The sequence below is a fragment of the Beta vulgaris genome, chromosome 7, assembly GCF_026745355.1.
Source record: "Beta vulgaris subsp. vulgaris cultivar EL10 chromosome 7, EL10.2, whole genome shotgun sequence".
Lineage (NCBI taxonomy): Eukaryota > Viridiplantae > Streptophyta > Magnoliopsida > Caryophyllales > Amaranthaceae > Beta > Beta vulgaris.
Genome location: NC_079208.1, coordinates 57839032 through 57983210, shown reverse-complemented (window position 1 = coordinate 57983210; position 144179 = coordinate 57839032). Strand labels below are relative to the sequence as shown.

Genomic DNA, 144179 nt, shown 5'->3' with positions numbered 1-144179 from the left:
ACTTGATTAGTGCTTATGAGATGCTTAAGCAAATAAGGCAGCATTCATCTCCCCATGGAGATTTCTTACAAAGAGTTGCACATTATCTTGCGAATGGACTTGAAGCGCGATTAGAAGGAAATGGGTTAGAGTTAACTCATGTCAACAAAGAAATTTCACCCTCTGAGGTCCTTAAAGCTAACAGAATCTATGTAGCATCAGTGCCTTTCCAAATTATGTCTTTTTACACCATGAACAAGACAATTGCAGGACTAGTTGAAGAAGCACCTAGTATTCACATTATAGATTTTGGAATTTACTATGGTCTTCAATGGCCTTGCATTATACAAAATCTCTCCAAGAGGCCTAATGGACCCCCAAGGATCCGAATCACAGGGATCGATTTGCCTCAAGAAGGTTTCCGGCCTTCAGAAAAGATTGAAGAGACAGGGAGATGTTTGGCTAAGTATTGTGAGAAGTACAATGTTCCCTTTGAATATTGTCCTATAGCTAAGAAATGGGAGGATGTTCAACTTGAGGAGCTCAAAATTGAGAGGAATGAGCCTCTTGTAGTAAATTGTTTGTACAGGGCACACCAACTCTTTGATGAAAGTGTAGAGGAAAATAGCCCAAGGGATAAATTTCTAAAGTTGGTTAAGAAGATTAGTCCTGATATATTTTTGCACGCGGTTGTGAATAGCACATCGAGTGTTCCTTTCTTTCTAAATCGATTCAAGGAAGCTATGTTTCATTACTCGGCCTTGTTTGATATATTCGAGTCTACAATGAGTAGGGAAGATAGCGAAAGGTTGTTACTCGAGAGCAAATTATATGGGCCTCAAGCCTTGAATGTAATAGCATGTGAAGGTATAGAGAGGGTTGAGAGGCCTGAAAGCTATAAACAATGGCAAATTCGGACTCAAAGGGCAGGGTTTAAGCAAGTTGGATTAGACCGCGAGCTTTTGAGGAGGGCAAGGGCTATGGTTAGAAGGAGTTTTAGACCAGAATTTAGTTATGATGAAGATGGTTTTTGGGTGGTTCAAGGTTGGAAAGGGAGGATCTTGTATGCCATTTCTTGTTGGAAACCTGTATAACAAACTATCATTTTGTTTTTTCACTAGCTTTGCTTCTTGTAATAGATTCATGTTACTATGTTAGATTGTTAGTAATCAAACAGGGCAATACTAAGTGCTATAATTCTTTTGTTAGAGTCGTCTTTTTTGTATGTATAGATGAATTCTAATGATATATGAAGCTTTTGTTTGGCAGTATATTAGAACTAATGCTTTCTATTTTCCCATATAAGTAGGAAAGCACTTGTAGTTTCTCTAAAGTTTTGTTTCCGTCTAAGAAATTAAGGATTGTTAAGGGTGGAGAGACTTGATGTAGACCCCAATAAGGTAAATCTGAGATCTGATATTCGTAATTTCCGCAATTACCCCTCCAACGCTCAAGTCGATCAGATGTGATTGAGGTAGAGAGAGAATGCAACAATTGTAGTGAGAGATGCTCTAGCTTTTGATAGGTTATAATTGAATACATGTTCATTTATGAGACTAGTGCTATTTATATTGTTGGGAATTCCCATATAGGTAACTTTGATAAGATAAGACTTTATTGGGATATGTGGTTTTATTGCCTTTTCAGATGATCATCTTCTCAAGCTCTTTTGTGGATCTCTAATCATCTGAATTTAGGTCAACTATGGGGTGGGACCCACACCTGTCGTCTGTCTAGTAATTAGGATGAGTTTCTTATGATATTGGACTGATCATTTATTAAACCCAAACACTATTGACTGAGAAGTAAGAACCAGAAAAAGTATTTCATCTTTGATTCGATTGAAAATAACAAATTATTTGATTGGGTTTGACTTATTACTTATGAGTTATGTGAATATAGACACTTGTAGTAGTTAGAGTATTACTTATTTGAATTTAGTTTTTACTTAATTATATACTATTAGATTTTTATTGCCATAATGACACCAGGTACAATATTCTATCAACTAGGAATAAAACATTATTCTTAAAGGGTTCAATTTTCCCATAAAATTATCTATGCAATCTTATATGATCCATGTGACACAACAAAGCACACATTAACTAACTAATAAAATAAAATTTTATCTTTTAGAATTCATTCGATTCCTCAAATCCTCATACTTCTTGGATTCATTTTTCTTTTTAGTGTTTAGTGAGCTACAAGGACGGAGATGAGATCCAATCCTAGAATTTTCTAGAATCGGGAGAAAAACTCTAACTAACTGATCTATCCCTTATTCTATTTTTATTTTTTTTTGGAGTTGTGAGAAAGATGCGCCTGCATTGTCACTTGTGATAATCTCTACATGGAAAATGTCAAAGGACCAACTCAACCAAAAGGTTAAACTTATGGTTGAGGTCACATGAATAGATATATACTCTATCACGCCCCCTCACGCAAGAGCCTTTTGGGCTTGAAGTGTGGATGCAGCACAGGTCTCCCTCATACCTGGCGCTAAATATTTCACTGAGGAAGGAGGGGTGGAGGAGATTTGAACCCGTGACCTTTTTGTCAAAGGACCAACTCAATCAAAAGCTTAAGTTGATGGTTGAAGTCCCAGGAATAAATCTATACTCTATTAGAAAAACTTTTCTCGAATTAATGCAGTCACTATTATACCCAAATTGGATTTGTCCTTACATGAAATGGACCTGGAAAAACATCCTATTGTCAGTCAAACTAAGGCTGGAAAAGGCAAATTATGATTAGAAAGAACACTTTGCATATTTTGAGTTTGACTAATGTAAAGCAATTGTGCAATTGTGCAATTGTGCAATTGTGCAATTGTGCAATTGTGCAATTGTGCAATTGTGCAATTGTGCAATTGTGCAATTGTGCCACTGCTTATCTGGGAAGTTGGCTAACATTCAACGCCGCAACAACATTGTAGTAATCGACCGTAATATATATGACTCCCTTTTACTCTCGCAATAATCCTAACAATAGATTACTCAGGTCTTTTTTTTCTTCTTACTTGGAATTTCGATATTATTTACAATTAAAGAAAATATTTGAAATTCTTTTCAATTATATTAAAAATATAGTCATATGAGGTCTTGTTTAATTCGTTTTAAGTTAAATAGTACTTTATTAATTTTCAGTCGTTATAATTTTTACTAATATGTAATGGAAGATATTAAAAATCAAAAAAGTGCATTGACAAACGTAAACCGTCAAAGTAGGAATAACAATTAAACAGAGTGAGTATTTCATAATAATCCCAAATAAATCATCATTGTTTTTCCATGGTAAGGGACTCAACTCAATAAGTCAGAGACGGGAAATCTAAGAACCGGTGAGAACTGATCCTACATATTAATAGAGGTAGGAAGGGAAGAATCGTTCCACTTCAAATTCATGTACAAGAAATATTCTCTTTCTCCCTAATTAATTATATATGTTGTTCCAAAATCAAAGTTTATTAACTTTCCTTGTGTTTTTCACTAATATACAAGAAAATGTATCATGTTGGACCTTGTTAGATTTGTATCAATTTCTATTTTTAAGATATCAAAATTTATTAATTTTATTAGTGGTTAAAGTTATGCTTTGAAAAAGTGAAAAAGCAAATGTAGCAACTAATTTTGGACGAAAAGGTGTACATTAACAATACAAGAAATATTCTCTTTCTCCCTAATTAATTGTTATATATGTTTTTTCCAAAATGAATGTTCATTAACTTTGCTTGTGTTTTTCACTAACATGTAAGAAAATATATCATGTTGGACCTTGTTAGATTTATGTATCAATCTCTATTTTTAAGATATCAAAAATTATTAATTTTATTAGTGGTGGTTAAGATATGCTTTGAAAAAGTGAAAAATCAAATGTAGCAACTAATTTTAGACGAAAAGGAGTATATTAACAATACAAGAAATATTCTCTTTCTCCCTAATTAATTGTTATATATGTTTTTCCAAAATGAAAATTCATTAACTTTGCTTGTGTTTTTCACTAACATATAAGAAAAGATATTATGTTGGACCTTGTTAGATTTGTATCAGTCTCTATTTTTAAGATATCAAAATTTATTAAGTTGATTAGTGGTTAAAGTTATGCTTTGGAAAACGTGAAAAAGAAAATGTTATCAACTAATTTTAGACGAAAAGGAGTATATTAACAATACAAGCAATATCTATCCCCCCTCGTTATTGCATGGATTTTTATCTTGCGGATTGTAAAACTCTTTAATTTTATAGCTTAATGCTGGATGCCTTGTTCAACTATAAAAAAAAAAAAACAATACAAGCAATATAAAAATATGAAGACAATATGATGTAATAAAAGAGTACATCATATGAGGCAGATGAAAATGAAGTTTTTTTTATGGAAAAAGTGATTTAATAATTTTGCCTTTCGCTCTCTTTTTTTTGTGTGTGAAAAAATCTTTGAGAAGTGACAAGTTTGTTGAATCTATTTTTCCTTGATTATTTTAGAATAATTCCAACTTTGGGAAATAATTTCTCAAAATATTATGAATTTCTATTTTTCTTGCATATAATAGACCAAAACAGATTGGTGATGGCAAGAAAAAATAAAAGTCTGAAATATGTTGAGAAGTTACCCTCAAAAATTGGGTTTATTAAAAAAAAAATCAACAAGTGAGATTAAATCCCGGTAAACTGGCCAAAGGTTGGATTATCATATTCAATTATTCAATTTTTTTGTTTGAATTGAAGTAAATTAAGCAATACCTAAGGATGGCTTGCCAATGACCTAGTACTTTAGATCGTTTGCTATAGTAATAATATACTTCCTCCGTGTTTTTATTCTTGCTACATAGAGAAAGTGGGGGATTTTTAAGAAAGGTAGAGAGAGAAAGTAGGGGACCACCACTTTTTGAATAAAAAAATTTGTTAAGGAAAAAGTATGAGTATTTTAAAAGAGAAGGTGGGGACCACCAACTTTTTAATAGTATTTTAAGATTTTTATGGTGAAAAGGAATCCATTTATGGTATGTAGCATCTATTATGACATTTCCATTTAAGGAAAATGTAGCATCTATAAAAAAACAGAGGAAGTATGAAGTATGGTATCAGGGGTGCAAGTAAGCCAAGTTTCATTCTTATGTTTTTCTAATAATAAGGAAAAAGACCATGTCTATACCTCTATGTGTACGATATTCTTGGTCTAGTATTTCTGAGCACCTAAGAGTAAGTTGCATTCATACGCACACATATGGTGTTACTATAGCCATGTTATACATGTATAATACAGGTCAATCCATTTCAACTATAAGTTGGAAGTTATCCACAATTATTCACAAAGCAAACTAAAATAAGAATTCCATTGGGTCAAATTTAATCATTTTGATTTGGCTCTTAGCCTCTTAACTTTCAAAATTTAAGCTAGCAAGTTCTTGCATAAAATTAAAACCTAAGAAAATCAAACATACCACATCTTTTGACAAACTTTATCTTTATCTTTTTGAAGTCATTTTTGTCATAGAAACTCATCTATAAAAGTGACCACATACATTCAACAAAACATTCTCTAATTTTATCATACAACTCGTTGCAGTACATGACGAATCAATGCATCACATATGCACTGGAGTTCGTATTGTGTCGGACTCGTCCGACACAATATTCTCGTCGGACTCGTCCGACACAATATTCTCGTCGGACGACTTCAGTTAGAAACACTTGTGCTTCAGTTAGACTTACTTGAGTTTCAGTTGGTCTTTATTTTTTTCAGGTAGTCTTCATTTTTGTTTGAGGTAGTCTTTATTTTTTTTCAGGTAGTCTTCATTTTTTTTCAGTTGGTTCTTCTGCTTCAGTTAGACTTACTTGGGTTTCAGTTGGTCTTTATTTTTTTCAGGTAGTCTTCATTTTTTTTCAGTTGGTTCTTCTGCTTCAGTTAGACTTACTTGGATTTCAGTTGGTCTTTATTTTTTTTCAGGTAGTCTTCATTTTGTTTCAGTTGGTCCATTATTTGTTTCAGTTGGTATACATATTACGAAACAAAGTCCAACTGAAATAAAACAAAGTCCAACTGAAATAAACCAAAGTCTAACTGAAAGAAAACAAAGTCCAACTGAAACAAAACAAAGTCCAACTGAAACAAAACAAAGTTCAACTGAAAACAAAACAAAACACTAACCTGTGCTTTCTCTCACTTTCTCATTCTTCTTCATTATTAAACAACACAATACAAAATTCTTCTTGACAACAAATGAAAACATCTGCTACTTGTTTCTGAAACGTTTCAAGTTCCAATTCTTGATTTGTTGGGTCATGTGAACCCTCCATTGTATATTTGTATTCATTCCAAACTTCCACTATCGAAACCATCTATCAATTTGGAGATTCTATATCTGATACAGGCAATTTTATACGAGAACATCCAAACTCCAACTTTACAAATTTACCATATGGGGAATCTTTCTTTCACCAACCAACTGGTCGTTGTTCTAATGGACTTCTCATTATTGATTATATCAGTAAGTTTGCCTTTTAATCAACTTGTTTTTGTCAACGGACTTGATGAACCTTGGCAATCTGTAACGGACATTTCTCAGAAAAGTATTGGTGAAGATATGGGTGCGTAAATGGTGTTTGTGGGATGCGACGGAGTTAGTGGTGGTTGAGTGAGAAAGAAGGGCGGCGAAGTCTGCATTCTCTTACTAAGGCCATTTGAGTATTGGGCTCAGCCCGTCTGACAGTAAGTATTGGTCAGACGGTCTGACCCAATACTTTCACTATGCACTGTCTGTTAAATAATGATGCAATATTATGAGAGTAACTCCATTAAGATATCTAAAGTTTTACCGGTACTCTCGTTAATGCATTGTCGCTATTTATAGATAGTTAATTATTCACATTACATCATCAATTAGTAGTATGAGACATTGTATGTTATGGATTTGTTTTTTTTTTACTTATTTTTAGTTTAATTCAGCATAATTTAGTTTAATAGTTTTATTTTACAATTTGTATTTAGTTCAGTTTAGTTCAGCGCAGTTCAGTTAAGCTTAGTTCAATCCAAAAGAACAGGGCTTACATCTGTATTTTCGTTGTTGCACCATTTATATTTTCACATTTATCGAGACGTTTATTTTGATGTTAATATTTCTTATTGGGTGTAAGTAAAAATTATAAAAATTTGATATTTGGAATCCTCGCATTGAAAAGAATCTAATAAGACTCCACTTGATTATGTTTTTTCTTATATAATAGTGTAAGATAGCTTAACAAATTCAGTTGATGAATAGTAAAAAAAAACAAATAGTGCGACTGAAAAAGTATGGAGATAGTATAAGATTTTGTATTTATTAGATAGAGGTGGGCATGGGTCGGGTCGGTCCGGCACGGCACGAGCCCGCTCGAGGCCCGACCCGATCCGTTGTCCACTACGTGGGCTGCGGGCCTGTCACGGCCAATAACTTTTATTTCAGGCCCGTACTGGGACGAGCCCGCCTAGATGGCCAGTGGCCCGAACACTCCTTTTCTTTTCTTTTTTATAGCCTAAAACTGTCAAAAATCCCAAAAAAACAACGTAAAACACGAGCCAGGCGGCGGATCCGTGAACAAAATTTGAAAATTTTAGGTCCAGCCCGGCCTGCCACTCATGGGCTCGGACCGACCTGCTATTTCCCCAAGCCCGTGGGCCAAGCTCGTGAACAAGTCCAGTCCATGCCCAAGTCTATTATTAGATATTCATTTACGCAAAAAAATTGATTCAGAAGTCAGAACCATTAGTTAAAAGAATATGGGGTCGGCGGCTAAGCTGCCATTTTTGTTTGGTCAAAATTACAAATTGCAACAATTATTGAGTCTAACTGAAATATACTTACTCGAATTTTAAATTTTTTGATATGACATTCAATTATCTGATATTTTGACGTTTCTTGAGGCCAATCAGAATGCATTTAGCACTTTTGACCACTATCAAGAAATCAACAAGACTATTCATAACACCTAGGCCCTAGCCATGGCCCATATTCAATAATAAAGTTGGCCGCCAAACACTACCTAAAAATCTCAATGCTAAACTTTTTTGGGCTCATAGCACCATACACTATATATTCTTTAATTTATTACTACTGGTTAAAACCTGATATAACATAATTTCATTCAAAAAAAGCCTGTTATAAGACAACAGATTAGTGCAAAGAAGTAGCAAGCTAACAAAGTGATATATTATTTATTAGAGAAAAGTATATAATAGGACAAAATAATCTTTCATCTCATTTATTCAATTATTTGCACGATCATGTATGTCATTGATTCTTATTAATTCATATCGATTAAGATCTTTATTGTTAAGTTGGATTTTAAAAATTATAATGTTGACTAATAATGTAGAGTGGTACATAGGGCATGTTCTCTTCGCCATAAAACAGCTGAACTGAGCTGAACTGAACTGAATTGAATTGAATGTAATAAATATATATATAATATTTAAATAATAATATGAATATTAAATAATAATTATAATGATAAGTAATAATAATGAATAATAATAGTATTTTGGATACTTTTAAATGATAGTTATGAATAAATAATATTAATAATCATAAATGATTAATAATAATAATAATAATTAATGATAATAATGATAATTAATAATTATTATTTTATATTATTTGTATTAATATATTAATACTTGATGATGATTATATAATAACAATAATATATAAGAAGTAAATTAATATTACTATTTTAATAATTAGATTTAATAATATAATAATATTTAGTAATAAAATTAATGATTGGATCGGACCGTGCAAAATTGCATCATAAATTATTTTGACGCGATTTGATTGGTTTATGGGCTAAAAAACGTGGGTTTATTTGTGCTTTTGACCTAAATCATGTTCCTTCTAGTAATAATAATATTAATGAATAAAGCTATAATAAACAAAATAATATATAGAAATAATAATAATAATAATAATAATAATAATAATAATAATAATAATAATAATAATAATAATAATAATAATAATAATGATGATAGTAATAATAATAATAATTATAATTATAATTAATAATAATGATATAAAATAAATAACAATAAGATTAATTAGTAAAATAAATTAGACCAATATAATAATAATGTTTCACTAAATGATTATAAAAGAATGGAGCTGAACTGAAGTGAACTGAGCTGAACTGAACTGAAAATAAGTTGGGGAGAACAGGCCCATACATTATTGCAGAAAATAGGGACAGAAGATTTAGCTAAAATAATGGTTTGTTGCCCTAGTTCACGGTTGAGCCAATAATACAAAAAGTTAATGGTCGGAAAAAATTACAAGAATTACAATAAGAAAAATAACAAATGTGGCCATTTAAATTATTTTTTTTGTGTGATTTTACAATTATTTTGTGTAACTTTTGTGTTTTTTTTTTAGCAATTTTGTGCCTAAATTAATTTCGTTAAGCTTATTCAATAAGTAGATTATTAATATTTTAACTTATTTCTTCTTACACAGTGATATAAATAATAATAATAAACTGCATTTCAAAGTAATTTTTTTGGTAACCAAATATAAAAACAAGAATTACAAATGAATAGTGACCCTAATTTTTATTCTCTGAATATGCTAACTAACTTGGGATATAGGGATTACAATCCTTAGTGATTTTTGGAGGCGATTTCATCTGTCTTTTCTTACCAATGAATAAACCTCATAATATTTTTTTTTTTTCTTTTAAGGACTTCTTTTTAGTTTTATTCCTATTGTTTTGTTTGTTTTTTAGGTTCAATAAAGCTTTCTCCTTCGTGAGAAAATTTTCTCCCTCGAGAGATGGTGTTTTTATTCTCTCTTTGTTTCAAGTTTTTCTTGTTCTTTTAATATCCAAGATCACTGATTTAATGATGGATTATAATAAAATTGTTTGTTGCTATTTATTATGCAAGATCACAACAATTATCAATTTTTAAAATACATTCAGACGAATCAGATATATATTTTTTGATCCATATGAGCCACTAAGGCAGTACGAAGTACAAAGAAGTGGAAGGGAGATTCGAACGTATAACTTATTTTTCATAACACCTCATTGTTAACTAATAGGTCAAGACATCCTTGATACGAATCCGATAAAAATGATACTAATGAAATATGAATACATCAAACTGTAGACTATCACTCTGTAATGATAGTATTTTTCAGCGACATATTCATTTTTGTAGATTTTCATTTAGAACCTAGGAGGTCATTTCATGGGTTGCTTTCAACAAAAATGAACATCATGTCCATATACATATGAACCTGTTACGGACCCATCTACTTTTGAAGCCTCATTAGAAAAAGGTCTTAAGAGTCAGAATTATTCGGCCCACTTCCAAATTACTTATATGTAGTACATATAAATGTAAAAACATCTATTTAACTTGACCTAGTGATAAGGATTGTACCTTTTAATTTTCAAGAGCTTAATACCTATTAGGGCGCATTGGAAGAGGGATTATCTTTACCTTTTTCTGATAGAGTATAGATCTAATCTTGACCAACTCAACCAAAAGTTTGAGCTGTCAAAGGACCAACTGAACCAAAAGCTAAGCTGATGGTTGAGGCCCCATGAATAGATCTATACTCTATCACACCCCTTCACACAAGAGCCTTTTGGACTTGAAGTGTGATGACTCAACCAAAAACTAAGCTGATGGTTGAGACCCCATGAATAGATCTATACTCTATCACACCCCCTCACGCAAGAGCCCTTTGGGCTTGAAGTGTGGATGTAGCATATGCCTCCCTCATACCTAGCGCTAAATATTCCACTGAAAAAAAGGGGTGGATGAGATTCGAACCCGTGACCTTTTTGTCACGCTGGCTTTTTACATCATGTCAAAAGACCAACTCAACCAAAAATTTAAGCTGATGATTGAGGTCTCAGAAATAGACTACTCTATCATTTTTCCCCACTCTCAAAATATCAAGCCGTCTATATTTCATACTAGAGAGACTATAAAAACAAATCTCGTTCCACCAAATAATTACTTTTTAAAAATTTGGTTGTGTGTATATGATTTAAGCTCGATCTCATTTAAGTTTTGAGTTTCAATCAATTATCTAATTTACTCAAATATTATCTAAGAAATACTTTATCCGTTTCTAAATAAGTGCAACATTTCTTGTTTTCACGTTTGCCAATGCATTATTTTAACCATTAATATCTTCAATTATCAATAAGTAAAAATTATAAAAAGTTGATATTAAAAAAACTCACATTCAGACGAATCTAACAAGATCCCACATGACTATGTTTTTCTTAAAATGTAAATCACCAAAGCTAATTAAAGTTTAAACTGTGAATAGTAAACACTATGCAAATGTTGCACTTATTTAGAAACGGAGGAAGTATATATGATATACTTACTAACTAGAATCATAAATGAGGAAGCTAATTGGAAGCCTCCTCGGTCTATTAATGCATTAATTTCCGATGCAAGTATTGAGTTGACAAAGTTTTGTGGTTTTTCTATTGTCATTGTTTCAGAGAGGCGAATCGGACTGCAGATTTTATGGCTCGTGAAGGTCAAACTATTCACAACCTCATTTACAAGTTTCCTCCTTACTCCTTTGACTTTTCCCTTACCATCCGCAAGAATTTATAGGTTGACCCCCACATCAGGATACTGTCCTAGTTTTCTTTTCTGTATCCAGAAAAAATAAAAAAATAAATATGAAGAAGCTAATAATAATTTGACTCGTAGAGCTCTAGCGTATATCCTGATCTGGCTATTTTTCTGTTTATGTAAACAATGATCATATCAACTTATACATAAATGGTAAAAGAGAAGAAATTTGAAGTAGCTAGCAAAGGAAAAAAAAAACCTTCAGATTTTTCTATGATTGAATAGTATTTAGGATTTGGAAGCTTGAATAGTATTTAGGATTAGGAAGCTTGAATGTTAGACATAGGTTGTACTCATATGCATTAAGTTTTATCACCACTTTAAGAGTATGTTCTCCCCAGCTTATTTTTAGTTCAGTTCAATTCAGCTCTGGACAATACTTTTACTCTCACATATCACTATTCATCTCATCTCAGTTGTTTTATGCCGAAGAGAACATATCCTAATTGATCCATTATAAGAAACTCTTCATAAACAACCAATAACACAAAATTTCTTATTAACATGTAAGTTTCTCATTGGTCTAAATTCGTCATTACTAGAAAACTACTCATTCAACAACTATCATACTAAGTATATAATAAAGTAATTAGCATATCCTAATATTATATTACTCTTACCATTTACCAAGGTTCATGAACCACCCTTGGTTGCAAATTCTACCAAATCCAAGACCTTGCCTTCACGAGCACATAAAATTTGCAACTTGGGGAGCAAGAAAGCAAGCAAGCAAAGGCATGTCACTTTCACCATTTTTGTCTTTATTTACTTAGTCACTCAACTTTCCACTAATACTATCTTCACCACATTGACCATGATAAATTATTGTATTCATTCCCATATTTATTTAGAATTTTATATTTTTCAACCTCTTTCCATGAAGTTTCATAGCCCTGATTTTGATTATTATATAGGGTATTTCTCAAGCTATAACTACAATCTTAGGATCATTCTTTTAGTCTCTCTTACTACATTAAATTGTTCAAGTTACCCAAGAAACAATCTTTTACTTACCCATTAGAGTTTGATTCTTTCTTAGAAATTTGCTGATTTTTCCCTTGATTTCTTGTTGTTTGATTGATTATTAGTAAATTTTTTGTGGGTATTGGGTTTTTCATCATACCCACTTCCTATAATAAAGGGTGTTTCTTGTTCCACCATGAATTCAGTTCTTGTTGATTCTGATTTCATGAACAATATCTTCAAATTGAACCCAGAAATGTTTCTAAATTTTCCAAAGAACCCAACTTTTGAAGATATTTTTCAAACCCCTGATTTTGTTGATCCTCAAACACTTCAATTTGATCAAAATGAGAGTAAGATCAGTTTAGAAACACCTGATTTGATTCATTTAGATACTCTTTCACTTGACCAAAATGAGAGTAAAATCACTTCAAAAGTACCTGATTTTCCTGATAATTGTCTCAAATTCATCAGTGATATTCTCTTGGAAGAAAATTTGGACAAAAATCCTGCTTCTGCACAAGAATACAGGGCTCTCCAAGCCACTGAGAAATCACTGTATGATGTTCTTGGGGAATCATACCCATACACATACACTCCGTCTGATTTCTTACCTTCATTTCTGAATCAAAACCCTGATACCCCAGATGGTTCTTCTTCTTCTGATAAGAGTTTTAGCTCTTTTGAGTCAAACTTGGGTCTCAAACAATCTGAATTAGTAGATTCCATTGTTAATGTGGATGATTATGTTCATTCCTTCTTGGACTTAAATCACCAATACTCGGGTTCGAGCTCTGAGGATGCCGAGGATGGGGTTGTAAATGAGGCTATTACTCCGAATAAGCTCCTAATGACTACTCCCAATACAGGGGAGAAGCCAGTGAAGGGGTTGAGGAGGAAGAAAAGTCGTCGAAGGGATGATGCTACTCATGATCAAGGAGGGAGGAGTAACAAAGTTCAGGCAGCTAGTAGTGAGGATTATGTTGAAATGGAGCAATATGATGATGTATTGCTTTGTAAAGAATTCAACCATAATACCTCTACTAGTTTTGATGCATGTTCAGCTGGTGAGAGGCGTGGGAATTTGTCGAAAATAGGAGGTGATCGGAGTCGAAAAACTCGTGGGAAGAAGCAAAACATTAAGGTAGAAGAAGTTGATTTAAGGACACTTTTAATTCAATGTGCACAAGCAGTTTCAAGCTTTGATCTTAGGACTGCAAATGAAGTGCTTAAGCAAATAAGGCAGAATTCTTCACCTTATGGTGATAGCATTCAGAGGCTTGCACATCATGTTGCTAATGGTCTAGAAGCGCGGTTAGCTGGCACTGGTTCGACTGTTTCTTCTGATATATGTGACATTAGGATCTCATCATCCGAGTTCTTGAAAGCTTACAAGGTTTATGTTACAGCCATTCCTTTTAAAAGAATGTCATACTATGTTGCCAACAATGCAATACTTAAGTTGGTTGAGAAAGCAACCAAAATCCACATAATTGATTTTGGTATATTCTTAGGTTTACAATGGCCTTGCTTCATACAAGCCCTCTCGAAACGATCAAATGGCCCTCCTCAACTTCGTATGACAGGAATAGACTTTCCTCAGCAGGGTTTTCGGCCTGCAGAAAGGGTTAGCGCAACAGGGCGTAGGTTATCAGGTTATTGTGAGAGATTTGGTGTCCCATTTCAATATCAAGGCATAGCTGATAAATGGGAAAACATCAAACCTGAAGACCTGAAAATCGAGTGTGATGAACTCGTAATTGTGAATTGTATGTTAAGGTCTGGAACACTACTTGATGAAACAGTTGATGCAAATAGTCCAAGGGATGGTTTCTTGAAGTTGGTTAGAAATTTAAACCCTCATCTTTTCATACATGGAATTGTGAATGGTACATTCACTGCTCCATTCTTCATCAATCGTTTCAAAGAAGCACTCTTTCACTACTCTTCAGTGTTTGAGTTGTGTGATGCAACTTTACCTCGCGAAGCACACGAAAGATTACTGGTTGAGAGCGAGATATATGGGAAAGAACTCATGAATGTTGTAGCATGCGAGGGCGCGGAGCGAGTGCAAAGGCCTGAAACATACAAGCAATGGCAGGTGCGTGCAGCAAGGGCAGGATTGAGGCAATTTCCGTTGGATAGGTCGCTTGTGAGTAAAGCCAAGGACATGGTAAAAGCAAATTACCATGAAGATTTTCTTGTAGATGAAGATAGGCTTTGGATGCTTCAAGGTTGGAAAGGAAGAATATTTTGTGCTCTTTCCTTTTGGCAACCTTCTTTATAGTTTTCTAGTGATCATGCTTGTAGTTGTTTGCAGTGTCAATTTGTAATGTCTTGATCAGAATGTAATGTAACATAATTTTTCAGCCTTTTATTTAGTTCTTGGTCTTTGCATTCAAGATGATTGTGAGTGAAGAAGACTGCAAGTAATTTCTAAAATGTGATTCAGAGCAAGTTGTTCATGTAATTTGATGTGGATTTTGGTTACTTTTTCCTAGGGATGGCAATGAGTTCAGGTTGAGTCGGGTTCAGATCGATCTAAGATATCTATTTCGGGTTAATTACCCCTTAATTCGACTTGATTTTAAATTTAGGTCAAAAACCATAACCCAAAATCGACCTGTCGGGTTTTTGATGGACCCGAGACCAACTCAATATGACCTGATTTATATTTTATAATTGCAATAGTTATAAAATTGAAGTATTGGAAATACTAACTTCAAATACCAATCAAATCAAAGAATCAAACTTCAAAGCCATAAATTAGCCACCGACTTCGAATTAAAAAATGGTCTTAATTAATCCTATACAAGTTTATAATTAGGAAATAGGCGACTTAAGTTATAAAAGTGGAATAGTTTTAGGTTGACTCAACTCAAACCTAACCCAAATTGTCAATCAGGTTGTTCGAGTTATTTTCAGGATCAAAAAGTCAATCTGAACATAACTCGTTAAGGTTTTAGGTCAAGTAGCGCAGACCTATTTCTAATTTTAGGTCGAACTTGTCAATCGAAATTGGAAATTTCGAATTAGATTTAGATCGGATTATCAAGTTGGTCAACTTTTGCCAACCCGAATTTCCCCCTAAAAGCAAGTTGTTCATGACTTCATGTAATTAATGATGTGCAACAACATCATTGATTTTAGTACTATATTACTATATTTCCCAGCTTACATTTCCTTCTAATTCTTCAAATCTCTCAAAGTGTGGCATAATCTACTTTTAAAACTTCTAAAATATTGTGTTTTCTCATGTCCCCCCCCCCCCAACATTTTCTCATATTTAAAATTTACCTTCGAGTTTCTGCTTTCATGTCCCGTTTCCTCTTCCGTGCATCCGAGGATGTAATTAGGTTTCATAAAGGCCATATTACTCATTTACCCTTGTGGCTCTCTGTACGCCCAAAAAAAAGTGCAACCTCCCATGATTAAAACATGCAATATAGCATGATTCTATGTGCAAGTGACAAGGCATGCTAAACAGACCAGCTATTTAAGTATCCTTTGCTCTTAACGCATATCATGCAAACTATTGGCTATAAGACAGGGTTTTGAGATGCCAAGAGCAAAACAACTCACGCCTGTTGCTCTAGTTTCCAATTGTAAAAAAGTTGTCAAGCAACAACGGTAATTCTATGCAAAACGATTTTATACTGATCTGATTATGACTTACAGGGAGTTGCAGCGGCATTACTTCTAGGTTACCAGACTTACCTTCGTCCGAAGATAATCAGTTGGCGGATATGTTAGCTCAAGATTGTAGGAGTGTGTTTGATATTATTGATGTTATTAGGCATTTTCCTTTTCCTCCTAATTATTGTCAAAAGTTATTCTCTATAGATGTAATAGCTTTTTGCCACATATAACCATTTAAATATCTATGCTACCTTTGTTCACAAAAAAAAAAGGTGGAGTCGTGTAGAATTGTGTAGAAGTTAGGTCGCATGGCTTTAAAACCAGACTATTGGATCATGGGTGTTTTTTTTTTTGAAAAGGGGTTATTTTAATTCTTGTTTTAACATTGATGTTTAGGACATTTTCGATTTTGTGTAATTCCAACATTCTTACTTCTTTGTTCCACTTTGACTTTTACTTTGCCTATGCATAAATTTAACAACTAATATATCTAATTATAAACTAATTAATAAAATTACATGAGAAATATTTTAAAAATTAAGTTAAAGTAGTACATAAACAATTCAAGAATTAGAGTGGAACAATTATTTAAAAATATACAATGTATAAAATAAAAAAACGACACTTATCAAGATAATCCGTCCATCAAATTTATTTTAAAAACACATAAATTAGTCTACAACATTCGAGTCATAGTAAACTTGGATTCATAACATTAGAATTTAGATTATGTTTCAAATTAAAAGGCCAGAAAAACCTTAAATTGATCATACGAGACTGCATGATAGACTGCATGCACGGCAAGTCCGAAACAAATAATACACATACATGCTCCTCTTAAATACTAATCATGGAGCTCATGTATTAATTCTGAAAAATGACGACCTTATATATTTTAGGGCTGCGCAAATGTGAACAGATATTGTAACATGAATCAAAAAGATGTAAAACAGAATTAGATTTCTATGATTGTCTCCTGATTTGGCATGCCAACGACCCAAAGACCAAACACAGGTACAGACAACAGCGACAGATTTTATAGGATTAGTAAAGTGAAATTTGAGTTGCCATCTTTGGCTGGTCAAAGGTTATCCTTTTTTTCCTCTATTTTTAAAATATTATTTTTCAGTCAAACTTTATCTTGACTACTGCATGGAAATATTCAACATCACATAGTACAAAATCATCAATTTATTTTTTTCATTTTTATTTGGTGGTAGGGTCAATTTTATTTTTTATTTTTTTTTTGTAAGGAGAACAAACTTAGACTAACATCTGTTGTTTGGTTGGAAGCTATTTCCCTTGGAAATACAAATTCCTAGGAAATACATTATGGGTGTTGTGTTTGGTTGGAGGGAAATGGGAGAAGCATAGGAAATACAAATTCCAAGGGAAATAGAATTTCCCATGAAACATGGGAAATCACTCACCAAGCCCCCCTTGGTGAGTAATTTCCTAGGAAATACAATTTCCTATGGTGGCAACCAAACAGTTTTGTCTAATTCCTAGGAAATTAACAAGGGAAAGAATTTCCCATGAAATGTAAATTCCCATGGGAAATTACTTCCCATGTGAACCAAACGACGCTTAGTTTGGAAGTCAGCTTAAAACATCTATTTGGATGATAAAGGAGAAATCCATACAATAAGGAGGAAATCTGACGTAGTCGGAAACTATGGAGATTAGCAAGCACTAATCTCGAATTAAGAACAAGCAGATTCACAAGCGATGAATCTGTAAAAACTCCGGAATCCACCAGAACGAGTATAAACTCTATGATATTATTAAAAGTCCAAAAACTGCCTCCAAACATTGACCTAATAATGTTTAAATACGTTAAGCAAAACCCTAAAACAAAATTAAGGAAATAATTAAATTCGAAAATAATTAAAAGCTAATTTCGGGCCTTAAACGGACTCGGATGGCCTAAACGCCTATACGTCACGGTGTAGCAGTGTGTTTGACTCGTTGGGCCGTTCCGCTTCCGAAAAGGTATTACAATAGTCAATCGGACTCCGTCGGCCCATTTTCCGCGAAACAGTTGAGGCCTTTTTCCGCAAATCCTTTTCGAACTTTTCCGCTAGTCTGCCTACGTCAAAATCAATATAATAGGGAAAGGTAGTCATGCGCCTTCCTAGCCATGAAATCAGCAGCCTTGTTAGCTTCGCGAAAACAGTGACGAAACTCGCACACCTGGAACCGAAGAGCATCTACACCTGCATCTTTAATAATGTTAGAAATCTCCCACGGGATACGCGAAAAATTGGTGGTAGGGTCAATACTCAAGATCAAACACCTCATCACCAAAATGTGCATGAAGAAGAGTCACAATATCAGATTTTCGATTTGTTCTCAATTTGTTTATAGAGCATCTCTAGTGGTAAACAACAAACTTATGTAGCTTCATTTCTTAGTATCATTGATTATAACATACCCCCTCCGATATTTATTAATTAACCTTTTTTTTTGCACAAAGTTTTAGAAAAAACAATGTTATAGGACATAGAAGGACAGAAAAACTATTATTTTATGTTAAAGTTAAATGTATGTGTGTAACTGAAAAATAATAATCTCATTTAAAAAATAAAAACAAAAGAAATGGGTAAACTAATAAGGAACATATCAAAAAAAATACGAATAAACTAATAAAAATCGGAAATAATGATTACTTTAATTTTTCTTTGATGAGAGAGGCTAACTACTTTGATGAGCGACAAAAAAGTTGTTTGTTTGGTGATGAGCTAGTATCTTGGATTCTTTCGAGTGATATTGGAGAATGGAGTCTCTTTAAGTTCTAAGTTGTTTTTAGAACATATGCTATATTCAAAAACTAACTACCTAATGACGCATTCTAAGTAACAAAAATATTACTCCTTCCGTTCCAAAATGTAGTTCTCATTTCCATTTTCGCTGTCCCAAAGTATAGTTTCCATTTCCATATTTAGTTCCACATTTTCCCGTAATTTGTCTAGAAAAATCGTGTCCCATCAATTATTTGTTTCTTGAATTTTGTTTTTTCCTTTGTTTATTCAACCAAAATGTTACAATTAATGCTCTTTCACCAATTATTCTCCATTCTCTTTCCTAAAATCATCTTTTCCCATACAACATTTATTTAAATAAACAAAAAATCTTTACTATCCCTCTTAGATTCTACTTACATAAATTACCGTGAAATAAAGGACATGAGAACTATATTTTGGAACGGATAGAGTATAAGGTTTTGATCAAGATCACTAATGGTACCCGTCACATTAAATATAATCTCAAACTATCAAAGTATAAATCAATAAAATAGACTACTCCAAATTTCAAAGAGATTGATACTTTACGGTGTCATTCATTTATTGCAACTTGCAAATGTATTTGCAGCAGCCACATTTAGTTAAAATTATTAGTTAATCTTGAACGTTGACAGGTTCATTGTTGTCCAAGTAACACTTGGTTTGATCACTTAATCTTCAGGGTCTATTTGTATGGTGAATTGGGTTCATTTGAATTTTGACCAAGCTTTTTGTAATGTTCTAGTATGATGTTGATTTTAAAAGTAGAATCTTTAGTTTAGTTGAATATAAATAGTACCATACAATATTATTTTTTAGTTGCAACATTTGTTTTTTCATATTTGTCGAGACGATTTTTTGTACGTTAATATCTTTTATTGGGTATTATAAAAATTTGATATTTGAAATTCTCGCGTTGAGGCGAATCTAATAATACCCTATTTGATTATGTTTTTCTTTTATATAATAATCCGAGATAGTTTAACAAAGTTGATTGATAAAAACTATTCAAAAAAAAAAAAGTTAATTGATAAATAATGTCACAAAACCAAATGATACAACTAAAAAAATACGGGGTATTATATAAACACCGGTACACTGTACTTGCAAGTTGTTGCATTCATTTGACACCAGGTAAACTCTATTCTCAACTTGGAGAGCAAGAAATAAAAATGACCAGGTCATGATGTTTCAAAGAACATGGCCAAAAGCGTAAATTGGACAAATTACACTTTACAGGATTGGATTTTCCAAAGTTAAGATCTAGTTGGCCGAATTACTTTTGTTTTCCTAGACGACTTCAATCTTAATTATATATGGATACAATTTTTTTTATGGTAAGGAGAAAGATCGTTCATATCTCAACTTTTACGGTTTATTGGTTTGACATTTGCAGGTTAGGTGTTTGATAGAAGAGAGAATTCCTACCTCCAAGCATCACAATTGGTAAAATTTTAACCCCTCTAGGATTTAAAGTAAGAGTCTTACCAAGTGAAGAAGTACTACTTGATATGCTCGGATATTATTATCCAATTCAAGGCGATCTAACCCAATTATTTTATATAAAACTTCTGTTCATTTTTTTTATTAGTGTATAGGATCTCACAAGTTCACTAAATTCTTATACACAGCCGGCCACATCAGAAATGTCGCGTGTCGCCGGCCCATATATAAGCCCAAGTGGAAATTGCTTTTCTTCTTTCGCGCGATTCTCCTATGAGTTACATACCAAATTCTTCTCTCTCAAGGTTGAAACCGACGAGTTGGGATCTCCTTTATTCCCCAACTTGTCAAAGTTTCTCCTTATTTTATTTTAAACAAAGATACTCAACTGCTCCGGAAAACAAAAGGAAAAATATAAACATTGCACAATTGAAAGTTAAGATTCCATGAAAAAAGTTAGTGCTCTAAGTAAAGTTAAGAACATAATAATAGTTGCCAATAATTCAACCACTTTAATCAAATATTTAAATCCTTAACTGAGCTTCCTGGGCTTCTTCCTTCTAATGAATGAGCATGTCCAGATACAGCTGAATTTGTAATGGAGCCCAACCTACTCGATCAGTCGAAAGTTGAACCCACTAAAAAGTACCGGGAACTAGGTACTGAGAGTAATTAATTAATTGAAAAAGCTAAATGCAGCCCTAAGGGCTGCATATAAGAAGCTAAAAATGGAAAAAACAAACATTAACTGATCATTTATTACATAGATTAATGCAAACTTTTGTCATAAATTTACAACTAAATTCCATTTTAAGCAATGTATTTATGTCTTATATTATGAAGGATTTGATGATATCTATCTATAATCTATACTTCTGTACTAATATATTAAAAGACGTGTCTGATAATGTCATATGACCTCTCTCTTACTTTAATATAATTATCCAATGGGTACATGTGTCATATCAACTAGTAACAAACGTAAATCATGCTTTAAATGTACACATTATTATATTTGTAGCTTTTAAATGTTGAGCTTTCTTTATTATATATTAATGCGAATAGAAAAAAAGCATATTAATGAGTTCGGAAAAAAAATACGACCCGATGCAACGTTCGAGTCGAAATACTAGTTACATTCTATTTCCTAGAATATTATTCTAAAATTACTTTTTCGGAAGTAGTGATACGATGTATCCTGGAATCTTTGTTTTTAGGAATTGGGATTGGCTCAATCGGTGAGCTTTCTTGTTTTTCCTCACGAGCTTTCCCATCTTTGCTATCGAAATCTAGGGTTCACTTCTTAAACCAAGCATTTGATTCGAATTTAAGGGAGGGATATTAGGGAGTGTCTAGCTTGTAATACATCTATAAATGGAGGCCCTGTAAGAGGGAAAACCATAGGATTTCTCCTTACTTTTTAACAAACATGTTGTTCTCCCAACACCATAAGTTTGACTAGTAACCAAAACTCCCCAAACTATTGTTGAGTGCAACGAGTGTCTTAAGTGACGTTGGAGCTAATTTTTCTCTATAAACCCTAAGCATAAACTAATAAATTATGATAATAATGTACAAGCTGATGAAAATAAGTTTTAAAGTTCTTTTTATAAGCTAATTAAGTATAATATAAACAGACATAAATTAGGTCACGCGTGAAAATTCAACAACACATGAAGTCGCAGGGTACATCAACATCTTGCATGGTCGTGCACAGTCTAGCTAAATCGCTTAGCTAGTCAATTGAAAATATGTGTGAGCTCGTGCACAAACACAATTCTCAAAAGAGCCCAAATTCATCTTCACACGTCAAGGGCCACCTATCTAAACCATCTCGAACCATCTTTTCCTTCCTTAGCCACAATAGGCCACAAGGACATGAAAATCACACAAGAGGCATAAATATCTCACAATGACACAATGGTTAAAGATTAAACTACACATTACGAGATAAACCTGAAATGCAATGAAAACTACATGAAAATGAGACTCAGAATGCAAATTAAATGCAGACTAAAACCAGCTTATCAAAACTTACTGGCTCTGGTTGAAACTTATCAAACCTAACTGAAATTTATTAGACTTGATTGAAGTTATAAATTATAATTTGAAAACTCTTATCGAAATTTATTGAAATTTATTAAACTTGATTGAACTTATTAGATCTAATCTTTTAAAAATATAAGACCTTAAACCTATTTGTATTCTTTGAAGAGAAAGCACCATCATGTTTAGGTCTAATTAGTTCATTTTAGGGAAAAAAAGTTCAAGTTTAATTCAAATAAGTTTAGTTCATGAATGTTCGGTGGTGTTATTTTAAGTCTAGATACTTTCCTTACTTCTAGTTACAGGATAATAAGTTCAATTCAAGAAAAAAAGTTATAATAAGATCCTATTAACTTTACCATAATACAATAATATCCATGTATATTAAGTTCAATTTAATAAATATCAGTTTCAATTCGTTCAAATTAGTTTTCATTAGTAAAATAAGAAATTTCAAAGAAGAAATAACAACGAGGAATAAATGGAAATCAGTTTTTATCAGTATGAATAAGTTTAGTTTAGTTTAGTAAAAAGCAGTTTGAATTACTTTTTTTTTTTTACATGTTACATTTTGACATTTTACACTATTCACATATTTTACTTTGACCATTGTTTGTGATTTATACGTGAAATCGTGAATAAAATATAGTCATGTGGGATCTTGTTAGATTCTGTTATATAAGGTAACTCCTCAATCTAATCTTGGAGCATTCCCATTGATCAATATATATATAGTGTTTACAAAATAATAATCCTAAGTTCCTAACCATGTTAGGAAATTTAAACTATATAGCTTATACAAATAGATCCTAAATTAATGAGAAAATATTATCCTAAATATATTCTCTATCACACTACCCCCGCAGTCAGAACGGGAGAAAGTAGGACGCTCAAACTGGATTTGAATCATGCATAGGACCATGTAGGATAATATGATAACCCACGATCAAATGGAGAGCAACAATAACCTAATATTGACGAAGGAAGCAACAACCACAATCTACGCGGAGGAGAGCGCTGTTGGCCAAAGGAGAAGGGCGCGCGCGTTGCGAATTCGGGCTAAATTACAAAGTCAAATATATGGCTATCATCGAGGATGCATTATTGTTGTAGAAGAAACAAAAAATAAAAACTGCCACTTACATGTTCCTAACAGGAAACAACTAAAACACTAAATGCCTCGGATAGGAGAATGGGGAAAAAAAATGATATATGAAATTTTGAGATAACAGATCAAACCAAGCACAACCAGGAGGAGCTGCCTTGCACAAACTTCGATTGACAAGCCTTGCGCTGACAAAGCTGCAAATGGCGTAGAAGATGGCATAAAGGGCGCTTATGAAATAAAACTTGTGTTACGACGTAGGAACAACACGTTCGGATATGTATTTTTCTATTATGTACTTTTTATAATTTTTACAAATACAAAATTAGAGATATATATACTCAAATGTTTGCATTGGCATACGTGAAAAATAAAAGTGTAACATGTAAAAAAAAAAAGAAGAAAGTAGTAAAAATAGGTCTAATTCAATAAAAATAAGTCGAGCACAATCAGAATCAGGTTAGAGCCTAAGTTCCTATAAGCTCAATCTAGTTAAAAACTAGCAATCAATGCACACGATACATGTCTTATTTTTCGAAAATAATTCTAATTTTTTTAATCTTAACTTTCATTTCAACTCATTTCAGTTTAGCTCAGTTTCTCGCAGTACAAAAAGAACTAGACCTTATTATCATAATCGAATAGTCGACCGTCGACACCTTGTGTCTAGAATGTGGTTAATACTGAATACGGCCATAAGGAACCGTTTTCTCAGCAGGACTCCATTTGAATTTTGAGGTAGTCGAGGAGTTGACCAAGAATTCACAAAATTTTGCTGGGGCTCCCTTATCTTTGTGTCAGAGTGTCTGACTAATCGTCTTCCTTGAAACTTCTTCCATCCTTAGCAGTTAAAACATAGTAGTATCCAATTTCTATATATTTACAGATTTTATATGAGTGATTGTATTTGTTGGTCTTTTGCAGTGAATCTTGCCATCATTTTCTACAATTTTCTCTCTTCCAGGTATCACTTCTAGCAACTTCTCTCTGTTGTTTTTACTCACCCAGAAAGCCAAAAGCTTTAATTTATATGTTATCTTATAATTCTATCCTTTGATACTTTTCTTCATATATGTTTCTAATTGATTTTTGCTACACTTGGTTGTTAATTTTTGTTCTATAACTTTCAATTTCTCTGAATTATAGTACAAAAACCAATTTTCTTTCATACCCATAAAGTGTTTGATCTTTTGTCTGAGAGAAATTAGCTAAAACCCTTGTTTTTTCTCCTGTTTTTGTGATGTATCCTGTGCTTGTTGATCCTGAATTAGAAAACATGAGCCATGAACTTAAATACAATCCTGAGTTGCTCTCAAACTTTTTCACACATCAAGACTTTGGAAATGGGATTAGTTTAGGTGAGATATTTGATAATAATAATTTGGTTGATCAAAAACCTCAATCTGTTGATTTTAATGAGAGTTGCATAAGTTCAGATTCCTTAGATGCACCTGATTTTTCTGATGCTTGCCTCAAATTCTTGAGTGATATTCTGGAAGAGAATTTGGATGAGATTCCTGCTAGTGTACAAGATGTTAGGGCTCTCGAAGCGACTGAGAAATCTTTGTATGATGCTTTAGGAGAGAATTATTCACCTTCTGGTGACCTTACTTCATCTTTAGATCAAAGTACTGAAAACCCGGAATTTAGTTTTACAAGGAGTTGGGATAGTAGTTATGGGATTAAAGGTTATGTCGATGGTGAAACCGCTATTGATTCCCACTCGGGGTTGAATCAAACACCAGCTGAGCCCATCTTAAGCTTGAGTGATCTTTCTCATCCTTTGTTGAAACAAGATTCCCAATCTTCAAGGTCAAGCAATAGTGATGATTGCACAGATGGGTTAGCGACCTCTCCTGCTAGCACGCTTACATCAGTACCCTTGGAAAGAGAAGATAAAGTGGTGAGTCGGTCGAGGAGAAAGAATCGTCACAGAGATGATGGTGCTTATGGAGGAGGAAGAAGTAATAAACAGCAAGCTTCTTCTAATGAAGATTATGTTGAGATGGAACAGTACGATGATATACTTCTATGCAGGGAAGATTTAAATGATCTTTCCTTACGTGATAAAGAATCCTCCACTAACGGAATCAGCAAGAAGTTGCAGGGAAAAGGCTCCAAGGGTAAAATAAGTCGTGGTAAGAAGCAGAATGATGTAGTAGAACAGGTGGATCTGAGGACCCTTCTCAATCACTGTGCTCAAGCAGTTTCAAGCTTTGATCTTAGAGTTGCAAATGAGAGGCTTAAGCAAATAAGGCAGCATTCTTCACCTTATGGTGATAGCATCCAGAGGCTTGCTCATTATTTTGCTAATGGTCTTGAGGCACGCTTAGCTGGCACTGGTTCAACAATATCTGGTAATATTGTTGATGCACGTATTTCATCATCAGACTTCTTGAAAGCTTACAGGACATATGTTTCTGCAATTCCTTTCAAAAGGATGTCATTTTTTATGGTGAACAATGAAATCTTGAAGTTGGCTGAGAAAGCAACAAAAATCCACATTATCGATTTTGGTGTGTTGTTGGGTTTGCAATGGCCCTGCCTCATACAGAATCTTGCAAAGAGACCTGGTGGCCCGGTTAAACTTCGCATTACTGGAGTAGACTACCCCCAGCAAGGATTTCGACCAGCAGAAAGGGTTGAGGCAACAGGGCGTCGTTTGGCAGGTTATTGTGAGAGATTCAACGTGCCTTTTCAGTATCAGGCCATTGCACAGAAGTGGGACAGCATACGGCCAGAGGATGTAAAAATCGAGGGTGATGAGCTGGTAATTGTCAACTGTATGTTCCGCTCTGGAATTTTACTCGATGAAACAGTTGAGGCGGATAGTCAAAAGGATGCTTTCTTAAGGTTAATCAAACAGCTAAATCCCTGCCTTTTCATTCATGGGGTTACGAATGGGACATTCAATGCTCCATTTTTCATCACTCGTTTCAGAGAGGCAATATTCCACTACTCTGCTGTGTTTGATATCTTTGAGGAAACTATTCCACGTGAAGATCATGGAAGGATGCTTCTTGAGAGTGAGGTATATGGAAAAGAAACTTTAAATGTCATAGCATGTGAGGGCACTGAGAGGATTCAAAGACCTGAAACATACAAGCAGTGGCAAGTGAGAACGACGCGAGCTGGATTCAAGCAGCTCTCGTTAAACAGGGAGCTTTTTGGTAGAGCAAAAGCCATGGCGAAAGGTAATTACCACAAGGATTTTGTGGTAGATGAAGATAGAAATTGGATGCTGCAAGGTTGGAAAGGAAGAACCCTCTGTGCTCTTTCCATTTGGCAACCTTGCTACAACTAAGTACCTCTGTTGCATTAGTTTATGTAAATTTTAGCCTTACTTCCCCCCCTCCCCCTTCCAATTTTTGTAATATGGTGTTTTTGAATTTTATGGTTAAGATTTTGTTTGATTATATAATGAAAACAGCTAGAACTTTTTTCTTTATGTCTTGGTTTTGTGCCGTTTCTTCCCACCTTTTTCTAGCTTGATCCAGGGGAGCTAACTTTTTTATTGAAGGAGAAACTTCAGTAATTGAAGGTCAACGATATTTACAATAAGTATTAAAGAAAAAAAAATTGTAATCAGACAAGAATTACATCAAATTCATCAACCAAGAAACTACAATTTATCCAAATCGAGCAATACAATATCTCCTTTGTATTTGTTGAATCACACAGCTATTCATGCGCCAGTCTATCATTCTGACATAGTTTAGGCAAGAAAATGCTTGATTTAACCATGTTGCATGTAACCGAATTTCCAATATCTCGATGTTGATGGTCTTGAAATTCAATCAATAGCAAAAATCTATGATACCATTTTTTAAACTTCCACCAAATTTCATGGAAGAAAAGAAAGAATCCAAAAGTTGGGTAAAAAACTCTCACAGAGGGAGGGGGGGGGGGGGGGGAGGGGGGAGGGAGGAGAGAGAGGGGGGGGGAGGGAGAGAGAGAGAGAAGATTAGTAACAAAAACAATAAAAATTAGAAGAAAATAAAGGATTTTTTCACCAAGTACCCCTGTGGTTTTTCAAAATTCATGGGGTACCCATCCTTTCTTTTAATGCACCAGGTACCCTTACTTTGAGAGTAGAATGTACAAAATACCCTTAATGACTAACGGTGTCAAGTTTTCATTAGTCATTAGGGTTAATTAACCCCTCTAACCCTAATTAACAAACTAAACCCTAACCTCTAACCCTACCCTACCCCCATAACTTTAAACCCTAATCATGCCGCCACCACAATTTGACCACCCAACCACCACTACCACCTCCCCTCCCTCCCTCACCCCCTGCAGCAGCCCTCCCCCGTCGATTTCCCCAACCCACCCCCCCACCACCCCCGGTAGTAGCCCCCCTCCCCTAGCAACAACCCCCTCCCCTGTCAATTTTCTCAAAGTCCCACCACCTCACCTCCTCTCATACTCCCATCGCAACAGACCGCCACCACTGTGCCGCTCATCAACATCACGACACCAAACCATCCACTACCTCACCTCCTCTCACCCTCCCCAATCGATTTTCGAAAATAATTTTCGAAATCCATGAAATCAGTTTTCGAAATCCACGAAGGAGGAGAGAGAGATTAAGAACAGCAACAAATAGAAAGGGAATTCGACGAGGGAGGGGGTGGGGAGGGGGGAATTCGACGGGGGTGGGGGTGGGAGGGGGGAATTCGACGAGGGTGGGGGTGGAGGAATTCGACGGGGGTGGAGGTGGAGGAGTGGGAGGCTACGTGGGTGAGGGAGGGGTGGGGGTAGGTAGTGGTTGGGTGGTGAAGGTTGGGGTTAGGTGTTAGGATTAGGGCTTAAGAGTTAGGGTTAAAGAGTTAATTAGGATTATAAGATTAATTAGGGTTAATGACAAAAGGAAACTTAACACCGTTAGTCATTAAGGGCATTTCGTGAGTTTTATTGAAATAGTAAGGGTACCTGGTGCACTAAAAAAAAAGGAGCGGTACCCTGAAAAACCACAGGGGTACCTGGTGAAAAAACCGAAAAAAAAAGATGAATAGGAAGATGACCACCATCAACGATGATGGCAACCCCATACTAGAAGAATACGATTAGGGTTGTTTGAGGAGGAAGTGTGAGAGAGCGGAGAGGAGGAGGCTGAGACTGAACTAACTTGCAATCACTTAAATTTATATTATCAAATGCATGAATCTAATCTGGCTAACAGACCCTTTAAAGACTTAAGGGCTAACTAACAAATTAAGCGTAATTAACATGTAGTGTAATTTTTTTGAACTTTTAGGGTATGCTAACTTCTTTTTGTTTGCTTTTAATGATGTACTATCTTCACTTTTGAAAATATAGTTTTCTTTGCTATATTGGTAGCGGGATATTTAATAATTACACAAAGTGGGTGTGAACATCGATTATAGGATAATAATTAGGATTGAAAGTTATTCGATGAAAATCAAAATTCAATCTAATGCAAATTGATTTAGTAATTTTGATCAGGCTTGAACTTCGCTGGCGTCGAATTAAAATTGATTTTTTCTGAAAATTTTGGATGTGTGAATCGGTTTAGATTGAGGGTGATTGGATACAAAAAAACTAAAATGACCGAACAACAAATACCCATATTTTGTACATTTATGTATTTGGAACTGTGCTTAAGTGTTTTCGATAAAATTTATGGCTTTTTATGAATTATTAGTTGTTAGTACTAAAGTTTATGAGATTATATGAATTAATTCTATTATCGAACATTTTATTATATTAACTTTCTATTATCATACAATTATCATGCATTAACACGAACACAAACTAGTCCTTCCTCAATTCCTCCACATCCTTATAAGCCTTAACCATTATTAAATTACTGATTCACAATAAATGGTATAGCATTGTCCTTCATTCTCTATCTATCTTTTTAAAGGAAAAACCTTTCTTGAATGAATTCAACTTAGTGAGATTTAATCACTCGTCTTCCGAGTTCCAACTAAAAGTCGGAGAAGTAGCCAACTACTCTAACATCGAATGTCACGAGTAAATAACATTTGACACAGAAGAGAGCCTAGAACGTTGACCCAGAATTCATAAATTCCGTGTGGGTCACCTTACTTTTTGTCCAAGTTCAAGTGTGTTCCTTGAAGAGTTGAAGGTTTCTTATAAATGAGTGATTGTTGTTCCTTTATTATAGATCTTGCTTCCATTTTATACAATTTTCTCTCTTCGAATTCCAGGTATCACTTCTAGCAACTCACTCTGTTATTTTCATTGGATTAAAAGATTTATAGTCACCCAGAAAGTCAAAACCTTTGTTTTATTTGTTGTATTGTTAGTTTATCCTTCTGGTAGATGTTTGTGATTGACTTTTGTTCCACTTAGCTGGTAGATTTTGCTGTGTACCTTGAAATTTTCTAGATTTACAATACAAAACAAATTTTCTTCCATACCCACAAGCTGTTTGATCTATTGTCTGAGAGAAATTAGTCAAAACCCTGTTTTTCTTTTAGTTTTAGTTTTTGTGATGTATCCTGTGCTTGTTGATCCTGAATTAGAAAGCCTAAGCTATGAATTCAAATACAATCCTGAGTTGCTTTCAAACTTTTTCACACATCAAGACTTTGGAAATGGGATTAGTTTAGGTGAGATCTTTGAAAATAATACTTTGGTTGATCAAAAACCTCAATCTGTTGAGTTCAATGAGAGTTGCATAAGTTCAGATTCCTTAGATGCACCTGATTTTTCTGATGCTTGTCTTAAATTTTTGAGTGATATTCTTCTGGAAGAGAATTTGGATGAGATTCCTGCTTCTGTACAAGATGTCAGGGCTCTCGAAGCGACTGAGAAATCTTTGTATGATGCTCTAGGAGAGGAATACTCACCTTCTGATGACCTTACATCATTTTTAGATCAAAGTATTGAAAACCCGGATGTTAGTTTTGAGAGGAGTTGGGATAGTAGTTACCGATTTGAGGGTTATTCCAATGGTGACACTGCTATTGAGTCGAACTTGGGAATGAATCAAACACCATCTGAGCCTATTATAAGCTTGAGTGATCTTTCTCATCCTCTGTTGAAACAAAATTCCCAATCTTCGGGGTCAAGCAATAGTGATGATTGTGCAGACGGGGTAGCGACCTCCCCTGCTAGCACGCTTACATCAGTACCCTTGGAAAGAGAAGATAAAGTGGTGAGTCGGTCGAGGAGAAAGAAGAACCATAAGAGAGATGATGGTGCTTATGGAGGAGGAAGAAGTAATAAGCAGCAAGCTTCTACTAATGAAGATTATGTTGAGATGGAACAGTACGATGATATACTTCTATGCAGGGAAGATTTAAATGATCTCTCCTTATGTGATAAAGAATCCTCCGCTAACGGAATTAGCAAGAAGTTGCAGGGAAAAGGGTCCAAGGGTAAAACAACTCGTGGTAAGAAGCAGAATAATGTAGTGGAAGAGGTGGATCTGAGGACCCTTCTCAATCACTGTGCTCAAGCAGTTTCAAGCTTTGATCTTAGAGTTGCAAATGAGAGGCTTAAGCAAATAAGGCAGCATTCTTCACCTTATGGTGATAGCATCCAGAGGCTTGCTCATTATTTTGCTAATGGTCTTGAGGCACGCTTAGCTGGCACTGGTTCAACAATATCTGGTAATATTGTTGATGCACGTATTTCATCATCAGACTTCTTGAAAGCTTACAGGACATATGTTTCTGCAATTCCTTGCAAAAGGATGTCATTTTTTATGGCGAACAATAAAATCTTGAAGTTGGCTGAGAAAGCAACAAAAATCCACATTATCGATTTTGGTGTGTTGTTGGGTTTGCAATGGCCCTGCCTCATACAGAATCTTGCAAAGAGACCTGGCGGCCCGGTTAAACTTCGGATTACTGGAATAGACTACCCCCAGCAAGGATTTCGACCAGCAGAAAGGGTTGAGGCAACAGGGCGTCGTTTGGCAGGTTATTGTGACAGATTTAACGTGCCTTTTCAGTATCAGGCCATTGCACAGAAGTGGGACAGCATACGGCCAGAGGATGTAAAAATCGAGGGCGATGAGCTGGTAATTGTCAACTGTATGTTCCGCTCTGGAACTTTACTTGATGAAACAGTTGAAGCAGACAGTCAAAAGGATGGTTTCTTAAGGTTAATCAAGCAGCTAAATCCCAGTCTTTTCATTCACGGAATTATGAATGGGACGTTCAATGCTCCATTTTTCGTCACTCGTTTCAAAGAGGCAATATTCCACTACTCTGCTATGTTTGATGTTTTTGAAGAAACTATTCCGCGTGAAGATCATGGAAGGCTGCTGATTGAAAGTGAATTATGTGGAAAAGAAAGTTTAAATGTCATAGCATGTGAGGGCAATGAAAGGATTCAAAGACCTGAAACATACAAGCAGTGGCAGGTGAGAACAAGACGAGCCGGATTCAAGCAGCTCTCATTAGACAGGGAGCTTTTGGGTAGAACAAAAGCCATGGTGAAAGCTAATTACCACAAGGATTTTGTGGTAGATGAAGATAGAAATTGGATGCTGCAAGGTTGGAAAGGAAGAACCCTTTGTGCTCTTTCCATTTGGCAACCTTGCTAACAACAAAGTGGAGGTACTTTGTTGCATATGTTTATGTAAACTTTAGCCTTATTATTTCCCCCCTTCCACTTCCAATTTTTGTAATATAGTGTAAAATTCTTGAATCTTTTGGTTAAGATTTCGTTTGATTATAATGAAGACAGCTGAGAACTTCTTTCTTTATGTCGTTTCTTCTTACCTTTCTCTTGCTTGATCCAGGGACTGGGCTGTCTTGCAAATTGCAATTGCTTAAATTTATGTGATCAGATGCTTGAATCAGATTTTGGGTAGCAGGTCCTCTGAATAAAATTTAGTCATAATTTAACAAGTAGGGTCTGTTCTCCTCAGCTTATTTTCAATCCAGTCCAGTTCAATTTAGTTTACTTTAGTTCAATTCAGTTCATTTCAATTCATTTGAGTTCAATTCAGTTCAGTTCTGGACAATACTTTTACTCTCACATATCACTATTCATTTCAGTTCAGTTCAATTCAATCCCGTAGTATAAAAATTATACTTTTACTCGCACATATCACTATTCATTTCACTTCAGTTCAGTTCAGTTCAGGCCCGTAATATAAAAAATATTGTATTTCTAGGGTATGCTATTCTTTCTTTTGCTTTTTAAGCTTGACAATCACTTAAACATGACATTTGTCAATGTACAACTCGTGTTATCTCAGGATAGACCCCAACCCAATTAACGATACCCTCCTCCCCACACAACAACCCCACACATTTGTTTGATTGTACTAGGATTCGAAACCTGGTCCCTCCTGTGGAAGGTAGAAAGCTAGCCAACATACTAATAGCTTCAACTAGTGTTATTTCAAGATCATATTATTGTGATTTGTAAGATACATGTGAGGGAATGAGATATAATTGTCTTTTAATTGCTTAATGAATAACAAAGAATGTTACTACTTTTCTGAGTTCTAATTTAGACATAATGTTGTATTATGTGTAACTCAGTGTAAGGTAAAGGCATGGATATTTGAACATAACAAGGTAGTCAAATACTTCATTATACTTCTCTGATTATCAACGTATCCTTTGTCCACACAAAGTAGCTACATAGTAGTATATAAAAAAGAGTATGCAGTACATTTACTTCATATTTACAATTTATTGCCTAAGTAATGATGTATGGTGATCCTGTCAAAAAGTGATGTATGGTGATAAATATAAAAAAGTTCTTTCCTACGTAGTGGTTGGACCAAGGGGAGCTGTGGTGGGCCATGGCCCCCTAAGATTTTAGATATCTACTATATTTTGCAAAAATATACAACATAATTACTTTAGTTTTTATGATTTCATGTCTATGGGTCAAACCTAATTACTTGCAATTTTTTAATTTTGTTTTCAAAGTTTACATTAAAATCCATATGATATATAGATTCTCCCCTCCTCTCAAATGGTGGATTCGCCACTGCTCATAAGTCATTGGTTTGTCCATACACAATAGTTATAGAGTTGAATTAGAGTATACATAGTAGGAGTATCCGAGTGTGTAAGTATTTTTTTTCGTTAATTTTTTTTATATATATGTACATATGATATATGTATACCAAAAGGAACTACTTTGGCAAGATGATTGGCGACTATATTCCCACCTCTCTTGACATGAGACCAAACAATAAAATTGAAATAACAATTAAAAGACAAGATATCTTCTAAGACACTATCCGAATCAGAAAAATAAACTACTGCTTTTGAAAGACGGTTCACCATAACTTGACTATCCAACACCAAGATAATGTTATCATAGCCATGTCACTTGGCAAGCTTGATAGCTAGAAGAAGAGCTTTACTTTTCGCTACCTTTAAGGGCCACCGAGCACGAGCACGACGAGTTGCAGCAAAAAAGAATATCACCCTTCTCATCCCTTGCCACCACTCCCAATCCAACCCACCCTTATGTCACCAAAGATGCATCCGAGTTGATCTTGATCACACCCGAAGTTGATGCTTGCCAACTGTTAGCACTCGATACACTCCTCGGCACATGATTCTTATATACTTGCTGCGAGTAGGTATTATGTTCGAAAGCCAAGCGCTCGACTCGCACAAGAATCACCTTCTTAGGGGTGGTCTTGCCATCGAACACTTTGATGTTCTGCTCCATCCAAATACTCCACTCAAGTATCGCTGCCTTTTTCCTCAATTTGCCACAACCCTTCCATCCTACCACCAACTCTCACCGATATTATCCACTAGTTGCTTGCAGCCACTATCGCACTACAACTCCAGCACTCTCGTGCAATGCACAAGAGTGTGTGCGCTCGTCTCGTCTTTCGCAACACACCAAGGACACGCTGCATCATCCAACATGTGACGATGTTTAAGAAGACTATTAGAGCAAAGTCTCCACAAGACATGTTTAACTTTTGGAGAGACTTCCATACCCCATATCTCCATCTACACTACATGAAAAGCTTTAAAATCACCTCCCCTGCCAAGCATGTAAGTTGTTTTTGTAGAATATATGTCATTCTTTGAGAAGCCCCAAGTTAGATAGTCATTAGGGGCTCTCAAACTTAGAGAAATAGAAAAAATACGTTGTTGGTCTCGTTCATGGAAATGCAAATAAATTAAAGTTCCGCTCCATTCCAGTCATCAATGAGATCACAAACTTTATTGACACCTGCAATATGTGGACTTGTAATGAACCTCCCTTCTTCACCAACCATGCACGGATCACTCCAAATATTAACTTGCTTCCCAATCCCTATGCGCCACAAAATACCTTATTTAACTAAGACTTTATGAAGACTAATAAACTAGTTTTACTTTTCTGTTATATGTGTAATAAGTTGTTACCTACTGTAACAAACTTTGTAACTACTTTGTAACTGTCCTTAGCTACTATAAGTAGCCTGTTATCTTTTTTTCTTTCTCTTTGTAGAAACGATTTCTATCGTTACAGTAATAACAAACTTCCTCTCTCTCTTTTCTCTCTAAAATACTCTTTCATGTTGTTATACCTATGCTAATTCACATGGTATCAGAGCGGAAATTGATCATTTTCTGCGTATAATTCTTGAATCTTTGAAGATTCTTTCTATTCCGCTGAAATTCTATTGAAATCTGTATTCTTCTTGCTTCATTAAAAATGGTGGAAATTGAGGTTAATGCTGAAAATGGAGGCGATTCATCATCTTCTAATCAGAATAATACGAATTCTGGAAATGTAAATGTAAGTCTTGCTTATAATGATTTTATTAATTACAAGTTCAGATCAAACTGCAAGTAAATTGGTTTCGATTAATCTCAATGGTAGCAATTTTATTAGCTGGAAACGTAATGTGAGAAGAGCTTTGATTGCGAAGAATAAAATAGGTTTTATTGAAGGAACTCTTGTTAAACCTGATGAATCACATAAGGATTATAATCGCTGGATGAGATGTGATTATCTTGTGATTTGCTGGTTAATGAATATAATGAATGAAGAAATTGGAGAGAACTTTACTTTTGTTGATAGTTCTGCACAATTATGGCATGAAATTGGTGAATGCTATGGTCAATCTAATGGACCTCAGATTTATCAATTGAAACGCGAGTTAGACAACCTTAAGCAAGAAAATCAGTCCATTATGATGTATTATGGAAAATTGAAGCGTTTTTGGGATGAATTACAAAACCTCAGAAGCTTACCAACCTGTACTTGTGGTGTTTTGCTGAAGTGTAGTTGCAATTTCTTGAAGAGGTTATCTGAATTTGATTCTGAAGAGAAGCTAATGCAGTTTCTATTAGGTCTTAATAGTGGATTTGATAATGCAATTAGCAATATTCTTGCTATGGATCCTCTTCCATCTATTAGTAGAGCATTTTATTTGGCTCAACAGATGGAAAAACAGAAGGAAGTGAGTAGTATGAATGCTAGTCCAGGAAGTCATGAGGTTAGTGCATTTGCTGTTCAGCAGAAACAACACTCTTATGCTAAGAATTCTTACAAGAAGGATTGGAGAAAGGAGAAACTGGAGAGAATGTGTGATTATTGTAAGAAGCAAGGACACACTAGAGATGTTTGTTTCAAACTTAAAGGTTTTCCAGAATGGTTTACAAAGAAATATGGGGTCACTACCAAGCTTGCTGCACAAGTGTCTGTTCCAGATCATCTTGATTATGCAGGAGATGATCCTCTTGAATATAGTGCTGCTGGACCTTCTGCTACTTCTTATCACAATACTGAAGTTCATGACTCTGCCATGATACAATCTATAATGACTGAAGTTATGAAAGCAATGAAAGGCAAGCAAGTTGTTGGAGAATCTTCCAACAATTCTGTTTCATATGCCAATTGTGCAGGTATATCTTTGCTTACTTCTGTTACTGGTATTTGGATTGTGGATTCTGGTGCCACAGATCATATGGCTTTTGATGATAAATTATTTATACATAAAAGAAAGTTATCCAAGTCTGTTAAAATTGGATTGCCTGATGGAACTTGTTCTTATGTGTCTGAAATTGGAGATGTTGATGTGTTTCCTAACCTTGTTCTCAAAGATGTTTTATATGTGCTCAGTTTTAAGCATAATTTGCTTTCAGTTGGGAAATTGATAGATGATGCTGCTATTGAAGTAATTTTCAGATCACATGAGTGCATATTTCTTATTCCTAATACTACACATCATCTTGGTACAGCACCTAAAATAGGTGGTTTGTACTTGCTCAATTCTTCACAAAAATCTGTTTCTACTAATATACACAAATTTTTTCCTATAGTTACTAATGTTGTTGTTGCTGATTCTAATTCTCACTCTCCAGCTTCTGTTTCTCAATCTTCTACTCTATCAAAATCTTCCAAATCTTCTAATCTTTCTATTGATCTGTTACATGCTAGACTTGGCCACATTTCATTATCCAAAATGAAACACTTAGGAATATGTGATTGTAATCACTTAAACAACTATTTTTGTGAAATCTGTGTGTATGCAAAACATCACAAACTTCCATTCCCTAGAAGCCTTAATAGGGCTGCCAATTGCTTTGATCTTATTCACATTGATCTTTGGGGTCCCTATAAACACAAATCAATTTCAGGAGCCTCTTACTTCCTTACTATCCTTGATGATCATAGTAGGTGTACTTGGACCTACCTTCTTCATAATAAAATGCAAGTTTACAGGACTGTTTCCACTTTCATTCTTCAAATAGAAAATCAGTTTCATACTACCATCAAAGTTATTAGGACAGATAATGGCACTGAAATATTCAAGATCAATGTTTATCATTGTTCATGAATAAAGGTATTCTTAATCAGAATAGCATTGTTGGTAGACCACAACAAAATGGTCGTGTTGAACGCAAACATAGACATCTACTTGAAGTAGCTAGAGCTCTCAAGTTTCATGCCAAGTTACCTTCAAAATTCTGGGGTGACTGTCTGTTAACAGCAACATACTTGATTAATATCCTTCCTTCTTCTGTTACTAATTGGAAAACTCCTTCTGAAATATTATTTGGCAAACCTCCTGACTATTCAATGCTGAGAATTTTTGGATGCCTATGTTTTGCATACAACATGGATAGAAATAAAGACAAATTTAGTCCTAGAGCTAAGAAATGCATTTTTATAGGCTATCCTTTTGGTCAAAAGGGATTCAAAGTCTATGACTTAGAGTCACATAAATGCTTTGTTAGCAGAGATGTCATATTTCAAGAAAATTATTTTTCCCTTTCATCACTCTCCTAATTCTATTTCTTCTTTTGTTACTAATAATCCTTCTATTGTTTCATTTGAAAATTCAAATGACTCACCTATTTCTAACAATTCTAATATGGATCTTTCTCATATTCTTACAACTCCTACAACACATTCTTCTTCTGATTCTCATCATTCAGCTTCTCCTAATCCATCTCCTTTACTATCTACTGCACAACCTTCTACTTCTATTAATCCACCTCTTAATTCTCCTGCATCTACTACAGCTTCTATGTCTCTATCAAATAATATACATCATACTGTCAATATTCCTGTTACTGGACATTCTAGTAGAGTTTCTAAACCTCTAGTTAAGTTGCAAGACTTCATTTGTCCTACCCTTCCTGTTTCTTCCAATTCTCATTCCTTTTCTGTTCAATCTAATGTCACTCATATTCCTGAACCTACTACATATCAGCAAGCTATTCAATTCCCTGAATGGAAACAAGCTATGCAACAAGAACTTAATGCACTTGAAACTAATGAGACTTGGTTACTTACTTCCTTACCACAAGGAAAGAAAGCTATTGGCTCCAAATGGGTATTTAAAATCAAGCACAAAGCAGATGGGAGTGTAGAACGTTTTAAAGCAAGGCTTGTTGCTACTGGTTACCAACAAGTAGAGGGTGAGGATTTCACTCATACATTTTCACCTGTTGCCAAGCTTGCAACAGTTAGAGTCATTGTTTCTCTTGCAACTGCAAAACAGTGGCCTTTATGTCAACTTGACATAAATAACGCTTTTCTTCATGGCTACTTAGAAGAGGAAGTTTACATGAGGCCCCCTCTTGGTTATGATAAAGCAAAAGCTGGTGAAGTGTGTCTCCTTAAGAGATCTTTGTATGGATTAAAGCAAGCTTCTCGTCAATGGAATAAGGAACTTAGCAAGTTTCTGTTTAATATTGGTTTCATACAATCTAAACAAGACTATTCCTTGTTTACTCGTGAGTTACATGGTGAATTCATTGTCATCTTAGTGTATGTAGATGACATGGTGCTTACTGGAACATCTCAATCTCAGATAGATGTTGTCAAACAACAGTTGCATGAAGCTTTTACAATCAAAGATCTGGGAGATCTTAAATACTTTTTGGGTATTGAAGTAATCAGAAATGAATCAGGGACTTTGTTAAGTCAAAGAAAGTATATTCTAGACATCATCAAGGATCTAAATCTTGGCAACTCCAAGCCTGTTTCCTCTCCTCTTCCCAAGGGCTTAGGTCTCTCTACTGAATTTGGGGACATTTTAGAAGAACCTGAACATTATAGGAAGCTGGTGGGTAAGCTGTTGTACCTTAATATTACTCGGCCAGACCTTTCCTATGCCACACAACACTTAAGTCAGTTTTTAAGTTGTCCAAGAAAACCTCATTTGCAAGCAGTTATGTATGTGGTTAGGTACTTAAAGACTACACTGAATTTGGGTTTGTTTTATTCAGCATATTCTGATTTGATTCTCAAAGCTTACAGTGATGCTGATTGGAGTACTTGTACTTTCAGTAGTAGATCTTTAAGTGCATATTGCATTTTCTTGGGTTCACACTTAGTCTCTTGGAAGACTAAAAAGCAGAAAACAGTTAGTAAATCTTCTGCTGAGGCAGAATACAGAAGTATGTCTAGCACAGCTTCTGAAGTAGTTTGGTTGGAAGGATTACTTCAAGATTTGCAGATTCATGTTCCTACTCCTATTTATTTATACTGTGATAACACTGCTGCTCAACATATTGCGCAGAATCCAGTCTTCCACGAAAGAACTAAACACTTGAAAAGAGATTGTCATTATGTGAGAGAGCAGGTTGGAGCTGGTTTTCTCAAAACTTCTCACATCTCTAGTCAATTGCAGCTGGCAGATTTACTCACTAAGCCTCTTCCAGGTCCTCAGCATCAGCTACTTGCTTCCAAGCTTGGACTTGTGGACTCCTCACATGTCCAGCTTGAAGGGGGGATATGAAGACTAATAAACTAGTTTTACTTTTCTGTTATATGTGTAATAAGTTGTTACCTACTGTAACAAACTTTGTAACTACTTTGTAACTGTCCTTAGCTACTATAAGTAGCCTGTTATCTTTTTTCTTTCTCTTTGTAGAAACGATTTCTATCATTACAGACTTACAGTAATAACAAACTTCCTCTCTCTCTCTTTTCTCTCTAAAATACTCTTTCATGTTGTTATACCTATGCTAATTCACAGACTTTGCACTCCAAATACTACTCCAAGAATAACTCCCAGCACGAGAATGATCGATTCAAGTAATATTTGGCTTTGCTCTTTTTATCATTGGTAACATGTCTCACCTACTTTCTTATTCTTTTTCCACCCATATCATTGATATTTTTAATATTTAAATCAACTTTTTAGTTCTCTATCTACATTGTCGTTTCTCTATTTATAATCTCTTCCTTCGCATGAATAAACTAAAAAAATACGGAAGGAGTATCCGAGTATGAAATATGGATCCAAAATCTGACAACGAATTCATATACTTTTTTTTATTTGAGGTGGACGAATCCATCCTACTTTACAACTTTAAACCAAATCATGATTTGCAATACCAAAACTAACGTTGTTTATTTGATACAGAAGAACAAATCCTTAAAAAGTTGACCGAAATCTATAAATGTCGTCAGTGTCACTTTTCTTTTTATACAAACACAAGTTTGTTCCTTGAACGTTCCTATGGAGTATATTTAATTTCTTTATAGAAGTATTATATAAATGAGTGATATGTTGGTCCTTTAGCTGTAGATCTTGGCTTTATTTTCTACAATTCTCTCTCTTCCAGGTATTTCTTCTAGCAACTCTGTTTTTTTTCACTGGATTAAACATTTTTAGTCACCCAGAAAGTCAAAATCTTTAATTTATATGTTGTGTTAGTTTATCCTTTTGTTAGATGTTTGAGATTGACTTTTGTTCCACTTGGCTGCTAGATTATTCTTCTGTACCTTATATTTCTTCAGATTTGTAGTGAAAAAACCAATTTTCTTTCATACCCACAATTTGTTTGATCTTTTGTCTGAGAGAAATTAGCCAAAAACCCTGTTTTTTTTTTTGTTTTGTTTTAATAATGTATCCTGTTCTTGTTGATCCTGAATTAGAGAGCCTGAGCTATGAACTTAAATACAATCCTGAGTTGCTTTCAAACTTTTTCACTCATCAAGACTTTGGAAATGGGATTAGTTTAGGTGACATCTTTGAAAATAATACTTTGGTTGATCAAAAACCTCAATCTGTTGAGTTTAATGAGAGTTGTGTAAGTTCAGATTCCTTAGATGCACCTGATTTTTCTGATGCTTGTCTTAAATTTTTGAGTGATATTCTTCTGGAAGAGAATTTGGATGAGATTCCTGCTTCTGTACAAGATGTCAGGGCTCTCGAAGCGACTGAAAAATCTTTGTATGATGCTTTAGGAGAGGAATATTCACCTTGTGATGACCTTACATCATTTTTAGATCAAAGTATTGAAAACCCAGATGTTAGTTTTGAGAGGAGTTGGGATAGTAGTTATGGGGTTGAGGGTTATTCCAATGGTGACACCACTATTGAGTCGAACGTGGGGATGAATCAAACACCGCCTGAGCCTATTATAAGCTTGAGTGATCTTTCTCATCCTCTGGTGAAACAAAATTCCCAATCTTCGGGGTCAAGCAATAGTGATGATTGTGCAGACGGGATAGCGACCTCCCCTGCCAGCACAGTTTCGTCAGCAGCCTTGAAAAAAGAAGATAAGGTGGAGAGTCGATCAAGGAGAAAGAAGAACCGTCAGAGAGATGATGGTGCTCATGGAGGAGGAAGAAGTAATAAGCAGCAAGCTTCTTCTAATGAAGATTATGTTGAGATGGAACAGTACGATGATGTACTTCTATGCGGGGAAAACTTAAATGATCTTTCCTTACATGATAAAGAGAGCAAGAAGTTGCAGGAAAAAGGCTCCAAGGGTAAAATAACGCGTGGCAAGAAGCAGAATAATGTAGTGGAAGAGGTGGATCTGGGGACCCTTCTCAATCACTGTGCTCAAGCAGTTTCAAGCTTTGATCTTAGAGTTGCAAATGAGAGGCTTAAGCAAATAAGGCAGCATTCATCACCATATGGTGATAGCATCCAGAGGCTTGCCCATTATTTTGCTAATGGTCTTGAGGCACGCTTAGCTAGCACTGGCTCAACAATATCTGGTAATATTGTTGATGCACGTATGTCATCATCGGACTTATTCAAAGCGTACAGGACATATGTGTCAGCTATTCCGTACCAACGACTGAATTTTTTCATGGCTAACACCGCAATCTTGAAGTTGGCTGAGAAAGCAACAAAAATCCACATTATTGATTTTGGTGTGTACTTGGGTTTGCAATGGCCTTGTCTCATACAGAATCTTGCAAAGAGACCTGGTGGCCCGGCTATACTTCGCATTACTGGAATAGACTACCCTCAGCAAGGATTTCGACCAGCAGAAAGGGTTGAGGCAACAGGACGACGTTTGGCAGGTTATTGTGAGAGATTTAGCGTGCCTTTCCAGTATCAGGCCATTGCAGAGAAGTTGGACAGGATACGACCAGATGATATAAAAATTGAGGATGATGAACTGGTAATCATCAACTGTATGTGCCGATCTGGAACATTACCTGATGAAACAGTTGAGGCAGACAGTCAAAAGGATGCTTTCTTAAAGCTAATCAAACAGCTAAATCCTCGCCTGTTCATTCATGGGGTTGTCAATGGCACGTTCAACGCTCCATTCTTTATCACTCGTTTCAGAGAGGCAATCTTCCACTACTCTGCTATTTTCGATATTTTTGAAGAAACTCTTCCGCGTGAAGATCATGCACGGTTGCTGATTGAGAGTGAGGTGTTTGGAAAAGAAGCTTTAAATGTCATAGCTTGTGAGGGCACTGAAAGGATTCAAAGGCCTGAAACATACAAGCAGTGGCAGGTGAGAACAACAAGAGCCGGACTAAGGCAGCTCCCATTCGAGAGGGAGTTTTTCGATAGAGCAAAGGCCATGGTGAAAGCTAATTACCACAAGGATTTTGTGGTGGATGAGGATAGAAATTGGTTGCTGCAAGGTTGGAAAGGAAGAACATTTTATGCTCTTTCCATTTGGCAACCTTGCTAACAACTAAGTACCTCTGCTGCATAAGTTCATGTTTAGCCTTACTTCCCCCCATCCCCTCTTCAATTTTTGTAATATGGTGTTCTTTAATTTTGTGGTTAAGACTATTTTTATTGTTTGCGTTTTTCGGGATTTGAACCTGGATCCATTGCCTGAGAACTACAATTGTCAAAGAAACAAACAAAGATGTTAATTAGATTTGTTGGTTAAAGAGCTTCTATGGAGTATAACATTATGTTTCTTGGTCAATTATACAACAAAAGAAATTACCTCATTTACTTGTTAAATTCACAGGTATACTTAAACCCAGTGCTAAACTTCATAGAGTTTTCATAAAATGACAAAAAGAAAAGCTACTCCAACAAATGGTTACAATATGAAAATAAATTACTAACTTGCTTTTATCACTGATCAATACAATTATTTTAAATGAAACCTTAGGTAATATGTGTTAATATTATTTCAGTGTTTTATTGGTTTACATGGCAAGTAACAAGATGATTGATGCAGTGTTAAGGTGGAAGAAAGGAAGTAATAAGATGATTGACAGAGTAACATCCGCTAGTCATTAATGGCAATTCGATATAGTCATGACATACTTAGGGGGTTGGATAGTGAACTTTGAAATCATTAAGCATATGGCTAATAAAAGATAATTACGCAAGGTAAAACGAATATATTATACATATATTTTTAATAAACATTCTTTTGGATATTTGTCAAAATAGACCTTTTATATATTATTTCTTGCGAGAAACATGACAACTATAGACTTTTTTTTTGCGAAATACAACCTTACTCTATTTTAAGGCATTTACCCATGGATTTCCAACATCGATTCGGTATTTTTTTATTTTTTTTCTCTTTGGCTTCCGATAAAATTTTGTGCCAGTTCTTAATAGTTTGATGAAGTAAAAATAAATCCCCACTTTTATTATAATCAGAATCATCAAGTACAGGTGCAAATTGTATAATACACAACTTCTTGAGCTCTCTAGGAATCCATAGGACTTGTAAAACTTATTACTTAGTAGTATAACATAGGGATATGATATGAGTACTAAAAATGAAACCAAAAGCACATTAAAAAGGAGAAACTCCCTCCTAGAAAACAAGGCTCTTAAGTCCTAACAAGGTACACCCAAACCCAAATCTTTTCTCATCTACTCCACAGCTAGAGGAACTGATTCTGCCTGCAGAAAAGCAAAGAGAAAACATCAGTTAAGCTCTGTTTGGATCTTGGTGAACGTAAGTTAAGCGTTAACACATACAGAAACTGAACACAGTTGTAGAAATTGTAGAGACAAAAAGCGCGCAAAAAGTGAAGGTTGCAAATACTGAAAATACGCGCAAAATAAGTAAAAGATGCAGTTATGGTTTGCTATACTACTGGTGAAGGCAAGGCAGAACGTATATGGGCTTAAGAAAATGAAGTAATTTTCCTTTCATTTTTGTTCAATCATGATAATAGTAATAATAATAATAGTACTCATCAATCCAAACACAATGATACAAGGGGTATCCATTTCCACTCTAGTTTCTTGTAGAAATTAAATTTCCGATTCTGAATACAGTGATCAGATAAAGAGACAGGAATTGGGAAAAAAAAGGATATGAAGTGAATCATATTCTGTTGAAAGGAAGATGTGGTTTTACAAACAGAATTAGAAAAGGTGCAGATCATAAGTAAAGCATAACCAACTCACCAACTTGTTATATCCAAGGGCCAACAACATCTCAATGTATCTATTAGCCTCTCGTTTATCAGGCTCAGAAGCATACTTCCAAAACCCATAAACCCCAGCTAATGTGAGCAGCTTCTTTGAGTATATCTTCCATGTATATCTGCACAATTTCAAGCAAAGCAAGTGAATATAGGCATAGAACATTAGAGACAGTGAAAAAGAAAACACACAGCTTTAATTTCTGAATGAAATTCTGAGCTTACTTCTCTTGAATTCGTTCAAGGCCACCATTTGAGATACGCTCCCAATGAGTAGGATCAAGCTTGCACTTCTCAAAGAAATCAACTATTATGTCTGCTGCTTTATCACCTTTGTAAGGATCAATATGGAACCCAGACTTTCCATGAACTATAATCTCGGCAGGACCACCATTACAAGTTGCAAAAGTTGGCAAACCAGAGGTCATTGCTTCAATGACAGTCAATCCAAAGCCCTCATATAATGCAGGCTGAACAAAGGCTCCCTTTGTATCTGCTATGTACCTGTAAAGTTCCCCATTCTGCATTCTGTTCATGTGAACCGATATCCACCTAAATATCCCATTCAAGTTGTATTTTTTAATGAGTTCATACATCTTCTTCAGCTCATCCCTCTCCTCAATGTCCTGAGACTCCTTGCTCCGGTCTCCAGCCACTACCACTAGGTTCACTAACTCTCGGAGCCTCTTGTTCTTGCCATACCATTCCACGAGTCCTGTGATATTCTTCACCCGGTCTAACCTTGCCATTGAAAATATGATCGGTTTGTTCCGGTCTTTGAGCACACACCTTGATTAATAATGATTGTTTGAGAATCTTAGCATGTATTATAAGCTAATGCAGTGCAAATAAGAAAGCGTGAGGGAAGTTTTGACTTTACATGTGTTCTTGGTTCTCAATAGAGCCATAAAGCAGTTCTTCAAGTCCGGGGTGTAGTTGAGGAAGTCTCCTCTCCTTTTCAGAGTAGGGGAAGTATATGGACACATCAGCTCCTGGTGGAACGATGTTGAATTTGGGATCAAGGACATTGATTCCATTCACAACTCGGAATAATCCAGGAAGAGTGAATGCCATGTGAGACTCGTACTGTCCAACTGTGTTCTTACTGTGAAATAGTACATACTGGCATTATATTTTATGGCATGATCAACAAAATTTGGTAAAAGATAAAAAGATGCTTAGAAATGTCAGTAAACAGGGATATTTACTTTCCGGCAATCTCTTGGAAAGAACTGGTGATGATGAAATTAGTGTAGTTCATGGCAATAAGATCAGCTGTGAACTGACAGGAAAAGTGGTACTTGTCCTCAAATTTCTTCCAATACACATCTGAATTTGGATATTTCGTCTTCTCTAGTGCGTGAGCAATCGTACACTTCAAGTATAGCAAAGATAAATGAGGAAACAGTTTCCAATAAAAAGACTAAAAACAAAGGATCATAAATGGACAATGAACACACCATTGTGACACCTAATTTTTGTGCCAAGAGTAAGGCAACAATGTTGCCATCACTGTAGTTTCCGATTATTAAATCAGGCGTCGTTTGCAGCTCCTCAGAAATTTCCTTTGCCACATCCTAAGTACAAAATAGATAGAGGTTTTCCATTTTATAATGGTTTGAATATAAACAAGCAAAGAGATGTTGGTGAGAATCAAGTGGAATAGAGTTGATTTACCAACTCATCTCCCAATCCCAGGGGTGCAGGATCGATTCTCGTAAAGGGCAAGGGGGGAGTGTTTGTTGTAGTTCAGCTAGCACTCTCCCTGCGATAGGGATTGGCCATCTCTAATTTATGTAACTTGTTTAAAGAAATAAAATAAAATAACAGGTTAGTTTGTGATATTACCTCAGTGAAAGTCTTTAGGTAAGGCCACACTTCAAATCTTGATATCCATCTGCTTACCATTCCTTTCTCGGTTCTGAAGGGAACACGAATGATGTGAGCGTTCTGGGTCCCATTAACCTTCTCAAGGCGCTCCCCACAGGTGGTCCCCACAACATTTGGCAGCAGACGAGTGACCTGTTAAAGCAATTTAGTAGGCAGATAGCAGAATGAGTAGTCAGTAGATGTTAGACCAAGGAAACACTGGAAGTAAAGCAAAAACCTACAATGAGGATTCGAGGGATTATATCGAGCCCTTGCTGCTGAATACGTTGAAGCATTTCAGCTTCTAATGCACGAACTTGGTCCAAGATATACACCACCTATACACACATGAAAATCATATGAACATCCATAATGAATTGAAAAGATAATGACAGTTCTTTCTTTGATTCAAGTAGTTATGGTAACCTGGCCACCAGTGTCAGGATACCCCAAGACGTTCTCCTGGGCAAAGTAACCATGAGGAGATAAAATCACGAGATTAAAAACCAAAGGGATTCTGTTAAGAAACTTCTCTAGGGTGCATGGATCAGGAGCATTTGTGAGGTCTAGAAGCAGATTGATCATACCCAAAACACGCTCAGCAGTGTCACCCCAACCTCTCTCAAAGCCAAACTCCTGAAGTTTCTGCTCGAAGTCAGAGTATGAAGTAGTAGGAAGAAGAGTAACTAGATACTGTTGTGCCTCTAGCAAAGCAGACTTCAGACCATTCAGATTCTGAATTTTGTCATTCAACATTAGAGACTGCACCCAAAACATAAAGTTTAACATCAAACATCAAAATTTTGTTAGTTATTAGTAACTGACAAGTAAATGACGGGTTTCATTGTTACCTTTTCTTTGTAATGGTGAGCTCGGAGAAAATCAAGAAGAAAAACCATGTTTTTTCTGTCTTGGAACATCTTAGAAGAAAGGTTGCGGTTGAGGAACTCAATGCCATTACCAATTGACTTGGGAAGAGATGGGAGGTTTAATGATCCAGTAGATGGCTCAAAGTCCAACTCAAGTACAAACTTTTCGTTCAATCTGCATTACATAAAACCACAATTACAATATATATATACACATTATGGTATGGGGAAAGTTATTATTAAGGCTTTAAAGTTAAATTCTCTTTTTATTAACTTCTCCTCAACCACCATCTCTTTTAGGATCAGAAACTCTGTTGTAGTCAGTTCCTTAAAGACGAGATCCTTGACGTTGAAAGAGATGTAATTCCAGACACCAAGATTCTGACGAATAACAAGAGCAATTGATGGAGGGGAAACAATTGCTTCCTGCAGAAATCATTTAGAGATCAGAAAACATCAAAACATAGGAATCATATGACTTTCAGAATGTGAACAAGGACTTAGTACGCCTTGAGTACCTGAGCGGACCTAATAACTTCAGCAAAAAACCCATCAGCAAGTTTTAATCCTTCGAATTCAGCAAGCAGTTGCTGACGCTGGAGGATTGCTTTCCCATGGGTCTCAACTCTGCATCATAGTTCATAAATAAATAAGAAAAAGACTATATAACATACTACAAGCATAAATAAAATTGACTCGGAATATAGTGGGGGAAAAGAACCTTGAGAAGAATGTGAGGATCTCATTGTGGTGAGTGGATAATGTTTCATCCAAATGCTCCTTAAGATTAGCAGCCATTAGTTTAACTAATAATGAAGTTATAGAGAACAAATTGAAATTAAATGTGGCTAGTTAATGTGTATGTAGAGATTACAGATTGCAGAATATATAGCTAATGAGTCCTTTCTCCCAAGAAAACTATAAGGTGCAATTTAGGTAAGTTTCTTACCATCATGCTATGTCTGTGATGTTATAATAGTACTTTATCTTTTCTGCAAGAAAACTATACGTGCAGATTTTCCAGTAAAAAAAGTTAAAAAGCTAACATCTAGTCAGATAATTATATGGAAGTTTCCATATTTGTGTTGATTCCTTTGAATATTTTGTCCATGGAGGATTTATTGCTATACAGAAAAGACATAGAACATCCTACAAATCTTAATGAACTTCCTTTATTTCTGTCTTTTGATCTTTTATGACCAGTTATATATGAGAATTTTGCCTTCCCCTCCCTTTTTTCCTCTTCTTAGGGTACGTGGGGATGTTGCAAACACATTAATAAGCTAGTTCCTTGTCCATAGAAAAGTTGACATGTTTTGTCAAGAATCATATCATAGATGATGAACTGATTACAGCTAGCAAACTAACCCGTAATTAATTATCGAATCCGAATTTCCAAGTATCTGACCCAAACCCAAACAACATTACATCCTTTCAAGAAAAAGAAAGAAAAAACCAAGATTACATGACCGAAGTTGACCTGAACCAGGCTGAAAATGTTGATGTGAGTAATCTTTGATTAATTTTCATACTTTAATAAGCTAATTAACACCCAAATCTCAATAGACTCGGATAAACACGAACCAATTTTAAATCGAACATAATGAATCATCACCTAATTAGCATATTGTTGTATCTTTTGATTAAAAGGCAGCCTCTGACTCATAGTAATAGCTTGACAGAGTTTTAGAAGCTAATAAAAGAAACATCAGCATGTAACTTTTGACTAACTAATTCAGTGCACTTCTGATTCACAGCAAGTATGTACCTTGAGAATCTATACAATTGAAGATCATAGCATTTTCACGTAACTTACTTGACAGATACTTTCTAAAAATGAGTTGGATTCTCTAACTGAAACATGTTCATCTTGTTATAATAAAAAATAAATAAAAACGTCAAAAGATCCATGGTGCATCAGTTTACTGCAGTGTTACCTAACTCATGGTACAAATTTGGGTACGGTTATGCAATTCGCTACCTAATTTTGTTGAGTTAGCCCAAAGGTATACACTAACACCACTACCATATACCATTTCACTTTTCTTGATTGCACTTCGTAGGGTTTAGCGAATTAGGTAACACTGGTGTACTGCATAAAATGTTTCAGCAGATGAAAGACGAATCATTACCTCGCAGAAGAATGCAAAAAAGCATATACCCGGAAAATCCTTTCTGCTTGCTTGAGTGAGATCAGTTGAGATTCTTTGGAAATACCACCATGTGGACTAAGTCCAAGTGCCATATGAAAAACTGATTAAAACGGGAGAACCTGGAACAAAACTTGAACTAGGCACAAAAATCACCAGGAACCAATCAAAATTACCAATGATTGTATAAACTATAAACCAATAAAAAAGATAGTAACATTGAACTGGTAAATCAGTCATTGAACTTCATAAAAGTGAACTCAAATTAGAGACTTTGAAATTACAAACTTCCACCCAAAAAAAAAACTCCTTGAGATTCATAGAAAAATTTCAGCTACTATGTCCATTTCTAATGAAGGGGAAATATTCAGTTTCTTTTTTGGCTTCGGATACAATGGAACTACTTTGATCTATTTAAGCCGGTTTCCAACAGGTTATGGCACTGAAAATCCTTCCTTTCCAACCTTGGACCATCCAATGCTTGTCTTCCTCTAGCATAAAATCCTTATGGTAATTCGCCCTCACCATTGCCCTTGCTCTATTTATGATCCCCTGATCTAGCGGTACCTGCATGAATCCAGCCCTCTGATGGCGGACATTCCACTGCTTGTAAGTCTCAGGCCTCTCAATTCTCTCACTCCCCTCACATGCTACTATGTTCATGGCATCTTTACCATACAAATAATTCTCAATCAGTTGCCTCTCACGATCCTCATTAAGCATGGTAGCTTCGAACACATCAAACAAAGAAGAGTAGTGGTATAGAGCCTCTCTGAACCGAGTAATGAAGAAGGGGGCATTGAATGTGCCATTGATAACACCATGGATGAAAAGATCAGGATTCAGGCTCCTTACCAACCTCAAGAAGCTATCCCGCGGACTATTAACATCAACAGTCTCATCGGGGAGTCTTTTTGATTGGTAAAAGCAAGAGACAACAACTAGCTCATCCCTTTCAATGTTTACATCCTTAGGACTCACAGTATGCCAGTGTTGTGCAATGGCCTGAAACTCGAAAGGCACCCCAAACCTCTCACAGTAACCTGCTAACCTTCGCCCTGTCTCTTCAATTGTTTGTGCAGGTCTGAAACCGCTCCTGGGATTATCTATCCCCGTTATCTTAAGTCTCGGAGGACCAAGAGGTCTACTTGCTAGAGTTTGAATAAGACAGGGCCATTGGAAACCAAAAAAGATACCAAAATCAACAATGTGGATTTTTGGTGCCTTTTCAGCCAGCTTTGCTATGGTTTGATTTGCTAAGAAATACGTTGTCCTCTGAAAAGGAACAGCTGAAACATATAGTCTATAACCTTTCAAGATATCAGAGGGTGAAAATCGCTTCCAATCAGAAGCTTTGTATAAATCTGATCCAGTGCCAGTCATACGTGCTTCAAGGCCATTTGCAAAGTGATGCGCTACCCTCTGTACACTATCTCCAAATGGCGTAGCGTGCTGCCTAATTTGCTTGAGTAGCTCATTTGCAGTTGCAAAATCACAGATTCCTACTGCTTCTGCACACTGAATGAGGAGAGTCCTAAGATCCACCACTTCTCTATTCGTCTTTTTCTTACCACGCGATGATCTACGCTTGCTCTTAGACCCTTTTGGATTCTCATCCTTTTGTAAATCTTCCCTAGCTTCATTGACTGTAATTTTGCTGATACCAGGTGAAATATCGTCGTTTCCTGTCTTGCTAATCAGTACATCATCAAATTTCTCCATTACTGCATACTCTTCATTACTAGAAGCTACTTGCTTAGCACTCCTTTCCTCCAGATAACTACTACTTTCTCTTTGATGATTCTTCCTTCCCTTAGACACATTACCATTATCCACTTCTTCCCTCTTTTCGTCTTGCCCTTCTATATCCTTAGAGTTCTTCTCCTTGTACGCTCGACTCATCCCAGAATTGACTACATAACTTAGCTCATTGTCAAATAGTGTACTGACAGGAGAGTCTGCAAGTCCATCCCTCAAACAATTGAAACTACTGCTTGAACCAGAACACTCTGAAGTTGACTCCAACACATAATGATAAGTATCATCTGCCTGTTGAAAACCCTCTGACTGACTATGATGGATCAGCCTATTGGACTCAACACTGGCAGCATAGCAACTATTGTTGAGATCACCTGAGGCCTCTATGGTTCCACCAAACGACGACAGCGTTTGATCAACAGAAGGTGGGTAAGTCTCCCCAAGAGCATCATAGAATGATTTCTCAGTGGCTTGCAGGGCATGATAGTCCTGCAAATTAGCAAGCCTACCATCCAAATCTTCTTCCATGAGAATATCATTCATAAACTTTAGGCAAGCATCAGGAAAATCAGGTATTCCTGGACTATCTTCATGGGTCTGATGATAAAAATCATTATTTATGTCATTTAAGGATATGGATTCTTCATGAAATCCATAGTTTTGAAAAGACCCATTTCCATTAACACAATCTTGAGAACCTAAAATCCTTGGATGATATCCTTTTTCAGGGATAAAATACATTTTCACAAAATATCAAGTGATTTCAAAAGTCAAATTAGAGACTTAAAACAGGAATCAAAGAACATGTATGGAAATCACAGAGTTTCAAACAGACAAAACATCAAACAGTTAGTGGGCAATGAAATAATAATCCCAAGATCAAAACTTTAGATTAAAATCCACATAATTTGATGTTCAAACATAAATTTTCATCCAAAATACATCAAAATCAAACCGACAAAAGTACACCCAGAAAAAGCAAAAGGTACGAATCTCAACAGGAAGTTGAAGAAAGGTCAAAAGTTAGAATTTTGAGAGAGTGTTGACATTTTAAACAAAGATTCAGGTATCTAATAATGAGTTATAAAAGCTAATGTGGAAATAATATAAGATTTGAATGAAAACTGTGGAACTTTGAAATCATAGTATGCGATAATTATAGTATAATCCACGAAACTTCTTAGAACATGCTAACACACACAAAAAAGAACAATGACTGAGTCAAGTTGACTATACTAAGTATTTCTATCAGATCTCCAAGTACTGCAACTGATCTGTTCGTAAATTTTATTGTCTTTAACCGTTTTTTCTGGGTTTGCATAATATTTATAGCTTTAAATCTTATTGCAAATTTGTGTATTGGATTTTAGTTCCAACTTCTACCCACCACATTTTAGAGGGGTGATAAAATGTTACTCCCTTCGTCTCAAAATATAGTTCTCATTTCCCTTTTATTACGGTAATTTTTGCAAGTACTCCCTCCGTCCCATAATATAGTGCCTACTTCATTTTTGGTGGGTCAAACTTTAAAATCTTTGACCGAATATTATCATTTGTATATATAAAAAAACATAATCACGTGGGATCTTGTTAGATTCGCCTTAGGGCCTGTTCGACAAAAGTAGTTGTTGGTTGTTGGAGTAGTTGTCAGCGGTTTGGGTAGCTGTTAGTTGTCGGTTATTAGATGTTAGCTCTTAGCGGTGGAAGTAGTTATTTACAATATAAGTGTTCGGTAAAAGTAGTTGTTATGCTTATATATGATAAAAATAACCTATTTTTTAATTATAATTATATGATTAATTGCTATATGGTTCATACTAGGATGACAGTGTCCTCATCAGTCCACTTAAATACTTCTTTCGTCCCTTCTTTGTTACTGGATGAGGCCATCTACGTATCTAACATAACCATGAAGAATATAAAATCTTAATGAGAATATAATGCACCAAGACATCTACGTATCTAGCAGTAGCAGCCATATTAGTATACTAATCAACATTGAAAAATAAAAGCACAACGAAAACAAGAGAGTTAGTTGATAAAAAAAATTATCTTTGATAAAAATGAGAAAGTAGGATTTTTTATCCTTAAAAAGTGGGATTTTTTTTCTATTAATCCCAAATTTTTTCCTGAATATATGATATTCTATTAATTTCAAATTTTTATCCTTAAAAAGTGGGATTTTTTTCCTTTGAAAAAAAAAAGAATAGAACACTACTTACAGAAACTGAACGCTATAAAATATAACGTTGGGGAGAAGCTATCTAAAAGCTATTTTTGAAACTCCAACGGCTACTCCGACCTCTACTATGCCAAACACTTAATTAGTGTTTTGACTTAGTCAAAACACTAAAAGCTAGTGCAAAAACTGTTGCCGAAAAGGCCCTTAATGTGTAGTTTCATAATATCAACTTTATATATCTTTTATTAATACGGAATTGAAAATATTAACGGCCCGTTTGGTTAGTGGTTATAAATAGTGGTAATGGTAATGAAATTTAGTGTTAATTTGTAAAGATTTTCACATGTCCATAACCATAGGAATGAAACTTTATCACAAAACATGAATTTTCCTTTATAAATTTTCATTACCACCTAACCACCTTCCCAAGTGGTAATGGATAGTAATGAGATTTTAGGAAGAAAATCGATATCTTGTAATAGTCTTACCATTGGTAATGACATTGGATTTCTAGTACAAATTTACACTATAATGCATTACTATTCCCACCATTTATAACCTCTTACCAAACGGGCCGTAAAGGTCAAAGTTATGTCTTGGCGATCGTGTAAAAGAGAAACAAGCACTATATTATGAGACGGAGGGAATATAATTTAAGAGATGATTTTAGGAAAGAGAATGGAGAATAATTGGTGAAAGAGCATTAATTGTAATATTTTGGTTGAATAAATAAAGGAAAAAAAACAAAATTCAAGAAGCAAATAAATGATGGGACACGATTTTTCTAGACAAATTACAGAAAAATGTGGAACTACATATGAAAATGGAAATTATATTTTGGGACAACCAAAATGGAAATGAGTATTATATTTTGGGACGAATGAAGTAATAGTTAGTGTATATATAAATAGGAGTTTTAAATAACCAATTGTACTTTTCAGATAAAATTTGAACAATACTCAATTGACGATAAGTAGAAGAAACAAACTTTGACTATAATATAGAAAAGTAGACATAGAAAAATTAGAAATGTACTAATATGATAAGTAGAGGAAAGAAATAACTCCTTTTTTTATATAAATGTTGTACCTAATTTAAAACTTTTTATGATGATTCATGTTAATCGATCCAATTCATTTTGAGATTTTGACTTTGTTGTTGTTGTAATTGTTGCAACTAATCTAAAACACGTAATATAGAAAATTATTTTATTTGTAAAAAGAAATTGAGCATTATTTTGTTAGGATATATATGATGGTGAAAAGCACGCCTTCATTTCTTCGAAAAATATTCATAATTATTGTAGGTTGTAAATTTGTAACAGCATAAACCAATAAAGGTGGTGAATGAGTATGAAGTATCATGTATCTTAAGAGATGATGTTGTTTGAAGAGAATGTAGATTTGAGTGAGTTCAATATGTAAATTTCCAAGATTTGTCTAGTAAATTTGCTAATTTAGAAGATCAATCAAATCTTATATTAGAGACGATACAGCAATAAAGCTCCATTTGAAAACTACGCAAAAACATCTAAAATTATGCGGAAGCAAATCAAAAGCAAAGTCGTAAATATAATGATATTAATACTTATATACAATGAGTAAATCTTCTCCACTTTTTACTGCTTTCGTAGTTCATATATCTTAAAAAAAAAATGAGTATCTTCTCCATTCTTAACATTTCACTTCTATTACTACTTAGGGCTAGAGCTGATCATTTTCGCCAGGCCCGGCCCATTTTTGGGCAGAATTTTTCGATCCGCGGTCGGGCCCAGCCCGAATTTTTTTGGCTTTGGGCAAGCCAAAACCGACTTTTTAGTCTATTTTTTGCGGCGACCCGTTTTTGACCCCGAAAGCCCGCTAATTTAGGTCCAAAATAGCGGGCTTTGGGCACAAAAATTCGGCCCAACAAATGGGAATTTTTTTTTTGTCGCGGCCCGTCCCGACCCATGATCACCTCTACTTGGGGCATGTTTTCCATCCCCAGCTTATTTTCAGTTCAGTTTTGGACAATACTTTTATTCTCACAAATTACTATTCATCTGAACTCATTTCGATTCTGTTCAATTCGGTTTGATTCAGTTTAGTTCAACTGTTTTATGTCGAAGAAAACAAGTCCTTACTAGATTGAGTAGATTGAAGATGGACTATTTGACTAGGCATCCACGAAATTAACGTATCATAGATGCACGAGAAGCAAAATGTTCAGGAATAATATGTTGGACACAATTAGAACAAAATCTCATAAATCTGTATAAATAAAGTCGCATAAGATTTCATAAGATCTTCATTAATTGGCAACAATCAACATGTGCTCATTTGTCATTATCTTCTAGTCACCCATTAATCAATCTATATTCCTCGCAAATAACTACTCAAAGACAGAACATAGTAAATGCATGGTTTATTTACCTAAACTTGTTGAAATAAATACTGCTTTTTTACTTATCTAATTGATTTCAATTGATCAAAACCTATTCTTAGTATTTTACTGTAAGCTAATTTTTGCTAATTCTTTATTTTAATTCTCTAGTATAATTTATTATTTGTACTAGCTAATCGAACTTATTATTTTACTAAATTATCGTGAGTCGCAACATAGTATTTTTTTTATTATTATTATTTCACAAAAATTAAAATTCTCAGAGGCTTTAGTCTTCTAATAACAGTACCATAAATATTTTTGAAGTACAACTTCAACAATTTAAAGACTTATTATTTCTAGTATTTCAAAATTTGAGCTGAACCATTTAACAAAACAAAAAGAACTTTACATATGGAGTAGAGACTAGTTAGACAATGACAAAAATTATTTAATTTACACTTCAAAGAAAATATATTTAAAAAATATATTAAGAGTTTGAAAAGAGACAATTGCTTTGTACATATATAATTATAAACCTGATCTTTTAGTGCCATTACTTGGGGAAAATGACAAAACTCTTAATTTTATTGTTGATAAAATAATAATTAAGAGACATGTTCCACATGAGATTAGACCAAATCCAATGTACAAAACGAAAAATGGGCAACTAGTGCATGAAATAGTATAATACCTACTGGTACCAAGCAATACTTGATCTAGTGGTTTGATTTGTATCTCATAACCTTAAAGTTGTGGAATCAAAATCCTACTAGAAAACTAGAGGCACTTTGGGGTGGGGATTTCCCCTTATCATTCCCCCTACTTCCAAAGGGTCTTGCCTGCAAACCCGAACCGAGTTAACCTGTGCAAGGTTCCGATTAGGTTAGGGCGCCTTCTCCCTTATACCTTTAAAAAAAAGTACATGCCTACTAGTAAATATTTGTACATTTTGTTTTAAAGGTAAGGAGAATTCCTTTATAAAAAAGGGGAGAAATTGCGGATCTTTCTTACAAAGGTGAGAATCGAAATCCTATCAGACTATCATAAGGGTGGAAGGAGGGTCTTATAACTAATAGGCCAACCTTGATTCTCAGTAAATACTTGTACATGACCAACACCTATGATGCATTGTACATACATTCGAGTGCACCATATACTATTAGATAATGAAAAGGAAAACGTTATGATTAGTACGGAAGAAGATAATTAATTTCCCTTAGGAAGTTATCAAGACTTTTAACACATCAAGTGGCCTCCACGTTACTAATTAAGTACTTTCGTAAACTGATAATGGACTGATTAAACAACTACTCCTAATTACTTTTGGCCATAATCCATCCAATAATGTGGCGTTGAACACTCACTTGATTATGATTAACGAAGAAACGTCAACAGTGACGCATTAATTGGTTTGGGTTGACCCAACTGCCTCGTAAACGAGTCCACTGCTTTGGCTTAACTCCCAAGCTTCCCTTGCAAACATGGGCATCTAAGGTATCTAATCTTTCAACCTTTTCTTCAAAGAATATAGTTGGTGACTACAAAATTCTATAGGTTTCAATATGATAATCTTCTTTAGTAAATGATATTCTTTTGTCCGAGATGACAAGTATGACATACTTCATACTTCCTTTATTCTGAATTACTCGCAACACTTTGACCAAAAATGTGAGAGCTTTTTAGTCAAATTATTGCTAATAATATATATGGAATGGAGGAAGTATTAATTGTTCTTATAGTCATTAAAACCCTGTTAACATTTCATTATTTATTTGGTTTTTGTACTATTAACCCAATGCGCTTGTATAATGTTGAAACATATTATAAGGATGTAGTAGAGCCTGTAATATAAGCAACAATATAAGCTATGTTTAGTTCACCTAATTTTCTGATCTGAACTTATTTTTTCTGATCTGATCTTATCTTAACTGATCTAATTTACAAGATCTTATCTTTTAGATTTTTCTCAATATATAAGAAAAAATATAATCATGGGGAATCTTCTGTGATTCGTCTCAATAAGTACTTTATTAATATTTAATTAGTATAATTTTTACTAATATGTAATGAAAGATAATTAATAGTAATAATGATTTTTAATTATAAGCATGATCTAAACTGATCTGATCTAAACTTATTTTTTCTGATCTGATATGATTAGATCTGAAATAAGCAAAAATAAGGTGAGCTAAACATAGCCATAGTCTCTAAAGCTTTCAACAATCATCCTCTATCAATTACAATTATTGACCTTTCTTAGGCTCAAATGTTCGTCTCCTAAGTTTGGGCCCATATAACGCGCTAATAAGGCATAGGTTGAGGACGGCTATGATGTCTTGACCTTTAGCCCAACCATGCCTCTTAGCCATGAGAGTGGGCTTTGTGAAGGCACCTTAAGGACCAAAAATTCCATGGAACAAGGGGCAAGTGCCCATACAAAGACACCCTGCAGCTTTGACCCAAATGAGCCCAACAATGCTCTCAAATGGGTAGAAATTGCACCACAGTTGAAGGTAAAAACAGAGGTTTTAGTTGGGCAGCTCTTTGCACTCTTTAGTGCTAATGTTTCTGTAGTCCAAGATATAGATTTCTCAAAACAAAATTGAATACAAGGTAAGTTGCTGGATAACAATCTTTTCTAAAGTCGGAAAAGGCAATGTGACAGCATCCTACATGCAATCCATCAACACAGCTGACTAACCTCCCCTTTTCTTGCTTCGGGATTTTGGTGGCACTAACACGTTGTAGTCCAGTTTATCACGCTTCGATTGCTTGCGAGAACTGTTGTCGCTTGGGGAAGGCTGCTTATTACCTTGACCATCTTTCTGTAACTTCTTGGGATTGCCTTTCGGAGAGAATACCTCAGACTGTTTTCTTTTAAGTTCTGCATCAGCATTATTGTTGCCCACATTCATATCAATATGCTCTGATGCCCCATTTTCCCTGTCAATGCAAGCATATCAATTCATTACTTGAAAACATTCACTCAAATTTTCCATTGAACACCATATTTAATACTAATTGAAGTATTTTCCTATGCATAAAACCTACCTGCCAATATTTCTTCCAGTCTGAAAAACAGAAGATGTTGACGCTTCTGCTTCATGACCATTAACAGCCTCATCGTCATTCAGTTTCTACCAAGACAAGCTTTGAAATGAGAGAAAACAGACAAAAGACGTATTGGAGGTTGATGCTTTAGAATAAAGTTCAGTTCACTTGACCATAATACTCACATCAATAGAAGGATTGAAATTCTGAAATGACATCCGACCTCTTACAGTCCCAGGATGAGGATCTCCTTCCATGATAACCACACTGCACAAAAGAACCCGAGTGATATCACTATTTCGGTTTCAACAAAATCGAAGGGCACATCTAGATAAATGTTTTTACTCAAATTCCAATGTTCAATACATCAAGGTGAATCAGCACAAAGATAAAGATGATAGCCAAAATGTGTTCAATAAGCTCTCACGGAAATTTAACCAAACATCTAGAAGTCTCAGCAGCGATGCCAACTCTCCCCCAGGCAACACACTTGATGTTCAGTTGCACATGCACAATAATGCACAATAATGCACAAAGAGCAAGAGGGGGGGAGAGAGATAAAAGAAAAACTTGGGTTGGGTTGCGGGGCAGGACTTACAGAAAGATAAGGAAAGCTGACCACACCTTTAAGACCAAACTTTCCAAAGGAGCTTTCAGTAAAGAAAGACCAAAAAATATTCTCACAAAATATCCATAAGAGCTGTTAATTCAAGAGATACAAAGATGAGCAAACTCTATAGAACAACACTTCTTTTTCACATTGCATCCGCGGACACTTAGGTACTCAAGTTTACGCCTATGATTAGAAGGATAAAGAAACTGAAAATTCACAGTACTGGCCAAGTGGCCCCAAGTCTGCCTTAGAAGACATGTAATGCCTTTGTCCCACAATAACGTTTCAGTTAGGCTTTGTCAGACATATTAAGAGAACTTGTAGGGGGGGGGGGAATTGAGAGTGGATAGAGAGAAAATTAGTTAGAAGAGGAAATTTTGAAATTGTGAGAGAAAAAAGACTAATGTGATGGGGAGAAAGAAAAGCAAGAGAAAGTGCAACGCCGTTTTAGCATGCAAGGGAGTGACACTGGGGGCACTTGCCCTCGCCTGGCTGATTATAAATCTAATAAGTCATCATTCATCACATTAATGGCTCGTGGCTTAGTCCAATGTAATGCATTTTTAACTTAAAGATCACAGGTTCAAGATTTCTAGAGCTCAAATAATACTGTTTATAGCATATAATAATCAAAGCATCCCCAATTTCACCTTCAATTAATATTTTCAGTTGGCACGATTTTTCTAAAAGAATGAAGAGCACTGACTTTGATAGATCCACCATCGCATAAGTGGGATCCACATCATATGGTGGAAGGTCAGATTTTTCCCAATGTAGGTAAGTGGAGATAAATTTTAGACATCTCAAAATAGATTACTGGAAGACAAATATAGGACAGAAAGGTAAAATTGTCAGGCACAAGCGCCAAACATCACGCGCAGTGCATGCATCAAACGAATGGGAAAAGGCAAAGAAAGAACTACAACCAAAGAGGGGATATTGAAACAATAAACCCCAAATGTCTAGAAAAATCAAAATTTAGAATAGAATGGTGAATGCTAATTGCTAGAACTCAGGAGAACCTGCTACCTGATAGCCTAATTCTCCGTGCAACTTTATGGGATCTTATTCTATTGGACCAATCCTGAAAATAGTTGTATTCTGTGGAAAACGGACTTCTAAGTAATTAATGCTTGCACAAGTCCTGTAGACTTATCAAAACCAAACTAGACTTCATACTACTTTTACAATGTCATAAATTAGTTATTAGAAGCTTGTGAAGGAAAATATAGAGTTAGTTGGAGGACAGGAGAAGAAAGATAATGAAAAATGCTTATGAATATGTCTTTCGCATTTGGTATTGATTGCGGATTGTTCCCAAAATAGATAAATAAAACGAAGCTATCCAAGATTGTAGGACAATGGCATGATATGACAAGTTGATTAAATAAAGTCATGCTAGGCTTCTTTAGGTCTTTTACTATTCAAGTCATCTTGCCTTCAATCGTGTTGTCGTGTCTCTTCAGTGAATTGCATAGCTCAGATAGAATCTCATGAAGAAATTTGTGAGGATAGCTAAGCTGTCAGTTAGTTTTGGAAGTGAGTCAAGCAACTCAAAAGCTTGATAGTCAATCTATAATATGTGTATTTTCCAGTACATCAATCAACTATTTCATCTTAATATTTAAGTTCTCAATCTCAATTATCTAGTTCATAGCACAATTATACAAGGAACAGAAGATAAAAGGAACGGAAGGGGGTCTAAATCTCCTCTCAGTTCTTGACAGTTGACAATATCAAAGGATTTGGTTATTGAAAGGGAAAGGAAGATAAATACCTCCACTCCCATATCTAAACAAGAGGAAGATGGTTCCTCACTCTCCCTTCCCTGCCCTCCCTAACCTTCTAAGTTACCTAAGACAAATTCTTCCAACGTAAGGGTCTACTGAACTTAATCCTTTCGATCATAAGAATCATTTGACAGCAGTAGATGCACAACCTTTAAGACTAATTAATAGTAGAAGTATATTAACATAGTAAACCTCAACCTCATTAACTTAATTCCTATGGATGCATAATTAACATAATCCTCCAACATTAAACTATCGAGAGGCACTTCCCTCGCAGATCACTAACTTCATTCCTCAATATACAAACTCAGCCAGTAAACCTGATATAATATAGAATGGCCTCTTGCAAACTAGAGGCCGAATAAGTACAGACATAACTACTTCTTCCAGCACTTACACTCTCATCCAAGATAAATGCAAGGCAAACCATAACAAGTTCACAACGCCTCACCTCCAAACCATAACCAGTTCACAACGCCTCACCTCCAAACCATAACCAGTCCACAACGCCTCACCTCCAAACCATTACAAGTTTACAACGCCTCACCTCCAAACCACGCCAAGAAACGCACAAACAACGGTATCTTACTATAAGCTGATCCTTCAGGATTGCAACAAGATGCAAACTTAGATAGTGCACTGACAATAACATAGTACAGCAATCAAAAACTCCCAAAACTAAACATTAGTCACATTTTATAAGCTAAAAACTAAATTCCAAATCCAGGGCTGGTAGCAAAATTCAAAAGCTATACCATTTTTTATTAACATTACTAGGGGAAAAATAATTCCCATCTGGCTTGGTTTCTTCTTCTTCCTTCTTAGGTTTCTCCTCTTTCTGAGCTGCCCTTTGCATAAACTTTTACACAGCAATTTCCCAAGAAAACCACACAAGGAAAACAAAAACAAAAAAAATTTATGAGCTCAAACTTATCACACCACCAATTAAAGACCAAATCTTTCAACAAATCTAAACTAAATACACTAAAACAAGATTAACCCACATAAAATTCAACAATACCCACTTCAAATCTCAACAATAAAAAGCTAAATTGCAAACATAAACACACAATTAACAACAGGATTAAGTTGAAATTACCTTCAAGTTCTTCAAAGTATTTGATAACTCCCTTTTCGCCATACTTTCTCTCTCTAATTTCTCTCTATACAATACAGTTACAATTAAAGATGCAATCTTTCTCACAAATTTGCTCACTTTTTTCTGGGTTTACTTCGAAATACCAAGGGTTTCTCTAAAGCCCAAGAAAATTACACACAAAAGTATGTTTATATACGAAAACACCCTTCTGTATCCTCTGTTATGCGGTCTATGATAAGAAAACTAAATCCACCTTCTTATTGGTTCATGTGGGTCCCAAGGTATAATATTATAAGATCAACGCTAATTAAAAGCGATAGAAAATTGATTTACAATTTGCTAAAGTTATGAAAAACATACAATAAATTTCTCAGAAAGTATAAAATCCTAATTCCTAAACACCCTTATTTTTCTCTCTCCTCTTCATATAAAAGGGATCTCTACTTAAAATCCTTCTCCTCACCGTTCTCTTCAGATAATAAAGCAATTTAGTCCATATTACTTGAAACCAGTAAGAATTTAGATTAAAGAAATATGTGGGTATTTCATTATTTTTCTCATCATTATCTTGAACACAGGAATTTGTATATCCCTTTTATTTGATGTAGATTTTGTTAATTATTTGTAAGATGATTTGATGGTTGGAAATTTGGGATATGTTTTGAATTTTGATGGTAGTTTTAGCCTTTTAGGTGCATCTGATGTGGCTAGTCAAATGCTGTTCAATGGAATTTTTGGTAGCTTTTTTTTATTGTTTGTGTCATCTTCTTGATTAAAGTTTGTGTTTTTGACAGGTTTTAGCTGGTGTTAATTTTGTGAAATCCCAGAAATCATGGTATGTGAATTATATATGTTGTTGAATGTTGTTGATTGATTTTTTTGGTTGTTTGAGTTATGGGTTGGTTGTTTTACATTGGTAATTTAAGGGGTTTTGTTGAACTATTGGAGTATATGTTTGAGCATTATTGTTGATGAATTGAATTACATGCAGTCAATCAAGAGTTTTTGTTGTTATTATTGGATATGATTTGTGTAATCTTTGAAATTACTTGTTAGGAGCTATGTTACTCCTGACACCTTCATTTACCTTAACACCGGGGTGTCGTGTCTGACACGATACTTCACTTGGATACTTCATCTAAAACTAAAAACTTGTCTTTTCTCTACTAAATAGCCGAGTCGGACACTTGGACACCCGTATCCAAGTAGATACTTAATCCGTTTCTAAGCAATATAGGTTAGGAGCAATTAGATTAGTTGGTAATTGATCAAGTTAATAAAGGACAAATATGCAAGCTTCTATGAGCCTTTATTGCTCAAATTGTAGTTGAATGCACGAGGATTCACCATTGATGGGTTTGTTTCTGTTGTTACAGTCTTTCGATGAAGATTATGGTCAGCGTGGTTCGTCGTTTACACAAAATTATCGCTGCTATCCTGCATCATTTATTGAAAAGGTTTATCAACTTTCTGTTTTGATTTTCTAGACCTAAGCAGAATTGCATTCACTGACTAAATTCTTGTTGAAGAAACTTCCAACATACAACTGACTGATTAGGTTTGTTAATTTGTGATGTTTCTTAAATCTCTTATCGTATGTATGCCCTAAGTGTTTGTGATTTTCAGTTGGTAAGCCTGCTTAAATTAGGCATTAACAACTATGTTATTTAAACTCTTTCATTTTACCTTAAGTACCTTGTATTGAATCTCGACCATTCTGGCATGGATATGAACACTTCAACACTTCTTTAAGGCTAAAATTGTGGTAAATTTTCCGATATTATCCGAGTTGGGCACTTGGACACCATATTCCATGTCCGACACTAGTACCCGAGTCCAAGTAACATAGCTTAACAAGACACAAGATAAATAGCCAGAATCCACTTCTTCTTTCACCTTAATTTTCTTGTTTCTATTATTCATTTGAATTAAATCATTTGTTTGTTTGTTGCATAAGGCGATTTCTTGACAGTGATTCAAGTTCCTTTTCTGTTTGTGCAGCCACATCTGGAAAAGGGTGACAAGAGTATGTGTCTATATGACAGATTTTTCATTTTATGACTAGCATTTTTTTTTTAATTTATCTTTACGAGTTAAATTATCTGTGATATAGTTACTTGTCTTGTCTACATATGGGTTTTTATTTACTGCCTTTTCTTCTGCAGTTATAATGCCTCCATCAGCTCTTGATCGACTTGGTAAGAATTTTATTCCAAGTGCTTACCATTAGATTCATGTTTTCCTCGTCTGCTTGAATAACTCGCATTGTTCTCTAGCATCTCTGCACATTGAGTACCCAATGTTGTTTGAACTGAGCAATCCATCTGCTTGCCGCGTCACCCATTGTGGGGTGCTGGAATTTGTCGCTGATGAAGGCCTAATATATCTTCCATACTGGGTAATGCTTCTTTATCTAGTACAACTTGAGCATGAAAGAGAAACCAGGGGTGATAAGCTTATCTAGAACAATGTAACACTAATGTGTTGTCTGCATAATTTTTTTTTACTTCTGTTAACTAAAGCTATGACCTTAGACGCCTTCTTGTCATTTTACAGATGATGGAGAATATGCTTCTCCAGGAGGGAGACATTGTGCAAGTTAAGAACGCCAGCCTATCAAAGGGCTCATTTGTAAAACTCCAACCTCACACCAAGGATTTTTTAGATATAACCAACCCGAAAGCTGTGTAAGCTGCTAGCCTGAGCTTGATAGTTAATTGGAAGACAAGATTTGGGTCAATCTTCTCAACATTTGTCTTCTTGCAGCTTGGAGACAACTTTGAGGAGCTTCTCTTGTTTAACCACAGGAGACACTATAATGGTTGCTTATAACAACAAAAGATTTTACATTGATGTAGTGGAAACCAAACCCTCATCGGCTGTAAGTATTATTGAGACTGACTGTGAAGTTGATTTTGCGCCACCCCTTGATTATAAAGAACCTGAGAAGCCATCCCGTCCAACTCCAACAAAGAAGTCAAGGCCAGAAGGTTCAAAGAATTGTGCGCTCTAATTGTTCTTTTCAGTAGTTCGTTCTGGTTCAATAAGTAACTCCAATTCTTCTTTCCGTAGCTGAAGAAGAGCCTGCGAAGAAAGTTGCCAAATTTAACCCATTTACGGGACCAGGGAGACGCTTGGATGGCAAGTCTTCAACAGCTGCTGATGCAACAGCAGTAAATCCAGTTTCAAGTGAAATTGAAGCACCACCAAGCTCCACTTCAACTGGGTGCAAAGAAAATGAAACACCTAGCTCAACAAATGGCACGCGGAGCTGTGGAAAGCTTGTTTTTGGGTCAAGTTCAGACCAAGCTCCAAATGGGACACCGAAAGTATGTCCATTCTTATTTCCATTTCATGCATCGATCTATTCAGGCTATTTGTATGCTTTTGGTTGATCCAAATATCTTGTGATCCAGGGCAATCAAACAGTAAAAAGCGAGACCCCACCTGTGAAAGCAGAAGAATCAAAGTTCCAAGCATTCACTGGGAAGAAATATACACTGAAAAGCTGAGCTTAGAAAGAGGATACATTTATACTTGTGTCGGCTTCGACCTCTTTTGATGCCATTTAGCTAGAAAAAAATTGATCTTAACCAGTAACTTGCAATGATAGGCTAATGATCTTGTTGGCTGGATGATACTTTTCAAATTGGTTAATGGTTAGAAGGATTGGCATACAAGCAATCTGTGACTTTAGTTTCCATTCACTCTATTATTTTGTCAGCTTTAGCACCAAAACTATGACTCAATTAAATGAGTCCATTTTATTTGTATGTTTTGTATCTTGTTCCAAAGCTAGAGGATTGAATCTTTTGTAATGGTAAGAATGGTATGATATATTCCTGACCAGATTAGATTTAGAAATGTTGCCTAAGACTTTGGGATCGAGTTAGTGATTGTTGTTACCATCTTCAAGTTTTCCTCTCAGAAGTGGCGAAAGCCAGCCTAAGACCAGCCAATGGAACTTAAGCGCCACGGAAAGTGGAAGAACAGGATCTTAACTTAATGTTTTCGACTTTGTCCCACGTCTTATGCAACATCATAACAAATAAGACATCCATTTCAAGAATGCTTCATAGTTCCTGTTCGTCATTCCATACGAGTCATCAAACGCCACTCACATAATTCAACTTTTGAAATCATAGATTCAAAGTCGCGAATACATTTTTACATTTCCAAGTTTCCAGTACATCTAATAGTAATACATTGCGCGAAAAAGGCTATCAGAGCAAATGCAAGAACTACTTTACATCCATATAGTTGTTTTTTAGGGGTGTTCAGCCGAGTAGGCACATTTAACAGGACATCAAGTTAGTAAAATCAGAAACAGAAAAGATTTAACTAGTTCATTTTGCATTCACAAAGTTAAGTTAGGCCTCCACTGCAATCTTTTGAGGGTAACTGACATTCTCCAATCTTTCATCAGCTTCCAACAACTCTGGAAATGCTTCTTTAATATTGTGAATGCTTTCCAAAGCATAATCTGCTCCAGTTGATCTTTCAGATTTTCCTACCTGTGATTTAAAACCAAGAACAAATATTAACCAACTCTAAACAATATATTAGCAACATCACATTCGCCATATTTAGATGAAAATCGAACTCACCAAAACAGTATGAAGACCCAGTTTTTTACCAGCACTGATATTACGAACACTGTCATCAAAGAACAGCTGCCATTCCAGCAATTATGTCATTATGTTAATAGAACCAAATTATAGCTTGATAGAGACAAGCACAAAAGCGATCTAAAAAATGAACTCACTGTTCGTTGAGGATCAATTCCAGCTAGTTTAAAAGTTTGTTCGAATGATGTTTCAAAGGGTTTACAAACAACAGGTGTTGGTGGAAGGGTTACACCAGAACTAGGTTGATATTCCATGATGTTGAAAATTTCAGGGCTAGAAATCGAGCTCTGCAAGTCTGAGTTTTCAACAGCAGGAGCATTCTCTTCATCAACATTCGCGCTCTTGTCAGAGGAATTTAGCGTCTCAAAACAGATAATCCTTTCAAAACAATCCTCTAAACCCAACCTATGCAGAACCTCAGCAGCATGACGCTCATCAGAATTAGTGAAAATCTGCAAACACCACCCACAAATATGATGTGAACAAATCTGAACAAAAATCCTCTCTCTTCAAGTTTTGAGAACAAGATCACAAATACCATTTTGCGAATTGGGAGACTGAGTAATAGATTCCTCAAAACAAGATCAGGTTTTAGCAAATCATATGGTAACTTGCCATGAACCAAACTGCAAACCACAAATATATGCAATCAAAGTGAATTTCGGTCCCAGAAAACAATATAGCAGAAATCACTCAATCAGTTTAATATCGTGTTCTATTCAACTTATTTCAACCTATTTCAGAAAAGTAGAAACGCCCAGATAAACTCCGATAAGTTATAAACTAATTACTGATAAGTCAAAATTAGTTGAACAAAAACCTACCCTAAATCAATGCAATCTATTACTAACAGCCATACTTAAACAGTACCTGTGATAGTGATCATAGTCGAAATTATACCCAATAGCCTGGTGACAAGAAAATCACAAATGATCAAGATCAAAAATGGTGAAATACTAACAAAAAAGTTGTCCCAAAAATGAAATGAAAAGAAAAAATGACTTAAGACATACCCTAAGACCAGCCATTGTAGTTCCATAATACTTGTACAGAACATAACACATATCAGGAACTTTACTTTCATCTATATCAAGTTGTTCAATCATGTACCCTAGAAAATTATCAACAAGACATTTATTATCAATTTTATGATGAAGATATACGTTGATCATAAGTCAACTATATCTTTGGATATCTTGGCAGCTCATATAGAGTGCATATAGAGTACTAGAATATTCTCAGTAATGCTTAGCAATATATTCTGTATAATATCTTTGATATCAATCCTATGTAATCACTTGTAATCTTTGTTTCTATACTTTGTAGAATATTCTTCTCTCATAGTTAGCTGTAGGCTTGTATAAATATGCTACGGCATTTGTATGGAATGAATGAAGCTTTACCAATCTCTTCATGGTATCTCAGCCACGATTTAACCAAGCCTAATTTTTTTTTTTCCCACCCCACTATGGCGCCTGACTCCCATTCACTCACCAACATTACCGAGCCCTCCAAACCCCTTATTGTCATGAACGCTCAATCCGTTCAGAAACTCACCTCCTCCAACTATATTATTTGGAAGGCTCAACTTGAGGCCCTTCTCATTGGTTATGATCTCCACCAATTTATTGATGGTTCCTCCACTACCCCTCCTGCCAAAATTGTCAATGATGATGGCCAATCTACTCTTAACCCCGCCCATGTTACTTGGATCCGTCAAGATAAGCTACTTTTTGGTGCTATTGTAGGCACGCTCTCCCCTTCTCTTGGCCCTCTCATTTCCCGCGCTCGTACCTCTAAGGAGGCGTGGGACATCCTCGCTCACACATATGCCAAACCTTCCCGTGGTCATATTAAACAACTAAAATCTCAACTTAAAAATATCACCAAAGGCTCTTCTTCCATTGAAGACTATATGCACAAAGCCCGTCGCATAGTTGATGAACTAGCCCTCCTTGGTGCCCCTCTTGACCCTGAAGACCTCACTGACCATATTCTTGATGGTCTTAGTGAAGACTATAAACCCCTCACTGAAGCCGTTCAAGCCCGTGAAACCCCCATATCATTTGACGAATTAAATGAGAAACTCATTCGCAAGGAAATGGAACTTGCAAAAAATGGCCCCACATCCCTGCCCTTCCCTGCCGTGGCTCACTCCACCACCACTCGCCCCACCTACCAACGTTCTCACTCCACTCACTCCTCCTCCAAGACTTCCTCCACGTCTACTCCAAACCAAAACCCTCGGAATCCTTTCAAGGGGCGCTGTCAATGGTGCAATATCCAAGGCCATACTCTCACCTTTTGTCCCACCTTCAAGGACTTACATCCCTCTATTCGCCCACCCCCTCGCCCCACCCGCACTACTGACCATCCACCTCAAGTTCACACGGCCATAGCCCCCTCCTCTACTGCCACCTCCCCCTCATGGCTCCTTGATAGCGGTGCCTCCCACCATGTTACGTCCGATCTCGCCAACCTTTCACTTCACTACCCCTATGATGGTACTGACGAAATTGTCATTGGTGATGGTTCGGGTCTAGCTATCTCCCACACTGGTTTAGCTCATCTCTCTACTCCTCATCATTCATTTACTCTCAATAACGTTTTATATGTTCCCTCTATGCACAAAAATATCATTTCCATATCTCAACTTTGCTTAGATAATAATGTTATTGTTGAGTTCTCACCCACTTCTTTTTGTGTCAAGGATCCAATGACGGGGGCAACCCTCCTCACAGGCTTAACTAAGGATGGAGTTTACCAATGGCCAACCACCACTTCTCCAATGATTCTCTCCACCACCACCAAGACTATTGACTGGCACCACCGCCTTGGTCATCCCTCTACATCTACTCTCAATAAAATGTTATCTTCTTTAGCTCTTCCTAAATTTTTAGATTCTCCATGTAACTCTTGTCATATCAATAAAAGTCACAAACTTCCCTTTACTACTTCTTCTCTCACCACTACTGTACCCTTAGAGGTCATTTTTAGTGATGTATGGTCATCTCCCATTTATTCTATTGATGGCTACAAATACTACGTAATTTTTGTTGATCATTTTACAAAATTTACATGGTTATTTCCACTTAAAAAAAAATCCGACACGGAATCTATCTTTCTCAAATTTAAAGCCTATGTTGAAAAGCAATTTAGTCGCCCCATTCTCACCCTATATTCCGATAATGGTGGTGAATTTGAGAAACTCGATCCCTACTTAGCTACAAATGGCATTCGTCATCTCACCTCGCCTCCCCACACTCCCGAACACAATGGGTATGCGGAACGGCGTCATCGTCACATCACCGAAACAAGCCTAGCCTTACTATCCCATGCTTCCATACCTCTTATCTACTGGCCATATGCCTTCCAAACAGCAACTTATTTGATAAACCGTATGCCTACTGCTACTCTACAAAATCATTCACCATACTTTAAACTTTTTGGTGAAACTCCTAAATATGCTCACCTACGTAGCTTTGGTAGTCTTTGCTTCCCATGGCTACGTCCTTACACTACACACAAACTACAACCTCGCTCCGCCGAGTGTGTTTTTGTTGGCTACTCACCTACCCAACACTCATACCTTTGCCTAAACATCACCACCAATCGCCTCTACTCATCACGGCACGTCCGCTTTATCGAGACCACCTTCCCTTTTGCTCATAACCCCCCTCGTTCACCACCACTTCCTCCCCACCATAGATGAGTGGTGCACATTCTCCTGTCCCATAATAACACCAGCCACGCCTCACCCCCCTCCCCACACTCCCCCGCCATCTCCTACTCCTCCCTCACCTCCTGCTAATCACTCACCCGCCATCTCTTCCCCCCCTCTCTCCTCTCCCCAGCTCCCTCTCATGTTCCACTACCAACCCCCCTTCACCGCCCCACTTCCCCACCTCACCACTCCACTCCACCACACCCCTCCACACCCCTACCAAACCCGAGCCTCCAACCGTATCTACAAACCCATCCAAAAACTTAACCTGCATGCTCAACTTTCCCACGTTGAACCCAATACTACCAAACAAGCCTTGAATGATCCAACATGGAAAGCTGCCATGCAGACCCAATATGATGCTCTCCAAAAAATGGTACGTGGGAACTTGTTTCTCCTTCACCTTCACAAAATATAGTTGGGTGTAAATGGGTTTTTAGGACCAAATATAACTCTGATGGTTCTCTACAAAAACACAAAGCTCGGCTCGTCGCCAAGGGCTTTCACCAAAGACCCGGTCTTGACTATACCGAAACTTTTTCCCCGGTGATTAAACCTGCCACCGTGCGCCTTATTTTAAGTGTTGCTACTACTAACCGTTGGCCTTTGCGTCAACTTGATATAAATGATGCATTTTTGCAGGGCACCCTCCAAGATGATGTTTTCATGGCACAACCTCCTGGTTTTGTCGACCCCCACAAACCTCATCATGTTTGTCGGCTGCGAAAAGCCATCTATGGGCTCAAACAAGCACCCCGTGCTTGGTACACCGAGCTTCGAAATTATCTCATAGGTGTTGGTTTCACAAACTCTCTCTCCGATACCTCCTTATTTTTCCTCAAAGGCCATAAACCTCTCTATGTACTAGTTTATGTCGACGATATAATCGTCACTGGTGCTTGCCCATCTACTGTGTCTACCTTCATTCATAATCTTGGAGCTCGTTTCTCTCTCAAGACTTAGGCTCCCTCTCCTACTTTCTTGGAGTAGAAGTACAGCCCACCCCTAGTGGTATATTTCTAAGCCAACGCAAATATACTACTGACCTTCTCACTCGAGCCAACATGCTTGATGCTAAACCCGTCACTACTCCCATGGAAACCAACTCCACTCTCACTCTTCAGTCTGGTACCTCCCTTGATAATCCTACTGAGTACCGCACCTTAGTAGGAAGTTTACAATATCTTGGCTTAACCCGACCCGACGTTGCCTTTACTGTGAACAAACTATCTCAGTTCATGCATCGTCCCACCTCCACTCATTGGCTCGCTCTTAAACGCCTCCTTCGATACCTCAAAGGCACCTTGTCTCATGGTCTCAACTTCTATCACAACTCTCCTCCCACCTTGCATGCCTTTTCCGCCGATGATTGGCAGTGATAAGGATGACTTCATTAGTATGGTGCTTACATTTATACCTTGGTCGCAATCCCATCTCTTGGAGCTCCAAGAAACAACGTTCCGTAGCTCGATCCTCCACTGAAGCAGAGTACAGGTCTGTTGCACAAACCGCGGCGGAACTCACATGGCTAAGCAATGTACTCACGGAATTGGGTCTCTCGCCTACCTCGACGCCAACCATCTACTGTGATAATATTGGAGCCACCAACCTAGCTGCTAATCCCGTGTTTCACTCACGTATGAAGCACCTTGGTATTGATTTTTATTTCATTCGAGAAAAGGTACAAGAAGGATCACTTCGTGTCACTAGAGTTGTTAATGATGATCAGCTAGCTGATGCTCTTACGAAGCCCCTTGCGCGTCGTCGTCTCGCCATGCTGTTGTCCAAGATTGGACTTACCCGAGGCCGTCCATCTTGCGGGGCATGATGAAGATATACGTTGATCATAAGTCAACTATATCTTTGGATATCTTGGCAGCTCATATAGAGTGCATATAGAGTACTAGAATATTCTAGTAATGCTTAGCAATTATTCTGTATAATATCTTTGATATCAATCCTATGTAATCACTTGTAATCTTTGTTTCTATACTTTGTAGAATATTCTTCTCTCATAGTTAGCTGTAGGCTTGTATAAATATGCTACGGCATTTGTATGGAATGAATGAAGCTTTACCAATCTCTTCATTTTATCAAGTTAAATATCAAAAAGGAGAAATAACAAAATGAAACAATTAGAGAAAGTTATACTTCCTCGTTCTAAAATAAATGAAACGCTTCTCTTTTATATAAGAAAAATCAAGAATGTACCCTGAATGTTTTTGGAGCAATGAGCAGCAATTCCAGAACTTACAGGATAAAGGGTATCATCAAGATCTGAAAAACAAACAAATTTTTAATTTAAATGATCATTATTGATTAGAAAAAAATGGCTATTAAATATTACACAAATACAAAAATTGAATGTAGAAAATGTTACCAAATAAAAGGCAGTCATATTTGGAATTTGAAGCATGTTGGTTTCTGTGATCCAATTCGTAATCCATTATCACTAATTAAATCTGCAAATATACCAAGTTTTTCTCAAAATCAAACAAACTTCAACATAAACATATACAAATTCCTCAGAAAAAAAAAAAGTTGCCTTCTTTTCTTTAAAAAAGAAAAACATATCAATATTCAGAAAATACTAATAAGAACAAAGAACTAAACTTTCTCAAATCAAAAAATACATTAACCAAAACCAACATCATAATCCCATAAAACTAAAAACAAAAATCCAATTTTTAGAAAAAAGAACACCAAAAAATTGGTGAAACCCTTATACTAGAATCCCATATAATGATAGAATTTAAGCGAAGAATATTAAATTATCATGGCATTTTACCAAAAGTAAAAATGGGGAAAATTATAATCTATAGAATTTTCAACAATGAAGAAAAATTTGTATGGAAAGAAAAAAAAACAAGAATGATAAGAGTACATACCAGATCTGAAAAGTCGGAAAGAAGGAAAAAGAAGATGAAGAGAGAGAAAATGAAGAAGTTAGAGTTATAAAGAGAAGGAAGGGAGGAATTCAATGAGTCTAATAATGGTGGTTTATATAGAAAAACTGAAGAATGGGGTTTAGCCGTTAACTGAAAGAAAAGGATGGAAGTTTCATGGATATAAATGATTTCTTTTCCCTCCCTTTTTCTTATTTTCTTAGTATTGTTTTGGACTTTTATCATATCACTTCCACTCTTCAATCTCACACATTTTGGCCACCTACAAGAGGTGGGTAGTTAATCAAAATTGAATTATGATTATATAATCTCGAAATTCATTAAATTAAGTTTATTTATTATAGATCACGATATACATTGTGCACGATAGTCGATAGGAGTGTGTAAAGTGTAGAATTGGATCAAAATTTTGCGGATTGGACCGGACCGAGAATTCTATTCTGGTCCTCGGTTTGTCGAAAATCACGATTTCGGGTTTTTGGTTTGAAACCGGAAAATTTCAACCCGTACAGGTGGAATGAAATTTCTGTGTTTACGATTAAAAAAACTCAAAGTTAGAAAGTTTGAAGGCTAAAAACTTACTATTTATTAACTTTTATTGTTGTTCTGATTAATAAATTTTAGTGTATATATTTTATAAATATGTATAAATTTTTTTAAAAAAGATTTTTTTTCAAAAAAAAATAAATCAAATTCCAGTCTAACAGGTCCAAATCCGGACCGAACTGGAAAAATTTCGATCTGACAAAAACTACGATCCTGGTCCAAAAAAATATATTCCAGTTTACCGGCCCAGTCGGGTCTGGACACCTCATATACCTTTCGACTAAATTTTGCTCATTTGAAACTTTTTTTTAAGTGCATTTTGCTCATTGTGATTATTTTAAATGATCATGAGTAAAAAAAATAGTCTTAGTTATACCATACTCATAGTATACTGGGTTATATGATAAACTTGTAAATGGAATCCAAACCAAATTATTTCGAAGTGTTTATATTACTTCTAAGAACACCTAGAATTAGGTACTTCTTATATTTGTTGTATGTTTTATATTTGAGCATCTTTATGTTTTGCTTAATTAAGCAAAATACGTAGAAAAAGAAAAATCAAGGAAAATTCAAGTAGAGATAACACATCATAAAATTGCATCATATAAACATTACCAACCTTAGTTATGCTAATATGTGACTCGGCTAATGCTAATTAATGACCTAGTAGACTTGCCACGTCAACCAATAATATGCCTTATGATTGACAAACACAAAACAAATAATAACAAATGGAGTCTTTACATGTGTCCTGATCAAAGAATGAGTACCTTACACGTGTGAGGTGTAGGTGGGCATTTCAGATTTTGGAACGTGAAGAGATATTTTAAACATAAATATTTTAATTAGAAAAAAATACTTCCTCCGTTTTATTTTATTTTAAATGAAACGTTGTTTTTGCGCATAACCTAATGGCTTCTTTAATCTTTAGCATTTTTAGTTATAATCTATCTCTATTATATAAGGCAACACATGGGGGACACAAAAATTAGAAAAATGAAAAAAAGAAAATAAAGGATAACTAACTGTTTCATTTGAATGAAAAAAGGAGGGAAAAGTAGGACTTTAAACTGAACATCAGTTTTTTGAGAAAATAAAATGTAAAGACAATTTCTCTACTCAATTAATTTTGTTTTCTACTTCATTCGTTATCGCACGCATTATTTGCGTAGTATAGGTTTTGATCCCGAGACCTCAAGAACATATACTAAAGTCTTAACCACTAGAAAATATTATTTTATTAATATTCCGTCGTTATGAATTGAATCTCCCTCTCTCTCTTTTTCTCTCTAAAACCCTAGCCTCCCCTACTCCTTCTTCATCAGTTAGGGGCTGCCATGGATACTTTCATCCATGGTAAGCCCCCTTTTTCCTTTTATTTTCAGTTTTTAGTTTATTTTCTTGTTTTGTTGAATAAATTAGTATCACTTTATAAGATTTCTTCAAACCGTGTTATGGGGTTTTTAGTCTCTGTTGTGGGGATATCCTTCTCCCATATGGGAGTTGTGAGTGTGGTTGTTTTGTTTTTAGGTATGAGAAATTGTTCTTATTGGTGAAGTTCAAAACTCAACATGAAGGTATTGGAATTTCGGATGCGATTAACATGGCTCGATCAAGAATGTTCTTCCCAAACTATGTCAGAATGATAGACTTCCTCATCAATAGTTGTTTGATTCAGCAAATACAAGGGGGCTGCGCTGTATTGCTCGATCTGGTTCATTATAGTTTCTTCGAAGACGAATTTAATTTAACCTTGTTTAATTGTATCTTGTTTTTCTTTAATATCTATTGTAGATGTCGTTTGGCCTTCAATTAATGAAATTTCTCTTTCAAAAAAAAAAAAAAGTCTTAACCACTAGACCAAATAACATTTAGTGGTATCATCTTAATCTATAATATTAATAAATAATTTTTTTTTTACCCGAAGCGTAGCCCAGGCATAATAACTAGTTTGATATTATGAATTGAGAAAAATCTAACAAGATCACACCTGATTATGATTTTCTTTACATAATGGATAAATTGGAGTCAAAATTGATCAATAAATAGCGTCATTTCAATTTTCATCCAATATTTCATTTAAGACATAATAGAGTAAGTACAATAATTACTACTCCCTCCGTCCCATAATATAAGTCCTGATTCCGTTTTTACGCGGGAATTAAGGTTAAATGGAATCTTGTTTTATTTGAATAAAAAATTATTTTTATTGAGAAACACTTGCATTGTTTTTTTCTATTTAACAAAAAATAAAAACTATCATTTAATGTTGCATGGTTTAATGTGTAGAGGAGTTCAATGGGATAAAAGATTTCATTTTGTCATTAATAATGGTGCATTGGAAGTGAAGTTATGATGACATTTTGGGAATTAAACTATTTTCATGAGGATATTTTGGGAATAATTATTGATTGAAAATAAAAATAAGACTTATATTTTGGGACACCTTATAAGGAAACAAGACTTATATTATGAGACGGAGGGAGTACTATTTTATGAACTCACGTTTACATAAGTACTCCCTCTGTTTTTTTTATCATTCCTACTTTGACTTTGCACGTTTGCCAATGCACGTTTTAAAACTTAAATATCTTTCATTATATATTAGTAAAAATTATAACGATTGAATATTAATAAAGTACTAATTGAGACAAATCAAACAAGACATCACATGACTATGTTTTTTCTTATAAATTGAGAACATTTAAGAAGATTCTCTCTATTCATGAATAGTGTCAAAATTCTAAGTGAGAAAGATAAAAAAAAAAACAGAGAGAGTACTTTTTACTTAAATTAATGAAAGTATGGTAGTTGAGAAGCCATGTAATCCGTAAAAGTTGATTATGATGAATTGAAAATCAAAGTTTGGGAATTCACGTGGGGGGTTTGGACGGTGATGCCTTAAACAAACACCATAAATACGATATACCGACAACACATTGATAATTAGTAGTCTTCGATCTATTGTCTTTTGATATTTGACATGGTTAGAACTAGTTTTTGGGGTGTGTTATACTCTAGAGTTATCGTTTGTAATACAAACATGTGTAACAAATTTAGATAATATTGAAGACCACCAGGGCCGGCGTTTGGCATGAGCGAAGTGATCGACCGCGCAGGGTCTCAGTTTGACAGGGGCCCCAAAAGCTCTGTACTTATAATGTTTGTAACAATAATAAATCAAATAAAAGTGTATGGACCAGTGGTGTGTTTTGGGCCTTAGTTACATGAGGTGAAGGGATCGAATCCTTGTAACTACAATTTAAATTTTGCACTCTAGTACTCTTTCGGTGAGTCTTTCCATGCGGATTTTAAGGCCTCTTTTCAAGAGTCCGCACAGGACCCCTAAAATCCTAGCCCCGGCCCTGAAGACCACAGACCTACTTTCATCGAATCATATTAACAAATTTAAACTGAACTTCGAATTTCAATCATATTGATTCACTCGTCTTATCACATTTCAATCTTTAGTTTTATTATAGGTAGGTCTTTCATGCACCTTAACAAGGAAAAAACACATAATTATTCTTTTGTCCGAGAAATTACTGTCAACTATTAATGACATACCAACTAAAGATTAGCCTAGTGATAATGTTTGGCTCATGAGTCATGACCGCAAGATTAAAAGATCAGATGCTCCCAAATCTTGAAAACGATAGATTCTCCTACCAATCTTCCTCATCCCCAAAACCAAAGAATTTAACCTACAAAATTGACTTATTATATTTATGAGAAGTAGTAGTTCAGTAAGTACCATAAATAAAATAATACTATCAGTGACATGATTTTTAAAACCCACTTCAACCATAGTGTTCAACCCTAACCAAATACCTCTATCCTTTTCTACATTCTACTCATGTATGAACAACCCCACAAACAAAAGCATATGTATATTCACTCCCTCAAAAATGACATAAGAAAACTAGAACCCCATAAACAAAAGCATATATTCACTCCCTCGAAAACGAGGTTAATTATCACGTTAATTGTATACGAAAATTAGTAATGTGACAATAAATTCCAATCAGAAAGTACCATCATAGTTACATAAAAAAAATGCTAGCACAAATATGAAAGTCTTACATGCGTCTAAAAGGTGCATCAATAGCTACTTGAACAATTCATTAATCAAGTATTAAAAGCATCTATTTATTCATCTTCATCAGGAAATCATGAACAGAAGAAGATGTAAATAGCAAAGAGAACGATGCCAATACCCAGCAGCAGCAAACATCGAATTCATCTCATTAAAGAAATAAGAAGATATCAACGTGTACAATGCGTAAAATTTCATTATACACCCTTTTCATCAGAGAAATATTTGGCCCATGTACAACACAAACTAAAGTCGCCGCCCTATTACTTACTATGTAGGAACCACATCTGGTATAAGAGGCGGCGATCCTTCATCCTCCGAGGTCTGTTTCTCGGAGGCCTGGCTACTCTTATCAGGTTCTTCCTGGAAACCTTGCTTGAACCTATCATAGTTTGTGAGCTCTGCCGGTTTGTAAGGTCGTTCACCTAAAACTCGTACCAAGTCCTCTTGATGGAGGACCTCTTTTTCAAGCAATAGTTCTGCAATTGTAGCTACTTGCTCCTTTTTTTCCTCGATCAGTTCAACAGTCCGCTTGTATGCCTTAGTAACCCACTCTCTCACCTCTTCATCGATGATTGCACCCGTTTTGTTGCTGTAGGGCTTGGTCATCTCAAAACCATCCTCTCTTTGGGGGAAAGAGAGGAGGCCTACTTTGTCACTGAAACCATAAACTGCAACTTGGGCATATGTCATTTTGGTTACCTTTTCCAGGTCATTCTGAGCTCCCGTCGAGATTCTACCTATCAAAACCTAAACAGCCAAAATTTTAGAAGAGAAAAAAAAAAGTCAAAAGCCTGATAATCTTTCTATTTAAGGAAGTCAAGTAAAAAAAAGTTGTCACCTTCTATCAAAATTACAGTGAATTACTATTTAATTCCTGATATGCTACTAGTATATTACAGGATAAGGAGAGGATAAGAATACCTCTAAACGGAGAGTCATATTTGTATTATACAGGAAGAGGGAAAGAGATGGAAGTACCTGTTCAGCTGCTCGGCCACCCAGGGTCATACAAGTCATATCAAAAAGCTGTTCTTTGGTCATAAGAAGATTTTCATTTGGTACATACTGTGCGAATCCTAGAGCAGCTGTGCCACGGGGAACTATTGTGACTTTCAATAGAGGTTCCGCATGTTCCAAAAACCAACCAGCAACAGCATGACCAGATTCATGGTAAGCAACAGTTCGTCTTTCCAACTTGCTTATAACCTGCATGAACAAAAGGAAAGTTAAGAATTCCCTACCTCATTTGAAGTAAGTAACGCTGTGCTTCATCAAAATTTTACCTTGTTTTTCTTCTCCAGGCCACCAATAACTCTATCTATGGCTGATTCAAAATGGTCCATAGTAATAACAATCCCCTCATTTCTGGCAGCAATTAATGCAGCTTCGTTACAGACATTTGCTATGTCAGCTCCAGCAAATCCAGGAGTAAGTGCTGCAAGCCTCTCTGAGTAGTACGATGGTTCATGATCAAGCTTGAGCTTTTTCAAATATATCTGAAAAATTTGTTCACGACCTTTAATATCAGGCTTGTCAATGGTAATCTGGCGATCAAATCGACCAGGTCTCAACAAAGCTTTATCCAATATATCTGGCCTGTTTGTGCCAGCAAGGACCACTACTCCAGCAGTAGTTCCAAAACCATCCATCTCGACAAGCAGTTGATTAAGAGTACTTTCCCGCTCATCATTTGAACCAGAAAAACCTCCACGTCCTCTTGCCCGGCCAATGGCATCAATCTCATCGATAAAAACAATACTAGGTGCACATTGTCTTGCTTCCTGGAATAAATTTCTTACCCTGGATGGTCCTACACCAACAAACATTTCCATAAAATCTGAACCAGATATGGATAGAAAGGGTACACCAGATTCGCCTGCAGTTGCCTTAGCAAGGAGAGTCTTTCCTGTCCCTGGTGGACCAACTAAAAGAGCACCCTTAGGAATTTTTGCACCCAAGTCTTCATACTTCTTGGGATTCTTAAGGAAGTGCACAAACTCCATGATTTCTTGCTTTGCCTCATCACATCCGGCAACATCTTTAAAGTAGACCTGAAATATGGTTCCTAACATATAAGCATGAGATAAAATGCCCTCAAACAGAAGGGATAAGTGATCATACAAATATATATCTGGTATAGCTGTAGCAATTATATAAAGTTATAAATCATACAAATTTCTGGAATAACTATATCTGACCTTATTCTTGGCATTCTTATCCACTTTCGTAATTGTGGCTTTTCCGATGTTGAAAATTCCACGAGCTCCTCCTCGCCCACCACCGCCACCAACACCTAGCCCACCTTGCATCTTCCTACCCATGAAGAAAAGTGATCCAAGAAGCAAAAGTGTAGGTGCAAACCTCAACAGCTCTTGATACCATACCATTTCATTCATATATGTCACAGGAACATGATCATGGGAGTCGATACCCAAAGCTTCCTGTGCTTCCTCCAACTTTTCTTCAAAGGACTCAATACTTCCAATGTTGAAATAATACTTGTACTGGCCTGAGTGGCCGCCGCCTCTTGGAGGTGCACCACTTGCAGGCCCTTGTACTTCATCGTTGTTTGTATGATCCCGTGGTGAGCTTCTCACATAAACTTTAGCAACTGATTTATTAGACACGACTATATGATCAACTAGACCAGGTTCCAAAAGCTTATTTTTGAATTCTTGGAAACTTATCTGCAACAAAACAAACCAGACCAGCAATCATGAGAAAGTAAATTAAAATTATGAGATTGGAAAGAGGGATGAAAAAGAATCAGGTGCACGATCATTAAATAGCAGAGCTCATCACCCATCAAGCATAATACAACGAAAGACACAAGGCATAACGATAATTAAGAACGCAAAGCACAAAATAAACAATATGATACATGAAACAAGCAGCCAGGATAGTCCAAACTACTCTCATGCAAAATGTTTTAGACAAGACAGCAGGTGCGTCTAGAGTTGATGCTAAAGGAACACCAGCATGAAAGGAAAGACTTAAATCTGAAAACACTCTGTAATCTGTAAAAGCATCAATATGGGACATCATTATTCAGTGCTCACACCAAATAAATCAGGGATGGGAAGAAGAAATTTTAGAAGAGAGAACACTGGCGCACTCTGGATTGGAATAGAAAATATCTGCTTCTCAACAACAGTTATGACTATATCTATATCTTTCAATTCCCCAACTTCTTCGTAAGTTATGACTATATCTATATCTTTTAATTCCCCAACTTGTTTGTAAGCAAAAGCCTGCTATGGAGCCACCTTACCATACATGGGATACTACTATTATGTAATTAAGGGTACAGTAAGTAAATCAAGCTAAATGTCATCGTTTACTATCAATATAGACATAAAGAAAAACTCATTTGCATCAGGGCGAAAAGGGTTGCGATACTGCATATTTTGACAAAGACACATTCCACCATTACTAGTCATATTTTGTTAACAGCATGATAATTTGAACTGTAAACATTCAATAACTTTATTTAGCATGTTATCCTAATTCCTACCAATTGGCCTCCTGTCATCAGGGTAGAGGACAAACACAAAGTTTAATTTTCGCTTAGACCCTCGTTATGCACATGGGGGGGCCAAAGTAATTCATTGGAGATTTGAAATTAGCTGTTAACACACAGAAACCAGCTGTGCCTTAAATTTAAATGAGTCATTTCATAGAAATAAACTCCAACTCTTGCATTGAAGTTGAATCATAAAATCATTTTACTATCCAGCAAAAGCAAATTAAAACTCTAATTTAACATAATCATACGTAAACAATTGTAAAAGTTGTTTGGAAATTCACCTGCTGTTGTTCACGAGGACTAAATGAGAATGTTGAGAGGAAAAGCCCGATCATTAGAAGAGGAGTGAGCAAACTCTGAAACTGCTTCATGAATGTTTCTTGAAAATTTCCTTGATCCTCGGTATTGGAGTTTGATTCCTCTGAAATTTTAAATATTAGAGAAGTTAGAGAAGCACAGGATTGGCATGTCTTATGTTTCCTATCAACGGGGAACTCGGTCATTTAACAAAATTAAACATCATGTTATATTTAGATTTCAAAAACTTAGTCAGCTTTTACTAAAGCATGTATCTCATTCGATTACATCTCCTATTCCTCCTCAAAAACACTATGTTCAGATTGCTCATCCATACCATAAGCCATTGAAATTCAATTTAGCTCAGTGCCTTGAATATCACGTAAGGTATACTGTAAACACAAAGAAGTCTGCAAAAATGTGATCAGCTTCTTTCAGCAAAAAAAGTCAATAATGCAATAGATAAAAGGAATCTGATTCACCTAGCTCAAGTTCCCTTAAGCGTCAGTATCCCAATCCTTAGCTTCTATTCAGCTCAAAAAAACAAATTTCGCATTATATGGAGGTCATAGACAATCCATCAAGAAGATTCTGGTTATAATATACTGAACCTGTTAAGACTATTAAGTATCAATTTATTGAGGTTCTACCTAGAATTCCAGAGAGTTCAGCAAAATAGGACGAGGCTAACATATCTTGAAGGGAGAACTTCCTAAATTCACAATGACACTATGAACTCATTATATCCAGGGTACTGGGTAAAATAAAGTCCAGATTCCAGAAATAACTACAGAGTAGAGAGTAGAGACAGATAAACGAGATCATCTCAGAGCAAAGTAGTCAATGCTATGTTTTCCTTAGTGTCCAACACCTTTCCTCTCATAACTTATTCAGGTAATTATGCTAATCACTCCAAGTAATATGATTGTGAAGCCATCCAACCCACGAAAGATACAATCTTATACTGCCAAGAAGCTGCTAGCTCTTCTATTTCACTCACATTGCTAAGATTGATGAGAAGCTATCACTTCTAGATCATAATGTCAATCTTCACAACCAATCATTCTCAAAAGCTAAAGCATACGATTCTAACGCAACCCTAAACATTTACTTATTAAAAACTTCAATTTCTCAGGACATAGCTATATGTTAAATTGTGAAGATTGTGTCGTACACTACAAGGCTATAACTCTGCCAATAATTTTCATCAGGAACCGATCAACAAGCGTAAAAGATTAATACTTCGCAGAGGTGTCGAAACAAGGTCCTTAGCTACCTTCTACATTGCAATGTCTTTATTGTTCATTTTGCATCATATCTAAGGGATTCCTTAGTTCGGGCCGAAGAAACAATGTCACCCGATCGTTCTGAAAATGTGACTTTAACACCTATACTCAATCCCCCAAAACAAGCATCATCAGACCCATGAAGCAACTTAACAAAATAGAATTCATTTACCTTTAGACTCGGATTTCTGCTCATCCGTTTTCGGAATTTCCTTCTTCTCCTTTGGATAAAAGTTCTCATAGTCTATAAAAATTCAATCAAAAGTTGAAAATTAAACCTTATTGGGCACAATTCAACAAACTTCCACAACTAAAAATTAAAAACTTCCCAAAAATAATCAAACGAAGAACTCACTCTTTTTCTTAGGTGCTTCACTGGAGAAAAACCTACAAAATCCAGGATTTGCAAGAGCATATTTTACATCAGATAAATAATCTTTATTCTGAGCTCCAATTGAACCCAAATAACTCCTCAGAAACCCTAAATTAGAATCAAATTGATTTGCAGAGGAATTAACATATGAAGCTCTTAATAAACTTTCATCAAGTAACACCGGCCTTCCTTTGTAACATCCATTGATGAGATTCTGCAATCAAACCCAAAAAACAAAAAAAAAAAAAACAAATTAATCCCGAAAAAAATGAATTCAAACATTTTCACAATATCAAATCATAGAATATGCAAACAAAATAAAAAAAATACCCTTGCTCGAGAAGAACGAGATAAAGAACTACCCAGTTTAGAAAAGATCATATTTTTAGGGTTAATTAGATATTTCGGAAAATACCCAGATGATGAAATGGATAGATCTAATAAAATTAGGGATGAATGTGGAGTGAAAGTTTGTTTTAATGGAAGAAAAAAAAGTTGGGATTTTAATGGGTGAAGGAAATTAAAACAGAAAGGCCTAAAAATTTCATGAATTCATGGCCATGTAGAACTCTTTTTTTTTTTTGTTAAAGAAGAGTAGGGTTTCATACATTCGGCAGTGTTTATGCAATTAAAGAAGGAGGTTTTGGGATTTTTTTTTTCTTTGGTTGTTTTTTTTTTTTTTTTGGGTTCTCATGGGTCTATTTCCTCCAATCCGTGGAAAATGCAATCTCAGGATAAGAATATTTTTTGAAAAATAATAATTTGGCCCTTTCCTAATTTATGGTAATTTCGATAAGTTGGTTGATGAGTAGTGTTCGAAATGAAATAATACAACTAAAAAAATATGGAGGAAGTAGGGAATTTTTATCATACATTGATGTTATTTTTTGCTCATTACTTATTTATAATCTCAAAATAAGCATAATCACATAATAGGTTGAGCTCCAAATGAACAATAAAAAGTAGCCTTAGAAGTTAGATGTATGATTAATGCACTCGAGGAAGTAAGACATATCCAACTTAAAAGTCCGTTTATGATGTGTCTGAGTGTACCATGTTGATGGTACTCTCGGAGTCAATTTTTAATAAATTCTTCAAATGAGCAAAATTTTTATGCAAATCTAATTACTTATTTTATCAAAAAGTAGATAATAAATCATTAATTGTTAAAAATGCAATTAATAACTTATTAGCTACTACCTCTGTAGCCTAAAGATCTTCCTTGTTACTGTTACTACAGATACCAATGAGAATCAAGTTGTTTGGGGTGTGGGTTGTGGGGTGGGAAAAGTAGGAGAGGGAAAGGGGTTAAGATAAATAAACAAATAAAAAGGGGTTAAAGTATGAGAGAGAAAGAGAGTAAAATTGAATTAATAATGTAATTGTGGACCATGTGATAAGGACATGAGAGGGTGGAAAGGGGAAAAAAATTCCAAAGGAATAAAGTAAAAGAGGAAAGATCTTTTGGAAACACATTTAAACGGAAAGAGGGAAGATTCTTAGGAAACGGAGGGAATACTTTTTTATAGATTTGACTTCTTCGATTTTTAAAATTGTATCAATTCGTTTTTTGCACTATTTATCAACTAACTTTGTTAAGTTATCTTTCATCATTATATAAGAGAAAAAAAAAACATAGTCAAAATGATCATGTTAGATTCGTCTCAATATATGTAAATATTCGAAATATCAAATTCTTATAATTTTTATCTATACACAATTAGAAATATTGACATTTAAAAAAGAGTCTCGACAAAGTTTAAAAAAAAAAAGTGAAATTGAAAAAATAGAGGAAGTATAAAAATGTTTGCTAGATGGTTAATACCAATCACTTTATTTTCACTTTAGTTCTAATACATACTCGGTTTAGAAGTATGTTAAACAAAATCTATTGATAGCATTAAGGAACTTAATGTTTTTGCAAATTTTCCTAAATTGAGTTATTGTGCCAGTTTTCTGCTTAATGTTTTATTTGAAGTAAAAAAAATTCCCTAAACTTGTATAAATTGTGCAATTAACATCGAACCAAATCATTGCGGGAATTATGACGTGACATCGCCTATTAATATAGATTAATTCCAAAGACAAAATAATTTGTCTTCTTAATACAATTATGATACGTTTTTTTATACTATATGCTGAAAGCCCTAAATCTTGCTTAATGAAACTATATTTTTTGGATGATTTCTTCGATGCAATTAAACGCTTCCATTGGTACTACATACTACTAGTAAATCTTTATCGTCAAGTGCTGCTAATTCTACCTCTTATACTATACATCTACTAGCCTTCATATACACGCGATGCGTGCGTTAATTTCAAAATTTGTTATCCTATTAGATACTTCATTCATACTTTATTTATGATTAAACTTAAATGTGAAAAATTCAACAGTTAGATGAATTTAGATATATTAATTTGCTAATGTACAAAAATAAAAAGGTTGTGAGTGATTGTTAACATTAATTTTTTGTGAATGAATATTGAACAGAAAGAACAAAAATAATGAGTTGGTTTATCTGGATTAAAGAGTATTAAAGGTAGTGGATTTCAGACTTTTCATGTGCACGTTATGTATGTCATCTTTCTTATAAGGTATAAATATATTGTCCATTTAATTTTTGATTGAAGTATTTGATGCATATACCATTTTAAACTTGTTTTAAATGGCAAGTTGGAATGAGATTTTTAAATGATTTGTTTTTGTAATTTTTTTCATTCCATTAATTAGATCATTAAGGGTATTTTAGTCACTTCAAATGAGGACACCACACCTCCTCCCTTGGCTTATATAATAGAGATTTACATAAATTAATAGTATATATATAAATATTATTCACAAAATTCCATTCGTTTATGGAAGTTATTTTATTATTCAGTTTCACAAAATTATTCAATCCTTTTGTTTTATTCCTTGTGTGTAAATGTACTTCATTTAATGTCTTATTTTCACTTATTGAATTCACTTAATTCACACTATAACACATCCATGTTATCCTTTCCTTAAAAAAACCATTTTCATAGTTTCTATCATTCCTATATTTAGCACCTAAAGACACAATAAAAGAGAAGAGCAATAGTATATGAATTGATCATTATAATGAAACTAAAATGAAATAAAAAAGTAATGGAATTACACATTATCTATAAAAATATATTAAAAGGCGTGCAAAAATAAGAAAATGTGCCACGCGGTGCTCTCCTTAGAGAATTTTAGCTCATGTAATCCATGTACAATAAAAAAAATAAAAAATTGCATACTATAGGGTTTGATCTCAAGACCTCAACTACATATACTAAAGTTTTAACCACAAGGCTAAATTGTATTTAGTGTTATTATCATAAAATATTATACTCCATCCGTTTCCTAAAGATCTTCCCTCTTTCCGTTTAAGGGTGTTTCCAAAAGATCTTCCCTCTTTTGCTTTATTCCTTATTTGGCAAAACAAATTTCCCTATTTACCCTCTCATGTCACTATCATATGGTCCACCATTACATTATTAATTCAATTTTACTCCATTCTCTCTCCTACTTTAACCCCTTTATATTTGTTTATATATCTTAACCCCTTTATCTCTCCTACTTTACTCACACCATGCCCACACAACTTGATTTTCCTTGGTATCTGTAGCAACAGTAAGTGAGAAGATCTTTAAGAAACGGAGGGAGTATTAATAAATGAGATTTTTCCTTACCTGGGGCACAGCCCGGACCTAATAACTAGGTAAAAGTATTATAAATTGGTTACATTTACATTAAGTACTATAATAGAAGGTCTTTTGATATTGTTATTTCTTAAGGGACAAAGCGTTGGTAATTTGTTTTTTTATATTACCAAATTGGCTAATCTCCCAAATAATAAAGAGTCGTATCTCATTTTATGAAATTAAAGGATTATTTGTTGTTATTGAAGTTCATCATATGAACTATCATAACAGAAAAGTAGAATACATTTTCTACTAACCTTCAGTTCATTTCTTTATGAAGAAAATGACATTAGCATAAGAGAGAGATATAGAGAGAGAATAGAAATGAGATTTTATTGACTGTGTAATTGAATGAATGAATCTCATTGTACAATCTATATTTATACTAGATGTAGCTATCTTTATTACAAAGAAAGAAAGCTAACTGAATTGCTAACAGAAAGTTATTACATCCAACAACTTGTAACTAACTAAATGCTGAGCTGGAATCTGCATCTTTACTTGGGCTTATCATTTGCTTCACTTGGGCTTGAACCTTTATTTGAGCTTGGGCTGGTAAGCTGAGATGATGTACTGTGTATATCAACACCCCCCCTCAAGCTAGGAGATGGAGGGAAGGACATGCCTAGCTTGGAAAGAAGGTAGTTGTGTTGAGGAGAAGGAAGGGCTTTGGTAAAGACATCTGCTAGTTGTTCAGCAGTAGGCTTGTAGGTGAGATCAATGAGACCTTCTAAGACCTTTTCCCTGGTAAAGTGGCAATCAAGTTCTATGTGCTTTGTCCTTTCATGAAAGACAGGATTTCTGCCAATGTGGATAGCACTTTGATTGTCACAATTAAGAGTGACAGGTTGGAGATTAGAAACTTGAAGATCATGAAGCAATCTGACCAGCCATGTAATCTCTGAGGCAGTAGCAGCCATAGCTCTATACTCAGCTTCACTAGATGATTTGGAAACAGTACCTTGCTTTTTAGACTTCCAAGATATAGGAGAGTTGCCAAGTAAAAGCACATACCCAGTGACAGATCTTCTTGTGTTGGGACAAGACCCCCAATCTGAATCAGAGTAAGCTTGGAGAGTAAGAGAGTCTGTAGCTTGTAATAAAATGCCCTGGCCAGGTGTGTGAGCAATGTATCTCAATACATGGATGAGAGCCTGTAGGTGATGCTTTCTAGGTTGAGTCATGAACTGACTTAAGGTCTGAACAGCAAAAAAAGATCAGGCCTGGTGTGTGTGAGGAAGTTGAGCTTCCCAACTATGCATCTGTATTGAGTAGGATCTGTGAACTCTCCTTCATCAGCTAGCAATTTGAGATTGATAGGAAGAGGGGTTTTAGCAATTTTAGACACATCCAAACAGCAATCTTGAAGAAGTTCTTTAGTAAACTTCTTTTGAGTTAAAATGATGCCTTCATTGATGTGGGTGACTTCTATGCCCAGAAAATAATTTAATTTCCCCAAATCTTTGATACTAACACCTTGTGAAGATGTGTTTTAAGAGTATCAATGGTGGAGAAATCTGAACCAGTAAGAATGATGTCATCTACATAGATGGCAGCAATAGTAAGAGGGGGAGAAGAAGAAATAAATAGAGAATAGTCATTTTTAGACTGAAGATATCCTTGGGCAAGAAGTTCAGCTTGAAGCCTGGCAAACCATTGCCTTGAAGCTTGCTTCAAACCATAGAGAGACCTTTTAAGTTTGCAGACATGATGAGAAGGATTGGGATAGCCCTCAGGAGCCTTCATGTAAACTTCCTCATCTAATGTACCATGTAGGAAGGCATTATTAATATCCAATTGATGGATATGCCATTTCCTAGATGCTGCAACAGCCAACAGACATCTGACAGTAGCCATTTTGACTACAGGAGAGAAGGGTTTCAGCATAGTCAATTCCATACTTTTGTGTAAAACCCTTTAACCAGACGAGCTTTATATCTCTCCAAGGAAACCATCAGCCTTCAACTTGACTTTAAAAACCCATTTGCAGCCTATGGTTTTCTTCCCTTTAGGTAAAGGCATTAACTCCCATGTACCAGTTTGCTCTAAGGCAGATAATTCCTTTTGCATAGCAGTAACCCAACCTGGGTCTTGTACAGCTTCCATATAACTTGTAGGTTCAGTCAATGAGCAAGCTTGACTAATGAAGGCTTTGTTAGACTGAGGTAAGTGATCATAGATAACAAGATTACACCAGTGAGATGTAATTGTGTGAGCAGTACAAACATATGAGTCCAGGTATTTAGGAGTGTGTTTAGGTCTGGTGGAAAGTCTAGGAAGGGGTGGAGGTAAAGAAACTGGAGAAGAAACAGTAGGACAGAAGATACAGGAGTAGGATGGTTAACAGGAGAAACAGAAGAAACAGAAGGTGAGGAAGGATGAGTAGAAGTAGTAGGTGTCAAAGTAGGGAAAAGAAAACAATCAGGGACATCAAAAGATGAATCCATGTCATATGTGGTGTGAGCAGGAAGGAAAATAGGATGAGAAGTGGATTGGAGAGGTTGAGATGAAGAATGATGATGAGGTAAATGTTTTTCATGAAATATCACATCCCTAGAAATGATGAATTTATGATTTTCAAGGTCATAGACTTTGTAGGCTTTTTGTTCTGGTGGGTAGCCAAGAAAGATACATGGTGTAGCTCTAGGATCAAACTTGGTCCTATGTGTTTAAGTGTAGAAACATAGCAGAGGCACCCAAAGACCTTTAAGTGTTCAAGGGAAGGTTTGCAACCATAGAGCAATTCATAGGAGAATGGAAATGCACACTACTGAGGGGCATTCTGTTTATTAAATGAGTAGCACATAGAAGACATTCACCCCAAAACCTTGCTGGCACTCTAGACTGAAACAGAAGAGCCCTTGCAGTTTCCAGAAGATGTCTGTGCTTTCTCTCCACAACGCCATTTTGTTGTGGAGAATCAGCACAACTTCTTTGATGTAGGATCCCCTTGGTATGATAAAGTTGTAAAATATTGCCTTCACACAACTCTTTTGCATTATCAGTTCTAATACAAAGAACTTGAGCTTTAAATTGAGTTTCAATAAGAGTGAGTAGCATATGCAGAATAGGTATAGAATCAGTTTTGTGTTTCATTAAGAAAACCCATGTGTGTCTGGTAAAATCATCAACAACAGTTAAGAACATATTACAACCATCATGTGTCTTAGCCTTATAAGGCCCCCAAACATCAACATGTAAGAGATCAAAAGCTTTAGCAGTGCTAGAAGAAGAGACTTTAGGAAATGAAACTCTAGTCTGTCTAGCCTTTGGACATACCTGACAAACTGTATCAGCTGCCACATTATTTGCAAAAGAGCTATTGATGAGATGTAGTTTATTGAATGGCATGTGTCCTAGCCTCAAATGCCATAATTTTGCATCTTCAAGGAGAGCTGTACAAGCTGTTCTAGCAGAAGAAGTTGATGAGGGCAATTCAGAAACCTTTTCTTCTACTGCATACAAGCCAGATTGAAGTTCACCAAGAACTTGGGAATGATTCAGTGAGGGGCCCTGAATCACACACTTGTTATGAGAAAAGATGATTTCACATGATAAATCTTTGCACAACTTATGTGTAGAGAGAAGATTAAACTTGAATTCTGGGACATGAAGAACATTTTCAAGTTTAATCCCATTGTCAAGAATAACTGTACCAATATGCCTCACTGTTGCAGTTTTCCCATCAGCTATTGTAATAGTATTAGGATAGGCAGTAAATAGTGAATAAGAGGCAAAGAGTTCCAGATTAGAACATATATGATCACTAGCTCCACTGTCAACTATCCATTTAGAGTGAGCACTACTGATTAAACATGTACCTGCAACATAGGCACTGGCCATGGCATTATCTGGCTTCTGTGGCTCAGAGACTTGCTTGCTAAGAAGTTGAACAAGATGATTATACTGGCTTATAGAGATAGGAGCAGAATCTTGATCTTCTTTAGCAATTTCATCATAATCAGTGTCACCATGAGCAACTGCAACTACCTTCTTCCCTTTACCTTTGTAACCTTTTCCGGATCCATAGCCAGGAGGAAAACCATGTAATTTATAACATTTTTCCTTTGTATGGCCAGGCATGTGACAATAATCACAAGAGAAACTTCCAGTGGAAGAAAAACTCCTTTTGTTGTTAACAGGAAATCTAGTGTACCCCTTGGATACTTGACTTCTCTCCTTTTGATCAGTTGCTGCAAATGCCATATGTCCCAAAGGATCTGCAGACAATTCACTCGCTTGCCTTTGTTTTTCTTCTTGACTTAACAATCTATAGGCTAATTGGATATTAGGTAAGGGCTGCATCATAAGTAGGTTGCTTCTGACATTACTATACTTGCTATCAAGCTTCATCAAGAGCTGGACTAATCTTTCTTCCTGTTGTTGTTTGAGAATTTTCTTTGTGATACCACAAGAACAACCAGTACATGTGCAAACTGGAATAGGATTCATTGCACTCATTTCATCCCAAATACTCTTGATCTGAGTAAAGAAATCAGCTATAGAATCAGATGGATCATGTGAAAGATCATGAAGAGACTGTTGCAGAGAGAACAGTTGTGGACCAGAACTTTGAGAGAATCTTTCCTCTAGGTCTAGCCAGATCTCTCTTGCTGTTGTACAGTATATGACACTTCTTGCAATTGTATTATCAAGAGATCTCAAAAGGTATGAGATGATAATATTATTGCATCTCTCCCAAGCAGTGAAAAATTTGTCAGTTATAGGTGGTTTATCAAGAGTACCATCTACAAACGACATTTTATTTTTTGCAGAAAGAGCAATGATCATACTTCTCTTCCATTCACCATATCCTACTCCAGTAAATCGTTCAGAAACAAGAGGAAGAGTAGGATTTTCAGAAGGATGAATGAAGTAAACACTAGTTGGATCTTGTGTAGGAGGTAGAGTGGAAGCATTTGAGTTTTCAGAATTTGTAGACATTTTAAGATAGAGAAAAAAATGAAGAAAGAAAGATGAAGGATGAAAGAAATTGAATCAAAGAAGGAATAGAGAATCTAATCTTAGATTCTTTCAATTTGACAATGTAATCAACAGATTACTTTGGATATTAATGATCTTGAGTCAATACCACTCAAACATCAAACAATCAAGAAAATTCAAGTCAATACCACTTGAATTAATCAACAAATCAAGTCAATACCACTTGATGATCAATCAATCAAAAATATTCAAGTCAATACCACTTGAATCAACAATCAATTTTCAAGTCAATACCACTTGAAGAAGAAATCCAGGATCAAATTCAATCAAAACACAGAAGAAATTAGGCGAAAAGATGTACCTAATTTTGATGTCGATTCATTAGAATCTTGAAAAATTAAGAAGAAAAAAAAATCTGAGACTTCACCTGAGAATAGATTTCTGGAAAGAAATTGATCCAGCTTAATAGTGCGAAGATCTCAGTTGATTTGCGGAATTTATTGCTCTGATACCATATTGAAGTTCATCATATGAACTATCATAACAGAAAAGTAGAATACATTTTCTACTAACCTTCAGTTCATTTCTTTATGAAGAAAATGACATTAGCATAAGAGAGAGATATAGAGAGAGAATAGAAATGAGATTTTATTGACTGTGTAATTGAATGAATGAATCTCATTGTACAATCTATATTTATACTAGATGTAGCTATCTTTATTACAAAGAAAGAAAGCTAACTGAATTGCTAACAGAAAGTTATTACATCCAACAACTTGTAACTAACTAAATGCTGAGCTGGAATCTGCATCTTTACTTGGGCTTATCATTTGCTTCACTTGGGCTTGAACCTTTATTTGAGCTTGGGCTGGTAAGCTGAGATGATGTACTGTGTATATCAACAGTTGTAAAGAAAACCATAAGAACTAGTAATAAGTACATCATGTGTGAAGTCATATATTTTCAGAATCTTAGATTCGCCAAGGCTATTTGACCTTAATTCAATTTTTCTTTCTTGTTGCTCAAGTCAGGTGAGCTGGCTAATTGACCTTGCTACTTATCTATTCTTAATTATTATTACCTGCAAGTGAAGTTGGACATTTCAACATCCAGATTTAAAAGAGTCAAGATATATGTGAATGCACCACCTAAATATGCCTTTTGATCTATTTCCTGTTATAAGAGGGCATGCAAAGTTGTATTTTACTACTCATTCCGCCGTTTCAAAATATAGTTCTCATTTTCATTTAGGGTGTTTCAAATATAGTTTTTATTTTCATATTTAGTTCCACATTTTTTCATAATTTATCTAGAAAAATCGTGTCCCATCATTAATTTGCTTTTTGAATTTTGTTTTTTCCTTTGTTTATTCAACCAAAATATTACAATTAATGCTCGTTCATCAATTGTTCTCCACTCTCCCTCCTAAAACCACCTTTTACCATACAACATTTGTTTAAATCAAGGCAAAAGCTAACGGACGTCCCGGGGGCGCTAGATAAGAAATATATTGTTCTACTTAATTACTCATATTTATATAAAATAATATAATACTGTATAATTCCAATGCAATGCATTTAAATGTTTTGCATTGGAATTAAATGTTTTTTCCTTTCCTTTTGAAAAATATTTAATGCTTTGCATTGGAATTATATATTATTCTATTATTTTGTATAAATATGAGTAATTAAGTAGAACAATATATTTCTTATCTAGCGCCCCGGGGCGTCTGTTAGCGGGATCCTTTAAATAAACAAATTTTTTTACTATCCCTCTTAAATTATATTTGCATAGATTACCATGAGAAAAGAGAAGTGGGAACTATATTTTAGAATGAATGGAGTATTTTTTTGTAGCAGTAAAAGAATATTAAGGCTTGTAAATGATAATATGATATGCAAGGCATTTATATGAGATAGACTGATAGAGCTACAACTGATTATTAGAAGGTTCAACTGACATGAATAACCAACCTTAGACTCATATCAAAATAATGATACTTTTGTTTTTATTAATCAACACAGGTTGATTATACACTTGCTAACACAAAAAAAAAATCCCAATAAAATCTCTGATTAGGGAAAGTAAACATTATTATTGAAAGTTAATATTTCAAAGTTTATGTAGGCAGATTTAACATGATATTACATGAATTATATTTTATCTTTACGTATAAATCACAAATGATGGTCGAAGTAAAATATGCAAATAGTGTCAAAGTAAAAGGTGTATAAATTAAAAAAAACAAAGTGAGAACCAAGTTTAAATTAATAATGTGAAGAAAATCCTAACTTTTAAAGGATTCTCTTAAAATAATCTAAACTACTGGTTTTTTTTATAACTTTCTCAAATTAAATTTGGGTGTATATATATGATATACACAATAAAATATATAAAAAGATAAATTATTTTAAACGTGTTTATCCAAAAATTGGCTTTGGTCCCAACTCCCAAACTATCTAAGTTGCCATTAAAACTTAGGAAAATTTAACACCAACAATCCCAACTGTAAAATGTTCCGACTTTTAATTATGTCATTACAATTCCAATTTAGGAGGTTATCTTCTTAGTATGATTGTTGACTTTAATAACCCTTAATTTAATAATCCTAAATTAGTTAATTAAACCACATACATTCATCCAATAACCCTTAATTTAAATTAACTAAAGCTAATGAAAGAGTTTAACGTGTTATAATTAACCAATTTAGTAAGTTAATTAAGGTGAAAGACTCTTCTATAGAGGTAAACCCCAAAGTTGGAACTGTTGTGAGATAATAAAAAGTTGAGACATTTTACGTAAATTGCCCATAGTTGAAACTGATATCGCCAATTTTTCACAAAAATATGAGCGAAAGTTGTGATTATGAATGTCTATGGCTTAACCATTACCTTACCTCCAGAATGAATAGAGTGAGTTTGGCCAAGGAAGGAACCTTCTAACCTTTGGGTGGTTCGATCCCCTACTAGAGACACTTTGGGATAGGTTTTCCCCTTACCATCCCCCACCTCTCAAAGTATTTGCCTGTCTGCACATCTAGGTCGAATTAACTTGCGAGAAATTTCTATCTGACAGGACCCTTTATTTTATCATGACCCATGGGGTCTTTAGTGGGAGCCCTAAAAAACCAAAATTACATTACCCCAAAATGAATTGAATACATCATTTTTAAGCTCAAAAACTAGGGCTACTCGGGAGCATAAACTCGGGCTGTTTTTTTTAGTTCACTTGGATCCATCTGCCAATAATATTTGTCTTCTAAGTTCTAACTTCTTTACCTGCTAAAAAAAAGTAAGAACACATTTTCATGTCTATCGTTTTCTCGTTTTTCTTTCCCTCTTCAGGGTGATTTGCCACTGAAATTCTGCGTGCTATTACTCTCTTTCTCTCTCCTACAATGGGCACTCCATCAGCGGCATTATACTCTACTAAATACCCTCTGAATTTCCATTTCAGTGCCAAAATTTCAGCTAGGCATTTCAACAAACAGCTGGTGTGCAAGCAACAAACTTCCGTTTCTTTTCCCAGTAGCACGGTAAAGTTGTCAAATTTCTCATCTTTGGCATTAAATTCAGCTAATATTAGGCGTACCCATTTGCTTCAACCTATCAAATGTGCGTCTTCTGAAAACCCCACTTCAAAAATACATCCCCAAGTGCTGTTTGAGAATCTCAGGAACTTGTCATTTGATTCAGTTAAAGAAGTTTTATCTGGGTTAACTCCTATTGATGTTTGTAAGTGGGTGACAATTGCTGTTGTCCCTATTACAGTGACGAAATGGGTAGTTAATGTGGTGTTCAATCCCTTTTTTTGGATGTATTTCAGTTGGACATGGTTGTTTTGGCCATGGTTTGTTGCAATTGGGCTTGGGATTTATGGGTTTTATTGTTTTCGAAAGCATTTGCGTGGCGAAGCTAGTGAAATTGAGCAACTTGCCATTGTTACTTCTGCATTCACTTGGTTAACACTTGTTCCACCAGCATATTTCAATGGATTTTTAGAAGGATGGCCCTTTGTGTTCTTCTTTGTTTATCACTATTTCTTCTTCTTTAATGTGAGCATTCGAAAGCGACTTTATGGTGATTATTATTCAAAGCCACATGATCCTAAGTGGGATGTGAGTGTTCCAAGCTGGTACCAGGGTTTGTTTGGTGTAGGAGTTATGATTGGGCATTGGCTTGCTGCATTTGAGGGGCCAGAATTGCAACTTATTCCGGGGGGATGGAGCAATGTTGGGATTTGGGGTTTGATAATGGCCACGCTGTTTATGCATTATAATGCTTCATTATACCTAGCAAAGTACTCAGAGAAGGTTGTAGAGCCGACCTCAGTTGTACAATTTGGGCCATTTAGATGGGTTCGACATCCCATTTATGCATCCACGATGCTTCTGTTTGTCTCATATTTTGTGTCACTCCGGGCTCCTCTGAGTTGCTTATACATTATTGGTGTCTGCGTAATGTATTATAATCAGAAAGCAAAGTTGGAGGAAGAGTTGATGTTAGACACATTCAGAGAGAGGTATCTGGAGTACATGAGCAAAGTTAAGTACAAATTTATCCCTTTTGTTTACTAGATACAACTTGTGACTCAGTTCTTGCGTAAGGTGTTTGTGAAACTTGATAGCTGGGAACATGAAAATCTATAGTATCCTTAATCATGCTCTGATTTGATGATTAATTGTTTTTGATGATTTTGTGTTACTATCTAATCAGTCTGCGTTTTCTATTCATCACACTTAGCTAGACTCGCAACACTCTCGTGTTATGTTTTATCTGATTGAGTAACCAGGATGATCAATTCTTTTTTGCAATGTTCAATCTGCTTCTACTTCATCAGTCTTAGAAACTTTCAAGGCATAAAGAGAGATACATTGTTGAAAGTATTATATGTTTTCTCATGGCTCAAAACATAAGTGTCAAAATATAAATTAAAGATTTTATTATTACTTATGCGATGTGCTTGTCGTTTTTTCTTCAATGACGGTGACCTAATTACTCTTCCAAATCCCCCCCCCCAATAGGTATCAGTCAGATCTGTCTGAAAATTTAATTTGGACTATTGGACATGCGGAGTTTTTATGTCCAAGGTCAATCTGCAAACATTGTTCAGTTCTGATGCAATAAAATACACTTTCTTGTATCCATCTTCTGTTGTTTGAGACGGATTATACTCCCGTATATACCACACCTTACATCATTGAGCTACGGTACTAGTCTTAGCTTTTATCCAACCCTCCAATGTATCCTTGCTTCTCCCTATTTACTGCCTCTTTCATTTTCATATCTCCTCCTTATCTCGGATCACTTGGTAAATTTGCACCTTAGATCAGGGTGTTGTGACTGTCTTGATTGTTGATCCTACATTCCATGTGGTTCTGTCACCATATTTTTTGCTCTATGCTCTTTGTCAAATCATTGCTGTTTTTAGGTTCTTAACTTCTTACATTACCACGCCAGTCATTTCATCTTTGTTTTCCCCCACTTATATAGACTTTAGTTGGAAGTTCAACCCTGCAGGATACTTTAACATTTAGGTCAACTTGTAGAATTTAATGATGCCTGTTTCCTGGACTTGCTGACCTGTTTCTGATGGCAAGTACTTAGTTGAGCACTTGAGCTACTTAACATTCAGGTCAACATGTAGAATTTAAGGACTAGATGCAACAGCATTATGCATGAGGTTTGCAACAGTAGATCTTAATTGAGCTTGTTTAATAAGAAAACTTTTTTTTTGTGTGCATAAAACAAAGCATTTGAATGTTCTTTTTTTCTAAGCAGTCTTATACACACACTGATGCATACACGTCCCCCCTACATGCATATGGTGGAGGTTTGGTGCGCAAAAATCAATATGGAAAATAGAATCCTTTCATGATATAGCTTATGGACACCCATATTTTTGGATTTTGAGGGCATGTTCAAAATAAGGAAAGATGGTTGATGCATTATTCATGTTTGCATGAGACTGTACGTTGTATGCGTGAAACTATTGTTTCTTTTTTTTTTTGTCTACCTTACTTGGTGTCAATTAGATGAATTGAAGGTTCTCTGTTACGTGTCCTTTTTTAGTTGAGTCCTTGGTTGTACAAAATAATGGGCAATAGCACAAACAAAACACTACCCTCAATATTCATTCAAGAACTTCATGGGCTCAAAATGGAAGAAAAACATTGGGGATTCTGACTCAAACACTTCTCAAAATCCTTAAAACCACACAAAACTTTCTATTGTCTACCAATCAGCATTTCTCTTCTAATACTATCATTTAAGTTTCATTAGTATTTTTACTAAGTTTCTTACATGAAGTCTAATATCAGTTTAGTACAGAACTAACGTGGACTTCATTTCAAAACACTCAAGATCCAAAAGCCAATCAGCAGCAACATCCAAATAAAGTCTTTAACTAGTTTCAGGTTGCAGTTTAATGTCAAGTAATATGAGTTCTTAGCATCACAAAATTATGACCTTTTGCCACAAATTAGTTGGCAGAGTATTTGTCTAATTCCCACTTCCCAGCTCATTTTTTTTGTTAAGTTGACACTACATTGTAGACTTTAATAGATTGGGTTTCTTATTGTCATTTAGATTTCAAATGACTACAGCTTGTATGCAGAATCGAAGATGCAGTGTACTGTGTAACATCTTAAGCACTAACTATTAAGTCAATGACATGATTTTCTTAATAACTTGTTGCATCCATGTGATTGAAATTTGGTAGAAATTCATTAGTCTCTTGGTTCCATATTAAAAGTTCATTTTTACCATTTTGGAAAATGGATTTACAAAAAGTTGTTTTCACACTTCCTTTTAAAGTTAAGTTCATCCGGGTATTCCTTTTTCCTTTTTCCTTTTTATATGCCCTCTACCCATTATATATTTATTTTGCTTCTCTAAACTTTCTGTTAATTATTTTTTATCCTCTAATTCTTTCAACTTGCTATTTTACGTTAACTAATTCTAAATCCTAAAATCCGTGCTCAGTCCAAATGTTAAATTTATTACAAGACGAACAGAGTTTTTAGTTTCATTGTATTGTGGTGTGGACATGTCAGACTTAAATGCAAAAAGATCACTAGGGATAGAGAAACTCAGCCTGTTATCTTGATTTGTGTTCATTTCAATGATATTTTGAAAAATCTATCATTGTAACTTGTAATAGATGTGAATTATATCTAGTACAAGTACTCTTGCAACTTTTGCGCCCCGTGAAATTATCATGTCAATGACAGCCTTTATATTGTTAGGTTGTTGTCTATGTTTCAAATTAAGTGATCAAGGCTTTTGCCACATGAATCCAAAATAAACCAAGCCTGCTTGCCACTAGTAGTGGGCTTAATTGCCTTTGGACTCTCTTATGTGTAAGTCATATCCTCCACTCACCCTCAGGCCCCTCAATTACTATTGGAAGAGTCTAGACTCTAGAGTCCATGTGAGAAAGAGAGAATAAAAAATTCAAAGGATTACTTTATCTCCGATGTTATGATATTCTATCATTTCATTAAATTATTGGTTGCAAACTTGCAATGATCCCTGAAAAGTTATAATACCTGTCTTAAATCTGGCATGAGGTAACCTGAATTCACAAATCACAACTGCGCTAACTTTGGCGTAACATGGTATATTTTCCTCTGATGTAATCTGTGCTATGTAACTGTCTTCCACCAAATACTTTATGCCTTCTTCTCAAGATATGCTATTCTCAAGATATGTATATCTTCATTTTGCCTCCTATTACTTTGAGATTTTGGCATCAACATTACCTTCGCCCGATTCTGACTAATGGTTGGATGGTGTGTTGACATTGGCCATATATATTTTTGGCTACAGATTTGCTTGGTAAAAGAGTCATACAAGTACTTTCAGGGTTCCTGCTGTATATGGCAGGATACTATGTCTCTGATGTTATATTTTCGAAAATGTGTGTGGTCCTCTTTCTTGTTCACATTATAGGGATAAGGGATCTCTAAATTTGTTTAAATCTGATAACGTCTCTCCTTTTGCCTATAATTGATCTCGGTTAATGGTGCTTTTAAACATGTGCAAAAAGCTAATATTACTAAGCCTTTTAAACATGCTTCGTTCTCTGTGTTTATGGTAGATAACTCTAGAGAGGTGTCTGAAAACTTGTGCCAGCATGATTGTTTATGTGCCTACCTTGCCAGAAATGGTAATTTATTTATTTTCACTTGGGAAGGGGAGGGGGTTCGGGGGAGTGAAGAGACTACACAAAGGTGTAGAGCAAATGAGAGAGACATTTTGTCATTGTAGCAGATTTTTTGAATCCATCTTTGTGATTCCTTTTTCTCTAGACGTGTCATTTACATTTTTGATACTTTGGTAGATGAAACAGAGACCCTTTTTTTTAGCAAAATATATGTTGTACTGATAAATTGTGGAGAGCTTTGGCATAATGTTAAAGGTCCATTCAGTTGTAAATGGACACCAGAGGTTCCAGCCTGGAACCAACTTTATGCTATAGGCGATTTGCGTACAATTAACTGCTCCCTGATGCTGATTGTGGGGGCAGCCTTCAGGTTCTGTATTTGTCTTTCATCTTTGTGGTTGCCACTGGCCTCACATTGGGTTTTCCGTGCTGCATTTTCATGAATTACGCATTTATGTGCGCGTATGGATGTATTAGTTTACATCATGCAAAAACAAACAACAGGTTTTGTCCTGATTTCTAGAGGGGCTGTGTTTGGCTATGTGGTCAATAAGCTAGCAGTATTCTTCAGCAGGAAAATCTTATTTCCATATCATATGCATTTTAATCTTTAGATAAGGAGGTTTTGTTTTTGGATAGTTGCAGACTTGCAGTTACTGCTTTTCTGATTATCTGATAGCGCCATAACGGACACCTTGTATGTTGCCAAAGACAACTCGTTGATGTTTTCTTAGCTGAGGTAGGAATATATGTACGGAGTCTATTCGATAGTGACTTTACTTGTTTCTATGTACCAATATCTATTGATCCTTGTGGTCACTGTATACCCTTTGCTGCCCCTCTCATAACCCGCGTTGTCGCTGCAGTTTATGTCGATTGTGAGAACATAGAACATTGATTAGTTATGACTTATGAGTAGCTTTGTTTATATGCCTACAAAAAAAGGTTAGTCAAACTGTTAGAGATTTGGGTAAGATTGAGCAGTTTAAGCTGAATAGGCAACTTATAAGCAGCCAAAATCTCCAAATGATAACTACTTCTGCATGACTATCAAGAGTGGAGGGTCACTGTCTTTATTCTGACCATTCAAGGCTGTTAATCATCATCTTAGAGTATTTCAAGCTTCACTCTTTTGGGGTTCATTCTGAAATTTCTTGATGACTAGAGATCTGGATTTATGTCACGTCGTTTCGATAATATATGTAACATTTTGGATGTTAAATTTGTTATTCTTCGATGCTCGACATCCACTGATCCATGAAAGTCTGTCTGAGTCTGAAGAGACTGATATATGATGTTATGTTCTGTAGTATAGTTTTTTTTTTTCTTGTTGAGTTCAATCTTTTTGCCGAACTGTTCAAAATGAAGATAGAGGGTAATTTTGGAATTTAGGTTTGGAGTGGGCCTCACCATCCTCATCTCTTCTGTTTTGTAGAGAACATGTTCTTTTATGTATCCTTTTCATTTCTCTTATATGGAGCAATCAATATTACCATTTACTGTTTAAGAGTCTAATATACTGTGACATTACTGGTACTGCTGGTTTTTTGAGCTTTACTTTCATTTGCATTGAAACGATGAAATATTGAGATTAAGCTGTATCATTACCCTAGTACAGATCCTCCACTCTGTGTATTTGATTATCCGCGATTGTGCCACATCATCAACATTAACCAATAACATGAATCTAATTGATTTAAAGTTGTAATGTGTCAACAAATGAGTCGGGATACGAAGATGAGACACTAATTGAGACATACGAGATACTCGAGGAACCCTGAATGTGATTGTATTTAGATAAAATAGTGAAACATTTGAGGTTCCAAATTGACCTTTCAGAATATAGTTAGAAAGAATTTTGAGCAAAGATTCCTTTCACATTGACAACATTATCATTCGCCACATTGCATCTTGTTTTGGTATGATTTATTGTAGACCTTGCAAACCTCCAGAAACCTAGCTTTCTTGGAAGAAAACAATTACGAGGAAGCCATTAATCTTCCAATTCCATACAGTATATTCCTGGTTTTTATGACCGCTATAAGTGTTGCAATCATTGTTATAAACGGTCAAGGTAAGATTAATGTTAATTATTCCTAATTGAAACATTTTCACTTCTATCCTACATAGATATTCACATTCAACTATCTAACATATGTACGAGTTTTGTGGATGTTAGCCAGCTTAGTTGGTGGTAAATTTTTAAAAGATATCATCGAAAATATGAGATGAAAAAGGTGTATTTTTTTTTAAATAGGAAAACGAAAACACTAAGATGGCCCTCAGGAGGAGGGCCATCCTAAAGCATTCTTTCGGATGATTGAAGAAAATGCTACATTCGGATGAAAAAGGTGTATGTTTTGGCCCCTTGGACTGTTTTCACATTGTTTAAGAAAACGTGCTCCTTAGTGTACTTAACACATATCTATTGCTTTAACCAAGTTATTAGAGTATTGCTTTGACCAAGTTATTCAATACACTACTTTGTTGCTTTAACATATATTTTAAAGTCACGTTACTGTATTTTCATCCGCGTATAAATCACAAATGGTGGTCAAAGTGAAATTTGTGAATAGTATAATATATCAAGTGTAACAATTAAAATGAAACGGAGAGAGTATAGAATAATACTTTATTTTTTTTTCTATATTCCACAATATTATTTCTCTTAGACTCTGTGCAAAAGAAACGGGTAAACTAATAAAGATCGAGAGGGGTATGTTGCAACATTTGCATATTATGCAATATTTATCTACCAATCTTATCCCGTTATTCTCTCACAAATGCGTAAATATAAGATCATATACGCATTGAACTTAGACCTGGGCATGGGTCGTGTTGGGCCTATTCATGGCCTTGGGGAAATGTCGAGCCGTGCAGGGCTTGGAATTTCCAGATTTTATCCACGGCCCGGCACAGCCCGCGGGCCGGACTAGTGCATCATGCGGGCCGGACTCGTGCATCATGCGGGCCTAGCTCGTGCTTTATTTATTTATTTTTTTTTATTTTTGACAGTTTTAGGCTAAAAAACAAAGGAAAGGGGCGTTCGGTCCACGGGCCATCTAGGTGGGTCGTACCGGTGCGAGCCTAGAATACAATTTCTTAACCGTGACAGGCCCACGACCCACGTAGCGGACAATGGGCCACGTCGGATCGCATGCTGGCTCGGTTTATGCCTACCTCTAACGTCTGAACTCTTCAAAAATATATATCCTTTTGTAGGGTTATTTGTTTTTATAAAAAAAATCTTCATACCTTGACAAGCTCTTCTCCTGTTCCATGCTCACATGCGCATAACAGTCAGCTAGCTCTGAACAATAAAAATTGGCCAAATTGTGCTGCATTTACACCCAACGTGGCAATCTAAGGTGCACTACCAAAACAACTCCATAAAGATAATGTTGCGTATTTTCGTGATGAAAGATTGGAGTGTATAATTTTGACTTTTTGCATAGTAATTGAACAAAAGTGAAAACCATAGAGTAAGATGGGTGCTCTTTTAGCATCCTTCAAAGGCCACAAGCTCAAAATCTTTGGAAAGTTGGAAGAATAGTAAAGAATATTCAACCTAAATCCAAATCATCCTCAATTTCTCAACCTTTGAAATAAAAACTTTCCCTCTTCACAAACATACATACATACTTATTACTTAACAACAACAACAAAAAAATTTACATACATACTTACATAAAGTTACATTAATAACCATCTTAATGATGAGAAAAGACAAAGAAACATGTGCATTCTAATTTTCTTGGCACATGTTAATAAAAATATATCCAAAAAAATTGAGAAATCAAAGGATTAAAAAAAAGGTTACATTGAAAAAAAAGAAAAGGAATTATAAAGAGGATAAGGTTTATAATTTAAATGGAGTACGTTGCCTTATTTGTTGTTGGCTTTGGACCCCATCAAACACTTCTTTTTGGTTATTACTTATTAGCTCAATTAATTATACTAGAGTTATCTTCCAATCTTTTCATTAGCGATAAATTTATAAAATTAGGATAATGAAATAATTTCATTTTCGTAATCGTGGGTACACCATTATGGGAAAACCACGCTTGGGAACAGGGAAAGGACCATATTGAATTCCATCCTCATCTCCCACATCTTTCCACCTGAAAAACATACCAAATGCACACAATTTTTTTAGTAATATGCACAAGAAATTGTTAGTATTTGGCATAGATAATTCATAATTTAATGTCAAAATTGAATAACTATTTATATAAATCGATCTCTGAGTTACGTGTAAAAGATATGAATGTCTATGTATAGAATAATTTAGTCTTTAGATAAACCAAAAGTTTGATTTAGTTTGACTCATTATGTAATAGGGCTATTCCCCATTTTATACATAGTAGTCTTGATGTATGAAAGGGGTGGGGACTTGGAGTAGATAAGGATTAAGGAAGGATTTTTAGTATGCACTTTGTTAGATTTGATGTGAGAGTTAATTTTGATCATGCATTATGAGATGTGTTGCTAAGATCTCAACAGCTGACAATTGGCTTTTTTTTTTTTTTTTGTTAAATGGCAATACAATTGTTTTTTTTATGTATATGAGCTACGAAGACAATACAAACTACAAAGTACAAAAAAAAGGGGATTCAAACTTATAACCTATCGTTTACAGTACCTCAATCTTAACCACTAGGTCAATACATCGTTGATTAATGGCAATACAATCGTTGATAGCCTTTGATTGGTAAATTAAAATTCATGCCGTAGCTGGCAAAGTTCATATCTTGTCAATTTAAGCTCATTTTATTAGGATGAAAAATCATTGGTTGATCTTAATTTCCTCAAGTCAAAATTGGACCCAAGTCCCCAAAATGATTTTGTCAAACATCTTAATTTTTGTTGACGTGGATGTAAATTTAGCACCCAAGAAAAGATACTCTTTTATTAAGTATGAAATTTAGTATAAAAACATGTGCCCTTGATTGTTTGTGATTTGTGTGATATGCAAGTTTGAACTACCTACAAGTAAAATCATATGCAGTATCATTGTTGACTGTGTTTTGATATTGATAGTTCATTTTTAGGGTTCTTCAAGAGTTTATCATTTTGAATGTCCTAAACAATTACGGAAATTTATTTATATAATTCTTGTTATATTTTTCTTTTTTTCAAATAGTATATACACTGAAAATTCTATTATGATTATAAATAAAGATGATTTTGAAAATTTAGTGGTTCATAATGATTTTAGGTTTTACAAATGTGGACCCAGAATCATTCTGATTTATTAGAATGATATTATACATATCTGTAAGATTTCGGCTTTAGTATCCTAAGGTTGACATAATTTTACTTTGGTAGTTGTACTTTTGGTAATTTCTTTTTGGTCTTATGACATTTGTAATTTATTTTCGCCTAAATATATACAGTTAATTTCATTATTTCACATTAATTTAATTTCATGTGTTGATTTTCTCTAGATTGAAGCATAATTCAAGTCTTATATTCATTCTAGTTCATTTGACAACAAAGATCAACACATATTTAGTGATTTCTAGACATTTAGACCAAAAAAGCACAAAGAAATCTAAAGGTACGAAAACAATTTATATGATCTAAATGGTCTTAATTGAGGAAGTACAGTGTGTGTGAGAGTGTTAGATACATGCGTCATCTCTAATAAACAATAAAATGACACGTGATCCATATCCATACAAAGCTCATCAAATAGTAGACTAAAGTGAAACACAATTAATACAGACATAGGTTACTAAATCAAAATTACTTCAAGTTTTACGATACAAAATCAGAAATCAGTGGGATATCAGTTGGTACTATAAGTTATGACTCAACGCTGATGTGTATATTTTTTTTTGCCAATGCAATCATGAAATGTTGATAGGTCTTTGTTAAGTACCTATCTATCACCCAAAACTATAAATCTATAATGATATGAATACCCTACCTAAAACAAAGTACTGTAACATTGAGGACCATTTTTATTTTTGGACCACGAAAAAATAATACACATAGTTGATAAGTACATAACTACATAATAATGCTTAAACATATCATAAAACATAAAGGGTCAAAAGGGTACAAGAGTTTGACCCCATGTGTATTTAATAAGTCTCAAGTCTGCATGACATCCACGTGACTAGATATATGAAATTTACTCCCCCTCTACCAATTTTTCAGGCCACATTCTAAGATCAGAATTTAGTGGGCCAGGCCCACTGGGTCACAAAGTGAAGGCCTTTATGGACCATCTCCAAGGCTTAAGGAAACCATAAGGTAGTGGTCCATTTTTGGTCCTAGTACTACAAGTCTATAACCCACTCATTCTAGCTTTGGTTGTAATTTTCTTGCTTATTCTTTCCCAATTATTGTACTTTGCTCTTGCAAAAATATCGTTCTTTTGGTTGGAAGTTATTGTCCATGACAATCATTCAAATTCCTTAATCATCTAGTAAACATCAAAGTCATATGGTGTTTGATAGAAAAAGGCAAAAAAATATGACAAATAGCTTAATTTAAAGTTGGATTTTAAAAGACGGAAGTATAGTTAAATCTATCCATCCTTCTTTAACGGAAATTTAACTTGTCGGATAGTTTAGGACCTAGGTAATTGAGAAGAAATAGAGAGTTGTGAAAGTTTTATGAAAGGAAATATGTTGAATTTATTTTAGAAAATTCCAAATCTCATTAACCCTTTGATTGGATTGAGGAATAATTTGGGAGGAAAATACATGAAAGGCCGAGAGTTGATTGTGGATTTCACTCTCATATCCTCCTTTTAGCGTAGCAAATTAGTTTAGCGGTGCGATAGGAATCCAATAGTTGTATCACTGTATATTCCCGTAATATTGTAGATTTAGGATTTCTTAGGTGATAACCTTCATAAAACTGACTCCTCTAAGGATTTTCATACTACCTCTGTTTTTAAGATGCAATATATGCCTTTTTGATGGGTGGATCAAAATCATCAAATGTTGCATCTAAAAAAATAATGTTGATATTATTATTATATCACATCACCGGTATTATTCTCTCATAACTCAATGACCAATTGAACTAGTGTAGCTATTAGCTAAGAACCTCATAGCTTAAAAATGAAAATTATGCTCTAGTAAACATTATCATTACTATTACTTATTTGAAAAGGAAAATTTTGGTGCAAATTAAAATTAAAGAGAGAAAAAGGACCTGTAGTTGTTGGTGAAATGATGGAGGAAAATCAGCATTTCAAGCTTAGCTAGTTCACTTCCTGGACAAGAGTGAACTCCATTACCAAATGGCATGTAAGTGTTAGGTCTTGGTGGAACCTGTAACATCCACACACAATTAACCTCATATATAAACTTAGAGGAATTAATCTACCATATAGCAAAAGGATATTAATAAATAAGATAAATGGACAAACTAAATAGATAATTTAGACACTTAATAAGTCAATCGCTATTCTTATTGTTATCTTAATTATTTCTAATTAATTTTTTGTTCACATTATCTATCATCTTTGGAACCAAGGATGTCTTGTTCTAGTGGTTAAAATTGAAGTGTTGTGAACGGCAGGTTACAGGTTCGAATCCCCCCTTCCCTTCTTTATACTTTGTACTGTTTTCGTGATTCATATGGATAAAAAAAAAAATCTATCATCTTTGGAACGTTGAGTTTTAAAGAGTTATGTTGCATTTGCAAGCATAAATAAAATTTCTCTGAGTCTTTTTTTTGAAGAAAAATTACAATAGATAAAATCCAAAACAAGTCACGTGCTTTGATACTACTAGCTTAGTAGAGATTTTATAATGGGCCCCCAATCTCCCAAAGGCCTGAACAGAGGAAGAATCATATATTCCAATTCCAAGTGATATTGACATAACCCAAGTCCCTACCAAAGATATAATCTAATTCTAGGCATTGTTAACCTTATATTTCCAATCTCTACAGAAGCCAAACATTTGAATTGGCTTCTTTTTACTTAGAACTAATCTTTTTGTTTGTTAACCTAATGTACCTTTAATGATAGTTGATTTCCCCTTTTGAAAATTAGAAGACAATGTAAAATTAAAAATTCCCACTAGTTCGCGTAACACTAGATAACAGCCAGTAGATTTAGGAAAAGTTTGTATCAAAGGACCAACTCAACCGAAAGTTTAGGCTGATGGTTGGAGTCTCAAGAATAATTTTATACTCTATCAGTTTGTGTCAAAGAAAATATTTTCTAAGAAAAAATAATTTATCGTGAAAAAATAATTATTTTGATTATCAATGATGAAAAATATTTTTCTTTTTTTTTTCTCCTTCTTTAACTTTTCTTGCAAAATATCAAAGAAAGAAAAAAAAAGTACAATTATCTCAAACATATATTCCATGTAACCAAAATGTAACGCATAAAAATCTTCCTACTCAACGAGATCGACTTTCAAATCCGTAGACTTGTTTTTTTGTTACATAAGACTACCCAAATTAACATAACCTCGATGGTTGATCCAACTATCTCAAACTAATCATATTAGAACTTCCAAATTATAGTTTGAGTTGTTAAATATCTTGATTTTTTTTGTTTACAATTCATTAGACCTTGATTATTAAATTCAATTAACAACAACTGAATACAACAAAAATGAGAAATCTATAAGACTTTATTTTTAACTCGTGCCCGAAATTAGTTGTCACATACACTTATGACACGACATTACAAAAAAGTGAAGAACAACCATTCGAAATAGTTGTATTATCTTCATTCTAGATTTACTACACAATGGCGGATGCGTTTGGTTCTCACGGGGAGCAAGCGCATCCCCATTTTCTAAAATTTTGACCAAGCTTTTAGGTTTAGTCCGATTTTAAAGATAAAAATCTAATTTTAAATTTTCGCAATCAAGTTTAAATTTATTTTTGCACTCTAATTTTAAATTTTCTAAATTCGTCATTGACTCTATACGCCACTTAATTTTATTAAGTGGTTTTAGTTTAGAAAATCATATAATAATATGTAACAATTTTACGAAAGGTGTGTACCTTTTTCCGATATCTTAGGAGAATATGCATATGATTATTAGTTTTGAACATAGGGATTTTATACGTAAAGCAAGAGCTCATTAGTCTATATCATGCAATTAGGTAATTCAGTTTCCAGTCTCTAGAAGTTTTCTTATGCATTGGGATCCCCTTCTTACCTCTCGCTCATGAGGGCTGAGTCTGCTTAAACCAGTAAATTACTGACTTAAACAAAAAAAAATGCAATTAGGTAACTCAAATGGGAGCTAGGAAAATTACAAGTACCTCAAATCTTGAAGGATCAAACTTTTCAGGTTGAGGGAAAAATTCAGCGCAATGGTGGATACTTCTAAACAAGGGTAGGACTTTCCACCCTTTAGGAATCAAGTAACCTTCAAACTCAACATCATGAACTGCTTCCCTAAATGTAAATGACAGTATACTTGCTGTTCTTAGTGTTTCTTGAATCACCTATAATATTGATAATATAATTTCAGTGTCATATCAATCCAAGCTTAGAAAAAAGAGCACCTACAATATTTGACTTCATAATCTTTCAACTTTCAAGTGACGATGATCCTGCAATATTTATAAGTAACTGATCGAGTAAGATGCCCACATTCGGCAATCCAACCACTCAGCACGATTTGTTTCCAGTGGCGGATCTAGAACTAATATATAAAGGTGTCACTAGCTTATATTGCTGACAGATGTTATAAATATTGTATGTGAGATGTTTTTAATTGATTTATCCATTTTCATAAAGCTTCGAAGATTTTTTCCTATCAAGTAGGTGCAAGTGCCCCTGCTTCTAAAATGGTTCCGCCATTGTTTATTTCGTGATAAAAAGTAATATACAAACTACTATAATATATGTCATCTAATTTTTATGGAAACTTTTGTTTGTTTTATATATATAGAAATTGGGTCAGGCCGAACTATATCAAATATAAGAACTAACTCATGAACGACCCTCCTTATCCAATTAGTACTCGAATTCAAGACCTTAACTTTAGATGGTGGTAAATATCAAACACTACATCTCCATCCCACCTTGCAGCCTTCATGCAAAAACTAAGATATAGAAATATATACGAATTATTATTGAAATAAAGAGGTTGAGAGTTCAAGACTTTTGATTTGACAGTTTACTTACAATTTTAAATCTTTTATACAACTTCTCCATTTGATAATTAAATAAAATACATGAACATAAAGATTACAAAATATGCACAATTTATCCGCAAGTATTTTTTAGGGTGGTCCAATTCTTAGAATCTATCCTAATTGTTTCTTTTCTTTTTAAAGAAACAAATAAGCACAAATTTTCAAACAATAGTTTACCATATTTTTAATAATCTGTTTGATAATGGTGTCAAATTTTGTGTTGAATGGGAAGATTAGATAGGATTGGTAAGGGAAAAAAACATACCCGGGTAGTCAAAGGCATGTTCCTGGTGTCCTCCCACGTAAGACTACGGTTATCCTCAATCAGTCTTAGTCTAACTCCATCTTGTTCTTTCTGCAACCCCAAAAATTAATGATATACATTAATTAAAAGAAAAATACTTAATATCATTGTCATTTGATAAAAAAAGTTAACATATTGATAAGAATTAAAAGTAAAAAATTCTTATAAGCGACTTGACACATTGTTGTTGATGCTGCAACGTACAATATTGATTAACATAAGTTATTTTAATGCATATATGAGGTAACCCATAAGAATATGAAAGTTGTACATAATGTTGCACCATCATTTGAGCATACGACGAAACACGTTAAAGACGGTTAATTTAACATATAAGTGAATGTAAACTAATTTGGTCAATAAATTCATGTAAAGGTGGCCTAGTAGGCTAGTACCAATCACTCAACATTGTATCCGATCTGCATTATGAAAGCTAAGTTCGAAAACCAACTCTTGTTAAACTACTAACTTGTAAAGCAGACCAGTTTAGAGGTTGGGTACAAAATTAAACAGTCCAGAAGCAAATTCCCTAACATATTATTGAAATGAGGATTCGAACCCTGGACACGAGGTGGTACTCTACTGACCTATCACACCTTCCTCCCATTAATGTTAATGGTGACGGCTGGGGGAATGATTTCAGAATATATTAATTTTGAAAAAAATTCTCGACCAGGAAAACAACCACAAATCCCGGAGCGTAATATATCTTCATGACTTCATAGTTATTTTAATATTAGTGAATCTTTTTGTTGCTTCAAAATAAACCAAAACGGGGAACTTTCATGGGAACCCAAGAAGAGACAAAATCTTTAAGTGTTTTAAGCACGTAACTTTAAGTCTATAAGAAGTATAGTTGAACGTAAATTATACTAGTACTATATTATATGATCAAGGAATAAATCAGGATAATACATAAATATAGGGAATCAAATAGTATATACTAATGTCCATATCCTCAAAATTAGATCTATGTCTCTTTGAACATATCTAAGTCAAATAAATAGAAGGATAACAAATAAACCGATTTTGTCAAACTATGCAAAAATAAATAAATTTAACGTTGTCTTTCAATAAGTTAGTGTGAATACCGTCACATCTTCAAGAAGATCCTCATTATCATGTAAGTATTTGAGTACCCATGTGAGGACACTAGCAGTAGTATCATGGGCAGCAAAAATCACACCAATAATATTATCCGCAATTTGTGAATCAGTTAGCTGATAGTTGTTAGCTGATTTCTGTTGCCTCGAATTTAGTAACACTCCTAATAAACCTCCATTTATGTCATCATTTTCTCTTCTCTTTGCTATAAGCTTCCTTAGTGTCTCATTTAGAAGCTTCCTTGCCTATTATGACCATAAAAAGAAACCAAAAGAAAAGAACAATTAGTCACTAATTTTGTTTAGAATCACAATACTATAATATAGACAAAAGGCTTAAAAGTTAGGCAAAAGCTAATCAAGTAAATGTCACTTCATCCCACGTTAAAATGATATGGACAAACGTATGAAAGTTTAGGTAAGATAACCATTTTCTTTTGTTATGTTACTTTTCAAGGATAAAAAATAAAGGGTTAGTGTAATGAGAGTAACCTTCATAGATTTATGAAAAGGAGTTCCCGGGAAATTCAAAGGCATAGAATTGTAACCCTTCTCTAAGCATTGATACAAATGCTTGATACCTTCAATCTCCAACTCTTTTTTGTCCCCAAATGCCGAGATCATTGCAACATCGAATGCATACTGTTTCGAAGATTTTACCAACTAAGTTAGATAATAATCAATTCACGTCAATCAACCAGTATCATTCTTGAAAAAAGAGCGCTTTATTTAATAAATATATACCTTCTTCATCTCATATAAAGTGTTGATGGTATTATTCTCCAAGGTAGGAAGCAAATTAAGGACAATATTCTCAATATGAGAAACAGCACCTTTAAGTGCACAAGGTTGAAAAGAGGCTTGCACAAGTTTCTTAAGCTTAGAATGGTACTCTCCTTGGTGAAAAAACAAGGCCTCAGGACCAATCATCTTCTCTTTACTAGGTGGATAAGTTGGCTTAAAGAGATGAGCTTTGCTTACAAGAACAATCTTTGCTGCTTCAGGACTTGATATCATAACACATGGACAACCCAAAATATGGGTCTTAAATATATCACCATACCTACCCAAAACAAAAAAAACAAGTCAAAGTCATAAACACATAAGAGTTATATATAGTGAGTGGGATAATTTTCCCATTATCGATATTTAATACTTTTATACTCCCTCCCTCGTCTGATATTGGTTATTATGTTGACAGTGTAATTTAAACTGGTAATAAGACAGCTAAATCCGGAAATATATATAATGTATTTTGAACTGGTAGCGTGACAACTAAATCTGGACGCAGATGGTATATTTAATACCTTTTTTTCCTATTGGAGAAGAAGGAATTGGGATTTTCAGTGTAGAGTTTAATAGTTTCTCCAAGATAAGGCCAACCCATGGAACCAGGGGGTAGTCTTTTGTGTTTGGGATGATGAAAATGCCATAGTAATTGAGAAAGAGTGACAAGAATTAGGAGAAAAAAGAAGAAGAAAAGTAATAAGAGTAACAAATTAGGAGGGGAAACAACAAGAACAAGCAGAGGAGAATAGTTAGAGAGGAGAGAATATTGCATGGTTGTTGGCTTTTGGGAAATAAGAAGGGGGGCAAAACCAAATAAGCTAGGTGGCAGAAAATGGGCTATCCTCAGTTTTTTTGTGCTATATTTTGTGTGGAATGTGGGATGAAGTTCAAAGTGTGGTGAAATGGGGGGGCCTTATATAGAGAGGGATATAGCCGAGGGATAGTATTATGACAAGCGTCACATTTTTATTTGGGACACTTTGCTTCACCCTGTTTGGGCAGTCATCTCTCGATCTACTGCCTCTGTTTCCTTTCCGTTGTTCTAGAGGTGATAATGGATCGGGCCAGAACGGACCAAGTTTGTGCGGAGCCGTGCCTTTAAAAAAAAATTCCATTGGCCCGGTCGAGACAAAACTTTGTGCCGAAAACCTGCTATTTCGGGCAAAAATCGGGCCGGGACATAGACTGAAAAGTCATTAATTGGCTTGCTCAAAGCTCGCCCAAAGCAAAAAAAAAAAAAATATCGAACTCGGCCCGACAACGGGCCAAAAAATTCTGCCCAAAAATCGGGCTGGGCCAAAATGATAAGCTCTAAGTTGTTATATCGAAAATAGGTTTTTTTTAATTGGATGGAATTAGTGAGAGATAAAAGTGGTGGAAACAATATGGTGAATGTTAGAGTAAAGTCTTTGACCCTCATAGTCATTTTTGGTATGATTCAATTATATAGGGACATCATAAAAAAGTCTTCTTGGGACAAATAAATAAGGACGGAGGGAGTATTCTCTAGAAATGCTTTTTCATATTTGTTTGATAGACGGTAATAATGGTCATATTTGTACTAAATGGCTGTGATTTTTGGTTGTGATAAATAAAATCATAGATACGTGCGTGCAAAGAAAGACTTATCTTAATGGCTGTGATAATGTTAGGAAATCCTCAAGTACTTGTTTTTCTTTAATAATTTTCAGTGTCATTCATTACCACTATAAAAATGACGTCGAAAAGTTTTTAAAAACTTGGGAAGAAAAACAAACATTGGGAGTTTCATTACCATGGATAGATTTACCTCATAAATTTATCACAATTTTTGTATCACACAACCTAGTTAAACACTTAAACTCTTATTAGATAAAATAGATAAATTATCAGTTTAAGTTATGAAAAATGGAAAAATATTTAGTTTTTGAATATATTTTACAAAGTAACAATTAAATAGTTAAGCAAAGCTTATAAATTAAAAAGTTAGTGATCTAAAAGATGACCGCCACAATTTTTTTTTTTGAAAGGATGACCACAGTTGAAAAAACAACTACATTTGATAACTTCTACACCGACCTTCAATACTTAGGCGCGTCAACAAACAACACTACTATGGAGTGTTATGGAAATTGAAAGTGACCTCACATTGACTTGGTTACGTTTATACACACATTATTAGAATAGACCGTCTAATTTTAACATAAAACTAGTATTTTAGCCCGGGCAATATCTCGTATCAGTTACAATTATCAAATATATTATTATTTGAAACTTTCATGGTTAATTTTATTAGTTATTCGAAAATTTCTATCTAGCGCAAAATTAGATAATAGACGTTCTGACATGATAAATTGTTTTTTCTAAAAAAAACTTCTAAGGAAGTGGAAGATAAAAGTAACAATTTCAATGTAATTATAAGATTTATTATGTTTTATTTTGAAACATTAAACATTGAACTTGTAGTGGATTGGTGGTTAAAGTCTCACATTTCATTTCAAAGGTCATGGGTTTGATTCCTAGTATGTACACATTGTTAATATTTTTAGTGAGATTATAAACATGTGGCACATATGTTGGAGAGTGCCCTATTACGATAAACTATTTAACAAAAAACTATATACTATTTATTATATACTATTTATATACTTGCCTATATACAACTTTCATCACTAATATATCTAATAGTCTCGTTAATAGCAATATGAATAATAAAATAATAGACAATGATACAAGTGGTACTGTACATTATGATACTTTAGTTCAAAAGTTTTAATAATAACATAATCAACTAATATTAATATGAATAATAAAATAATAGACAATAATGCAAATATTTCATAAAATAATAGACAATAATACAAGTATAATACGGTATAATCATTGTGGTACTTTAATTAAAATTCTAATGATAACATAATCAACTAATTAATAGTGATATGAATAATAAAACAATGAACAATAATACAAATGTTTATTGATCATTGACTATTTGGACCTTATTTAAACGTATTGGACCTGATTAAACCTAAATGGAACTTAATGCACCTGATTGAAACCTGTTGGACCTTATGAGACCTGATAGAAACTTGTTGGACCTCATTAGACCTGATTGGAACTTATTGCCCTAGTAGGACTTGATTGAAACTTATCTGAACTGAACTGAACTTATTGGACCTGAAACTTAATTTATCAAGGTGAAGAAAACGCACCATTAATTCTCTTACTAGTGAAGGAGAGGGAATAGTTATGGGTAAAAAGGTATATTAATTAATATCATAATCTTTTCCAAAAATATATGGCAAATTGTGGAACAGAAAATTAGAGAGGAGGTATTTTTCATGTAAATAATGTTGCGTTGTGAATAGGGATGGCAACGGGTCGGGTCTGGACCGGGTCCAAGTGGACCCGGATCCAGATCCGTCTTCAGACCTGGATCCGCCGGGTCTAAAAAAGTTGGACCCAGATCCAAATCCGACGGATCCTGCGCATTCGGGTCCAAAACGGGTCCGCCTCATTACAAAGAACCAATACAAACGAACAGTGAGAAACGAACAATACAAACAATGAAACGAACAATAAAAACAGTGGAGATAAGTAAACTGGTCGCCGGAAACGAAACGCAAGATAGAGAAACGAACAATACAAACAATGAAACGCAAGATAGAGAAATATGCAGTGAAGAAACGCAACAAGCCAACAACCATAACCACAAGTCCACAACAAACAATAAAAGTATACAAAAGGTCGCCGGAAAAAAACAAAAAAAAAATACGAAGCTTTCGAGAAAGAGAAATACCTGTGAAGCGTTAGAAGCGGTGGAGAAGCGCGACAAAAGGTCGCCGGAACAAGTCGAGAAGAGTCGCCGGGTTTGATCGATGAACAGTCGCCGGTTTTGAGCGATGAACAGCGCCGGAAGTTGCAGGGAGTTAGGGTTTTAGGTGTGTAGCAGTGAGTTAGGATTTTAGGACTTAGGCACCGAAATAGATTAGGAGAATTTAGGAGATTAAAATGGTCAAATGGACCAGTCAGCCCAAATACCCAATGTGGATTTTTTTTATAAAAAAAACGGATATGCGGATCCGGGTCTATTGCACAGACCCGGATCCGTGATATGACCAGTGGATCCGGATCCGACGGGTCCATAATTTTAGGATCCAGACCCGAAAAACGGATCCGGGTCCAAGATCCGCTGCTATCTCTAGTTGTGAATGTCTATTAATTTAGTTAATTAGAGTTGTAAAAGATGAAGCTAGTAACCAAAATATAAGATCAAATCCTTTTATATCATTGCCTAATTGCCTTTATAACTTTCTCTGTACTTGAAAAATAGTGTTGCATTTACCAAAGATATCTTTCACGAATTTAACATTATACTGATATTGTAATGTCATAGTCATTTCTTGTTAAAAGTGCTCATCTACTAATGAGATATTGGGTTAGTGACAAGAGGGTATCATCAGAATTTATCAATTTTTGCATTCAAGGGAGTACTTCCTGTTTTATATTTTATTTTTGTGCCATCTATGGTGATAGTATAATTAATCATTTGTTGGTGCATTTATCTTAGCTTATTGTAATCCATTTGTGAAGTGGAATCCAGTTATACCAGAATTTAATTAATGAAGCATTAAGTACAACCCATTCTATTAAATACTATATTATCTTTTTTCCTTGCAGCCAATTTCTTGAAATTTTATTTATATTTTGTTCACTAATACGGTTGTAACGGATGCAATAAAACAACGAAAAACTATGAAACAAGCGATATAAGAATTTGACGTGGCTCACTAACAATAATGTGTTCGCTACATTGAAACAACACATACATAGAATTGATTTTATTATGTTTAGGAGAGAGAAGAGTATAGATTATAGAATATGAAAGCAGAAATTAATTATAGAGTTTATATAGTATTTTTCTAATTAACCTAAATATATAGGCCAAAATCCGAAATTAAAACAAACTCGATATACTAAACAACATTACTAATAGATTAGTGTCCAAACACAAAGTTTTTTTCCGACTAGTCATGCCAACGAGTATTGAGTCGGTGTCATGTCAATCACTCTAAAATGACAAATTATCTAGAGTCTAGATCATTTGTCATTTTTATCCTTGTTTGGAAGAATCGATCTAGAAAATCCTTAGCTACAGAAGAACAAAATTTGTCATCTCCCTTTTTGCTGGTGTATGTTACGAGCTTGGCTAGGCGTCCAACCGTTTGAGTCTCTTAGGGGACTCAAACGGGGGCAATTTGGTCATTTTATGTGTTGGAAATTTCACGCGCGTGTGGCAAGAATTTGCTTGGTACCAATGCTAGGTTATAATGGTACCATTGTCCGAAAATATTGATACAAAAGTAAGATTTGCTTGGTACCAGTCCTAATAACAATTTGATACCAATGTCAGGTTATAATGGTACCATTGTGTTTTTTTTTGGGCGTTTGAGTCTCTTTTGGACTCAAACAGTTGGTTACCAAGGCTTTCTCTGTATGTTACTCCATGCATTATACTCCCTGTATATCGCACTCGCATGCCAATTGAATGCCGATTGATTTTGTGCAGAGAAACTATTTCAGTTAACTTTTCAGTTTAGCTAAATACGTATTCCTTCTGTTCTTTTTTATTATTTTCACTTATAATCTTGACGCTCTTTATATTTAGAAAGAATCTTCTCAATTTTTTTTTTAATTTTATAAGAAAAAAATATAGTCATGAAGGGTCTTGTTTGATTCGTCTCAATTTAGGATTCGAACGCATGACCTTTGAAATAAAATGTGAAAGTTTAACCACTAATCCACTATAATTTCAATAGTTAATGTTTCAAAGTAAACATAACAAAGTTTTATGATTATATGCAAACATCAACACATAGACAAGCTTTTTTTATACTTTTATTAAGTAATAGAATTCTCAATTATAGTTATTTTTATCCCCAATTTCTTAGAAGTTCTTTTATAATACAATTTATCATGCCATAATGTCTATTTTTCAATTTTGTACTAGAATAACTATTTTAAAAAAACTAATAAAATCAAGTATATGACTGATGAATAATAATAATAATTAATAATTGTAATTGACACGGAGTATCGTCCGGGCCAAAAATACTAATATTAAGGTGAAACTCGGATTCTGAGTTTCTTTGTACTTCCATCAACCTCACGATGCCATAAAATTTTACTTCATTTTTATAATAATTAATATTTTACTTGAATTGCCATGACAAATCCCACATATTAAAGCAAACTCCAGATTATCAAAAAAAAAAAAAAAAACTCATCAGTTTCAGTTCTATTTGGGGCGTGTTCGGCACAAGCTTTTCAAGTAGTTTTTAGTGTCTTGACTCGGTCAAAACACTAATTAGAAAAAATAAGAGTGTTTGGCAAGGTAGTGGTGTAAGTAGCTTTTAGTGGTACAAGTAGTGATTTATATTAGTAGTGTTTGTCAGCTTTTAGTGGTGTATAAATTATATGTTAAAGTATTATTTGAGTTTTTAACTATTTATTCTTAAACAGCTACTTTGACAGCTTCTTTTACCGAACATCAATATTTTACACCGCTACTTGGACAACTAACAGCTAACAGCTACACACCAACCACTAACAGCTACCAACACAGCTAACAACTACTCTCACAGCTAAAAGCTACCACCACAGCTATTGTTGTCGAACACGTCCTTGGCCAGCACTTCACTCTTCACCTAGCTTATACTACTTTCATGCTTTCAGCTACTACTTCCCCTTAGTTTTTTTTTTAACCCTAGCCTAGCTCCTTCTCTCTTACTCTTTTCTCTCTAAAACCCTAGCCTCTCTTACTTCATCTTCATCATTTAGAGATTGTCATGGATGTTTTCATCCATGGTAAGCCCCTTTTTTCTTTTTATTTTCAGTGTTTAGTTCTTTTTCTTATTTTGTTGAATAAATTAGTATCTCTTTATGAGATTTCTTTAGTCTCTGTTATGGAAATTTTCTTTTTTCCTTATGGGAGTTGTGAGTATAATTTTTTTATTTTTGGGTATGAGAAATTGTTCTCATTGGTTGAAGTTCGAGACTCAACATGAATGTATTGAAATTTTGGATGCGGTAAACATGACTCGATCAAAAATACTCTTCCCAAACTATTTCAGAATGATTAGTGGCGGATCCAAGAATTGAAATGCGTAGGTCCGAAGTCGTTAAAAAAAATCAAATTAGATTAATTAAAATATTCAATATATTTATCTTAATTCTAAATTACTACTGATAACTAGATTTAACCTGTTGGATTACATTTTAAAAACATAATATCAATTATGTGTACCAAAGGGGGTATTTGAAAACCAATATCATAAAAATGGATAATTTCAAAAATAAAAGTGTTTAAAATAATTTAGGACTATTAAACAAGGAAGGAGTTCATAATATTTTAGAACGAAGTAAATAATTTTCAATACAACTAGCAATTGGTTATCACTAATTTAAGCATTGATATATACAAATATATAAAAAGACAATCGAAAGAACATTTTATAAGATATTCATTATACTCCCCCTGTTTTTTTTTTTTTTTTTTTATATATTTGCTACATTGCTGTTTTGGAAATTGAACCACTAACTTAGACCAATTATAGATTAGGATTGTGAGTAATTTCAATTGATAAGTTTAAAATATTTTGATTATTGTAATTGGTCAACATCAAGAGTTAATTAATTTGCTAACAGGAATTAGAATTGAAAGATCATATTCTTAGAGGCTTCATTACAACTGGCAATTCTGAATATGTTAGTGATCGTACTGCATAGGTTGAATTGAAAGTGTTAATATCCGACCGAAGAATTAACCATTTCTTATACACACACTCTAATTTATTTATTATTGAATTGATTTGTATTCTTTGAATAGTATGAGAATGGTGGACCGAACGTATGCCATAAACTTTTAATTTATTGATTAAACCAATATTTTGATATTACTTGCCTCTTGTTTAGTTATTCTTCAAATCAAACATTAATTCGTTTTTATGAGATAGTTTATTATAATTAAACGAAAATCGATGGAAATTCTCTCCTTGTGAGATTGACCCGTATTTGCTAAGTATCTGCTAACAACGGATACCGTGCACTTGCGGTATTACTTTTTAAAATCATCAGTTAGGTTCAGGTTGACCTTTTGAACCCGAAAACAACTCGAATAACCTAATTTAGAAGTCGGGTTAGATTCAGGTCGGATCAACCTAAAATTATCCCTACTTTTATAATTTTTATGAACTTTTTTTTTTCTGTTTTCTAACTTGAATTGGGCCAAACACGTTTCTTGAATTTTCTAAATCTCTAAACATTTAAAAAAATCTTCAAAATTGGATTAAATTGATATTTGAATTCAAGACTCACTCAGCAGGTTGAATTCTTGCAATGATTAAATTTAATTTCAAATCATTTTTGGTTGGTCTCGGGTTAACGAGAACCTGATGAGGTCGGGTTCAAGTAATAGTTTTTTCACATGTAAATAGAATCAGGTTGGGTTTGGGTTAGGTGTAGATCCGAAATAGAAATTAGGTCAATCTAAAATTGACTCAACCCAACCTGATTGTCACCCCTAGATGATACTGGGATAATGTCGAGTAATTATTTACTTTAGGCTTTGTTGACCACTTCAGTTGTTTTTCTCTGAAATTATATTTTTTAGACTTGTCTGAACTAATCTAAATTTATCTTAAATTATTATGTAAGTTTTTATTTTTGTCATAAAATAACTTATTTGGGTGAAAGTGTCTTATTTGTGTTACATTGTCTGAAATTTGTTGATTTTTTTTTTGTCTCAACTTATCTGAATGTATCCAAACTCATTTGAAAATATAAGAACTTAGTTTGTCCAAAATGAATCAAAATAAGCTAAAATAAACACACCATCATGCCTCATACTCCTTGTTTTAGTTTCCTATTTGTTCTTTCTCCTATTTATTACTTCTTCTGTCCCATAATATAAAGCATGGTTCCTTATAAGGTATCCCAAAATATAAGTCTTACTTCCATTTCAATCAATAATTATGCCCAAAATAGCCTCATGAAAATAATATAATTCCCGAAATGTCCTTATAATTTCAGCTTCCATGAACTCTTGTTAATGACAAAGTGGAATGTATTACCCCATTGAACTCCTCTACACATTAAACCATGCAACATTAATATTCAGCTTTTAGTTTGCTAAAAAGAAAAAAAAAACAATGTAAGTTTTTTTCCAATAAAAATGAATCTTTATATTCAAATAAAATAAGATTTCACTTTATCTTCATTCCCGTATAAAAATAGAATTAAGACTTATTATATTATAGGATAGAAGAAGTGGAATTTAATTTTTACCCTCTTTTAAAATATTTCCTTTTATGTGCCCAATTTTACCCTCCCCTAATTCCTTTTTCTTCTCATTAACTACACTTTAGTGCTGTGATAATGAATGTCATTTATATATCCCATTATTACTCCTTCCCCCGGGGGGGGGGGGAGGGTTTAATTATTAGGTATTTGCATACAATTTTTTGGGTAATTTATACTTCCTCCGTTTCTAGATAAGTGTAACACTTCTTGTTTTCACATTTGTCAATGTATTATTTTAACTATTAATATCTTCAATTATCAATAAGTAAAAATTATAAAAAGTTGATATTAAAAAAATTCACATTCAAACGAATCTAACAAGATTCCACATGACTATGTTTTTCCTAAAATATAAATCACCAAAGCTAATTAAAGTTTAAACTGTGAATAGTAAACACTATGCAAATGTTGCACTTATTTAGAAACGGAGGAAGTATATATTATTAGACAGTCTCATGATCAAATATTAATAGATAGCCAGTATTCCACGGTTAAGGCTACCTAATGAAAAAGTTAGACAAACCTCAAAAATTTTAAAGTTGCGCAAGAAAAATAAAAATCAAGCAAAATATATGAAAAGTCAATTGATGTAATAAAAAAAATGTTTTATCATACCTTCTCATAAGTTGTCATTTTTTTCTAGGGTGGGAATGACGACACAACTCGCGAGCAACTCGAGATCGACTCGGTAAAAACTCAGTTAAAGCTCGAATCGAGATGTTGGTGGGTCGAGTTGAACAACTCGACACTCGACTCAAAAACTCGTGAGAAGCTCGAATAACCAATTATCAATAGCAAAATACCTAAATTCTACATTTTTCTACCTTATTGTTGCTTTTAAGTTTTAACATGAGACATTTGCAAGATACTCGAAATCTACTCGTCAAAACTTCACTCGGTCAATGCTCGAATAATTGGTCAAAGCTTTGACAAAACTCGGTCGAAAATCGACTCGAGTAAGCTCGATTCAACTCAAACTCGACTCCAAAAACTAACGAGTCATTTCGAACTAGCTCAAACTCGAACTCAATTTTGCATCATTGCCAACCCCTATTCTTTTCCATGCTTACGCTTTAAACGTCTGTTTATTTATAAATTTGACGAGGTATCTATTTCTTCAATTAATATATGTTAGGTAACTAACCCCTCATATATACGTACAAAAGCTCAATAGTTGGAACTCACAAGAGAATACATTTATGTGAAACTATCATCTCTCAAGTGCATGCATATATATTTTTACGTAAAGGCATAAATCACTTATTTGGATGTGTTGTCACCGATCATTTGTTTATTTTATGGTTAATTAATGAGATTTTTTTTTTTGCTTAAATCACTTATTTGGATGTGTTGTCACCAATCATCTGTTTATTTTTATGGTTAATTAATGAGATATTTTTTTTGCTGAAAAAACTTTCATAAAAATTTTCACTATACAAACCACATGTCTTTTCTGACTAGAAGAATACACCTAGCTCAAGTTAGATGGAGTTTATTGTATATAGTGACATATATGCAAGTGCAATCCACCTTATTGCATTTATTGTATGCTAAATTTGTAACTAGATGTGCTTATTGTACCTTTAATTCATAATGATGACAAATTAGTTCCCACCAAAAGTTTGTTTTACATATATATCATTAAGAAATACAACCAAAATCGAGATAGATGATATTTAGTCCATTCCTTTTACTTGATTTCCCATTATCTTTCTTAAAGTTTATTTTAATTTGATTACCCTACATGATTGTTGTAGACTTATAGCATCATATTATTTTGAGAGGACAAACGAGTTTATTATTGTTTTATGAGCTACTAATACTCAACTTAAGCAATTAGGATCACATATAACTATGTCCTTGTCTTTTAGAACAATAGATACAATCCTTTCCAATCTCTTAATATTTGTCATTTGAGGTTATACACAAAATTTAAAAAAGAATTAATGGAATATATTATGACAGATGCAATTAACTAAACAAACAATTAAAGAACAATCGACACAGGAATTCAACGTGGCTCACTAATGTGTTAGCTCGCCCACATAACAGGGATAACCGATTTTTATTAGGTTTAGGAGAGAGTGAGAGAGTATACTTCTATATCATAGTATATGGAAGCACAAGTTAATTATACGATTTATATAATACCCTACTAATTAATTAACCTAAACAGATGGTCCTAGATCCGAAATTATAAGAAACCTCATACTTGGTTAATTTTAGAGCCAGATAATTCAAACTACATATCAAGAGAGTATATATTTTTGTATTTAAAGAGGCAATCGGTAGAATAATAAGTCCCTCCAATTTAGAAACACAAATTATATTCTTTTTACTCTATATTATTTTTGCGTTTGTCGATGCATACTATACACTGATTAGTGTGCGTGCTTTAGAATCAAGACAGAGAATGGAGCTAGTCTATACAGTATATTGTTGCTAGGAAACCACCAAACTCCTAGGCTTGCGTCCTCTAGAACTCTAGATCTCTTCCTCAATTTCAACATTAAAGGATAGCACCGTTAATAATGTCTAGCTAGTTGGTTGATAAACAAAAAAAAATATTAGTAGTATTTTAAATATATACATTGGACAAATTCAATAACATTCACATGATACAACATTTTTTTAACTATTAGTAATAATATAAATATGGTCAAGGTGATTATATATATGAGTATGTGCAAAAAGTCAAGTTTTAAAAAGTGTTGCATTCATATATATTAAATTATAGATTATATGTAATTATCAGTTTTCTCACCAGATAGTCAGGTATCCCTAAGATTTTACAAAAATGCACAAGGTTCTCCTCTTAATTTAATTAAAAAAGTACCAAATGCCATGAGATTATTGAATATGCACCACATCCTATTATAAAAGTGACAATTATTAACAACGGAAGTTTGAACTTTGACATCAGCGGGTGCAAACTTTGTGCACCTCATTCCCCTGAGATACGGTTTTAACAAAATTATATGAGAGACTTGTTCCGACTAGTTTTTTTTCCCAATATTTTGAATTGCAACTGTTAGGGTATCATCTGGACTGCTATTTAAACACTTGCAACTATATAATTTGTCGCATCCTTACCTCATTTGCCTATATAATAGGTAAATGAGGTAAGGAGGCTGCAAATTATACTACTGGACGTGTTTAAATCGAAAATAACTTTAAAAACATTATCATCCTACATGAAGAGTCGGCATTTGCCTATATGATACGCCTTTAGCTTCTTACTAAACAAAATAATAGCCTATGTATATATTCTAGATGTTCTGGAAACTAAAATACCGTGTTTGCTTACCATATATGTAACATTTTATGTAACCATATTTTGGATAACATAATAAATTATCTGAACCGCCACAAATTCTTAAAATTCAATTCGTAATCTTTTTTAGACTCTTCCTCCTGAACTTGCATTACTAATTTCTCACAGTCACATGTACATGACTTGCAGAATGACTTGTCTCACCCTCAAATCTCAATCATATAAACTAACTTTCTTCAATCATCCTATAATTAAGTCTATATGAGCTGATCATCGTTGATCATGACTCCCATCTGCTAATAATATTAACTACCATTATTAACATCTAGACCTGCGGCATTTTTTCACCTTAATTCTCCCTATTTTAATCTAGTTCATTGTCTAATCTCCTTTTAATAGAATAACTAGTGTTTGCCTTAGGTTGGTATTGTTTTCCGAACTTGATATGTATTTTTTCCATTCCCATTGAAATATATATTAAGAAAACTTAACATTTAAAAGGTACAAATATAATAATGTGGACATTTATATTCAATATTACTCGTATGATTCCTTATCGGGAATCCAATATCGCTACAACTTACCACGATACGATTCTTTATCGGGAATCCAATATCGATGTAACTATCATAATTTGACATAACTTCCTTTTTGACCAGGGGCGAAGAGAACACGTCGAAGGAGACAAAGCTTACACTCCGACAGTGGGGGTCGTCATCCAATCATTCGCTTTACTTTTGGCCAATAACTACCATGACTAGTTCAGAGTACATTTTTCGGCTAATTCAATCAGCCATCCACAGGTTTCACATTACTTGATATATCACCCGATTATCGCCCCACGGAGCAATGGTAGGTTTTCATGTGGGGACCCCCCAGGGTTCACAGTCCGTGGGGGCACTATTCGTGTCAACTCATCCGTTGATTCAGATGAGGCTACTTTTCCCTTTTAGATTATTCCTTTCGATTATCGTTCATAACTCAATCATATCATTTATATAACTCATCCAATAATATTAATAATTCTTAACAACTTTTGCACAACCAATCATACTAGGAGACTTCACTTTAGAAAACTATAAATCACATGTCATAGTTTTTTCATACGTAATTTAGGCGGTTCAATATATATATTTATGCATTTAGGTTCAACGTACTCAATCCAATCATAAACTTATAAATTACCACAATTCATAAGCAATCACACCTGATCAATACCAACAACAACAAATGGTCTCTCAGCAAGAATTAACTAACGAAAGTTAGTAAACTAATTCCATACAACGCATACCTTAACATTGTAGATTCAAGGAGCTTAATTTTGTATTACTCGTAGGATTTGAAGGGCTTATTTTCCCCATATGCTCTAGCTTCGATATCACATAAAAGAGATATTTTTGGGCGGACCAAAGATTGCATTTATCTGATCATGATATGTGTATATGTTACGACTTAACGACTCTTCCACCATATACATATTGAGTGACCTTAATTAAACTATGTTTTGATTTGTACGAGGAGACACTTCTCATCTCCAATTCTCTCTCAAAGGCTGACTGAAATGTATGACGTTGGCTGTTTCTTATGTCCATTTGAAGCTTCCATTGCAGTTTTTTCATACTCAGCGGCTACAAAGAAGTTTTATCGGAAATGACGAAAGAGCTTAGCTTCCTCGTTTATGCGCATGTAAGTAGTTAGTAGTAGTAAGAATAATAACCAACCAATCATTTAGATATTTCCCAACATTTTAATTAAAACAACACTTTCGATTGGTTATCTTCTAGCTTCAAATTGTGCGTTCAATCCTAGAAATAGAAATTGTGGGTTGGGGTTGCTGGTACCATGGATGAGTGACTCTGTGCGAGGACAACGCAAAAAAAAAAAAAAATTATCTTACGATGAGATTCCGAAAGAAGGCCCAAAAAAAAAAATTGTCTCGACATAAATTTTAAAAATATTATTTTTTATGACTTTTTAGTAGTGGATAATTAAAAATATCAATTGTCAAAGTTGTGCATTTTTGAGTGTACAAGTTAAAACGGGGCAAATATTTTTCTTTTCGATTTATCTTGCTAATTGAAAAATCTTGCCAAACAAATTTGATTGCAAATGATCAGTACTAAAATTCAAACAAAAGTCAACAAGAAAATATGAACAATCAAATGATGCAAACGCAATACCGTCCATTTTCATAAAACTTTACCAACTAAGCTAGATATCATGCACCGATTTGTTTCATTGTTGTTGCGAGTAATGCAATGTGTGTTATACGCAGTATGTGCACATTTAACCTGTGACGGTTGAACTTGAAGGTCTTCAAACTAAAGACTATGAATGAGTTGCTACCAACTACCATCTAAACTAAACTTTCCTACAGCCTACAGATAATGATACTATATCATACTTTTTCTACGTACAGTAGCAAACATGTTTACGATTGCGGCATCAAAAAATTGTTAAACGATTGCTAAAGTCTTTACTTGATTTAATATTCCGACTTTTGTCGTTAAATTTGAGCTGTTTAGAATTATCAACACATCCTTTATTCGGTTATTCAAAGACAAAAGACCAACAATAAAACGACACATGGATCATCAGTATCTGTGCACGAGGACTAAGAAACTCTAAGAGAAGGCCACATCATCAATTTGGCATACGTGGAAGCCTATAATTGGAAATTGTTTAGGTAGAAGAGTAAACCTAGAAAAGTTGATAGGTATCTGACGAGTACGGTTTGGATATAATATGTTATATCATATGTAACAAAACCTTACATATGTAATACCATAAACTACAATAAAAATGACATGATAATAGAAATAACGACATGAATCTTACGTCAATTTGTCATTTATTCAATGTCGTTTAAGTTTCTTAGTGTTGATTTTTAAATTATTACATGGTGTAATAGTTACATCCAAAATTTTGATACTTGAATTCTAACGAATTGAATTGGATTGCGGGAATCAAACCCAAATCCAAAATGCACCCATGCACCCATTCAAAGAGCTTTGACTCGAAAATGAACCTATGATTGGATTTGATTTATTTTCTTCATAAGCTAATTGGCGACTAAACTAAATTTGACTAGAACGAGTGATCCTCATCCAAATTTAATTGGACTTGAATTAGCTTGATTTAAATGAATACAAAACTAATTGCTTTCCACCTCTATAAAAGAGTACATTGGAAAATGTATATATAAGTCACTCATTAAGTTTGAAAATCCTATGTAAAAAGAGGGGAAAAAAAGTAATCCATCTCATGCAGTATTTTTCTCTCATATTAGAGCATAATCACGAAATCTAACGATAATATAATTTGTATGTATGTAGCTACTCGTTAGATGGTTGGAATCGATAGGTGAAACTTGAAAACATTAATGTTTGTTGAGGTTTAAATAAAGGCCTAGACCCATTATGACTTAGTTTCATGACTATTGCAAAGCAAATAGGCCCAAGAGGAGGAAAGTGATCCAACTCACTTTATACCTACTTCTCACTATATATATACTCCACTTGACACGAAATAAAGATAATTTCATCTAACTAAACGGTCACATACATTGGACAATTCTCTCCACTCTCTTGTTTTCTATTACTCAACAATCTAACTCAAGCACCAGAGAGGATTCACTTGGTAACCTCCAGATTAGTTTTCTTGTTTTGTAGGTGACGACTCATTTGGAGATTCGGCCTAATATTGATCATACTCACATCCAATTATAGTAAAAGTCTACTTGCTAATTCTACTCCTATTACTTTTTTCAGCATATATAAACAGTGTATATATTTCAATGTGTGGTAAAATGGGTTAGAAAATAAATAGTTACAAAAATGGGAATTTGTCAATCTCATTTTAACACTTCAAAATGTTGCGAAGCACACACTAGGACCACATTCTAGATAATTCGGAATATAAAAAGAAGAGACTTCGTATTCGTGTAATTCTAGTACATATGTTACTTACTTTCACTTTATTCCTTTATTTAATACCAATACTAGTGTGTGGCCTAGGGCATGCCCACTACGTAACATTTAGTAGATTTTGATTACTCTCTCCGTTTCAAAATATAAGGCATTCATGCTTTACGAAAATTTATTTTGAGCACAAATATCTCTCATAATATGAGAGATAAAAATTATACCGTTGGATTCGTCATGAAAAATACTATAATAACATTAATTTTTAAATTTTTTTATCCACGTACATATAATTGAGAGTAATCTACGGTTAAAGTTCGACCTCGAAAATCGTGCGAGTCTTATATTTTGAAACGAAGGGAATATATTATAGTGAAGGACACCTATTATCATATATGAAGGAAATATATTAGAGTGAAGGACACCTATTATCATATACTTCATCTGTTTTTTAATAATTGACACAAAGAGGAAGTGAGCAATACCAAGAAGTTTAGACAAAGAAAGTTAGGACCACTTATATAACCAATAAAATTTGAGTATTGGATACAGTGAGTAGGTGAAAAAATTAAATGATGGCAAAAATGTAATAAATGAGAAGTATTCTTTACTACTTTGAACTATGTGTCACTAATTATGACATTTTCATAAAAGAAAAACATGTCACTAATCTTGAAATGATTGATTGAAAATTTAGCTAAAATTGATGGAATAATAATTTAGTAATAAGGGTAAGCTAATCTATAGATTATAGTAGTGTAATGTTATTATCATATATAGCGATAAACCATAAATGTATAATAACCAATGACTATTGTTATGGTTTAACAAAAATAATGCTCTATTATTTTGGGTCGATTTTCTTTGCTCTTAATGCATGTGTACAATAAGTCCGCTTTTGAAGAGACTCACGTTAGTGTTAACATGAAATCAGCTAATGGCATGCTGATATCACGCGCATGCATCAAACTAACAACGAAATTAGTTAAGCGCTTGGACCTATTAGTTATGCTAGCTTCAAATTGCTTCTGGGAAAATTAGTTAAGCGCTTAAGTATATTAGTTGAACACTAAAGTATACTAATTAAGCGCTAAATTATATTAGATATATCATAGAAGCCAGGTTACAAAGCATTTTATTGGCCCTAATTTAAGTATCACACACAAATAATACTCTCTTTCTTGTCTAATCCATCGAGATTCCGTAAAACCTGTATTATTTTTCTCCTCCATTTGCAACATGAATTCGTTGTTTAATTTGAATGTAAGTAGAATATTTGAACACGAGTTTATAGGGGCAATGTTCAAAAACAGCACTTACTTTGTTGTAGTTTGATACAGATTCATCACAAAGTTAATATATACTGCCCATAATCAAACGATAACTTGCACTTACAAAAACCTTTGAAGATTCAGGTGAGATCACTTTTGGTAATACCGAAACCTTAACTTTTGCATTTGAAAATTTAACATTTTATATGAAAAAATAACTAATAAGTAAATATTATTAGTTACTTATTTATTAATTTTAGTTAAATAACATGATCCAAAAGTTCTGCTGCCAAGATTATTATGTATTCAAGAATAATGCTCATCAAGTACAGCTACATTGGTTATTTTTGATCAAAAACTTGCAAAAACAAAGGGAAGATCGACGCACAAGGAAGAAAAGTCCTTTTGAGAAGACTAAAGAACAAATTCCAAGAACTAAACGAAAATTGGTACAATTACTCCAAATGCTAGGTTGTTTTAAGTTTTTTTTTTCAGGTTATCTTTTGTATTTGACATTTTAGATTTATAGAAAAAGTTATTTTTTAGTTTATATTGAAAACTAAATTATGCTCAATAAATCTTAACTAATTATACAACAACATTAACTAATATACTGGATATGTTAACTTAAAAATAATGTAAGTTTGTAAGAAGTAAAAAATAATGTAAGTTTGTAAGAAGTAAATATAATGCAAAATATTTAACTAATTCCCCAAAAAAATTAACTAATTCACCAAAAAAGTATCGTGAGAATTTGGGAGAGGCGATCCGTTTTTAAAATACATATACTAACATCTGTTTCTAAATAAGTGCAGGAGTTTGACTTTCACGCTCGCCTCTGATTATGTATTAGTAAAAGTTAATAAAAGTTGATATTATGAAAATATTCATTGAACAAATCCAACACCATTTTTATGTGATCATTTTTATTTTCATATATATTAGTAAAAAAAAAACAGAGTCAAAGTGACGTGTGTGGATAGTGCAAAAATAAAAATGTTGCACTTAAAAAAAAATATAGATCTCTTAAATTCAAGCAGGTCTCATATTAAGACTAACGTGATATCGTCTTTTCCAGAATTTGGTATACAATACTCCTTACGGCTATGAACACTATTTTCCTTACGGCTCTCTCATGATCACAATATAACGTGATCACAATGTTACTTGTATTTATCGGCTTATATGACGGAGACATTTCCATTTAAAGCTAGCTAGTGATGATCGAGTAAGTGTTAGCTAGTTGGTAGATATGGAAGGTATGGAGATATGCCATAAAGGGAAAGATATACTTGCAGCTCCTTTTTGACAAAATAGTGTAGATCGAGATCTCTTTCTCGATGTGGACAATTAATTTACAAGTGCATGCTGTTGAATGTTGATAGATATATAGACTAGTACTCTAGTAGTATATTGTATATACTATATAGGAGTAGTATCATGCAGCGATGATATATGATCTTCGTTGGAAGATTACAACTTGTCCGAGAAGTTGCGATAATATCATTTGCACACCTTGTGCTATTATTTTCACTAAATTCGGCTGCCTTTTTAAAAAAAGAAAATGATATATGTAGCCTTTAGGGCTATATATAAGGTGCTTAAAATGGAAATAAATATTGAATCAAGCATTTATTACTTTAGTTGGTGTGAAAATGTGTCTTGAATTCTTAAACTGTTTCCATTTAAATAAATGTATTTAATGCTTATATGTAGCCCTAAGGGCTACATATAACATTACCCTTAAAAAAAATGTGAGGATATGTCGTAGGCCATTTGGACTTCATCTAAACAGCAGAATAAATTAAATGGATTTTGTTGCCTTTGTCACGTTGTAGAAGTTTTTTTTCTAGGGCATCTCTCGCGAAATTAATAGTACTGACTGAGTATATGGTACTTAATTTGCTTTACTCTCGATTTTTTTAGTTAAAAAAAAGTAATTACACAATGATTTAACCGTGAACGTCTTAGTTTATTACACTGAATGGCCTCAACTTCACATTTCAATAAGCAAGATAGAGCATCAGCAAATTACTAGCCCCATAAATTCCCCATAATTTCGAAGATGACTTGGAAATAAAGAACAAACTAGTTGTTACATCTAATACATGTTTTTACTTTATTGTCGTGCGGAGTATCATTGTAAATAGAGTAAAGAGAATATCAAATCAAAATTCAAATAAAGAGACTTAAATTAAGATTGAAGTGAAAATATTCTATAAATAATTGAGATTAGCTTACATTAAGATGCAACTAATTTTCCTCGTAAGAAATGAGTAAGTTTTTTTTTTTTTTGACGGAAAGAAAAGGGATTTTATTAATATTTCGCCAAACGGCACTTACAAGCCATTTCTGAAAAATATAAAATTCTAATAGAAATACATATCACCCTAGAAATGTAAACATTGCAGATTTGATTTAATTTTGCCTTAATAAAAATCTTCATCTGAAGGAATGCAATCTGTGAGTTCGCTCTGGTTCGGCATACGATCTACAGATGCGGAAATTTTGGGATGAACGTACTCCAATAGTCTTCCATAATTTTACAGAAGTTGTGAAACCCTAATTCTTCAAAAACCAACACAATCAACATAGTAGAAAAAATCACCATCTAAAAGATGGGAACTTTTATTGAAAGCAAATAAATAGGATTTTTCGGGGCTTACCACTGGTTAAGACACCAGTGGTAGCCCCTAAGAAAAGGATGAAGGAAGAAGAAGAGGAAGAAGGAAGGAAGGAGAAAGCTTTAAAAAAGTGAAAACCCTAGCCGTGGAGGCTAGGAAGAAACCCTCTCAAGGAAAAACCTAGAGGGAACAAACTCTCTCTTAGAAATGAGTAAGTTAATGGTAAGGAATTACAAGATTTTTATAAGGAACTCAAAATTGCTCTTAACTTGGGAACTTTTCTTTTGGCAATTAAGTCTAAAGTAACAAGACATGCGCCAAAAAACTGTCAAACTAAGTTTAATCAAGCGTGCAATTAACAATAAATAAAATATGTATATATTAGTGGTTGTTAACAATCAAAATTTAAATCATGATCTTTTCATTTTATGAATTTTTGAGTGGTTAGAGTTTATCTTAGGATAAATTTTCAAAAGATTTTATTTAAATAATTCGAAGATTTTATTTAAACAATGAAAAGATTTTATTGCAAAAGCAAAGAAATAATCTAAGAGTCTAACAATGTTCCACACTTCCACCTCTAAAGTTTCAGTGCCTTTGTTCCTAAAGAGTTCATTATTCCTTTAATTTATAATTAATCTTCCAATAATATTACTTAATTTTGTATTACTTTGGGGTAAATGGTCGTTTTCTAGTGAAAAATTTATATGTACGTTACATGAGAAGGAAGAGGAAAGGAGAAGACTTATGATAATAATGTCGTGAAAAGAACAATATATAGTTAAGGGAACTATCATTGAGAATTTAAGTTTGCTGAGAAACTCAAGTAGTCAAGTATTGGCCCTTGATCGAGCATAATAGGTTGTAACTCAGTTGGAGCCCTATTATAATAAAGTTTGAGTTAAGATCCTTTGTAGTTGAGGTTTTATTTTCTATTGGGCTAGGAAAGATTTCATCATAAAAACTCTTGTGTTCCTTTGGGTTGTTACCTACATATATAAGTTGTATATTCTACAAAAAAATTACGCATAATTAAATACTCATTCAACAACTTAACCTCCCTCTTTTAGTGTTTCTATTCAAATAACATTTCTTTCCGTCATTAGGACCATAAACTAATTAATAAGTTTTTGCCATAAACTGATAATTATAATGGCATGAATTCATATTAACATGTCTTAAACTGAAGCTCGCAATGACTGAGATATATCGTCATAGCCAATAGGTCCAGAAAACTAATAAGTTTATGGCCATAAAGTGATTGCTTTTGCTAAGTTTACGCCATAAACTAAAACTGATAGGCTAACGATCATGCACGCAAGACCTTTTTAAAACAATGAATGCATGCAATTGATAGATTCTTAGACTAATCTAACAAAAGTAGGAGCCTTATCTATACAAATATATTAAAAGGCGTGTGTGACAATGGATATACGCTACATATCACCTCTGTTGTTACTCCACTCAAATTCTCCAATGTGTACATAAATCATGTCGATTAACAAAAGTAAAATTAGCTTGCAACAAGATTTAAACCCATGACCTTTTGTTATCATAATATGACACAATTACCATCTCAACCAACCTTTAATTAATGCTTTAAGTGTCCACAATAAACATTTAAATTACCATATAGGAAAAGACATAATAATACAATAAGAAGCCACCAAAGAATCAACCCTCTTGGTAAAGATAAACTCGAAGGCCATTTTCGAGGCAATGCAAAGGGTGCCAAGCACCCGTGCAACGTTACAAGTCACGTCGGCCTTCTTAGGAATGTTTCGGGAGAAAATATGACCAAGCCCAAAAATGTCTCAGAAAAGGCCAAAATTGAAGGTTATAATACACGCTTTCAAACTTTCCCAGGGTCCAACTTTCGAATGCCACGGGATGCCTCCTATGGACATGGTAGGTCATTGCAAAGGAGTCATGGTTCTTGGAACGAATATGTGCATGCCCTTACGTTCATTTCAGGGCAATTTTGGGTTTGACGAGAAATGAATAAATGGGGTGTTTAGAGGCTTTTCGAGTCAACACAAATGGTGCCAAGCACCCACGCACCATTACAAGTCATGCCGGCCTTCCTATGAACATTTTGAGAGGAAATATAATTAGGCCCGAAAAAGTCTAAGAATGTCCCAAAAACAGCCAAAATTAAAGGTTATAATACACGCTTTCGGACTTTTCCGGGGTCCAAGCTCCGAATGCCCCGAGATTCCTCCTATGGACATGGTAGGTCATTGTAAAGGAGTCATGTGGCTCGGAACAAATATTATGTGGATGCCTTTACGTTCACTTCGACGCAATTTTGGGTTTCACGACAAATAAATAGATGGGTTGTTAGAGGCTTTTTGAGGCAATGGAAATTGTGCCAAGGACTCGCGCAATGTTACAAGTCACATCCGCACTCCTAGCAATGTTTCGGGAAAAAATATAAACAAACCGAAGAAGTCAAAAAAGTCCCAAAAATAGCCAAAATTGAATGTTATAATTTACGCTTTCGGACTTTCTCGGACGCGAGCTCCGAACTCCACGGGATGATGCCTCCTAAGGTCATGGGAGGTCATTGGAAAGGAGTGATTTGACTTGGAACGAATATATGGATGTCTTTACGTTCATTTCGAGGCAATTTCGATTGCATGAGAAATGAATAAATGGGGTGTTCAGAAGATTTTCGAGACGATGCAGATGGTGCCAAGTAGACGCGCAACGTTACAAGTCACATCGGCAATCCTAGAATTGTTTCGGGAGAAAATATGACCATGCCCGGAGAAGTCAAAAAATGTCGCAAAAAACAGCCAAGATTGAAGGTTATAATACATGCTTTCGGACTTTCCCGATGTCCGAGATCTAAACGCCACGGGATGCCTTCCTTGGGACATGTGAGGTCATTGGAAAGGATTCATGTGGCTTGCAACGAATATATGGATGCTTTTACGTTCATTGCGAGGTAATGAAATTTGGTGTTTCACGAGAAATGAACAAATTGGGTGTTCAGAGACTTTTCGAGGCAACACAAATGGTGTCAAGCTCCCGCGCAATATCACAAATCACGTCGACTTTCCTAGGAATACTCCGCGAGAAAATATGTCCAAGCTCGGAGAAGTCCAAAAATTTCCCAAAAAACAACCAAAATTGAAGGTTATAAGTTGTAAAAACTAAGGTGACCCAATCCAGTTAAAATTTAGCCGAACTAATATTACCTTTATTCTTTTTCTATTACAACAATGTGTTTGGACACAATTTTTAAGGGTTCAGAACAAATGAGTAGTTTAGCATAAAAGTAACTCTTTAATTAACTAGAGTATGAGAGAAATCATCCTTAGAAAATAAAAGCAATTTTATAAAGCAAAGTGAGTAATTATTGATGGTTTTAATAAGATAAAGTAAAGGTAATATTGTCAATTAAAGTTGTTTTGTATACCTAAATTGAAATTGTTGCAATAGATGTGAAACTACCCAAAATAGTAATTATTGTAACATAAAAAGAACGGAGGAAGTATATAATAATCTCGTCTCATGTACGAATCTATGATATGCAAACTTTTGTGTATTATAGGAGCTTTAGTTCTTTACCTTTTAATACTATCATACATCATCTATTCTAAAATAAGTAAGATGTTGATGAAGACTATGGAATTAAAGAAAGCAAAGAGATAAAAAAAAAATTGTGACCTAAGTGCAGAAAGAGTTGGTTTTATAAGAGACCATTTAATTTTAATTTAAAATTAGATATTTTTTTGATAAGATGAAGGGGACTCACTTGAGGGGGGGATATGGGAAATTACTCAAATACGTCCTATGAGGTTTGATCCCTATACCTTAGGGATAACAGATGGGAAGTTATATCACTACTCCACCACCTCAACTTCAATTTGGCAACTATTGAAGTTCAATATTAGGAAGAGAACATACCACTTTTTGAATACAGTGAATAGTTTAAGCAATGTCGATTAACAAAAGTAAAATTAGCTTCCAACAAGATTTGGACCCAAGACGTCTTGCTATTGTAACATGATACAATTACCATCTCAACCAACTTTTAATCATGTTTTAAGTGTCCACATTATTATATTTGTATCTTTTAGATGTTGAGTTTTCCTTACTATATTTTAGTGGGAATGGAAAAAAATGCATATTAAGGTAAGAAACACAATACCAACCCGAGACAACGCTCGGTCCTCAATACTAATTACTTATTAGAAACCATGCTCGTATCCTAAGTAATGTAATACTAATTTTGACTTCTTCCTTGCCAGCTTATGCAATTTCAAGTATAATTGATGTTCTCAGTCGTGTAAATATAGTAACGAAAAATTGATTCTACTCCTAAAAGTCGTAATAGATAAACCAAAGAGTACCAACGTGACTTTTCCGTACGTGTTTTATGTTCAGTGAAAAAAATTTATTGAGTTTGGGACTTTTTTCGGATTTTTTTGAATAATTAAGATATCGATTGCTATAGCAGTAACCAATCCTCTCTTTTTACGCTTCATTTAAAAGTAAAAGGTTGATCAAGAATCTCATTTCATTCCCAATGATTGATTATCGAATCCTTGACTAATTGATTAATGGACAAAGTACTCAACCACTATTCCAATACCATTTAATTTTTTTTTATCTGATCTTCTAAATCTTGCATCAATTTATTGGATATTGTAGCTGTACTTTTTTTGTTTGTGGTATGGACAATGAAGATGTACTTTTTCGTTGTCATTAACTCATTATCTGGCGTCAGTTTAGCACTTTAAAAGAATTTCAGTAATAAGGTGCCATTTGCCACAATTCAATTGAATTCAAGTTTGAATTGCATATTACTGTCAAGCATGAAGCAATAGGGTAATGGAGTAATGGACAAAACAAAAACAGAAGTCTTCCATAACATCATTCTTACAATCATAAATTTATTTTGAATTAAAGTCGTGACTTATGAAATGATAGGATAACTTATTTTGAAATAAAGTTAAACCTTTTATTAAAAAATTTAGATACAACTTTATAATTCTCCCCTTTTCCAAAATCTTTATTTAACAACTTCTTACTTTTTTTCTTATATGAGAGGGATTATTTTTAATAATCAAAATCATCTGTCACTAATAATTATCCCTCAAGTAACTAAAATCTTAATAGTATATTGTTTTAATGATATTGCTTCATTATAATCTAGTCCTACATATGTTTGAATGTGTGTGCATCATTATTTCTTGACAGATTTCCATTGATATATAGTCTCTAAAATGATACTGACTGATTCTCAATATTAACAGACATGCAAGATAAATTTTCAAAATTTGTATCTCTACACAATAAAGAAAAAAAAAAAAAAAGTAAAAACCCTAGCACGACTAACATACATTATATCACAAAAAAACCCTACATGAGGGAACCAACTAATCCTTACACGATGAGCATGAGGAGATTGACTGTAATCCTACGTTGATGATATTTGTTTGGCTAGAAAACTAAAAAAATAGGGTTTACCCATTGACAAATTTATTGATGACAGACTTATATTTAACTATTATGGCTAAATTTTGAAAAAGAGAGCGAGAGAGGAGAATGTTTGCCTAAGATTTTAAGCCTTTAAAAAAACAAACTAGCTAGTAGGGGGTACAATTGATCAATTGAAGTTGTCTTTTTTACAATTCACTTTGGTTAGAATCAGATCAGATCGAATTGACCATAATAGTTAGGCTAGACCTTGCCTTTTTATTCCCGTTTACATATTTCTAAATTCATTTAATATTGTATTAGTTAAAATAAGGATGTTCATATATGTACCTTCCTTCCACATGAAGTCAAAAACAACATTCAAAGATAATTCCAAAATCCAAGTCATGAGGCAAACTCAAAAGGCATTCACTTTCCTATTTCAAGCGGCGGCAACACATATCACACTTGTATCACATAACTCCAAAATTCATGTACTATAATAATAGTTACATGTATCAGCGTAGGAAACCAAGTGTTTTTTCAGAATAAAAGATAGAGAGCAAAAATTAAGAATTCCATAGATTTAAGAAATTCAAGTAATATAAGCATCATTTTCTGAAGAGGTGATGTAATTAATAGTACTTCACAAGTTGATTTAGGGAAAACTTTAGTTTTTGTGCAACCATGAGTTGCTACTTCACAAGTTGATTTAGGCAACTTTTAGTTTTTGTGCAACCATGAGTTGCAATAAAATCTTAATATATGGTTAATATTGAATAAATTTTGTCTACCAACGGAAACACCATACGATCACTTTAAGTGTTTTTTTTTTTTTTTGACATGACACTTTAAGTATTTTTTTACGTTTCCTTTATGCATGCTCAACAAATATCCTTGCATTCTTCTTATTATAAATTACAATCATTAACAAAGGAGGGGATGATTATTAGGTCTTGCGCTGACAATAAGGGCGGTAGAATACTACTCCTCCCGTCCCAAAATATAGTTCTCATTTCATTTTGCACAGTCTCCAAGATGTACATTTGACCTACGATATCTTCTACTTCTCATTAGTAAAAAAAATATAAAAAATTGATATTACGAATTTACACATTGAGACGAATCTAACAAGACCCCTCATAAATATGTTTTTTTGTATACATTAGTAAGAATATTTGGTCAAAATTTTTAAAATTTAACTCCCAAAATAAAAATGGAACTATATTTTAGGACGGAGGGAATATATAAAATTTCCATGTTTTTGGAAAAAATTTAGGCACGCACGAATCAAACCAAAGAAATCAGTGCATTGTTTTGTATACTCCGCAACGCCGACCTCGCCGAATTTCGTATAATTGCGGATTGCCTCACATTTTCTTGTTGCCTCATTTTCAATTGTTGCCTCACATTTTATTGTCTTGTTCGATGAACAAACACCATTTCGTAACATGCCAAAACTTTAAGATTGTATAGAATACCGATATACCAACCTTTGACCCGATAACTCATCCTTAGATTCCTGAGTTATCATGAACCAAATCTTATTCCAAGTTGGTTCAATTTGCTCGAATGCAACTCCTCAAAATAAACACTCAAATGCTCCCAAGTCCCACCCATAACCCGACTTGAATATTGTGCCACGATTTTGGGCTTGTTCAGTTCACTGTTCATCTTATTGTCAGTCCTTAAGCAAAAATAAATTTAGACATGTGTTAAGATAAAGTCTAATAAGTTCAGAAGTTCAATTCAGCAAAAATAAGGTCTGACACTCTTAAAAATAAGATCTAAGAAGTTTAGTTAAATTTATATTTTCTCCGTTCTGTTTTAAATAAAGTGTTTGCTTTTCCACGCAACCAAACGCGCTTCTTTAATCATTAATTTTTTTAGCTAAACACACGTAAAAAAAAATATTAAAAAAGTTATAATTTGATAGTATGCATCGAGACGAATCTAACAAGATCTCACTTGAATATGTTTTTCTTTATATAATGGCGATAAATTGGAGTCAAAATTGAGTAATGAATAGTGCCATTTTACCCCATGTTTCATTTAAAACGTAACAAAGGAATTAAGTATATTTAAATAAGTTCAGATAAGTTCAAGTTAAGTTTAGATCGTTCAAATAAGTTCTGAAAAGTTCAGATAAGCAAAAAAAAGGTTGAATTGTACGGACTCTTTCTTTATTATTTCCGTGTCAAACATCTTACTCGCTATATTTATGGTGCTTAAACTTTAATTAAGTAGGTCATATTAATAGTAACAATTAATACATAAAATATGTATTATAGTTTACAAGTTGTGGGCCAAAAATATTTATTTCCTTCCAACACACCAAAAGAAGTATATATATATGGGTAGGATCTTCTGAAAACTAACCTTAAGCTGAATAACCGATATTTTTTCTCATTTTATGTTTTTGTTCATTTTAAGAAATTTTTGCTCATTTTAGCAAACTTTTGCTCATTTTACGAAATTTTTGCTCATTTTACAAACTTTTGTTCATTTTATATTTTTTTTGCTCATTTTAAGAAACATTTACTCATTTTATATTTTTGCTCATTTTCAAATACTTTTTGCTTATTTTATGCTGCAATTTTCAGCATAAGGAATAATTTTCACGTGATTATATATATATATATATATATATATATATATATATATATATATATATATATATAAGTGAGTTCATATGAGAATGCATACTTATATGAGAAATGAGAATGAATTTTACACGCTATAACTCTTCTGAATAAGTGATGTAACTCCAATGAAAAAGTGATGTAACTCCAAAAACAAAATATTTGAAAAAAAAATTCAAAAACAAAACAATTTTTTTTAAATTCAAAATTTTTCAGAGGGATGTAACTCTAATGAATAAGTGTTGTAACTCTAAACCAATCGTGTGGTTAATATTCATTCTCATTTCTCATGTAATGAGCATTCTCATGTGATCTTGCCCCTATATATATATATATATATATATATAATATATATATATATATATATATATATATATATATATATACAAGATCACATGAGAATGCTCCTTACATGAGAAATGAGAATGAATATTAACCACACGATTGGTTTAGAGTTACAACACTTATTCATTAGAGTTATATCCCTCTAAAAAATTTTGAATTCAAAAAAAAAAAATTAGTTTTTTTTTGAATTTTTTTTTTCAAATTTTTTATTTTTGGAGTTACATCACTTTTTCATTAGAGTTACATTACTTATTCAGAAGAGTTATAGCGTGTAAAATTCTTTCTCATTTCTCATATAAGTATGCATTCTCATATGAACTCATATATATATATATACGGTTTTTTCACCATATACCCCTGACAAATTTTTTTTTGCACCGTATACCCTTTCAACTTTTCAAATTCATCATATACCCCTCACTTTTCGAAAAATACATCAACTTACCCTTTTGACTAACGGTGTTAGACTTCCGTTAGTCATTAGGCCCTAATCCTCTCCTAATCCTAATTAACTACCCTAAACTCTAAACCCTAACACTAACTCTCAACCCTAAACCTAACCCTAAAAGCCCACTACCCTTACCCACCCCTATCCCCAGCCCACAGCCCACCACCCCCCTAACCTACCCTAACCCTAACCAGCCTCACTACTTGACCACCACACCTGACCCCCACCCCTGACCCCCAACCCTGACCGGATTTTCGCACCCTACCCCATCCCACCGGATTTTCGAACCACCCACCCACCACCCCTCCCCTTCTCCCACCCCAGCCGCAACCCCCTCCCCTTTCCCCGGCAACCCCTCCCCTTTCCTCGACAACCTCACCTCCTCCCCATCCCCTTCCCCCGCTGACCCCCTCACCACCACCTCGTCACCAACACCACGCCTAACACCATCGGACCGCCACCCTCGAGACTATTCGAACAACTCCTCTTTCCCTCTCGCTCTTTCTCTCTCCTCCCCTCTGCTCGACATTTCTCGTGCCGTTTCGAAGTCGTCTGCGCAACTCTCCCCTCTGCCGTGCTTTGCTCTGCCGCTGTCGTCTACACGACTCGCTTTCTGCCGGAGGTTTGGGGGAGGGGGTGTATGATTGCAGTAGCTCGAAAGGGTATACGGCGACGGAAAGTTGCGGGGGAAGGGGAGGGGGAGGGGGGTTGCGGGACTGGGGGGAGGGGGTGCGGATGCGGGGGAGGGGGCTGCGGGGGGTGGGACTGTCGGGGAGGGGGGCTGCCGGGGAGGAGCGCTGCGGGGAGTGGGACCGCCGAGGAGGGGGTTGCAGCTGTGGTGGGGTGGGGGTGGGGTGGTTAGGGTTTAGGGTTGATTAGGGTCAAAGGAGGATTAGGATAGGTTTAGGGTTAATTAGGTTAGAGGAGGTTAGGGCTTAAGTTAGTTAATCAGAGTTAAGGGAAAATTAGGGGGTTAATGACTAACGGACTTTAACGCCGTTAGTCATTAAGGGTAAGTGGATGTATTTTTTCAAACGTGAGGGGTATATGGTGAATTTGGAAAGTTGAAAGGGTATATGGTGCAAAAAAAAATTTATCAGGGGTATATGGTGAAAAAACCGATATATATATACATATATATATATATATATGTATATATATATATATATATATATATATATGTATATATATATATATGTATATATATATATATATATATATGTATATATATATATATATATGTATATGTATATATATATATACATATATATATATATATATATATACATATATACATATATATATATATATATACATATATATATATATATATGTATATATATATATATATGTATATATATATGTATATATATATATATAATATATATATGTATATATATATACATATATGTATATATATATACATATATGTATATATATATACATATATATACATATGTATATACATGACTAGGATATGTGATATAACATGACTAGGATACAAGATATCTTATCATCTCTCTCATGTTGCACTTACTCTAATAGTCTCTATTTTTTTTACTGTTACTCTTGGGTGAAAGTATAGCTAAATACTGGTATCTATGTTAGTTTTACGTATTTTCTTAGATGTGTTGCATCCAGCCATCTATTGATACTCCATTTTTAACATGTAAATTTTTATCTTTGCACTTAGAAAAATGATAGTACACTTTCTTACTGTCGTCAAAAGAATTTTAAACATATAAATATAAAATATTTTTGTTGAAGATTCAATTTTTACGAATAGTGCACGACTAAGAAATGGTTGTGGTTGAATAAGTACCATATCAATCATGTTGTCAATTATGATGAAAAAAAATTGTATGGATGCTTTATTCCCTGATCTTCAAATATTGGTTACTACAACCAAATAGTTCGAATTTTGCGATTATAAATTTCTACGGT

General features: G+C 34.5%; 13 protein-coding genes across 14 annotated transcripts in view; 7 read left to right on the top strand and 6 right to left on the bottom strand.

Annotated features, from left to right (window-relative positions):
- The window catches only part of LOC104900447 (scarecrow-like protein 30), a 2679-nt gene extending 1429 nt beyond the window's left edge, over positions 1-1250 (top strand). Inside the window, exon 1 of the mRNA XM_010687863.3 lies at positions 1-1250. This exon is cut by the window's left edge and continues 1429 nt beyond it. Coding sequence (XP_010686165.2) covers positions 1-1073 — 1073 coding nt within the window. The 3' untranslated portion in view covers positions 1074-1250.
- An 11107-nt stretch (positions 1251-12357) lies between these two features.
- On the top strand, positions 12358-15036 carry LOC104900093 (scarecrow-like protein 30). Its single transcript, XM_010687433.4, has one exon. The coding sequence runs from the start codon at positions 12776-12778 to the stop codon at positions 14864-14866; it is 2091 nt and encodes a 696-aa protein (XP_010685735.2). The 5' UTR covers positions 12358-12775; the 3' UTR covers positions 14867-15036.
- Positions 15037-24556: 9520 nt separating this feature from the next.
- Positions 24557-27043, top strand: LOC104900090 (scarecrow-like protein 34). The gene has a single exon (XM_010687428.4). It carries the CDS (start codon positions 24836-24838, stop codon positions 26897-26899), a length of 2064 nt encoding a protein of 687 aa, XP_010685730.1. The 5' UTR covers positions 24557-24835; the 3' UTR covers positions 26900-27043.
- Positions 27044-29615: 2572 nt separating this feature from the next.
- LOC104900091 (scarecrow-like protein 34) lies at positions 29616-43064 on the top strand. The gene is made up of 2 exons (XM_019251014.3): positions 29616-32190; positions 42973-43064. Exon 1 carries the CDS (start codon positions 30080-30082, stop codon positions 32141-32143), a length of 2064 nt encoding a protein of 687 aa, XP_019106559.1. The 5' UTR covers positions 29616-30079; the 3' UTR covers positions 32144-32190; positions 42973-43064.
- Positions 40317-43143, top strand: LOC109133554 (scarecrow-like protein 30). Its single transcript, XM_019251013.3, has one exon. It carries the CDS (start codon positions 40890-40892, stop codon positions 42933-42935), a length of 2046 nt encoding a protein of 681 aa, XP_019106558.1. The 5' UTR covers positions 40317-40889; the 3' UTR covers positions 42936-43143.
- A 701-nt stretch (positions 43144-43844) lies between these two features.
- On the bottom strand, positions 43845-49606 carry LOC104900089 (sucrose synthase). Its single transcript, XM_010687427.4, has 13 exons — positions 48115-49606; positions 47912-48020; positions 47668-47819; positions 47376-47568; positions 46951-47286; positions 46767-46862; positions 46504-46677; positions 46116-46232; positions 45864-46030; positions 45536-45760; positions 44881-45444; positions 44639-44777; positions 43845-44125 (listed from the first exon to the last, which is right to left on the bottom strand). The coding sequence occupies exons 1-13, from the start codon at positions 48189-48191 to the stop codon at positions 44096-44098; spliced, it is 2379 nt and encodes a 792-aa protein (XP_010685729.1). The 5' UTR covers positions 48192-49606; the 3' UTR covers positions 43845-44095.
- A 151-nt stretch (positions 49607-49757) lies between these two features.
- Positions 49758-52668, bottom strand: LOC104900088 (scarecrow-like protein 30). Its single transcript, XM_010687426.4, has one exon. It carries the CDS (start codon positions 52040-52042, stop codon positions 49958-49960), a length of 2085 nt encoding a protein of 694 aa, XP_010685728.2. The 5' UTR covers positions 52043-52668; the 3' UTR covers positions 49758-49957.
- Positions 52669-58042: 5374 nt separating this feature from the next.
- LOC104900087 (uncharacterized) lies at positions 58043-62568 on the bottom strand. The gene is made up of 5 exons (XM_010687425.4): positions 62401-62568; positions 62057-62160; positions 59084-59165; positions 58899-58984; positions 58043-58790 (listed from the first exon to the last, which is right to left on the bottom strand). Exons 1-5 carry the CDS (start codon positions 62440-62442, stop codon positions 58544-58546), a joined length of 561 nt encoding a protein of 186 aa, XP_010685727.2. The 5' UTR covers positions 62443-62568; the 3' UTR covers positions 58043-58543.
- Positions 62569-62758: 190 nt separating this feature from the next.
- Positions 62759-66237, top strand: LOC104900086 (uncharacterized). Of its 2 annotated transcripts, none has more exons than XM_010687424.4 (10): positions 62759-62911; positions 63195-63235; positions 63777-63857; positions 64402-64426; positions 64566-64598; positions 64677-64798; positions 64957-65087; positions 65167-65390; positions 65473-65729; positions 65817-66237. In XM_010687424.4, the coding sequence occupies exons 2-10, from the start codon at positions 63233-63235 to the stop codon at positions 65910-65912; spliced, it is 972 nt and encodes a 323-aa protein (XP_010685726.1). In that variant the 5' UTR covers positions 62759-62911; positions 63195-63232; the 3' UTR covers positions 65913-66237. The 2 variants fall into 2 exon arrangements, with proteins under 2 accessions (XP_010685726.1, XP_019106557.1); XM_019251012.3 differs by having other exon boundaries at positions 62780-62936.
- Positions 66238-66522: 285 nt separating this feature from the next.
- On the bottom strand, positions 66523-73839 carry LOC104900085 (suppressor of disruption of TFIIS). Its single transcript, XM_010687423.4, has 9 exons — positions 73641-73839; positions 73133-73214; positions 72964-73029; positions 68042-68139; positions 67899-67936; positions 67567-67654; positions 67166-67480; positions 67008-67073; positions 66523-66914 (listed from the first exon to the last, which is right to left on the bottom strand). Exons 2-9 carry the CDS (start codon positions 73197-73199, stop codon positions 66771-66773), a joined length of 882 nt encoding a protein of 293 aa, XP_010685725.2. The 5' UTR covers positions 73200-73214; positions 73641-73839; the 3' UTR covers positions 66523-66770.
- A 4492-nt stretch (positions 73840-78331) lies between these two features.
- On the bottom strand, positions 78332-84473 carry LOC104900084 (ATP-dependent zinc metalloprotease FTSH 10, mitochondrial). Its single transcript, XM_010687422.4, has 8 exons — positions 84119-84473; positions 83771-84002; positions 83588-83659; positions 82114-82253; positions 80505-80993; positions 79590-80357; positions 79285-79512; positions 78332-79053 (listed from the first exon to the last, which is right to left on the bottom strand). The coding sequence occupies exons 1-8, from the start codon at positions 84167-84169 to the stop codon at positions 78574-78576; spliced, it is 2460 nt and encodes an 819-aa protein (XP_010685724.2). The 5' UTR covers positions 84170-84473; the 3' UTR covers positions 78332-78573.
- An 11137-nt stretch (positions 84474-95610) lies between these two features.
- LOC104900083 (hypothetical protein) lies at positions 95611-97130 on the top strand. Its single transcript, XM_010687421.4, has one exon. The coding sequence runs from the start codon at positions 95838-95840 to the stop codon at positions 97014-97016; it is 1179 nt and encodes a 392-aa protein (XP_010685723.2). The 5' UTR covers positions 95611-95837; the 3' UTR covers positions 97017-97130.
- A 7097-nt stretch (positions 97131-104227) lies between these two features.
- On the bottom strand, positions 104228-113844 carry LOC104900082 (abscisic acid 8'-hydroxylase 2). The gene is made up of 8 exons (XM_010687419.4): positions 113458-113844; positions 112895-113213; positions 112643-112792; positions 112139-112396; positions 111009-111098; positions 109862-110047; positions 107780-107898; positions 104228-104727 (listed from the first exon to the last, which is right to left on the bottom strand). Exons 1-8 carry the CDS (start codon positions 113709-113711, stop codon positions 104628-104630), a joined length of 1476 nt encoding a protein of 491 aa, XP_010685721.2. The 5' UTR covers positions 113712-113844; the 3' UTR covers positions 104228-104627.
- Positions 113845-144179: the final 30335 nt, after the last annotated feature.

Excerpts from the sequence above, each read along its gene's own strand:
- LOC104900093 (XM_010687433.4), top strand. The coding sequence starts at position 12,776 with ATGAATTCAGTTCTTGTTGATTCTGATTTCATGAACAATATCTTCAAA.
- LOC104900090 (XM_010687428.4), top strand. The coding sequence starts at position 24,836 with ATGTATCCTGTGCTTGTTGATCCTGAATTAGAAAACATGAGCCATGAA.
- LOC104900091 (XM_019251014.3), top strand. The coding sequence starts at position 30,080 with ATGTATCCTGTGCTTGTTGATCCTGAATTAGAAAGCCTAAGCTATGAA.
- LOC109133554 (XM_019251013.3), top strand. The coding sequence starts at position 40,890 with ATGTATCCTGTTCTTGTTGATCCTGAATTAGAGAGCCTGAGCTATGAA.
- LOC104900089 (XM_010687427.4), bottom strand. The coding sequence starts at position 48,191 with ATGGCTGCTAATCTTAAGGAGCATTTGGATGAAACATTATCCACTCAC. Across the intron at positions 46,863-46,950 it reads ATCCTGACACTGGTGGCCAG|GTGGTGTATATCTTGGACCA; the intron begins GTTACCATAACT and ends ATGTGTGTATAG. Across the intron at positions 46,678-46,766 it reads TAATCCCTCGAATCCTCATT|GTCACTCGTCTGCTGCCAAA; the intron begins GTAGGTTTTTGC and ends TTGCTTTAACAG.
- LOC104900088 (XM_010687426.4), bottom strand. The coding sequence starts at position 52,042 with ATGTATTTTATCCCTGAAAAAGGATATCATCCAAGGATTTTAGGTTCT.
- LOC104900087 (XM_010687425.4), bottom strand. The coding sequence starts at position 62,442 with ATGGCGAAAAGGGAGTTATCAAATACTTTGAAGAACTTGAAG. Across the intron at positions 62,161-62,400 it reads ATACTTTGAAGAACTTGAAG|TTTATGCAAAGGGCAGCTCA; the intron begins GTAATTTCAACT and ends GCTGTGTAAAAG. Across the intron at positions 58,985-59,083 it reads ATTTCAATCCTTCTATTGAT|AAACTGAATGACGATGAGGC; the intron begins GTGAGTATTATG and ends TTGTCTTGGTAG.
- LOC104900086 (XM_010687424.4), top strand. Across the intron at positions 65,088-65,166 it reads ATAACCAACCCGAAAGCTGT|CTTGGAGACAACTTTGAGGA; the intron begins GTAAGCTGCTAG and ends GTCTTCTTGCAG. Across the intron at positions 65,391-65,472 it reads AAAGAAGTCAAGGCCAGAAG|CTGAAGAAGAGCCTGCGAAG; the intron begins GTTCAAAGAATT and ends TTCTTTCCGTAG.
- LOC104900085 (XM_010687423.4), bottom strand. The coding sequence starts at position 73,199 with ATGGATTACGAATTGGATCACAGAAACCAACATGCTTCAAATTCCAAA. Across the intron at positions 73,030-73,132 it reads ATATGACTGCCTTTTATTTG|ATCTTGATGATACCCTTTAT; the intron begins GTAACATTTTCT and ends TTTGTTTTTCAG. Across the intron at positions 66,915-67,007 it reads TGGGTCTTCATACTGTTTTG|GTAGGAAAATCTGAAAGATC; the intron begins GTGAGTTCGATT and ends TTTAAATCACAG.
- LOC104900084 (XM_010687422.4), bottom strand. The coding sequence starts at position 84,169 with ATGATCTTTTCTAAACTGGGTAGTTCTTTATCTCGTTCTTCTCGAGCA. Across the intron at positions 84,003-84,118 it reads CTCGTTCTTCTCGAGCAAGG|AATCTCATCAATGGATGTTA; the intron begins GTATTTTTTTTA and ends GTTTGATTGCAG. Across the intron at positions 82,254-83,587 it reads GCAGAAATCCGAGTCTAAAG|AGGAATCAAACTCCAATACC; the intron begins GTAAATGAATTC and ends TTAAAATTTCAG.
- LOC104900083 (XM_010687421.4), top strand. The coding sequence starts at position 95,838 with ATGGGCACTCCATCAGCGGCATTATACTCTACTAAATACCCTCTGAAT.
- LOC104900082 (XM_010687419.4), bottom strand. The coding sequence starts at position 113,711 with ATGCAATATTCTCTCCTCTCTAACTATTCTCCTCTGCTTGTTCTTGTT. Across the intron at positions 113,214-113,457 it reads TTCTCCAATAGGAAAAAAAG|GTATGGTGATATATTTAAGA; the intron begins GTATTAAATATA and ends TGTTTTGGGTAG. Across the intron at positions 111,099-112,138 it reads ATCTTCTTGAAGATGTGACG|AAAGAACAAGATGGAGTTAG; the intron begins GTATTCACACTA and ends TTGGGGTTGCAG.